The following is a 144179-nucleotide window of genomic DNA, read 5'->3' on the forward strand; positions in this document are numbered from 1 at the left end:
CTGTTTTGGAGGCATCCATGGAATGATGGCTGGGGTAACTGCGACTACGAGCGTTTATGTTGGAGGCGGCGTACGGGCTAGAGGGTTCGTATACGCAGTACCAGCCATGGATGCCACCTCCTCCTTTACAACGTCACGCAAGATGTGAATGGAGGCATGGGATGGCTTGGGACGTTGCGAGAATCCACGAAACTGCAGCTCTTCTCGCAAATTACGCGGACCATTGCGTGCAACGAGGGATTGGCGGTGGGATCGTTTTCAAGGGTGTTCTGCGGCAATGGTGCTGATTTGAGTTCGTCAAAACGCTGCAAAGTGGCTACAATATCAGCGCTGGTAGCCGAATCCTTGATGGAAAATACATTGAACGCGATAGTCCCGATGCCTTTGAATATGTGGCCTACTCTGTCTGATTATGTCATGGAAGCGTTGACGCGGCGACAAAGAGCCAGGACATCCTCTATATAAGAGGTGTAGGGCTCGCTGAGTTGTTGCTTCCGAGTGTCGAGTGTCTTCTTCGCGAGTGCCAAACGAACTCCGGAGTACCCATTACTTCTCAGAGCTGCTGCTCGTAGTACTCAAGTCGGTGGATTCAGTACCGTGGCTGAAAAACAGTCTTCTCTACGGCCGTGAGATAAAAAGAGACATGGCATAGCTTCAGCGTCATGTCGCAACGGTGGGCACAACTCCGCCGGTCGTAGATGTCTAGCCAATTCCCCACATTTTCACAGCGAAGGTCAGCGAACAGATGGCAGTCGCGCTGGGGCCCACTGACGATCTAAGATACAGAAGCTGCGGCAGGTGGAGCCGAGATAGTAGATGTAGAAGTGCCAGATGGCTCGTCCTGCGGAATGCTGGCGGACAGCTGGAGCAAACGGCGACCCGAGCCAAGCTGCAGGAGATAGAGCGGGCGAGCAGAGGATGGGGGACCGAGGAGCAACCTACACCACGTGTGACGTATCACTTAGCACGACTTTTTATACTACCCGAAAGTGGCGGACCGATCACACTCAAGGCAGAAATCACTGTCTGCCAAGCAACGAAGGCGAAGAGCCCGATGTTATGATCACCAAGAAGTACCTAAGAAGTGGCCACAATATTGTGAATTCCGCTTGGATGAACTTCGGTTTCTCAGACACGTCATCAGGGCTGAAGGCGTTCGGCCAGATCCTGAAAAGACAGCAGCTGTTGCGAAGTTCCCGACACCCACAGACGAAAAGTCAGGGCGACGTTTTTTGGGTTTATGCGCATACTACACAAGATTTGTAGAAAGCTTTTCAAAGATTGCTGAGCCCCTTACAATACTAACAAGAGAAGATCAACCTTTCATGCGGGAAAAGGAACAACAAGACGCATCTGACGAGTTAAGGAAACGCCTGCAAGCTTTTCCAATCCTTGCCCATTTTGATGAGGCAGCCGAAACTGAAGTTCATACCGATGCGAATAAGTATATATAATTATATATATATATATATATGGTGTGTTTGTGTGAGCATGTGTGTACATTATCACTTTCTCAGGTTTTCTTCATAACAACTAAATGCCGCAATTAAACTACGAAATGCCGCTTCTCCCATAATTGCATCATAACTCCATACCATTTATATGATTTTTTAAAAAGTGTTTAAGGGTATTATCAATCGCGTATCCTCGTACTATATGGGAGTGGAAAAAAAAATACCGGAAGTAAATTGCGAATCAGTTCTGCAAAGTCCGCAAGGCGTAGAAAGTTACAAAGAAGAAAATAATCGGCATCCGCTTCAACAGTAGCACGCAAATAAACGACAGTTATTAAATTATTAAAATTATGAAATGAAATGAGTTTTCAGCTCCAGAACCACTTTATACCAAGCGGGTCTCTCATAAACAGAGCTTCGCGGTAGAAAAAAACGTGATAGTGGTGGGGGATTCACACCCAATAGCGGCCCAATACTCCTCGCGGGGTGGTTGCCCTGCTACCAACGCTAACCAGGAGGCTAGAGGAATGCAGGGCGTGGGTGAAATAATTAAGAACTAGAAGCGCAACGAGAGTGAGTACGGCAGGTGAGTTGTGCGAAAATACGTAAGAAGGTATGGTACATGCAAGGTAAAATTTCAACCTTGACACCACAACTTGGTTCTTGCCATAATCGAGTTCTCTGAAACTGAACCTTTGCCTACATTCGAGGATGTGGCATGGCTGCTTGCTGGGTGGCCACTATCTTGACGGACAGGTTTCTGGAATCTATTTGCAAAAGTTACATAAAAGTACTACAGAAATGGTCTATGTAACCCTCGTAAGCCGATCATGTCTTCGTAGTCCAGTTTCGGCTAACAAAAGATATGCGTCCACATTAAACGTGAACATATTCTCACGCACGAGTTTGTGCCACTGTGGACAAACTGACATTGGCATGTAGAGGAGATTCAAGTGTCTAGAAGACCCGTTGAAGGTGTTACCCTGGTCATTGAGCTATGCCCTTGTAACTGTATATATTGTAAATACATATATTTTCTCCCCGTAACATTTTGGAGAACGTGCGGGGTAAACTCGCCACAAGCCGGCCTTGGATCTCCGCAGTGGGCGGCACATCGGTTCCGGTATTAGGGCTACTGACGCTGCCTCCATCGCTCAGACTCCAGCGGAAGTAGTGCTAACCCAGCTACGTCACCGGGAAACTTCATCGGCAGTGGCAAGGTCGCCGTCGCACACTGGCTGACGTCGTATAAGCGCGCCGGTAAGCACAAATGGGATGCCACACTTTTTCTGGCCAGCTTGATATCTTACTTGGGAGGAACCGCGAAGGTATGGTTCGAGACGCGTGAAGCCGACATTAAAGGCTGGGACTCCTGCAAAGAAAAGCTACGCTATCTTTGCCCAGACATCATGCCCAGGCATCATAACCAGGCATCAACCGAATCGTACATCGCGTATGTTGAAGACGTTCTGGCTCTCTGCCGTAAAGCGGACGCGGACATGCTGGAGGACGATAAGGTTGGACACGACATGCAGGGCATCGCAGACGATGCGTTCAACCTCCTGCTTTGCAGGAACTGCGCAACCGTTGAGTCCATCATAAGAAATGCCGGAATTTTGAGCAGGCGAAGAAAAAACGCATCGTACAACGCTTCGACCGACTTCCGTATACGGCTGCCACTTTCTCCTACAACGACTCTCCAGCGTCACATCCGCCTTCAACGCCAAACTTGACACAAGTCATCCGTCGCGAGCTTGAGGTTATGCCTCCAAGTTCTCACTGTCCCCATACGCGTGACAAAGTGACGATGGGCGCTATAACGTAAAACTATTCCAAACTTTTCTATTCCAATTCTGCTATCAGGCCTCCACGATTGGTCAAAAACTTTTTTCGACCACCCCTACTTCACCTCTCTGTCACGCGACGTCACAAAAACCGCGATACCTCCCCATCTGATATGATGTGTACACACTGATTATGAATGATTTGACAGAAAAAAGTAAAACGGTTATTTCTCATTCGACCCCTTTTCGCCATTAGCCCTCGGCTGTTGGTAAAAAAGTTTTCGGGCTGCGCACCCACTTCACCTGCCTGTCACGTGACGTCACAAAACCGCAAGAACTCACCGCGTCAAAGTGACGGGTACGCAATAAAGATGCATTACTATGCCGAACAAAACTGAATTTTCTTCGGAATAGCCGCAGGCTGCCCCGTTCTGAAAGGAATAGAAGATGGGTGCCGCCGATCGCTCAGACGCTGGCCACTCGCACTTGCCGGAGAGCGTGGGTGTATTTGCGTACAATAAAATTTCTTGCGTGACCGTGTAACGTTTTCGAGCACTTTCGGCACGTTTACCCCTTCGTTCTACTAACTCTTCTTTGCTGAGGGTCTGTTTTAGCGTCATTCTTTAGCTTCCGTTGCATGCCGCCGCAATTTTCGACCAGCCACCGCAAGCTAAGTAAGGGAAAGCCGACCAATCGTAGACGCCGGTACCACCCTCTTCATCCAGTTATCGACTTTCAGTGCAGTGGCTCGGCCCCACCGAATCCCTCTCCACTTGAGCGTTCTCCTCGCCTCTCGTCAGCCAATTAGATACGACAAGCCGCTCAGTGTAGGCAATATTATTCGTTTTTGAAGCAAACAAGTGACCCCCTATGAACCAGGAGAGCGTTTGATTGGTCTGTTCAGACAACCCGGCGGGTGACCGTCCGATGCTTGGGTTGGTGTGTACGCAAATTTGACGTCAGGAGATTGGAATACAAACATGTTGGAATAGTTTTACGTTATAGGGCCCCATTTCGCTCATTCATGATGCTGACCGCGAAGAAATTGCAAACATGGACATCCAATCTGCCGTCCGCCCGCGTCCTACCCTACCGCTCCTGTCATTTCCTCTGCTGCCCCTCGACAGTCGTTCCCAAAGCGATATCGGCACCCTACTGAGTGGCGAACACCGGATTACAGGCCAATTTACTTGCTCCCTGGTCAGTCACATCTCCCGCCACTGCCGCAGTAGCCGCTGGTACTCCTCGCCTCGACCATATGCTGATCGCCGCTTCGACCCAGACCCTCGGCTTCTGTCGCCCCTCTCTGAACCATACCATGCCGGCCTTCCCTCTCGGGGAGACACTACTAGCCGCTCGCCCTCACCGCAACGCCGTCAATCGCGTTCGCCTACACCTCGACGTCCCTCGTCATTGTCCTACGCGGACCGCATCTCGGGAAACTAAACAATGCAGCCCACGGAGGTGAGGCTGCATTGACGATTCGGACTGTGAAACCTTTACTGACCCCTGCTGCTCGACTGAACCTTGTCGAAAGTTTTGTTGATGATGTACCCGTTCAAGCCCTCATCGATACTGGCGCTCAGGTGTAGGTTATGCGATCAGTTCTTCGTAGCTGTCTCCGTAAAGTCCGGACACCTGCCCACTCGCCTGCCGTCCGAGTAGCTAATAGCAGTAAAACAGACGTGATGGGAATGTGCGCTGCCGGTGTTGCCATTGCCAGCCGTGCACTGTTAGTCCTCTTCACTGTACTGACCAAGTGTCCACACGAAGTGATTCTTGGAATCGACTTTCAGGCTGCTCATTGAGCACTTATTGACTCTTCAACCGGCACCCTTCGCCTTAAACCGACCTATTACTTTGCCAACCCGACCGACGACCACAAGTCCCGACTTCGTTTTACGGAATTTGTTTGACTACAACCTGATGCTGCGACTTACGTTCTCATGTCGCCTTCTCCACGACTTCGAGATGGCCCTTACGTAGTGTCCCCAATTTACAACGTCCTAGGACCTGGGACGTCAAATAGCACTACCAAGCTCAATTGTAGCTCTCGCCAACAGTCGAGCGTGGCTTGGTCTTCTGAACTTTGGCTCGTTTCTGCAAGTACTGCGGGCGTATGTGTCGCTGTGCTATTCCCATTAAAAGCCTGTGGAGTAGCTGCTCTTATGCCCGAGGCACGATTCGACACTGCTGCAGATTCTGCCCCTCCTACTTCACGCAACGACAAGTTTACGTCAATTATCCCTACTGATCAAAGACCTGCTCACACCGATGCCTTTCGCCGCATTATAATGTCCTATGAAGATGTCCTATAAGTCTGCAGCGGTGGCGTAGAGGTAGAACACCCGCCTCGCTTGCAAGAGGTCCGTGGTTCGAATCCCGGAGCCGGCAATTTTCCACCGGATTATAAAAAAATCCGCGTGTTGATAAAATTGCACAAACAGGCCTGGAGTGTGGCCTGATCCCGGTGACCAGAACCGGTAACGCACTCCCTCACCAGAGCAAGATTGGCCACCCTGGTGCAGTACTTGGCCACAACCCCCTATATGAACACAACAATCAAACCCCGGCCCTCAGTCCCCAGCAGCTGCGAAGCAACTGACCCCGGCGGCGGTCAGACCTGTAACGCAGCAGAGGGTGCTAAGAATCACTGGCTCCGGACAGGCCGCCATTGGAATATGAACCTGGCAACGTTTAACGCTAGAACGTTATCTAGTGAGGCGAGTCTAGCAGTGCTATTGGAGGAATTAGAGGGCAGTAAATGGGATATAATAGGGCTCAGTGAAGTTAGGAGGCCGAAAGAAGCCTATACAGTGCTAAAAAGCGGGCACGTCCTGTGTTACCGGGGCTTAGCGGAGAAAAGAGAACTAGGAGTAGGATTCCTAATTAATAAGGAAATAGCTGGTAACATACAGGAATTCTATAGCATTAACGAGAGGGTGGCAGGTCTTGTTGTGAAACTTAATAAGAGGTACAAATTGAAGGATGTACAAGTCTATGCCTCTAGATGCAGTCATGATGACCAGGAAGTCGAAAGCTTTTATGAAGACGTGGAATCGGCGATGGGTAAAGTCAAAACAAAATACACTATACTGATGGGCGACTTCAATGCCAGGGTAGGCAAGAAGCAGGCTGGAGACAAGTCAGTGGGGGAATATGGCATAGGCTCTAGGAATAGCAGAGGAGAGTTATTAGTAGAGTTTGTAGAACAGAATAATATGCAGATAATCAATACCTTTTTCCGCAAGCGGGTTAGCCGAAAGTGGACGTGGAGGAGCCCGAATGGTGAGACAAGAAATGAAATCGACTTCATATTCTGCGTGAACCCTGGCATCATACAAGATGTAGACGTGCTCGGCAAGGTACGCTGCAGTGACCATCTGATGATAAGAACACGAATTAGCCTAGACTTGAGGAGGGAACGGAAGAAACTAGTACATAAGCAGCCGAATAATGAGTTAGCAGTAAGAGGGAAAATAGAGGAATTCCAGATCAAGCTACAGAACAGGTATTCAGCTTTAACTCAGGAAGGGGACCTTAGTGTTGAAGGAATCTTGTGGGCATCATTAAGGAGTGTGCAATGGAAGTCGGTGGTAACTCCGTTACGCAGGATACCAGCAAACTGTCGCAGGAGACGAAATATCTGATCAAGAAACGCCAATGTATGAAAGCATCTAACCCTACAGCTAGAATAGAACTGGCAGAACTTTCGAAGTTAATCAACAAGCGTAAGACAGCTGACATAAGGAAGTATAATATGGATAGAATTGAACATGCTTTCAGGAACCCCGCAGGGGCGTCTGCGTCAGCAGGCGTTTGGTGTGTTGCGACACCACGTACCCGAGCACACGAGGGTTGGACCCTCCCGCGTGTAGCCGTGCGCGGCTCAGCCGTGTCCGGGGAAAAGGGGATCCTGGGGGTTGAGCCGATGCTGGGTGTTCGGACCTTTAAGGCCCCCCGGCGGAGGCAACACACCCCTTTGGCCTCTGCTTCACGTAGACGGCACCCCCGGACTGACCCACCCGGGGGAAATCGGTAGTTGCCTTTTCCTGTCTCTCTCTCCCTATTACCTTCGTCTTTCCCTTACTTTCCGCCTTTCCTGTCTCCTTCTCATTTCTTTATTACTTCCGACCTTCTTGGCAGCAAGGGTTAACCTTGTGTGAGTAGCCAACCTTGGTTATGTCATATTGGGTTATAGTGGCAACGTACAGCTGGCGTTTGCAGGCCCTGTTTTTCAGGCCCTGCAGCGTCCCCTTGTTGGACTCCATGGTGGGTGGCTGGCGTTGCTGCCGAAAACTACACGTCCACACATGGCTACTTCCTTCCCTTCACTACCTGATCGCCCTCAGAAAAGAGGGCGCACCGATGAAGTCTTTCAATTTTTTGGCCGCCAAAAAGAATCGTTCCCGCGTTTCCATGTTATCCATTCTGCAAAACCAGATAAACCAGTAAGAACTATCTCACCCTTCCTTGTTTCGAAGTCATTGACTGAAGCCTTTGGTCCTGGCTATAAGGCGTCGAGGATGGCAAGCGGGGATCTCCTCTTGGAGCTCCGCGATCAAAAACAATATGAAAAATTGTCAACACTAGTGTCATTTGGGGAAACCCAGATGATTATAACCCCGCACCGCACGATGAACACCACCCGTGGTGTTGTCTCTGACGATGACTTGATGGAGCTCACTGAGGCTGAACTCTTGGAGGGCTTCAGTGACCAGAATGTTATAAATGTTAAACGAATTAAGATTAGGAGAGATGGAAAAGAGATCAAGACGAAACACCTGATACTCACTTTCGGCTCAAGTGTCCTTCCCGAGTCCATCGAGGCTGGTTATATCAAACTTCGTGTTCGACCATACGTTCCCAATCCTCTCAGATGCTTTAAGTGCCAACGTTTCGGCCACAGTTCACAGAACTGTCGAGGCCGGCTGACTTGTGCCAAGTGCAGTGACAATGAACATTCCTCCGAAACGTGCCAGAACACCCCACACTGTGTCAACTGTGATGGCGAGCATGCCGCATACTCGCGCGCCTGCCCGTCCTGGAAAAAAGAAAAAGAAATTGTGACCATAAAAGTAAAAGAAAATATCACTTTCAAAGAGGCACGGAGGCGGGTGTCATACCTGTCTAAGAGCAGCTTTGCCGATGTGGCGCGTAAGGGGGCAGCGTCACAAAGGCCTCCGGCGGCTGTCCGACCCACAAGCAGTGAGTCGGCAGTTACGCCATCTGCCCCCGCGGCGGTCGCAGCTAGCGCTGCTCCGTCAACAGAGAAGGGGGGACCATCGACCCCGAAGGTGGGCGCAGCAGAGGGTGCCCCAATCTCCCCGGCCCCTCCCAGCGCTGGCAACAGCCGGCGCAGCCAAATCCCGCAGGGTGCCCCATCGACCTCCGGGCTGGTGGGCGCAGGGGTCTTGCCCTCCAAGGCGGGACCCTCTCGGGAAACTTCTCGCTCGCAAGAGCAGGTGTCCGGCGCCTCACAAGAGGCAATGGACACTACACCTATTCTAAAGGCGCACCAAGCGCCTAAGGAGCGGCGAGGCTCCCTCGAACGCTCCAGAAAGGGCAGAACCCCCATTACAGGGCCTCGAAAGAGCTCTGTAACCTAAGCGGCATCACCTCAATTTCCGTAAACACAGCACAAATTTTTCTTTAAATATGGATACACAAATCATTCAATGGAATGTCAGAGGTCTTCTTAGGAATCTCGATGATGTGCAAGAACTTATCCATAAACACAATCCGAAAGTGCTGTGTTTACAGGAAACACACTTAAAACCAAAACACACAAATTTTCTTCGACAACACGTTACTATTCGCAAAGATCGCGATGATGCTCTCGCATCATCGGGCGGTGTTGCAATTATAATTCAAAAAAGCATAGCCTGTCAACGTTTGCAGCTACGAACGGCCCTTGAGGCAGTGGCGGTTCGAGTCATTCTGCTAAACAAGCTTATCACTATTTGCTCACTTTATATACCCCCACATTATAAACTAAGCAAACATGAATTTCAGTCTTTTATTGATGAATTGCCAGAACCCTACGTTGTTCTTGGCGATTTCAATGCACATAACTACCTGTGGGGCGACCCTCGTATAGATGCGCGAGGACGTCTTCTCGAACAGTTCCTCTTTTCTTCTGGTGCTTGTCTGTTGAATAAAAAGGAACACACATATTACTCTCTTGCAAATAGAACCTATTCTTCCATAGACCTAAGCATAGTCTCCCCGTCTGTACTGCCTGAACTTGAATGGGAAATTGCCGACAACCCTTACGGCAGCGACCACTTCCCTATACTGCTAAGATCACCTAAAGAAAATGAATATCCACCACACGCTCCTAGGTGGAATATTGACACAGCAGACTGGGAGAGGTTCCGAAACTTAACTAGTATATCATGGGACGACATGTCTTCTTTAGAAATCGATGCGGCTGTGGAGTACTTCACAGCCTTTATAATAGATGGTGCATCTAAATGCATACGTGAAATAAGCGGCTCGGCATGCAAACGGCATGTCCCGTGGTGGAACCATGAATGCAGAATCGCACGTAGGAATCAGAACAAAGCGTGGGAGATTCTACGCGCTTCGCCCACTGCAGAAAATCTTGTAAACTTTAAAAAAGTAAAATCCCAAGGTAGGAGAACCCGCCGACAGGCCAGAAGAGAAAGCTGGCAAAAGTATCTATCGAGTATTAACTCGTTTAGGGATGAGGCCAAAGCCTGGAACAGAGTTAATAGGATTAGAGGTAGGCAAACATACTCAGTCCCCCTGGTAAACACACAGGGCGATTCACTGCAAGACCAGGCCAACTCACTTGGGGAGCACTTTGAGAGTGTATCAAGCTCAAATCATTATTCGCAATCCTTCCTAAAATATAAAGAAATAGAAGAATGCAAGCCACTCATCAATAAATGCCGAAAGAATGAACCGTACAATTGTCCTTTTAGTGCTGCCGAGTTGAAAGCTGCCTTGAGCGCATGCAAGAGTTCCGCACCAGGATCTGATAGAATCATGTATGAAATGCTCAAAAACTTACACAATGACACGCAGGTTACACTACTCACACTTTTCAACACCATCTGGGATGCAGGGTACCTTCCAACCGCGTGGAAACAAGCCATTGTTGTCCCTGTTTTGAAACAAGGCAAAGACCCTTCCTCAGTGGCAAGTTACCGCCCGATAGCCCTCACAAGCTGCCTTTGTAAGGTATTTGAAAAGATGATTAATCGACGACTAATTCACTTCCTTGAACTGAATAAAGTGCTAGATCCCTGTCAGTGTGGCTTTAGAGAAGGGCGGTCCACAACCGATCATCTTGTACGTATTGAAGGATATATTCGCGACGCTTTCGTCCACAAACAGTTTTTCCTATCGGTATTTCTGGATATGGAGAAGGCGTACGACACAACGTGGCGGTACGGAATCTTGCGAGACTTGTCGAGAATAGGCATCCATGGCAATATGCTAAAACTGATAGAAAGTTACCTGTCCAACCGTACCTTCCGCGTGAAAGTCGGGAATGTACTATCACGTCCATTTATACAGGAGACTGGTGTACCCCAGGGAGGTGTGCTCAGCTGCACGCTCTTTATAGTTAAAATGAACACACTCCGCGCTTCATTACCACCACCTATATTTTATTCCGTGTACGTAGATGACATACAAATAGGTTTTAAATCATGTAACCTTGCAGTGTGCGAAAGACAAGTACAGCAGAGTTTGAACAAGATATCCAAGTGGGCAGACGAAAATGGATTTAAAGTCAACCCCCACAAAAGTTCATGTGTTCTCTTTACAAGAAAGAGAGGCCTGGTTCCAGACCCGTGCATGGAACTGGGTGGACAACAAATACCTGTCAACAAAGAACAGAAATTTCTAGGTGTAATACTTGACTCTAAGCTTACTTTCATCTCGCACATAAAATATCTGAAAACTAAATGTCTAAAAACTATGAACTTACTAAAGACGCTATCACACACAACATGGGGTAGCGACAGGAAATGTATAATGAATATTTATAAGAGCCTTATTCAATCTCGGTTAGACTATGGCGCCATAGTGTACAGCTCTGCCGCCCCGAGTGCACTAAAGATGCTGGATCCCATCCACCACCTGGGTATCCGTCTGGCCACAGGCGCATTCAGAACTAGCCCCATTCAAAGCTTGTATGTAGAATCGGATCAGTGGCCACTCAATCTGCAAAGATCTTACATCAGCTTCACATACTTCCTTAAAGTGCACTCCAATAATCAACATCCATGTTTCAACACTGTTAACGATATGACCTGCACTACACTTTTCCATAATCGCCCCTCTGTAAGAAAGCCTTTCTCGCTTCGAGTGAGGGAGCTTAGTGATGAGATACATGTCCCACTACTCGAGCCTCGCCTAATGCATCCAACCCAATCGTTACCGCCTTGGGAGTGGCAGGTGATAGAATGCGACATATCCTTTTTAGAGGTAACAAAACACGCACCAGAGATCGAAATACGAATTCATTTCCTAGAACTCCAGCACAAGCACTCCTGCGCCGAGTTCTACACAGACGCTTCAAAGTCTAATGCCGGGGTGTCGTACGCCGCCGTCGGCCCATCCTTCTCAGAATCCGATGTACTGCATCCGGAAACAAGTATATTTACGGCCGAGGCCTACGCATTACTGACTGCTGTGAAGCATATAAGAAAATCAAAACTCCAAAAGTCAGCGATATATACAGACTCCCTAAGCGTCGTGAAGGCCCTGATGTCACTCTATACACACAAAAATCCAGTACTTAATGAACTATATTCCGTCTTGTGCAAAGCGTACATATCTAACCAGCATATCATTATATGCTGGGTGCCTGGCCATAGGAACATCGAGGGCAACGTTCTGGCGGACGAGATGGCCACGTCTATAGCATCGCAAGCCGTTAACCCTACCGCCGAGGTGCCTGTCACAGATCTGAGGCCTTTCTTGCGAAGGCGGCTGCGGGCCCACTGGCAACGCATGTGGGACGCGGAAAAAGATAATAAGCTCCACCTAATAAAGCCACAGTTAGGACTCTGGCCCTCTACAACAAAATCGCGCCGAACAGATGTCCTATTCTGTCGTTTAAGAATAGGACACACATATGGCACCCATAACTTTCTACTGACCGGAAGTGAGCCTCCAAACTGTGGTAGATGCGGGGAGAGGCTGACCGTACTCCACGTCCTCCTGGAGTGTCGCGAAGCCGAATCTGAGAGAAGGAGACATTTTTCCTTAGCATACCGCCAACACATTCCTCTTCATCCTCTAATGTTTCTCGGTCCAGAACCGCTTTTTAATACAAACAGTGTCCTAGGTTTCCTCAGAGATGTCGTCTTACATGTTATTAGTCCCATGAATTCGTAGCGCCTCCTCTCTCGAGAGGATGCCACTACGATAATTGTTTTGCGTAGCACATGCCTCCAGGCCCTTGTGCTTCAAGGGCTCTAAGGAGGCAGTAGTGCTCTGGCATTTCTAATAATCGTGATATATTTTACCTATCGTATCATTCTTTTTATATGCATCTAAATTTTCATAGTACAAGTCATACGTCATCGCCATAATTTTATCATACAGATTTTACGCATTTAGAGCGTATATTTTACGGCCTCTTTACGGCCACCTCACACCAACTTCATAGCAATCATAATTACACCGCAAACTCATTAGCACAGACATGGCGCTCTTTGGCCACACCTGGCCCTTGCACCATAAAACTCCACACATCATCATGCTTTCAGGAACGGAGGAAGCCTAAAAACAGTGAAGAATAAACTAGGAATTGGCAAGAATCAGATGTATGCATTAAGAGACGAAGCCGGAAATATCATTATTAATATGGATGAGATAGTTCAAGTGGCTGAGGATTTCTATAGAGGTTTATACAGTACCATTGACACCCACGACGATAGTGGAAGAGGAAATAGTCTAGAGGAATTCGAAATCCCAAAGGTAACGCCGGTAGAAGTAAAGAAAGCCTTGGGAGATATGCTAAGGGGGAAGGCAGCTGAGGAGGATCAGGTAACAACAGATTTGTTTGAAGGATGGTGGACAGATTGTTCTAGAGAAACTGGCCGCCCTGTATACGCAATGCCTCATGACCTCGACTGTGCCTGAATCTTGGAAGAACGCTAACATAATCCTAATCCATAAGAAAGGGGACGCCAAAGACTTGAAAAATTAGAGACCGATCAGCTTACTGTCCGTTGCCTACAAACTATTTACTAAGGTAATCGCAAATAGAATCAGGAACACCTTAGACTTCTGTCAAGCAAAGGACCAGGCAGGATTCCGTAAAGGCTACTCAACAATAGATCATATTCACACTATCAATCAGGTGATAGAGAAATGTGCGGAATATAACCAACCCCTATATATAGCTTTCATTGATTACGAGAAAGCGTTTGATTCTGTCGAAACCTCAGCAGTCATAGAGGCATTACGGAATCAGGGTGTAGACGAGCCGTATGTAAAAATACTGAAAGATATCCATAGCGGCTCCACCGCCACCGTAGTCCTCCATAAAGCAAGCAACAAAATCCCAATAAAGAAAGCCGTCAGGCAGGGAGATACGATATCTCCAATGCTATTCACAGCGTGTTTACAGGAGGTATTCAGAGACCTGGATTGGGAAGAATTGGGGATAGAAGTTAATGCAGAATACCTTAGTAACTTGCGATTCGCTGAAGATATTGCCTTGCTTAGTAACTTAGGGGACCAATTGCAATGCATGCTCACTGACCCGGAGAGGCAAAGCAGAAGAGTGGGTCTAAAAATTAATCTGCAGAAAACTAAAGTAATGCTTAACAGTCTCGGAAGAGAACAGCAATTTACAATAGGCAGCGAGACACTGGAAGTCGTAAGGGAATACAACTACTTAGGGCAGGTAGTGACGGCGGATCCGGATCATGAGACGGAAATAATCAGAAGAATAACAATGGGCTGGGGTGCGTTTGGCAGGCATTCTCAGATCATGAACAGCAGGTTGCCATTATCCCTCAAGAGAAAAGTATATAATAGCTGTGTCTTACCAGTTCTCACCTACGGGGCAGAAACCTGGAGGCTTACGAAAAGGGTTCTACTCAAATTGAGGACGACGCAACGAGCTATGGAAAGAAGAATGATAGGTGTAACGTTAAGGGATAAGAAAAGAGCAGATTGGGTGAGGGAACAAACGCGAGTTCATGACATCTTAGTTGAAATCAAGAAAAAGAAATGGGCATGGGCAGGACATGTAATGAGGAGGGAAGATAAGCGATGGTCATTAAGGGTTACGGACTGGATCCCAAGGGAAGGGAAGCGTAGCAGGGGGCGGCAGAAAGTCAGGTGGGCGGATGAGATTAAGAAGTTTGCAGGCATGGCATGGCCACAATTAGTACATGACCGGGGTTGTTGGAGAAATATGGGAGAGGCCTTTGCCCAGCAGTGGGCGTAACCAGGCTGATGATGATGATGATGATGATGATGATGATGATGATGATGATGATGATGATGATGATTAAGACATCTTTGATTTTTGCAATCACCCGCTAGGTCGAACCCGTGTCCTCACTCATCCAATCCACACTGGTGACGCTCCTTCTATACACCGGAGGTCCTACCGTGTGTTTGCGGCTTAACGCCAGGTGATCCAAACGGAGGTGGACAAAATGCTCTCCAAAGATATCATCTAGCCTTTCTGCAATCCGTGGGCGTCACCTGTCGTTCTGGTTAAAAAAAAGGACAAAACTTGGAGATATTGTATCGGTTACGGTCACCTTAATTAGATTACCGAAAAGGATGTGCATCCGCTGCCACGTATTGAAGACGCGCTGGAAAGTTTACACTGGATTTTTTGTCGATTTATTAGCGCTCTGCCTATTGGCAAATCGCAGTAGATGAACGAGATCGCGAAATCGCCGCCTTCGTCACCCCATATGGTATCTACCAATTGAAGCGAACGCTTTCGGACTGTGCAATGCCCCTGCTACCTTCGAGCGCATGATTGACTCTCTTCTGCGCGGATTCAAATAGACCACATACCTCTGCTACTTCGATGACGTCATTGTTTTTTACTGACGTTTGAGAGCCATGTCTACCGACTCTCAGCTATCCTTGCTGTTTTTCGACGAGCTTGTCTACAACCCAATACTGCAAAATGCTATTTCCGCCACAGCCAAATTCGAGTACTTGGTTGCTTGGTTGACGCTGCTGGCGTCCAGCCTGATCCTGATGAAGTTCGGGTCTCTGGTGAGTTTCCACTTCCACCTTCTTCTACCGATGTCCGAAGTTTCCTAGGGCTGTGGTCCTGTTTACGGCGGTTTATCAAGAACTTTGCCGAAATCTCTAGTCCTCTCACAGACCTCCACAAAAAGCATGCCACTTTTCGTTGGGGACCCGACCAGGCTGCAGCATTTTTCACGCTTATCAGTTGCTTTATCAATCCACCCACGTTGGGTAATATTGATCCGCATGCCTACACTGAAGTTCGCACTGATGCAAGCGGCCATGATATTGGCGAGATGTTGTCCCAACGAGAGTGGAAAACCAATCGCGTGATCGCGTATGCTTGCAGTCTTCTTTCAGCACCAGAACGCATCTACTCCATAACAGAACGTGGATGCTTGGCCTTTGTTTGGTCCATTGCTAAGTTCCGCCCTTTCCTGTTCGGTCGATATTTCACTATCGTGACAGATCATCATGCCTTACGTTGGCTCCCCTCACTCAAAGACCCGACAGGCCGTCTTGGCTGCTAGACTTTACACCCGCAAGGGTACACCTTTTCCGAGTCCTACAAATCTGCATGTCTACGTAAGGACGACGACTGCCTCTCCCACTATCCTGTTGACCCACCCGATGGCGACGAAAGCGATAGATACCTGCGTTTTGTCGATCGCCGACTTCTTACGCATCGCCAACGAGCAGCGTCGTGACCCATATTCGCGATCCATCATCGAACGCCTTACTTCGGAGCAACAGGACGTTTCCATCAGTATGTTTGTTCTCCAGGACGGGACTTTATACCGACGCAATATACATCCACGTGGTGTTGAACTGCTTCTCGTCGTTCACTAGCGTCTGCGGTCGACAATTCTCTCGTAGTTACACGACGTGCGCACCACTGGTCATTTGGACGTCTCCCGTACCTACAACCATGTGCGCAGGCGATTTTTCTGGCCTGGGCTATATCGCTCTGTTCGAAGCTACGTCGCTGCCTGTGAACTTTGCCAACGCTGCAAGAAGCTTCCATTGTCTCCCGTTGGACACCTTCAGCAGATATATATCCCCAGTGAGCCATTTTTCGGCGTCGGCCTGTACCTTCTTGGCGTGTTTCCAACTTCCTCCTCGGGCAACAAGTCGTTGGCCGTTGCGACGGCCTATACCACGCGTTATGCCATAACGCGGGCCCTCCCTGCGAGCTGCGCAACTGATATAGCTGATTTTTTCATCCACTAAGTGATCCTATATCATGATGGCCCACGTCGGCTACTGACTGATAGAGGCTGCTGTTTTCTTTCTGAGGTTGTGGACGACCTTCTTCGCTCTTGACCAACGTCCCACGAGTTCACGATGGCTTACCACCCACAAACAAACGGACTTACCGAGGGTCTCAAGCGTAGGCTCGCGGGCATTATCTCTATGTGCGTGTCCGATGCTCTCCGGGATTTGGACTGCTCCTTACCATCCGCGACGTTTGCATACAATTCGTCGCGTCACGATATTACGGGTTATTCTCCATTCTATCTACTATATGGCCGTGACCCACTCCTACCTCTTGACTCGCTGCTCCCTTCCTATGCCAACGCTACCACGTTCTACGCTCATGACGCCATTGTTCGCACGGCCACAGCACGTCGCGTTGCCCGTGATCGTCTTCTGGCGTCTCAGGCTATCCAAAAGCATCGTTACGACAGTCGTCATAGGGACGCTCATTTCAGCCCTGGGTCACTTGTCCTGCTTTGGTTACCCTCCTATCGCGTTGAACTATGCGAAAAACTGCTGCCGCGATAAGTCGGGCCGTACCGTCTTGTTCACCAAGTCACCAGCCGCACACATGAGATATTAACTGTGACTTCGACGTCCTCCACGCCAGCAAGAACTGATATCGTGCACGTTTCGCGACTCAAGCCCTCTAACTCGCACTCTGATATGACGCCCTAAAATTATTGATGCGATGCTTCTGCCGCTGGGGGTTAACGTCACGTACGAGTTTGTGCCGCTGTGGACAAACTGTTGGTGGCAGGTGAAGAGGTGATTAAAGTGTCTCGAAAATCTGTTGATAGCGTTACCCTGGTCACTGAGCTACATCCTTGTAACTGTATATATTGTATATTCATATATTTCATCTGCTTAACAATATGATGTCGGCTCACAGGAATACAGACTGTGAAGCACAGCGTTCTGTTTATATAATGGTACATTACATTTTCCATTTCCTTTGATTCGATTTCTTGTTTATTAAGTCATTCTGTATGTGCTGCTGGGGTCTTGCGTATTCTTGGCCAATGCTAGAGAATGTTGTCCATCTCGAGATATATGTCCCACGCTTACCCTTGCATAAAACTTGGAGAAGTATCGCTGGGTCAGAAATATACTCAAAGCGCACCAATCTCCTTATAGACTGTTGATATATAACTGAGCGAGTCTTTCTTGTATTTTATTTTCCTTTGATTTAGTCATTCGGTATGTCATACTGGGGCTGTGTTCGCTCGTGGCGCATCTCCAGGATGGGTATGTTACACTGTGACCATCGAGTTATACAAATCTTAAGTGCTCCTTGGTACATGTCGCGCTTTTGTATTGCATGTACCAGTCATTAGCATTTTTCCCTCAACAAGAACCATGCATCGCCTTCGTACTTTTTACAACAGTACGTATACGTATCACACTGTGCATGCGCTTGATTTCGAGTTTCCTTTTTGACATAGCTTGTGAACGAAGCCATCCATAAACATAAAAAATGCAGGGAAATGAGGTTGTGACTTAGGTATTAAATTAATGTGGATACATGCATATTGCGTGTTTCTTGTGGACGATGCATGCCGGCGCCCCGACGAAGACGACGAACACTCCCTGGCTCTCGAGCTGTCAGCTGAACTGGCGAGCGCTGCATTATCCTTTGTAAACACACTTTGTAAATAGTATCCAGTTGGTAATCCTTCGTTCAAGTAACATTATGGCGGAGGGTGCCGTTCCCCGTCTTCGCCAGGGAGCTCCGCAGCGGCCGCATCCTCCTGCTTTCCGCCATGGCTCCCGGTGACGAGACCTCGTCTGCTTCTACTCCTGCTACACCGCCAACAACGTAGCTTACTGTTACCAACCCCCGCGATCCTGGCATATTCTCCGGCCAAGATAATATCCACGTTGAGGACTGGCTCACCCTATATGAGCGTGTTAGCCAAAACAACCGCTGGGACCCTACCACTGTGTTAGCGAATGTCCTCTTTTACTTGGACGTAACTGCTCGTTTCTGGTTCCAGACACACGAGGACGAGACCTAACTTGGATGCATTCAACGAGAAGGTCAGCGACCTCTTTGGCAACCCCACTGGTCGGCAGCTGGCTGCTAGAAAAGAGCTTGCTTCCCGAGTTCAGTCTTCTACTCAATTGTATGTTACGTACATACAAGAAGTGCTGGCTCATCGCCGGAAAGTCGACGACTAAATGGCTGAGGTTCACAAACTCGGCCCCGTACTCAAGGAGACCGGGGATGACGTGTTCAACTTGTTGGTATTCAACAATGTGTCCGCCATCGACGTCATTGTCAAGGAATGCCGCCGCTTTGAGCTCGCCAAAAGCCGCCGCGTCATTCCACAGATCGCCCGTCTACCTAACACGGCTGCGCCTGCGACGTCGTCTTGCGTCGACCTGAACGCTTCACCACCCCTTTATGAGCACGTCACACGGCTACAAGTCCTTCGCCGCTCTATCCACGCCTCCTTTTTCCCACCTTTGACCAACCGGCCCCTGTGATCTCTCTCATTCAGGCAGTGGTGTGGCATTTGTCATACTCTGTTTTCCTGCTGCAAGCTCCGTAGCCCGACCTCACGCCCGACCGGTTCCGACAGCTCCGCCTCACAGCGATCTGTATTCCCCTCCCAGATACCGCAACACTACCGAGTGGAGAACCCCGGACGACAAGCCCATTCGCTTCCGTTGCCTCCGCATTGGCAACGTCACTCGTCGCTGCCACACCTCCTGGACGTTCCCGTATTCGAGTTCCTTTCCCCGTGTCCTCGCCCATATGCCGACCCGCGCCGTTATTGACCTAGCCGTATCTCCCCTACCTCTGACGTATCCGTCAATGATACTCGTCCTGCTTCCTCAGCGCCTTCAGTCCCCGTCGCCCCAGCGATGCCGCTATTCGTCGCCCGCCAATTAAGGACCCTCCTGGACGGAAAACTAGACTGTGCAACACCTGGAGGTAGTGCTGCATTATCTTCGCCGTGTTGAAATCCTCCACTGACGCTCCCAACGAACCAGAACTTACTTGGTGTCCACGTCGACGGTGTCCCTTTGACGGCGTTATTAGATACTGGAGCCCAGGAAACCATAATGAGTTGTAACGTCCGTCGTCGACCGAAGAAGGTGCTCACGCCTCCTACTACTCGAACCGAGCGTGAGGCTTATGGTAGCACTATTGAAGCTACTTTAATGTGTACTTCCCGTATCAGTATCGCCGACCGCCACGTTCCTGTTGTTTTTACAGTGCTGACCAATTGTCCCCATGGCCTAATCCTTGGACTCGACTTTCTTGGACTCGATATTCAGCTTTGATGGAGTGTTCTGCAGGCACCATTTGCCTCGACCTTCCTCTTCTCGTGCATACTTGAACTGCCGAACTACTTTGGTACGACCGCCTTCGTCCGTTTGCTGCCAAAGCCTTGACTTTCGTCGATTTGCTATAATCTTTTCCTGTGCCCGATGGTGATTACGTCACCACACCTGTTCCTGATGTCCTTTTGATGTGCAATGTCACTGTGCCCCACTCCGTCGTCACCGCCGCCGATAACCGGACATGCCTCCCTGGTCATCAATTTTGTCCTGACAAAGGAAGTTCTACCCCAAGACATATCTGTTGCAATGCTGCGTGCTATAGGAGATGACCACGTCACGATGTTTTCAGTGGACGGCTGCTCAGATTCTTCACCATGTCCACAGGATGCTATTTTTGCTGGTGCAACATTTCGTCGCATGATTGCTGAGGACCTCCTGCCTGAACAAGCAGCAGCTGTGTGTGGCCTTTTGGTTTCTTCCCACATCTTCGTCCTCAACAATCACCAAATGGGCCACACTTCGATTGTTAAGCATCACGTAAATACTGGTGGTGCCAGTCAGATTCATCGCCGGCCATATCGAGTTTCTGCGTCAGAGGGCTAGGTTATTCAAGATGAAGTGAACAAGATGCTTGCCAAAAGTATTGTTGAACCTTCGTCGAGGCCTTGGGCGTCACCCGTGGTACTTGAAAAAAAGAAAGATCGCACATGGCGTTTCTGCGTAGATTATCGTCAATTAAAGCGCATTACCCAGAAAGACATCTACCCCTTGCCTTGCCTTCATGACCCCCCCTCGCCTGTCTCCACAGACTCGAATATTTCCACAGTCTCGAATGGACCTTCGTTCTGGTTATTCGCAAATTTCTGTGGATGAAAAGGACCAAGAGAAGACCGCGTTCGTCACCCTTGATGGCCTATTTCAATTCAAAGTTATGCCATTCTTGCAGTTCTTGCAACGCCCCTGCAACGTTCGAACGTATGATGGACTCTTTGCATCAAGGGTTCAAATGGTCAACGTGCCTCTGCTACCTAGACAACCTTCTCGTATTCTCACCTTCATTTGAGACACACCTTCAGCGATTATCAGCTGTTCTTCAAGTCTTCCGCGATGTTGGGCTGCAACTAAATTAATCGAAGTGCCGCTTCGGTTGTCGGCAGATTACAGTGCTGGGCCACCTCGTCGACGCTTCCGGTATTCAACCAGACCCGGAAAAAATTCGTGCTGTCACGTCTTTTCTTATGCCTCAGTCTGTCAAATACGTCCGAAGTTTTATAGAACTCTGTTCCTACTTCCGACGCTTCGTTAAAGGCTTCGCAGCAATTGCCTGGCCGCTTACTGATCTTCTGAAGAAGGACGTGCCGTTTCCGTGGGGCCCCGCTCGAACTGCCGCCTTGGCCCAGCTCACCAACATTCTCACCACGACACATAACTGGCCCACTTTGACCCATCCTCTTCTAAAGAGGTCCGTACCGATGCCAGTGGTCACGCTATCGCAGTCGTCTTAGCCCAGCGGCAGCATGATCGAGATCGTGTTATCGCCTACGCTAGCCGCCTCCTCACAGTAGCTGAGTGCAACTGTTCGATTAGAGATCGAAAATGCCTGGCTCTCGTCTGGGCGGTTTCCAAATTCCGCTCGTACTTGTATGACATGCACTTGTCTGTCATCACGGACAACCACACGCTCTGCTGGCTTTCCTCACTCAAGGATCCTACCGGCCAGCTTGGTCGTTGGGCTCTGCGGCTTAAAGAATATTCTGATGCAGTAGTGTACAAGTCAGGCTGATTACGTCAAGACGGAAACTGTTTGTCACGCTATGCAGTGGACGAACCACCCGCCAACCCTGACCTCGATGCCGACGTTTGCGTGTTCTCCGTTTCTCAGCTGCTACCAGTTGCCGACGAGCAACGCCGTGATGCCACAATGCGCGCCATCATTGATGGCTTAGAATCTTCTTCTTCTGATTCGTCCCTTCACCTGTTTGTTCTCAAGGATGGTGTATTACACTGGTACAATGTACACCCCGATGGTCCTGCCCTACTCCTCGTCATTCCTAAGCACCTCCGGTCAGCTGTCCTCAAATAACTTCACGATTTACCAACGGCAGGTCACCTTGGCGTCTCCCGCACCTACGACCGGATACGGCGACGCTTCTTTTGGCCACGCCTTGCCCGCTTCCTCCGGAAATACGTTGCGGCATGTGAAAAATGCCAGCGGCGAAAAACACCATCGACGCTGCCTGCCGGGTGCCTTCAACCGCTCTACATTCCTCCGGAGCCGTTCTTTCGCGTTGGCCTGGATTTACTTGGCCTCTTCCCTGTGTCCACGTCTGGCAAGATGTGTGTCGCTGTGGCGACAGACTACGCCACACGCTACGCCATCCCCTGAGCCCTTCCAACGAGCTGCGTCACAGATGTCGCCGATATTGTTTTACGCGACGTAATTCTGCAGCAGGGCGCTTCCACACCAATCGGCCGTTGTCGGAGATTTCTTTCTAAAGTCATCGCCGACATCCTGCAGTACTGCTCAACCAAGCACAAGTTGACTACGTCTTGCCATCCACAAACTAATGGTCTCACGGAGCGTCTGAATCGTACCCTGACAGACATGCTTGCAAAGTATGTGTCGTGCGACCATACTGATTGGGACCTTTATCTACCCTATGTGACTTTCGCCTGCAATTCTTCGCGTCACGATACTGCCGGTTATTCCCCATTTTTTCTTTTGTTCGGCCGAGAAGTCACATTGCCACTGGACGCATCCCTTCCAAACGGCGCAGCAGAGACCAGCGAATATGCACTTGAGGCCATCACCAGGGCAGCCCAAGCACGCCAAATGGCCCGCGCTCACCCACTGACCTCGCAAGAGAAGCAACGGCGATTGTACGATCGCCAACACAGAGACGTCCACTTTGCGCCTGGATATCTGTTACTCATGTGGTCCCCTACTCGTCACGTTGGCCTGTCAGAAAAACTCCTGGCTCGGTAAACAGGCCAACATCGAGTGCTGCGTGCCCTGACTCCAGTTACCTACGAAATCGCCCCAGTCAGTACCACTGCCTCATCTGCCCCGAATTCCACTGACGTTGTGCATGTCGCATGCCTCAAACCATATTACTCTCCTGTTATCACCGATATTTAGACGCAGTGGGACGATGCTTCTGCCACTGGGGTTAATGATACATGCACATTGCGTGTTTCCTGTGGACGATGCACGCGGGCACCCGGACGAAGACGATCAAGCCTCTCTAGCTCTCGAGCTGTCAGCTGAACTGGGCAGCGCTGCATTATCCTATGTAAATTCACTTTGTAAATAGTGTCCAGTTGTTAATCCCTCGTTCGCGTATCAATATAAACACTCTATGAGTATATACGTTGCAAGGTATCCGTGTAAATGAACTTGTACGCATCGACATTAGTTCTAAAGCATTTTGAACCATTTTGTAAGGTTCATTACAGCGCTGCACAAGACACAGACAAAACGAAGGTAAAAACGACAACACGGCGCCGTGTTGTCGTTCTTACCTTCCTTTCGTCCATATCTTGTGTTGCGCTTTACGAATCTTACAATGAATACTAACCAACTGGCTCAACTTGCCATCTTGGTGAATTTTCAACCACCTTCCTTGAGCTTCGCTTCATATAGACTCCACCTACATTCGATTTGCATGAATTTTTTTAATTTGCACAATTCTTTCCTGTCACGAACACAACTTTGGGGCTGGAAATTGCCAACTTGATTGCTTGCAGACCACTACAAATCTGGTATGCTCTTTGCGCAGATGTTCTTTGAGGAGGCTGTCTAAGAAACCTCGTTTGCATTTCTGGCGGTACCTACCCTGTCATGCCGGTCCACTGATATTTCCTAAGTTCGCAGATAAATTTGCCTCACCACGCGTAGGCTAGTTAATGCGTGGAAGTGTAAATTTGCTTGCATCTATTCTCAGGTTACAACTATGCTGTAACCATAAGTGTATGAAATGGATGTTACGGCAGGCGATCAGAAAACTCCAAAACGAAAAATAGGGGGTGTTTTCTAGACCATACAAAATTTTCAAAAATCGCCCGTGCAGATAGCACGACTGAATTTTTGAGCACGAGAACACTAAGCGGTGGGCATTATTCGCTCGAGAAATTAAAATTCATATTGTCTAGTTAGCAGAGAACTTCTATTTAGCTTTTTTAATTGCTTACGTTCTGTCACATATTGCAGTTTAGGAATTGAAGCCGGAGAGCTTCTAAAGCCATAATTACTTGGAGCTACTTCTAAGGATTGCGTGGGTTTCCAGACACGTGCCTTGAAACTATGGTTAAAAATGCACGATTCTCCCACTTTATTTTTTCACCAACATTTAAGCATATGCATTTATACAAAAAACTAATTGGAACACGTAAGTATTTTGTCGCACTATATGACAATGTATAAGTGGAAACTCGTGTCCTCGTGAAGATTTGTTCCAAACCGGTGCGTTTTGCTAACTCACTGACTACAACTTGTAGACTTCCCCCGCCGGGGCGCCTGCATCAGCAGGCGTTTGGTGTGTTGCGACACCACGTACCCGAGCACACGAGGGTTGGACCCTCCCGCGTGTAGCCGTGCGCGGCTTAGCCGTGTCTCGGGAAAGGGGGATCCTAGGGGTTGGGCTGATGCTGGGTGTTTGGACCTTTAAGGCCCCCCGGCGGAGGCAACACACCCCTTTGGCCTCTGCTTCACATAGACCGCACCCCCGGACTGACCCACCCGGGGGAAATCGGTAGTTGCCTTTTCCTGTCTCTCTCTCCCTCTAGCCTTCGTCTTTCTCTCACTTTTCATCTTTCCTATCTTCTCCTAGCTTCAGTTTACTTCCAATTTTTTCAGGCAGCAAGGGTTAACCTTGTGTGAATAACCAACCTAGGTTATCTCATATTTGGTTATAGCGATAACATACAGCTGGCGTTTGCAGGACCTGTTTTTACAGTTGCTGTAACGTCCCCTTGTAGGGCTCCACGGTGGGTGGCTGGCGTTATTGCCGAAAATTACATTATTCTATGGCTAGTTCCTTCCCTCCTCTCCCAGATCGCCCTCAGAAAAGAGGGGGCACCGAAGATGTATTTCAGTTTTTTGGACGACAAAAACGCAACTTCCCACGATTTCACGTCATTCATTCGGAAAAGTCAGATAAACAAGTACGCACAATCTCCCCATTTCTAGTTTCGAAGTCTTTAACTGAGGCTCTTGGTCCAGGTTACAAGGCATCAAGGATGGCAAGTGGAGATCTCCTTTTGGAGCTCCGTGATCTGAAAGAATACGAAAAGTTACCCAATCTAGTGTCTTTTGGGGACTTCCAAGTGACAGTGACTCCGCACCGCACTATGAACTCTACACGCGACGTTGTCTTAGATGATGACCTGCTTCAGCTGACAGAGGCAGAGCTCCTAGAGGGATTCAATGAACAAAATGTCGTTAATGTGAAGAGAATAAAGATGAGGCGCGTTGGTAAAGAAATTGCGACCAAACACCTAATTCTCACCTTCAATTCAAGTGTCCTGCCCGAATCAATCGAGGCTGGGTACATAAAGCTCCGTGTCAGGCCTTACGTGCCCAATCCACTCAGATGTTTCAAATGCCAACGTTTCGGCCACAGTTCGCAGAGCTGCCTAGGCCGTCAAACCTGTGCGAAGTGCAGTGCCCACGAACATACTTCTAAAACTTGTGAGAACACTCTCCATTGTGTAAACTGTGAAGGGGAGCACGCCGCATACTCGCGGTCGTGCCCATCCTGGAAGAAGGAGAAAGAAATAGTCACGATAAAGTAAAGGAAAACATAACTTTCAAGGAGGCAGGCAGGCGGGTATCTTACCTGCCCAAAAACACATTTGCCGAAGTGGCGCGTCAGGGGGCAGCGCCACAACGGTCTCCGGCGGCTGTCCGACCCACACCCAGTGAGGCGGCAGTGACGCCATCCGCGCCCCCCCCCCCCGGCGGATGCAGCTAGCGCTGCTACGCCAATCCAGCAGACGGGGCCATCTAGCTCCGGGCAGGTGACCTCGAAGGCCTCGTCCAACGTGCCGAGGCCTTCACGCCAAACAAAGCGCTCGGAAGAGCGCGTGTCCAGTGCCCCGGAAGAGGCGATGGACACAACCACCAGCCAGACGGCGCCACCAGCGCCTAAGGAGCGGCGAGGCGCTCTCGACCGCTCCAAAAGAGGTAAAACTCCAGTCACGGCGCCTTCAAAGCGCCCGTGAACTAATCTGTTTCTTAAACACACAGCACCAAACACATTTACCCATATGGAAACACAAATACTTCAGTGGAATGTACGAGGACTTCTACATAACGTCGACGACATTAGAGAAATAATACACAAACATAATCCGAAGCTGCTGTGTGTTCAAGAGACACACCTGAAACCTACCAATACAAATTTTCTTCGAAACTACACCATCTTCCGCAAAGACCGTGAGGAGGCTAATGCCTCCGGCGGTGTAGCAATAATAGCCGACAAGGCGGTAGCTTGCCGACCCGTCGCCCTTAACACGCCCCACGAGGCAGTGTCAGTTCGGGCCATTCTATTCCATAAATTAGTAACAGTGTGTTCCATTTATACACCGTCAAACCAGCGCCTCGAAAAAACAGACTTTTATAACCTTATTGACCAGCTCCCCGAGCCTTACATACTTGTGGGATATTTTAACGCACATAACACAATGTGGGGAGACTCGCGATGCGACGCGAGAGGTCAACTTATTGAAAATTTCCTTTTAACCTCCGGTGCCTGTCTCTTTAATAAGAAAGAACCAACGTATTATAATCCACATCATAACTCGTACTCATCAATAGACCTGGCGATCGGATCCGCTTCCATCTTTCATGATTTAGAGTGGCATGTAATTAAAAACCCATTCGGAAGTGATCACTTCCCAGTAACGCTGAACTCCGTAAAGAAACAGGACTTGCATCCACACTTCCCTCGCTGGAAACTGGCCTCAGCGGACTGGGAAGGTTTTAGGGAATCCGCCCACATATCACGAGATTTTATAGATAATTTTACTATAGATCATGCTTTTTCATACTTCACCGCTTTTATCATTGACGCCGCTGAAAAGTCCATTCCTCAAACAAGAGGCACTTCATCCAAAAGACGGGTCCCCTGGTGGAATGACGATAGTAGAGAGGCGAGGAAGAGACAAAACAAAGCTTGGAACAAATTACGTGAATGTCCTACAGCGGAAAATCTTATAGAATTTAAACAGATTAAATCGCAGGGAAGAAGGACACGACGACTGGCAAAGAGGGCAAGCTGGCAGAGGTTTCTCTCTGGTATAAATTCATATACTCAAGAATATAAAGTATGGGATGGGCTGAAAAGGCTTAAGGGGCGAGAAATTCATCCGTTGCCCATAGTAAACGGTGAAGCAAACCGCTTGGAAGACCAAGCTGACGCCCTTGGCGAACACTTCCGACACGTTTCCAGTTCTAACCATTACTCCAAGGCGTTTCTAAAACACAAACAAGTAGAAGAACACAAGGGTATCGACCGCAAATGCAGACAGAACGAACCCTTCAACGCGCCTTTTAACATCGCCGATTTGAGAGCCTCCCTGACTGCATTTCAGAGCTCCGCGCCTGGACCAGACAGGATCATGTACGACATGATTAAACACCTCTCCAGTGATACTCAAATTACTCTGCTAGTACTTTTTAACACAATATGGGCTGCGGGATACCTACCTACCGCATGGAAAGAAGCGTTGGGTGTTCCGATTCTTAAACAGGGCAAAGACCTCATATTAGTAACAAGTTATCGCCCGATTGCCCTCACAAGCTGTATATGCAAACTTTTTGAAAAAATGATAAACCGTCGACTTTTACATTTCCTTGAATTAAATAAGTCTCTTGATCCGTATCAGTGTGGTTTTAGAGTAGGACGATCTACAACCGATCATCTAGTGCGCATGGAAGCAAACATTCGCCATGCCTTCGTACATAAACAGTCCTTCTTATCCGTGTTTCTCGACATGGAGAAGGCGTACGATACAACTTGGCGCTACAGTATCCTGCGTAACCTATCGACGCTGGGCATCCGCGGCACTATGTTAAATATTATAGAAAGCTACCTGCAAAACCGTACATTCCGGGTGAAAATAGGTAATGTGCTGTCGCGAGCATTCATACAGGAAACTGGGGTACCCCAGGGAGGCGTACTGAGCTGCACGCTCTTTGTAGTTAAAATGAACACGCTTCGTAAAACATTACCCACATCTATTTTTTATTCCGTCTACGTTGACGACATACAAGTTGGTTTCAAATCCTGCAACCTAACAGTCTGTGAGAGGCAGGTAGAGCAGTGCTTGAACAAAGTCTCCAAGTGGGCAGACGAAAACGGGTTCAAAGTGAACCCCAACAAAAGCTCTTGCGTTCTTTTCACCAGGAAAAAAGGGCTTGCTGCAGATCCCACTGTTGAAATACATGGGCAACGAATACCCGTGAACAAGGAACACAAATTCTTAGGTGTTATACTTTACTCCAGGCTCACATTCGTCCCACACATAAAATATCTGAAAGCAAAATGTCTTAAAACAATGAACTTACTTAAAATCCTATCCCACACAACATGGGGTAGCGACAGAAAATGTTTATTGAATCTGTACAGGAGCCTAGTTCGATAACGACTGAACTATGGTGCCGTGATTTACCACTCTGCCGCCCCGAGCGCGCTAAAAATGTTAGACCCGGTCCACCACCTGGGTATCCGCCTGGCCACTGGCGCCTTTCGAACAAGCCCTGTCGAAATCCTATACGTAGAGTCAGATGAGTGGTCACTCCATTTTCAGAGAAGATACATCAGGTTCACCTACTTTCTTAAAGTGCGCTCTAATAAGGAGCATCCGTGTTTTAGGACAGTAAACGACTTGACGTGTGAAACACTTTTCCGTAACAGACCCTCCATGAGGCTTCCTTTGTCACTGCGTGTAAGAGAACTTAGTGAAGAAATGGATGTCCCGATACTCGAACATCGCCTAATGGCTTCTGCTGATCTATTACCGCCCAGGGAGTGGCAGGAGATAGAATGTGACACATCTTTTGCAGAGGTCTCGAAGCACGCTCCTGAGCTTGAAATCGCTATGCATTTCCGAGAGCTTCAATCGAAGTACTCCTGCTACGAATTTTACACAGACGCGTCGTAATCCCATGCTGGCGTATCTTACGCTGCTGTTGGTCCCTCTCTTTCTGAATCTGACGTTTTGAACCCCCTAACAAGTATCTTCACTGCAGAAGCCTATGCAGTACTGTCTGCAGTAAAACATACAAAGACACTGAAACTTGACAGAGCAATAATATTTACAGACTCGTTAAGTCTTGTAAAAGCACTCATTTCTTTGCAAAAGCATACAAATCCTGTCTTCAATGAACTCTACACACACTTATGTAACATCTACTCATCACATAGACATGTAGTAATATGCTGGGTTCCTGGCCATAAAGGAATCGAGGGAAATGTGCTTGCTGACGAGATGGCTAAATCAATGGCATCGCAGGGTGCTCGTTCTGCTGCAGTCCCTGCCACAGACATGAAGCCTTTCCTCAGAAACAAACTTCGAAGCCACTGGCAACGCTTGTGGGATGCAGAAACGAGTAATAAGCTTCACGTAATTAAGCCTAAGTTAGGTTTCTGGCACCCAACAACGAAAACACGAAGAACAGACGTCCTGTTCACTAGACTAAGAATAGGACACACGTTCGGCACTCATAACTTTCTCCTGACCGGTAACGAGCCTCCAACCTGTGGTAGATGCGGTGACAGGCTGTCGGTCCTCCACGTCTTCCTGGAGTGCCGGGAAGCCGAAAGAGACAGGAGGAAACATTTTCCTTTTGCATACAGCCATCACGTCTCTCTGCATCCGGCCATGTTTCTTGGTGTAGAACCGATGTTTGAGACCAAAGCAGTCCTCGCTTACTTGAAAGATGTTGTGCTACACATAACAAGCCCAATTATTACGTAGTGCATCCTCTTTCCAGAGGATACATCTACGATAGTGTTCTTTTATAGCACATGCCTCTAGGTCCTTGGCTTTCAAGGGCTCTGATGAGGCAGAAGTGCTCCAGACATTTTTTAGCATCTCACGTATCTTATATATTGCATCACTCTTTCTCAATGCCTTGTAATGTTCATAGTACACGTCAATAGTCATTCCCATAATTTTATTACTCGTACATTTTTGGGAATTTGCATCAACTCTTTTAGGCCCCTTTACAGCCACGACACATTAAGATCATAGAACCCATCTGTCCACTGCGAACTCATAAACATTAGCATGGCGCTCTTTGGCCGCACCTGGCCCTTGTGCCATTAAACATCAAACATCATCAACTTGTAGACTTCAACATGTACCGTAAGGTATATAACCGAGACAGTTATAGCTTTAATGGTAATAATCAAAGTATGCATTTCATTTTTTTCTGCAGGTAATGTCGTCCTCATTGAGTAATCTTTGTTAATGACTACGATTATGCTATTAGCCCCAAGTGATTAGAAAAAAATTAAGTATGCATTGTCTTAAAAAAAAAACCGACGGTATCCAAAAAAAGAAATCGTATTTTTTGGCAGCCACTCACAAAGTGTGCAAGCTAAAAATCCCTTATTCTAACAAAGCACGCTCAGGAACATCGCTCATTCGTAAAAGCAGTTTCTCTTACAAACGTTTATTGTTCAACAGAAAAGTAATTTTTGCTTTCACAAAGGTAAATTTATCAAAGGCAACTTGTGTAAACTAGACTTGGAGTGCGGTTGTTTCGATGCATGGTGAAGAACGAATTACATACCTGGAAAAAGGCAAAAGAAGAAATTGTTCATTAGAGTAAAAATAAATTCATTATGACGTTTGAGGTGCCAAACCCCTGATCTAATTATGAGGCACACTGTAGTGAGGGACTCCAAAATCATTTGGACAACCTGGGGTTCTTTAGTGTGCACGTAAATCTAAGTACACTTGTGTTTTCGCATCTTGCGCCCATCAAAATGCGGCCGTCGTGGCCGCGATTTGGTTCCGCGACGTCTTGCTCAGCAGCCGAACGCTATAGCCGCTAAGCAACCATGGCGAGTAACAAATAATTTATTATGGCCAGACACTTTTCTAAATCTCATTATACGAACGACCTAAGTACCTTGTTTTTTAAACAAAATTATTCTATTTTACTTATGCGCGAAATGCCTGATGAATCGCCTATCTCCTAAATAAATAGTCTTACGAAAATGAAAGCCGACACATTTTTAAGTTATTCGTGGATGTTTTAACAACTGAGCAAGGCAGTAGAATTGAAAACCCTATTCGGTTCACTTATGCAGGAGAATGTGGATGTGACAATTGACAACAGAAATACCATATCTCATGAAATGTTGGCGATTATTTTTCTAATGATGCTTCGGGTTGGGTTGGCCTTTTGCGAGCGCCGACGAAATCGAGTGCCAACTGCTTAGCCTTGGTCTGATATGCTTGCGTTAACGGCAGCTAAAGAGCTTGTTGAAAAAACTAGCCCTAAGTAGGTGTAGAATCGTTGAATTCTCCAAAAAAAGTTTATTTATGCACTCAAATTTCCTTGCAATTCAGAAGAATCAGATTTCTGAGAGATGGAACGTCACGTTGAAGGACAACACAAAACTATCGGGTCTAAGAACAGTAAGACGTGTAAACACGATGCTTTATTGCCTAATAAAGATGCGCCTGGCTCCACTACGGGCTCACTACGCGAGCACTGGTTCTACTCGCGACCCCACCATACAATATAAAACTGTCCCACTTGCCAAACGTTCGTCTGATCGTTCTCAGGTGCACTCGGTGGATTGCCCAGTGAACTATTGCAATTCTTTATGGCTTCATATCTTTATACATGTTGTGAGCTGACTCATCTTTAACACCTGAATAGTAGAAATGCTCCTCGAGAAACATTGTTAGAAATGAAAAGTATAAAAATAATACAAGAAGTTAATCGCTTACTACGTTTATTATTGGTAGTTTCATATGACACACAGCAAAATGCTTGTTCCGAGGGAATGCTGGCCATGCAAGTAATTCTAACGTCGCAATAACAACGGCAGATGTTATATTCAAACGATTACGGCCAACTGTGAAACGAATTCAAAGGTACTGAATAAACACTATAAATAAATGAATGAACCCTCCTATCTGCTTCTTAGAGAATGCAATTAGCTCACTCATTAACATTTTAATACTTTATGCCAGGGCAAAACCATCACGTTGCATACTTGTATCGCGTACACTTTGCTAAACCTAGTTGGGCACAGGGAATATGATTTGTGAGCGAACGTCCACCATTGTCATTAAAATTAACCAAGTGAAACTGCATATTTACATAGGGTACGCTGTACATATGCATAAATATTGTTGGACGGCTGAATCGAAGGATTATCTGCAATGGTCACAATAAATCCACTAGTGTAAACGATTGGCAGGGCCTAGAAATCCCTCATTAAGAGGCCAAGAAGACCTAGCGAGGGAGAATTTTAGAGTAATAATAAACCTTTGTCCAACTAACCAAAGGATCGTACGTAATAACTCTCTCACATAAAATTCCTTGCTCGTTGATATGCATTCAAGCGATGGCCACCCTTAATAGCAGTCCCTGTGAAAAGAAACTAATCACCGCGCCGATGGCCAACCGTATTTCGTACTAAGAAGCTAGTTAGCAGAGGCCCTTGTCTCTAATTAAGTATCTTGACCATTCTGGTACAAATCTTGCATAGAAATTGCCATAGACAGCCTTAGCTTCCTAGCAAACCGTAGGAAACGCGAAAGTGCACTTGATGCCTCCGGAAAAAAAGTTGTATGTACATGGTAGAAATAAACATTTGATTTTATATTATAATACGTAGTGACTAAGACAAAGAAGCAAGAGGAACTTATCTGGCCCTGAAGATTCCCGCGGAGCTATCATAATTCCTTCTCGCATTTCTTGACAAAGAACCCACGGCATTCCGTCCTGATGCTCCTCTACAGTAAACCCGCTACACCTATACGACTACAAGCGTGGATGGCCATGTTTTAAATGACCAATTGTTCATGCGCTCAAGGACTGAAGCGCTGCAAGGAAAGTTACACCGAAAAAATACGCAATTGCAATCTGGTTTCTAAAATAAGCTAGATGACCACCGCAGCTGGGACCCAGACACCACCCTTACCAGCAGAATCAGTACGCTTGACTTCTTTGGCAGCCACTGCAATTGCAGCTCGTTTAAATAAATCCTAGGCATGATTCCCTTGTTGTCTGCGCATGCGCTGTTCCGAGGATGGCAGCGTCAATTTGATAAGAGTTTTATTGCAATCGCAAGTATGCGGACGCTCGAGGCGCGCTCGCGCTGTTGCCTTGGCGCCGCCAGTTCTACTACCTACACTACCACTACCGCCGCTACCATCGCCGCGACCGGTGTGTCTGCCGGCACGCTTTAATGGTATCTACACGAATAAAATATCCGCACGGAGAGTCTTATAAGGACTCGAAAGAAGCGCGATGCGTTTGGTGGTAAAAGTTACTAAGTAAGGTAGAGACGAGCGTCCCACTCGAGCGGCTCTGCCAAAGCCAGGACAGCGTTCTGGCCTCCACTGCTGGCGTGAGTGTTGCGCTCGCACACATTAGTGCTACTGTAGGGGCTCCGCGATGCCTACTGTGGTCGGAACTGGTTAAATCGATCTAATTCCCTCTTTGGGAAACGCCGCTGCTTTTTCTGCGGTTCTGCACTATCGAACTGCCACGCTGTCCACTCGTTGCTCCACATCAATTTAGGGCTGCGACATTCGTTCAGAGTAACGCAAACCCTTAATGTTACTTTCAATGCTTCACTCGAGCACAACTGGCAGTTCTTCTTTCAAAAACGAACTACTGTAGAAACTCGATGCCAGAATCTTTGTAGCGTCATACTATTCCATCCATGAACATCGAAGCATGCGTCACCATGTAAAACAATATTTTTTGGTGGCGTCAGTAGGAAATCAAATTGAAGCGAAAGTTACAGTCCCTCAAAGATCTGCCTTATGTATTAGTCAGAAGCCGTCACTCGAACATGCCCGTAGCATGCAATGCCCTGTTTGTACTGATGGCAAGATTCACATAGTACATAGTATGAGGGGGCGCTTATATTTAACAACCGTTGAACGTCCTGACAGATTGCAAAACAATACGAAGACCAGCAGGATTCTCCTGCTTATTTCCATAGCCTTGCGGCTTGGGAGTAGTCTGCTGCAGTTGATGATAGTATGGCGCGCAGTGACACGGGGCAACATTTTACATTTTAAAAGACTTACCTACAGGGCGTTTACAGTGAACAAGTTACAAGCAGATAGTATGAACTTAGGGCGGCCCTTTCTTTTACTGACCTTTATCTTCTTTCGCTCTCGTACCAAGGTCTCCGTCACATGCTTTCCATAAGCACTCCGTTGAAACGCCTTTACACATTATATAGTGCAGAAACTACATGACTATACAACTTCTGCACGGAAACTTCATGACCACCGGTCGAAAAACTTACACCACATTGTCTTGATGTCGTGGACGCCAAGCCATAATGGTAAGCGGCTGAAGGCAGCACTGTCGGTACTGCTGATGAGGTCGCAGAGGAGGGCGATGATGTTGTCTTGCGGAGCATTGGGAAGTGCGTTTCCAACAAGACACTGTAATTTTAAAAAGTTACGAAAAGACTTTTCAATGCTAAACGCAGCGTTGGACAGGCCCGTAAAATTTAAGTTATCCTATGGCAACATTATGGACGCCAACTTATTTAATGAGCTCTTTCTTTATTCGTGTTGCATGTGTAATTGTATTGTGCGTACGTTTCGCAGCAGGCAGTTTAAATTTGCACGCTGACAGAAACTTTTCACTACAAATGGTGCGCAACTCTTTCCCGCAGAACATAAAAAAGAACTCCCTGAGAAATACAACGTGATGGGCACAGGAGAAGGACAAGCGAAGCAACAAAATTTTGCGACTTCGTTAGCAATGGCGGTAATGGCGATGATATCTATTCAACAATTGCACTAATCCCCTTTCCCGGATAGAAATAAAAACCGAGTGACATTAAAACAAAATGAAGTACAGGAAAGCCCATGTGTCGATGACTGTCAAAGCTCCTGCGATCAGCATTCAAGCAATGTAGCCAAGCAGTATCGTTGACGTCACGTTTATTAAAGTTGTGTAGCGGGCATTCTGAAACTTGCGTTGCTGCAGCTGTGTGTGACGTACACTGTTTCTAGTACCGGGCCGCTTTGGTAAGGAACTAGCTTGCCAAGGTTACCGACGAGCATGATGGCATGACGATGACTGTGTGAAGACGACACAGTGACAACGATGGACGACGAAGCGAGACGTCCTTTCAAGTGAGAAAGGCGGTATGACGACGGCGGCATGAAGACCATTACATGATCACTGAGAAACGATGATGATGGCATTTCGTCAACAGCCTGACAAAGACGGCATGAGGACCGGTATGATGGCGACGAGTTGATAAGGACAAGCGCATCATGAAGCTGAAATGACGAGGGTGTGATGAAACAGTGGCGTAAACGAAAGCACAAGTACGCTAGAATGATGGACAAGGACTAACTCGATACTGGAATAACAAATCGAATAACGGCGAAGGCAGCGTGACCACGGCGACGTGAGGACAATGCAACGACAGCGAATGTATGAGTATTGAATGACGAGAGTGGTGTGGATGCGACGACATGACGAGGGTCGGATGACAAAGCTGAAATGATGGCGATGCAACAACGACAACGGCATCACGACTCCAAGCAATTATCCAGTGGCCTAAGGTACTGGACAACTTTGGCCATTGGGTAGGTGTATAAGGCATCAAGATGACGTCATGACGACTGTCAGATGACGAAGCTGAAACGACGTAAATGCAACGACAACGACGACATCACGATCACGAACGTAGTGGTCCAAGCTGGCGGACAATTTCGGATACTGGGCCGGCGTAAGAGGCTCGAAAAATTGATAGATAAATTTGGAGATAGAGAGGCCCAAAACGCCTAAAATAGGCAAAAAATAGTAATCGTAATGAAAAGTTGTGGATTCATCTTTCATAGTAATTCAGGAACTGTGGAAGCTTTGTTGCACATTCATGAATCCGAGTTTATAAATGTGCAACGTCTTTAATTATTACAGTGGCTTCATATTTGCACATTCATAAATACATGTCCATAAATGTGCAGTCGTTTAAAAAAATGAGTGTTTCGCTCGAAACAATGGCATAAATTGGAAGCGAGATGGCCAGCAGCGAAGTGTCGTTATCCCGAAAAAATCTTGGCGCCGTCTTTCGGCAGAATTGGCGATAACAGGAAAGTGAAACGCGTGTTTTAACAAACAGTGGTAGCTTCGTCGCTTATTTCTAAGTGCAAGTCCACCAATGTTCCCAGTGTTTAATTAATTGAAGTGGCATCTTCATTGCAAATGCAGAAGTAGAAATCCATAAATGTGCACAGCGAATAATAAGTTATGGTTGCGCTCGTAGGGCTATGCAATAACAGCGATAGCAAGTGCCTGAGGCCCGCAGTTCTGCGCAGCGTAAACAGCACGCAGGAGGATACCAGGCGTCATAGATATTTCCGAAGCGACAATGATTGCGCGTATGGCAACACTGCCTTGTTAGAACTCACTTGGCTAAACGCCTGAGCACCCATACACCAGTTCAAATGTAAGTTACTTTGGTCGAGGATCACCTCTGAAAAAGCTTCAGGAACACCCATTAGCGCCGACGTCCTTGGACGCCGAGTAAAGTACACCGCAGGGGCCTTCCAATCACTTGCATGTTTACTATTCTTTAAAATGTCAAGGCTCTTTTTTCGCCTGCTTTCCAAATCACTAGGTAGTCCCGAAACGGCAGAATATCGTCGTCTCGTTGATTTGCGTGGCGATAATTGCATGACGTACGTACATGAAACAGATATTCTGTGGACTCTGTCATGAAACACTTTCTTTATCATGAACTAAATGCGAAATAAACCTATAATAAATATAATCCATAATCTGCAGCGATCTTTGTATTAAGAAGAAATACTAAGAGCAGAAAACGAATGAAAAATGCAAATCAGACAGTTGAGGGAAAGAGAATTTCTGAGACTGATTTGTTTTCAGTCCTTAAATTTGACAATTCTATGAAGCACAGTGGAAACGGTAAAATACAGAATGGAAATAAAAAATGTGAAACAACTGAATATTTAGACTTTTTTCGCATGGTTAAGTTTGTAAGGCACTGCAAATGCCATTCCGACTCTATCCTAACACCGCTGCTAAAAATGATACCATAACCGTATTACAGACACTTCGCCCATGCGATGCCCAAGACCGCTTTCCAAATGTCATTTTCGCTCAGTCAAAATGGTTGGCTGGATAGAAAAACACGCGATCAATAGATCGCAGGTGGTTATAGATGTACTTTATTCTGGGTTACTTGGTTACACGCTTTCAAAGTTTTTATGTTCCAAAATAATTTATTTTTGGTTATAAAACTCATGAATCCCGTTAGTTAGTGTTAATGCTTGCGCTCAAATTTACAGATGGTGACGAAGACCTCGCTAGGAGAATAATTTCGCTCCTCTTTGCATCATAATAAACACTTATGTGGTTGTGAATTTGTACCACTACCTTGGACGCACGGCATTATATCAAGTATCGTGTGAATATCAAGGCGTCATATATGCTTTTTTCTTACATCATAATAATGTTCTTTCGGATTTATTTGTTCTATTGTACTGATGAGCATATGAGAATAAATTACCTCACAAAACTTTCTATTACCTTACAATACATTGCAAAACTTTCTATTATACCGTTGTTCTATCAACGACTCGTGAAGAAAAGACTGCCGACAAGTATATGGTTCTTACGTACCTCCACGAGTGACACAAGTGGCGCAACAAGGCTTATCTGAAAGAAAGAAAAGAAAGAAAAAAAAACACGGCGTCTGAGGTACATGAAATATTGATTGTCGACTCTGTAACGATTTGCCTTCCCCGAGTTATTATTCAAACACGATATAGTATGTCGTACGATAGCAAGTCACTGGCTCTACATGCAGCTACATAATGAGTACCCGTTGCGAACAGTGCATGGTCGGCCGAGTACTTAAGCCTGCGGCCGCTTTTCCTGCAGGTTGTTTACGAATCTGTGACGTCCAACAAAGCAATGGACCCATTATTTATGAGGACCGTTAGGCTTGTTGAAATGCGATTGATAAGTGGACACAAAATGTACTGCTGTAGGCACTGTTGTACTGCTGCTATTTGCTCAAGGCAGCAGTTACTAATATTAACAATTTTCCTGATGAAGTAATATTAATAACGACACTTTCGGTAGGACATTTGCGATTCTACAGTTGTTAAGGCAACAATGTTTCTTTCATTCATCAGTCTCGTCCAGCTTGTTGAGATGGAATCGATGAGTGTCTATAATGTGATGCTGTAACTACTGTTGCTATTGGTGGAAGTAAACATATACCGTCAGTAGCAGTATTACTGAGGTAATAATTGCACTACAGCAGCGAAACACAATATTTCCCAAAAGGGCTACCTTGCCATCCGCGTGGTGACGATAAGAGATAGTGTCAGCACAACATCTTCTCTCTAAACACATGGGAAGAGAGAAATTGTGCTGCATCAACTACACCGTATTTCATGAGCGTTAGAAGAAAGGTATAAAATATACAAATTTGAGCAAGGACATTTTTTTCGGCTGTAAATCTTTGTACTAGAAATGCAGGAAATTGCACAGTTGAAAGAAAATACCGCAGTTTCGCCCGAAAGGCGCCGGACTGACTGCGATGGGAAATTATTGGACAGCAATACGTCATAAAGCACGTGTATATCGGCCACATACACCGATATAAACTATCGCTTAATAACTAAATTAACAAGCATTGTTAACAAAATAACGAGGAACGCGCGCACAGGCACATTTGAACACATCTCGCTGGATGACCGCAGACACTCGCTGTCAGAACGCTGGCGAGATGAAGCGAAACTACCGGTGAGCGAATAGCCCTTTCTGCTGCCTCTTGCTTCAACACAAAGAAGGAGCGCTGACACACAGTGCACACAAAGTCGCCGGGCTTCTCATGTCGCCCAGCTGTTCCACCCTTGGCAGAACACTTCCGAGATGCGGCGCGCACGGCCACACACAGCCGCGCCGGACGGCGCAGCCTCGGCCAGAGTGGAAGAGGATATGCACGCTAAGCTGCTGCCCTTTCCCCTCCGCCGATCTTGCGCGAGCGAGAAGACGCCACCACATCAAGTCATCCTCCTCCTCACCTCAATCTCGCGCGCATCCTCTCGCACCTACAGCGGGTGCGACCTTATCACGCTCGGACTTCATACGGAACCTCACGGCGACGACGACGACGGTGGGAATCCACCTGGAGTGCCCATTAAATAGCTGTTGCAAACAAAACCTGAAGAATCAATTTAGAACAGTTACTAAGCAATAAATAAAGTTATCGCTCTTCTCTAAATGCCCACATATTGATGCATGTAGAGTGAAGAAAAATTGATGTACACTTGCCATGGTAGCTCAGTGACTATGGTGTTCTGCTGCTGATCGAATCCCAGCCAGGGCTGCCGCATTTCGATGGGGGCGAAATTCGAAAACATCCGTGTACTTAGATTGAGGTGAACGTTAAAGAATCCCGGGTGGCCGACATCTCCGGTGTACTCCACTAAGACGTGCCACATGATCAGAAATTGGTTTCGGCGCTGAAAACCGCCTACTTTACTTTCAAAATTGATCTACTATACGCCGCTGGCAAACATACCAGCCGCTTTAGGACGTTACTTTTTGGAACACCTCTCAAACAATGAAGCAATTTTACGTTAGTGGACAATTCAAATTGTTTGTACTCCTGATGCTCTAACTGGTGCAGTTTAGATACCTAAGATATCTATTTTGGGGCCATGTTGAGATTTTGTAGTTATATTCTTCGGAATGTGCACTTGAGACATAATATTGAAATGATATTCTTTTGTTCATAGTCTCGCTACAACGGAGGAAATTCAGTCGGAAAAGGATCTCTATTTATTTCGACTTCGAGAAGAGTATTTCCAGACAGCTGCTTTTATTTTAAAACATACATTTTGGTCAGTATATATGAGATAGCGTGAGCTTTCGATTTAAAGCTGTTCCTCCTGCAGCCGGCAGAGTCTAATAGTGTGCAGTGAAATGCAAGAAATTTCGTTCAGATTTGTTCCGTGGTTGAGTAACAAGACCACATGCGGTTTACCGGTTTTTAACGATGAAATTGGTGTTGGCCGTGAGGTAAAGCTTTTTTGCGGCAGGTTGATAAAACGAAGGAACGCCCGACGAATTCCAGCGTACAGAATACGTGGACACAAGATGTCTACATGAAAACGCGCAGCTAGAAATCAGGGGCACCATTCAAGGGCAACCTAATGGGTGACTGACGTGGGTGGATTTCACCTTCGTTTCCTTCATCCTTCGTTTGAGTCACGTGTTTAGTTACCATTTGGCATATTATTTGAGGGCGAATATTTTTTCCATAGGGACACAGGAAGGTACACCTACAAGCGCTGTGTCCATGGGGAAAAGTATTCGCACTAAAATAGTGTATGAAATTTTTCACTCCAACAAGGCCAGAAGTCAAGTGTTGTGTAGTAACATGTTCATCTAAGACAACGCACAGCTTGCCATTTCGATTCAGCTGGTTACGTTGTGCGAAAGCGGGAAATAAAAAGAAATAATTGTGCACGTCACACGTATTGAACCGAAATCACACTGAAATCACCCGTACCACAAACAGAACAGCATACGTTTGAATCCCCTGCTGAGGTGATGCGAAGCAAAGTTGATGACAAACGTCGTTGGCGCGAATTGGACCCCGTTATACGAGTGCGCGAAGCCGCAGGTTAGCATCGAAAACGAGCCGAACTGCGAAAGCAGCAAACATGACGATGCCAAACGGTGCAGTACCAAGTGTGCAGCAGGTTTTCGCCTTCACCTGTTACAGCAGTGCAACTTACTGCCGACCTTCTTTAACAAAGCGAGGCAAGAAAGGAATTTACCTACCTAGCTACATACCCACCACAATGTGCCATTAATCAGGCAGTTCAAATAAAACCTTCAATAATACTGCACCTCTAAAGCGTTTGTTAGCTCACGCGGTAGTCGAGCTCTTCCTGAGTATTCGTTGGCACTAAGTTTTTATTTGTTATATTCCTTCGAACTACTAAGTCAGCGTGCGGGAGAACCACACCTAAGTGGTTGGTGAAGGACCATGCTTCTCTTTCATTTTTTAAATATGTATAATACCCGTGCTCTAGCTACTCTTGAGGCAAACAGCGCGATAAATGATAGTTAAAACCAAGGGTAAGAAAGGCGAACACTATTATTTTCTCATTTGCAAGTGTTATATTTTTAGCTTTTTGCTTCAAGAAGGAAATATTTTTAGGCCAGAAAACCGCCCTTCTCCCACTAGTGACGTGACGAAAAAATATTTAGACAAACATTTAATGAACTTCGCCAGTAGCGTGCCTTAAGCCTTTTATTAATATCTGAAATATTTGTTTTCGTTGAGTTGCAGTTAATAAATACTAACGCAAATGAGTACTACGAACATTGTTTAGTGGGGAGACAACCAGGCAGAAGCCGCCGTTTTTTAACGGGAACTACCCTAACTGTCTTTACGTACCTTCATTGTAGTTTAGAAGGAGCGTTCTCACGAATTCTTCGCACCAATAGGTAATATAAGAATTTCAATAACCAGGCTTTTCCACGCACCTAGTTTGAGCTAACTACGATGGAAGACGTTGGGAAAGGTCATGACTAAGGTGTCAACATGCTAGACGATGACGCCATTCCTGCGCCCTTGCCGCCTTCGCACCATCAAAGCTTTGAAAACACGTGTCTCAGATTTACCATTACTAATAGCTGAAGTGTACTTAGATTTAGATGCACGTCGAAGAACCGCAGGCGGTCCAAATTTCCGGAATCCTTCACTACTGCGTCCCTCATAATCAGAAAGTGGTTTTGGCACGTTAAACCCCATAATTTATTCAATCTTAGTTTTTAATAGAAGGATCGGCGGGAAGGGTTCAACTCGAGCGTCTACTGCGTATGGCACGGTCACGTGGGCCCCAAGGTCAACTCACATGATCACGAAAGCGAGGCTGAAATTTGCTTCCAAAACAATGAGCAGCGACATCAATTATGGTCGTTAAATTGAAGTGCGGCTACATCTCGCGGGGCAAAACACTTTTTGATGAAAATTACGCATCCAATGCGTCATCACCGGAAACATTTGAAGAAGTACAGACGATGTAGTTAGAATAGGAAAATGTCTAGTCACAGGTTGTTTTGTTCAGTCCACGAATAATTGAGTGCTAAAGCGCGCAGGCTTTCTGATGTTTGCTCGTGGCTTGCGTGCTGAGATATGCCGAGTCGTATTACCGTATTTAACACTGTAATTGCGTCACAGCTCTCTTATGCGTGACCATCACACTTTGTAACCTTATAACTTTGTAAATTTGGTCTGCAGAGTTATTTTTTAGGTGTCCTTTTCACGAAATATTATGTTTTAACTATGTCTTCAGTGATAGAAGAAAAGTACAGATATAGGTCGCACGCGTGGTATGTTACTGAAGATTACTTTGTTGTTTTTGTGAATTATTTCAATGTAATGTTCATTTTATCTTAACTCCGATAATAACATCTGTTTGTTCGTACTATGCACACATGCACTTGGGACTTAGTTCAACATATGTATGAACACATTGCTATGAATTCAACCAGTGTAATTGGTGCCGTCAGAGAATCAAACTTATAAATACACATGGATGTATTCAAGTTAAATGGTCATATTAGAACCTGCAATGTTGGAGAATATATTCTCACGTACTCAAGCCTAATTTTCTGCGGTTGTGTGCTCAGTATTTGCGATGTGATATGAACTGGCGTAGCAGAACAGTAGACGACTTGGCGCAACAAGTCCAGAATGACAACGGAGATTTTTTTTTCACCCAGAAGTTGTCCCCGAGAAATGTATATGGCACTGATGTGCCTCCACAAGCCGCCACTGAAGGTCGTATGGGCTTCCACGGCACTTTCGCTAGCCTGGGTACATATACCTTGCGGGCCCTATCTTGAAAGCCACCCGGGATGGAGAGAGAGGGCGAGTAATCATCATCATCATCAGCCTGGTTACGCCCACTGCAGGGCAAAGGCCTCTCCCATACTTCTCCAACAACCCCGGTCATGTACTAATTGTGGCCATGCCGTCCCTGCAAACTTCTTAATCTCATCCGCCCACCTAACTTTCTGCCGCCCCCTGCTACGCTTCCCTTCCCTTGGGATCCAGTCCGTAACCCTTAATGATCATCGGTTATCTTCCCTCCTCATTACATGTCCTGCCCATGCCCGTTTCTTTTTCTTGATTTCAACTAAGATGTCATAAACTCGCGTTTGTTCCCTCACCCAATCTGCTCTTTTCTTATCCCTTAACGTTACACCTATCATTCTTCTTTCCATAGCTCGTTGTGTCGTCCTCAATTTGAGTAGAACCCTTTTAGTAAGCCTCCAGGTTTCTGCCCCGTAGGTGAGTACTGGTAAGACACAGCTATTATATACTTTTCTCTTGAGGGATAATGGCAACCTGCTGTTCATGATTTGGGAATGCCTGCCAAACGCACCCCAGCCCAAACGCCCAAGAGGGCGAGTGCCGGGGCCCTATAACGTGAAACTATTCCAATATGCTTCTATTCCAATTGCCTGACACCGAATTTGCGTAACCACCGACGCAAGCACCAGGCGGTGACCCACAGGGTTGTCTGTACAGACCAATCAAACACTCTCCTCCTTCATGGGAGGTCACTTTTATTTGCTTGAAAAACGAATAACATTGCCTACACTGAGCGGCTTGTCGTATCTAATTGGCTGACAAGAGGCGAGGAGAACGCTCAAGTGGAGAGGGATGCACTGGGGCAGAGCTTCTGCACTGAAAATCGATAACCGCATGAAGAGGGTAGTGCTGGCGTCTGCGATTGGTCGGCTTTCCCTTACTTAGCTTGTGGTGGCTGGTCGAAAATCGCGGCGGCATGCTACGGAAGCTTAAGAGTGACGCTAAAACTGACCCGCAGCAAAGAAGAGTTGGCAGAATGAGGTGGCAAACGTGCCGAAAGTGCTCGAAAACGTTGCACCGCCACGAAAGAAGTTTTATTATACGCAAATACACTTGTGCTCTCCAGCAGGTGCGAGTAGCCAGCGTCTCAGCGATCGACGGCAGCCATATTTTATTCCTTTGGGAACGGGGCAGCCTGCGGTTATTCCGAAGAAAATTCAGTTTTGTTCGGCATATTAATGCATCTTTATCGCGTACACGTCACTTTGACGTGGTGAGTTTGTGCGGTTTTATGGCGTCGCGTGACAGGCAAGTGAAGTGGATGCAGCCCGAAAACTTTTTGCCAATAGCCGAGGCCTAATGGCGAAAGGGGGTCGAATCAGAAATAACGGTTTTTCTTTTTTCTGTCAAAGCATGCATAATCAGTGCGTACACATCATATCAGATGGGGAGCTATCGCGGTTTTCGTGACGTCGCGTGGCAGACAGGTGAAGTGGGGGTGGTCGAATAAAGTTTTTGACCAATCGTGGAGGGCTGGTAGCAGAATTGGAATAGAAAAGTTTGGAATAGTTTTACGTTATAGCGCCCCTGGTAGATTCGTATGCGCTGTGTTTTCATCACTTACTTCGGTTGAAGCGAGAGCCAGCACGAAGGTCAATTCGCTCGCTCGCTGCTGTTGCGTCTTCTTACGCCAACGATTACATGGCGAAATTTTACGGCCATCGAGTTAGACATGTTCAGAGAGAGAGAGAGCAAGGGCAGGAAACGCAGGGAGGTCAACCATACCAGCACTCTGTTCGCGCGCATGATGTCATGCTTAGGTAGTAGACGAATGTTCGCGAGATTACAGAGCCAACGAATCTACTATCCTTACTTCACTGAGTGGTCTACTATTTTCCTATCGCAATCGATGCTGCTGATTTCGGCGAAAGTGCGATTTTTTTAAAAGGAGAGTTAGTGAAGATATTGCACTATTTCAATCCTTAGGAACTATGATATAGAGCGCAATAAAAATACACCACGAAACATTGTTTCCCACAATTGACTTGCACAAGTAATGCAGTCAATGGAACGATAAAAAAATTAAAGAAGGCGTCGACAGTTTGACCCCGTGACTGCTTTTCGTCCGCGCATGAGGTGGCGCCCAAGATATGATAACCCCAGAGTGAATCTAGATAAGGCAATGAAACCAAAATAACCCTTCGCAGGCGTGCTTATGGTTGAATATTATTTTTGGTACACTTAACTCATCCATTCGATGTATTCGCCAGAGGTCGCGAGGAACCAAATCTGTTACAAGCTCGGGCCTTCCTGCAAAGCTCCGCTGGTGGCGGGATTTCGGATATCGTCCATTGTGGGGGTGAAATAAAAACGTAGGTTATGGCGTTGCGCTGCACACTTTGTGGTTCCGGCCGTGGCCGCCGTATTTCTATGAGGGCGAAAGGTCACGACGCTTGTGCACGTAGAGTTGAGCGCACCGTAAATAGCTCCGTGTGATCAAGATTATTCCAGGAGTCTCCTACCACGGCATACTTCACAATCATATCATGGTTCTGGCACATAAGACTCCCTAATTCATTTTTTACAGAGAAACTAGAATTCATTTTTTTTCTGTCACCAAGTGCATGGTGTATGGGTGCGTACGGTCGTAATAGTAGTAATTAAAAAAAACAACTGCTCAAATAAAGATGATGCACTTTTTTATATTATTGGTGAGAAAGAACGATCCTATTGTTAGCCATGGTGACTTCCCGTTGTCTATGAAAAATGTCAATATTTGAGCAGAATTCACATCCAGGCAAAGGGCGCCAAACCGAGCACAAATGAGAAAGGGACAGAAAACTGCGGCTTTGTCAGTCTCCTGCTTTTACTGCGTTTTATTTTCTGCCCACGACACTGCCATGCCCATGGCCATGCCAACTAGAAAAATTTGTTGTTCGCAAAAGCGTTAGCTACAGGCTTAAGGCAATAACAAACAAGTCCTTTTCACTTTATTTCCCAACCAGCTGCTGGGTGTAACGCCCCCCTTATTTATCCTAGGGGTCCTGCCCCTAAATCTGCATTTCTGCATGGTTTAGAATTGCCGGAAATATTACGGACGGCCCAAATATTACGAACTGCTTTCAACCGTGCATGAGTTTACGTGAATATTTGCTGAACAATGTATTTGGGACACACTCCACAAGAGAGATACTCCGTGGCTTTGTATGTGACAGTTGTGAGGATCTCAAATAGTTTTATAGAATGTGTGTCATGGCGATCTGACCCGTTTCATAGTCTTCCTCGTTTAATCACTTCATTATTCTTTCACCTTTTCTAATAGCGTGCCAATGCGGCCCTAAAAACCTCTTTTCTTGGCCAACTATAATTTGAACTATTTATAGAAATGTCCTCGGGTTGCTTTGAACTGTTTGATATGTTCATAATGGAGAACACGCTAGTAAAAATACTTTGCAAGAACACCGGTCAAAGCGCTCCCGTGTTCTTGCTACGCCTCAACTTATAGTAGCGCTTTTGTCAATCACGAACGCTTACCTACACGGCCAACTGACAGCTATTCTTAAAGCTGTGATGTGTGTTCCGTCCTATCTTCAAGATGCGTAAGCGGAGTTTTACTTGTATCATAACGTTGACATGGTACGCGGTAGCGATGCTTTCACGTGCTCAAATTGCTCCTAATGTCATGTTGCTCTTTGCAGTCTCGACATCTTCACCTTCACTCCCTTTATTTTGAGTAGAGTGAACTTATAAGCGTGTTGTTTATTGTGCTGAGAGAAATGTGGCAGTTGGCAACACCAATAGTCTCAACAACTCTGGCATGTGTTTGTCATGAAATAATGTGCAATTTTAAAAGTTAAAGAACTTACCTTCGACCTTTTACAGCTGGTACCAAAGTCAGAGTTACACTGCAAGAATAAAAAAACATAACTTGTATGGATAGAAATAGAGGCTACCTACCTGACCGATACCTAATATTTAAGTTAACTGTAAAAAATATTTGCATATTATCTATTCTTGTAACGACATTAGCACCAGCGCGAAATGCAAACAATAACCACTTGATGGTGAACACCAGCAAGGAAATAGTGTTCACTCGGCTCTCATGAAGCAGTAGGCGTTATGAAGATGTGCTTTTTTCTTTGCATCGACCGTCTGTCACTTTGGTTTTACCATGGGGGCCATTGCCCCCTGCTTTTTCTTGGCATCGAACAGGCCACCCATCGAGGGCACCACCACTGCCATGCGACAAACCTGCTTTTTCTTTTAATTAAGCCAGCGAACTCTTCGTTATCAACCTGTCATAATGTGTCACCGTTGCCTCAGAAAATCCGAGCTCCCAAAAAATGGTGACCCAGGACATTTACGTTTTATTTCGAACGCAAGCACTAGACGACGCTGCTCCTACACCTGCTCACAGAGACGACGCCGTGATTACGTCTCCTGTCCTTGCCACAGATCTTGTACGTATCTCAGCGTTTGGCCTGAGAATCCCGGAGTTTTGTTTATGCATGTAGATGCCCGTTTTCAAATCCGGCGCATCACTTCACAAACAGCAAAGTGCGTGCACATCGACGGTATGCCTTCCGCCACAGCATACGACGACTTGAAGCGCTAGGCCCGCAGCGCCTGGAGCCATGTAGGACAGTAGTCTTCAACAGATGCTCTACGGGGAACTAGGCGTCCAACGACCGTCACAACTCCTACACTGGTTGCGTCAGTTACTAGGTAAGCACTCCGCAAACGAGAGCTGGCTTCCAATTTTGCGCGAGCTGTTCTTCTAACGTCTCTGTCAGTCCCGATGCATGCTACAGGGAGTTCCAACGAGGCGGGTGTTGATCGGCTAGCTGCACGTGATGACAGCATATGCAACTGCTCGTCTGCGGCACAGTTACCTATTGCCGCTGCGAGAGTCTCAGAGCCAGGAGACCGATTCTCGCGCCTGGATAAAATAGTCGACTGCCTTACCAATGCACTGTCGAAGCTGACAACAGCTGGCAGCAATGGCGACCAACTTCGGCACAACGGTTCGCCTTGTCAATCTCGTAGCGCCCCTAATGATTTGTCGCGGCTGTTATGCTGGTACCCCGTCACTTGCGCGATCCAGGAAGTCACTGAACCCAACCCTGTTCGTGGACGGGAAGCGCTCCGGCCAGTCGCTAACCGCGGCATGCGACATCGACCATCGGAGAGGCCCGGTATTCCCCGCAGTCGACCGCATCACCAGCACCTTCCGCCTTCTCGACACCGGAGCCGAGCTGGCTATCGTTCCCGCCGCGGCCGCATATCGCCAGTGCGGCAAGTACCCACCCACGCTCCACGCAGTGAACAAGGCTGCCGTCGCGCCATATGGCCTCCGGTCAAGAACGCTAGACATCAGACTCCGGTGCTGGCACAGGTCGGTGTTTGTCAACGCGGACGCCAGCTTTGTCATACTGGGAGCACACTTCCTCAGTCATTTCAACACAGACGTGAGGGTTAGCGATCGGCGTCAAAAGGATAACTTCAAAACCTTTATATGTGCTTTGTCTGCAGTCCAACCTCACCTCATATGGCATCCATACGTATACGCCGTTCTCAGTGTACAAGATACTTGCTGAGAACCCCCAAGTCACAAAGCGCTGAAACGATGCGCTGCCCGGGAAACACCATATCATATCACATCAAATCATAACATCGTATCCCCACCATAGCCGACCTGTTGCCGCCCGGCCGAGGAGGCCCGCTGAACGGAGGTTGGGATTCGCCCGCCATGAGTTCGAACACATGCTTCAGTTCGGCGTTATTCGACCTTCTTCCAGCAATTGGTCTTCACCTCTCCACCTAGTTTCAAATCAGGGCAGCGACGACCGGCAGCCTTGTGATAATTACAGAGCTTTATATGCCATCACTACTACGCATAATTGTGCCCTTCCTAACATATATACTTTCGGCGCTAGTCTCGCACGAAGCAAAATATACAGGAAGATGGATTTGATGAGCGCGTACCACCAAATTCCTGTTGCACCTAGCAACAGATCGAAGACGGCAATCACTACTCAATTTGGCATATTTGTGTTCGTCCGTATGCTTTACGACTTGAAGAATGCTGCGCAAATTTTCCAAGGTACATCGTTCAAACATTCGTTGCAACTCCCAAAGACAAAGTGCACAAAGAGCTCCTTTTCATTCTATTTAAGCAATTGGATGAACACGAGCTGGAGCTAAAGCCCCTGAAATGCATTTTCGGAGATGAAGCCGCGGATTGTCTCAGCCATTGCATTTCACCTCAAGGCATCAAGCCACTGTAATCTCGGGTGTGTGCAATCGAGGACCCCCCCCCCCCTCAAATCTCCTTTCGTTTCTGGGGCTCTTAGTTTTGACAGGCGTTTCATGCCATCCTGTGAGCAAGTTCCTTTAGTCGCTTATCGACATGCTTCGCCGCAGCTAAAAAAAACACCTACCTCCCTCTGGTCCTCAGAGCCCGAACACTCCTTCCAGGATACGAACGCACGTTTGGCGAATTTAGTGTTGTTGATTCATCCGATGCCCGACGCCCCAACTCTGCTTATGGCAGACGCTTCGACCACGGTAATAGGTGCACTATTGCAGCAGCACTGTGTAGCAGACTGGAGGCCACTGGGGTTCTTCGCAAAGCGCCTCAGACCTACAAAAGCTTTCTACAGCACCTTCGGGAAGGAGATAATAACCATCTATTGCACTTTCAAGCATTCCCGTTTTTTTCTTGAAAGCTCAAGCTTTTACATTCTGCTCAACCATAAGCCGTCAACCTGCGTTTTCAAAAACAACAGTTTTTCGTACTCAGTGAGCTTCGGCAAATTTCGTTTATATCCGAATTTTCTGTGGACACGCGCCATATATATTATTTGACATCTTAGTTGAAATCAAGAAAAAGAAATGGCCATGGGCCGGACCTGTAATGAGGAGGGAAGATAACCGATGACCATTGAGGCTTACAGACTGGATTGTAAGAGAAGAGAAGCGTAGCAGGGGGCGGCAGAAAGTTAGGTGGCCGGATGAGATTAAGAAGTTTCCAGGGACGACATGGCCACAATTAGTAGATGACCGGGGCAATTGGAGAAGTATGGGAGAGGCCTTTGCCCTGCAGTGGGCGTAACGAGGCTGATCATGACGATGATGATGATGATGATTATCATGATGATGATGATGATGACGCGCCATATCTCTGGGACGAAAATTCAGGCAGCTAGACAACAACGCTGGTCACGTGTGACATATCGCAGGCAGCTCCTCGGCATTTCGTGCCCCATTCGAGTGACTGCATGGGCTAAGCCATGCTCGCATCACAGTCACAAAGAGGCTTATCATGGACCGATTCGACTGTCCAGGGATCAACAAAGATGTGCGAAGCTGGGCGAGAAGCTGCAAAGGCTGCAAAGCCGTAAGAGTGACCCCGCATACGCCTTCAGTGGTGCAACCGTTTCAACCACGAGAGAGCGGTTTCGATCAGGCGCATGTGGACTTGGTGGGGCCTCTTCCTCCCTGCCAACGTTTCAGGTAGCTCCTTACGTGTGTCCACCGGTACTCAAGATGGTCTGAGGCGACAACTCTACAAGACATCATGGCCGAACCTGTGGCGGAATCATTTGTTACTAGTTGGGTGTCGTGGTACGGTAGCCGTTTGCGCATAACTACTCGCCGAGGCGGACAATTCCAAAGCTCGCTTTTTTTCCGCCTTGGCAAAACTGGTCGGCGCGCGCCGTCCTAACACCACCGCTAACCACCCACATAGCAAGGCATGGTCAAGCGTCACGACTGACAACTTAAGGCGTCATTGACCGCCAAGCTCGACAGACAGCACTGTGTGGAAAGGCTACCTATAATACTATTGGGGATGCAAGAAATAATCAAGAATGACCTCGGAGTAAGTGCAGCCGAGATGCTCTATCGGTCAGGAATCCGCGTTCCAGGCCAGACTGGCAGCACCCGGCAAGGCACCGCGCGAGCGACCCCGCAGCAATTATCGGCGCTAGATTCCTGGCTCGACCAGCTTCGACCTACACCCCCACGTATCACCCGCTGGCAGCCTGTGTTTAGTTTATCCACAATCTACACAACCACGCACGTCTGACTCTGTCAAGCCACCATTGACTCCTCATCATTGACTCCTTCCTATGAAGGCCTTTTTCGCCTGTTTTCACGTTCAGAGAAAACCTTGAAGATTGACGTTCGCCGCAAAGAAAAGACTGTCGTGCGACCGCGTGAAGCCAGTCTATGTCGAGCATTTACTCCTCACTCCTTCCGCCATTCTCACGTGAGCTTCGGGCATTCGAGACGAGGAGAACTTGTAGCGACCGTCCCTCAATTCGTTGTCCCCACCATAGGGCCCATTTCCTCGTGCTCTTTCTTGAACCGAAGAGGCTGCCCTACCGCGCCACCACCACTTCCACTAAGCAAACATGCTTTGTTTTATTATAACGCCTTTTACTCTCCGTTTTCAGCCTGTTAAAACGTGAGTTCCGTGCCTCCGCCAAACCGACCTCCGAACATCTTTATTACCACTAAATTGGTTGTACCACAATTAAAGTTTCTCTTACTGCTTCAGGCTCTGTTTATTGCAACTGCGTGGGTCACGTGTAAGTGTTGGCAAGGCATTCTTCTGCACGAAATATTCGTATATCAAGGATGACCACTGGAAATCCTTCGTGTTCGAGGAGCTTCCACTAACACTGAGTTTTCAATTGTATTTCAGTGACCTTTACGCCGAGATATCTATGAGTAGATGTGCTCGCGGGATCCTAAAGAGTGTGCAACTAACAGATAAATGAACAAACTTGAATTTGACGATGAGAGATCTTATATGAAACAATATAACGGGTGGGTATCTGATGTCTTATGATACGCACAGACTCAATCTAGCCCATTGAGGAAGTACAAAGAGTACGAATTCCCAACTTCTTGCTGACAAAATCTTATGCATGACGCCACAGGTGCCCGGTAAGCTTTGTACAGAAAGCGGATTTTTAGTTAGAGCTCTTCCGCTCATAATGCAAGCACATTTCATTTGTTCGAACCCGTCCGATGTGCCCTGCAATTAGTTTGGTCCATTCTAAGGATACTCTTCGCCGTAGCACACATCTGAACATATTGTGCACTTCAATCCTCACAGGTGGCCTTTCCCGCCAGCCGAAAGTATTGTTGCCGAGACGCAGCGTGAGGGTGGCACTTGCCCCACTGCTCATTACCCTACCTGCAAACCCCGGACATTTAAGCTACCGGATGAGCAGCCTAACATTCATGGCTACAAGAACCCTACCACCATGCTATAGGGGCCCATATTGAGGCAATAGGCCTGGACTTGTACATTTCTTTGTGTATGCTTTTCGGGCACACGTCAGACACGAAACTAGTAAACATGCAGCTAGATTGTGAGCAAGTAGTTGAGGACGTTGAGCAGACTATGTAGCGCCTGCAATTGGCTGATCAATGATCAGTCAGATGGACGGAATGGGACTTTAGCAAAGAAAAATATAGTCAACGATGACACAGTGTAGGTTCGAGGTATCAGATCAGCAGATGTGTCGACCTAGCTTGTGGTGGGTCGTGGCAAGAGATAGGTAACTGGGGATACTTCAAGGATGCCTTCTTGCAGTCTGTGTTTTTACCATGTGCCTTATAACTATAGGCTGGCAATGAAGATGGCTGGAACTGTTTCTCGGTGGAACATGGTCATGCGTCAAAATTGTGAATTACCTAAGCATGTAATATAAGCTGCCGAAATGATCTTATATTGATTTGCGTTTTCTGTTTACTCCACGAATTCGGTATTCACTCTATATACCTAGGTTATTGTGGTTAGCTAATGACCACAGTGAAATAACTTGCAGGTAAATGGTTCATTTTTTTTCCTTTGCCACTTTGTGCCGCGTTCGTGTTACCGCCCGGCTCAAAAACATTCTTCAACATATATCCACACAACTTACCTGCCCTATAAGGGCACTTGGCAAAGAAACGCTGATATTATCTCCGAAGCAATAGCTCAGCTGTATAGTTGTTGTCTCCACCATGTTAACTGTGTTGACAAAATCCATTGACACTGCAACGGAATTCAGTTATACAGCTTTTCAGTGAAACAAGCAGGTCACTTTAAGTCAAATTCGCACCTTCGAGAAATATGAAGAACTCGTAGAAATATGACTGCCTACAGTAGAAAGCAGTTGCGTTTCGTATGTGGCTTTTCTTTCCCCCATCCAGAAACTGTTTACCGCTAAACGCATACAGACTGATATTTGTTGGTACACTTAAGTGAACATATGAATAAACATTAGCTTAAAGAAAACGGCCTGAAAGAACCAAGATCCTGGTTACACACTGTGCCACGTCTAACAGTTAGGTACGGCCTCGACATTTCTATGTCACAACTTCGCGTATTGAATGATATTTGGCATGTTGCATAGAAAGGTAAAGATCTGGTCCGGACATTGTAAATGTATATCTTCAAAGACATAGTTGAATTTACATTTGACTCGCAATGAGTGCATACCAGCACACATATGCAGGTGTGCTGCATGCTACAGAACCTCAAGCTGTTTCCATGTAGTTTGTACTGTATGCTTCTCAAACTTTGCGTTTCCCAGAGTTATGATTGTTCACAAATCCACTAAGGACAGCAAATGGTCAGTTCTATTGCCTGTCTAGAGCTCGGGTTTTAGAAGGCCTTACATGGAAGTCTTGCGTGGAAACATCATCTTACTGCAAAACACCCAGCCAGGAAGAATGAACCAGTGAGTTTCATTGTGAATTCATCATTTCTCAGTTATTTACATGACAGGTATAATTCTTCTCTTCAATCTTAAGGTCAAGGTCGCGCAACAATGTCGCTGAAAGTATGGTACCTTGCCTATTGCGTGGCATTGATTTTGCGATGCAGTTCTTTTTCTCTGTGTTATAATACAAAAAGAGAGATAGCTGATGACTCATGCGTTGAATTTGAGCACATTGGAGTAATGACAAACCTACGAAGGAGGCGATTTCCCGTATTGAAATAACGTTATAATGCCGCCTGCAGTTTGTCATCGCATTCACGATAGCCGATATGTTCCAGATCGTAATGGCCAACAGAGCCGCATGCCCCTTTACAGAAGTGATGAAATTATTTTTGACTTTTCATTCCATCCGCCGTGGTAGCGTAGTGGTCTTGGCTTTGTGCTGCTAAGCCTGAGAGCACGCAATCGAATCCCCTCCGCAGCAGTCGCATTGCATATAGTGCGAAATGCAAAAACAAAGGTTGTGTAGACCATTGGGCGAACGGTATAGGATCCAAGGCCGTGAAAATTTATGTGGAGTCCCCCAATAACACAATAACGGCGTGCCTCATGATCAGATTGTGGTTTGGGCACGTAAAACCCCACAAATAGGTTTTGCATTCTGAACGTGTTGAAAATGTATTTACTAGGATATCGCTTTGCACGAGCTTTGTATGCCGAAGACTCAAGCCGCAGGCGATGTTTATAGACATGCTCACCGTGACGGCTATTCGATTCCCTTCTCAGGTGTTTCACTGCATGCACCTTTTTTACCGCATTACATGTCCTTTACCGCTTGACACATTGTATGCTTACTTTGCTTCAGACGTATTCGTGAATTTTAATACGACAGCTGGTATTCTGTGATATGTAAATATTTTGGGCATTTCACTAGAACATTTTATTTCCCTGAAGAACGTACAAATACATGCGCTCAAACGCGCGAATACAGTTTACGCGCTGTTGGGGAAGATGGTTCCGGTTGTGTGTCCTAGCTCCCAGCGCAAGGAACGACGCAACACACGGAAGAACATTGCACAATGAAACAAACGATTGAAAGGGAAGAAAGCTGTCATGCACCCAAATGTAGCGCGAAGCTACAAAGGGAGCTTCTAAGGGTCTTCGGAAAGCACACCTTGCGTGGGGAAAAAATTGTCGTGGTCAAGAATCCAGCAGCGGGGACGAATTCTTTTTTTTTTGGGGGGGGGAGGGGCATCCAGGCGTTATACTTGAGAAACCTAATCGTTTTTTGTACCTGCTTGCTATATACGAGTGCATGATAATTTATTTCATTCACGATGCTTCTTCCACCTTGCGGTATTCTGAGGAACTGATCTGCCATACAGGTCTGGCTAAGGTTTGGTTTGGCTAAGGTTCTTGCCATGTGCAAATCATAAGAGCTGAATAAGCTAGCGAAGTTCATAGGTGACTCTGAATTGGCAGTTTGGCTCATTTCTTCTCGACGGAAATACATCAGCCGTAAGTTCCGCATAGGGGTATCGTGAGAGAGAAGTCATGGCCGTCATTGCTCAGCAAGTTTACTTTGAAAGCATAAAATTGTGGTGTCACCGACTTTGTGGTCCTTCTGCTTGTGCTGAGAGCTATGCACGTATACCAAACGTATTGTGAACCTGCGGTTTGAACATTTATAATATAATAAATGAACCTACAGAGCCTACCGTACCAGTGAAACACACAGGCAAGGAGGCACGCTTTAGGGGGAGGTACGGAGAAATATAGACCACCTTGAGAGAATTATAATACAGTTAAAGCAATGTAAACGAACGTTTTGGATTCTTTTTTGATCGCAATATGTCCACCGCGACAGAAAATCGAACATTCGGCCTTACGCTCAGCAGTCCACCGCCATAACCACTTAGCGAACATAGCGGATACGTATCATACGTATAAATAAAAGTTCAGTCGTATTAGGTTGTTTCTATTTTCTTTTTAATCAAACGTATTCCGTTTAACGCACTGAAAGAATTGCAGGATATTAGATTAACAATTTTTGTAACCCATGTTTCGAATAGCCACTAAGAAACATGAAGAATAATAATTATACCTGCTCTTAAAGGCAGCTTTCTCAAAAATTGTTTAACCTGCTCAAAAAACCGGCATACAGGTGGGACCGGTATTTACCCCGAGCCCCCAAACAATAATTTAAAACAAAATGTGTACACTGGTCCGAACCGGTAAAAATGAGCAGTATATAATACGGGGGTCGACTTTTCGCCGCAGTTTATTCAAAAAGCAAATAACCTATATTCTGGTATTTAGGGTACGCTCTTCATAGTCATTAAGATCCACAAGAAACTCCAGGTCAACAGTAACCATTCTAGCCTCAACCGGACCTTAGCTTTCCTCGCAGTTGCCTCCCATGCGTGTATATATCCAAGGTATCGGGTGTAACAGATGAGCTAGTAGTGCAAAATAAAAATTGGGAAGGTGATTCAATGTCCAGCAGACGTCGATGTCTTTCTGACTATGTCGGGCTTGAGAATGGAGCAGAATCCCTTCTCGAAGTCCTTTATCCAGTCAGTCCTCTCTGTGAGGGGACTAGCAGTGCCGTCAATGTCCTTAAACTTTTTACTTCGATATCTCCGAGATTTTCGACACACATCTTTAGAGTACAGGTACTTACGGGAATACCTTTAACTTCATTAGCTTTGGCATCGGTCCACAACAATGCCTACATGTTACAAACAAAATGGCGGGATCGCGTTTAGAAAAACACGGTCTCGAAAACGAAAAGTAAACATACAAGGTATTCTGTAAGACTCCACCTAGTGGACTGTTCATTTCGGCCGTTCCTGATTGCCTAGGGCCGCTCGTCTCGTCCTCGCTCGTACAGCTGCATCCAATCAGCAACGCCCGAAATGGGCAGTGCAATAGGTGGACTCTTGCAGAATACCCCCGCCCCCTCCCCCCTGCCTCTTTGATAAGGCATGTGTTCGCAGCCTGACTAAACGGCACTCTCGTACTTACGTGCTTGTGTGTGCTTGTTGTCGACCGCGTTGACAAGCTCGAGGATGACGTAACGATATGCCACTACTGCATCTGCAGGGCTGTTGTATTCCTTCAAGGCTTCATATACGCACTGAAATATTTAAAGCAGAGGGCGGAATATAGGACAACTAATCACCTCGGTTAACCATGGATTAGAACAAGTCACGCCCAACGTGCACGTGACTCAAATGCCATTTTCGCAACCCCGCAATATTTAGCCTTCTTTCAAAGCCTGTGAATAAAAGAACCTGCATATACCAAATGATGGAGATTTATATAGCTAATGTTGTTACGAAGTAAGAATGGTTACTTATTAGTTATGAGGAAGACGTGTAGAGAAATATATTAGGAAGCTTAATAACATTCAAACTTTCTAGCAGGAGTGCTTTATGAGCGTCCTTTGCTCGAATAGTTATAAGGTGAGGGGCTAGGCCCCAACTGAAAGCCTGCCTCTACATTATGTTTTGAAAGTCGTCGCTTATGTTCAAGTATCAGGTGTCCTGTACGTCGTAATATTCTACCGTACAACCAAATCATTAGGACGTATGGGCTTTTCACGTAATATGACTAGTCCATGAAAAACTAGAAACACAGCGGTGGCGTAGAGGTAGAACACCCGCCTCGCGTGCAAGAGGTCCGTGGTTCGAATCCCGGTGCTGGCAATTTTCCACCGGATTAAAAAAAGAATCCGCGTGTTGATAAAATTGCACAAACAGGCCTGGAGTGTGGTCTGCTCCCGGTGACCAGAACCGGTAACGCACTCCCTCACCAGACCTACGCCCCTGGTGCAGTACTTGGCCGCAACCTCCTATATGAACACAACAATCAAACCCCGGCCCTCAGTCCCCAGCAGCTGCCAAGCACCTAACCATGGCGGCGGTCAGACCTACGACGCAGCAGAGGGTGCTAAGAATCACTGGCTCCGGACAGGCCGCCATAGGAATATGAACCTGGCAACGTTTAACGCTAGAACGTCATCTAGTGAGACAAGTCTAGCAGTGCTATTGGAGGAATTAGAGGGTAGTAAATGGGATATAATAGGGCTCAGAGAAGTTAGGAGGCCAAAAGAAGCATATAGTGCTAAAGAGCGGGCACGTCCTGTGCTACGGGGCTTAGCGGACAGAAGAGAACTAGGAGTCAGATTCCTGATTAATAAGAATATAGCTGGTAACATACAGGAATTCTGTAGCATTAACGAGGGGGTGGCAGGTCTTGTTGTTAAACTTAATAAGAGGTACAAAATGAAGATTTTACAGGTCTACGCCCCTACATCCAGTCATGACGACCAGGAAGTCGAAAGCTTCTATGAAGACGTGGAATCGGCGATGGGAAAAGTGAAAACTAAATACACTATACTAATGGGCGACTTTAATGCCAAGGTAGGCAAGAAGCAGGCTGGAGACAAGGCAGTGGGGGAATACGGCATATCCACTAGGAATAGCAGGGGAGAGTTAGTAGAATTTGCGGAACAGAATAATATGAGGATAATGAATACCTTCTACCGCAAGCGGCATAGCCGAAAGTTGACATGGAGGAGCCCGAACGGCGCGACTAGAAATGAAATAGACTTCATACTCTGTGCTAACCATGGCATCATACAAGATGTGGACGTGCTCGGCAAGGTACGCTGCAGTGACCACAGGATGGTAAGAACTCGAATTAGCCTAGACCTGAGGAGGGAACGGAAGAAACTGGTACATAAGAAGCCGATCAATGAGTTTGCGGTAAGAGGGAAAATTGAGGAATTCCAGATCAAGCTACAGAACAGGTATTCGGCTTCAACTCAGGAAGAAGACCTTAGTGTTGAAGCAATGAACGACAATCTTGTGGGCATCATTAAGGAGTGTGCAATGGAAGTCGGTGCTACCTCCGTTAGGCAGGATACCAGTCAACTATCGCAGGAGACGAAATATCTGATCAACAAACGCCAATTTATGAAAGCCTCTAACCCTACAGCTAGAATAGAACTGGCAGAACTTTCGAAGTTAATCAGCAAGCGTAAGACAGCAGACATAAGGAAGTATAATATGGATAGAATTGAACATGCTCTCAGGAACGGCGGAAGCCTAAAAACAGTGAAGAAGGAACTAGGAATTGGCAAGAATCAGATGTATGCGTTAAGAGACAAAGCCGGGAATATCATTACTAATATGGATGAGATAGTTCAAGTGGCTGAGGAGTTCTATAAAGATTTATACAGTACCACTGACACCCACGACGATAGTGGAAGAGGAAATAGTCTAGAGGAATTGGAAATCCCAAAGGTAACGCCGGAAGAAGTAAAGAAAGCCTTGGGAGATATGCAAAGGGGGAGGGCAGCTGGGGAGGATCAGGTAACAGCAGATTTGTTGAACGATGGTATGCAGATTGTTCTAGAGAAACTGGCCACCCTGTATACGCAATGCCTCATGACCTCGAGCGTACCGGAATCTTGGAAGAACGCTAACATAATCCTAATCCATAAGAAAGGGGACGCCAAAGACAAGAAAAATTATAGACCGATCAGCTTACTGTCCGTTGTCTACAAAATATTTACTAAGGTAATCGCAAAGAGAATCAGGAACATCTTAGACTTCTGTCAAGCAAAGCCCGTAGCCTAGCGTTTGAGTGCTACAGACAGAAGGGCGAACGACCTTACCTCCATACCTCGATACTTCTGCCCTCAGCCCTACACATACAGAAACGTACCCGAAGAACTCTAAGTATGGAGGACTGCCTGCATGATCTTACATATTCAATCTATGTACCCCACATCTTGGCCGAGGCTTTCTATAAGTTGAGCAAGAGAGTTATATACCAGTGTTTTTTTAAGGCATACCATTGGTATTTTGGTGCATAAAACGATAGGCGAAATACTATTCTTATTGGCATGTCTTCTTTGTCAATTTAATGTATGAACTGAATTACGCAAGTCAAACTTTACAAACATTTCCTGAATACACATCCTGGGCAATATAAGGCACGAAAGAGGTGCGGTAGCTTTCCATTAGCAAACGTAACATAGAACCTACGAAAAAGTTCACTAACGATTACAACAGTCCCTAAGGTAAAATTTGAGTGCAGATATACACGTTTTCCTTTTGCGATATGCAGAGGCAAATAATTTGAGATAGATATGTAGCAGAGTCGGCAATCTGATCTGGGGTTCAAGCACGTCGACTTTCATACATGAATTGAGAAAGGTTCCATAGTAATTGCTGGGCCGCATGTATTCCAGAATGTACTACACAGTTTGCGTCGCGCATACAATGAGATTACAAAACAATCGCAAACCATGACAATGGAAACAAGAGCGAACGAGGCAAAACTAAGCAAACGAAAACACGCGCGTCCAAGAGCTGACGCGAGCGGACGATAGTACGAAACGATCATTCCGGCTGAGGCCAGATAGGAATACGCATCGAGTCTTCGGCCGGTTCTGCACGAAGCCAGTTTCCCGCGCGCACGTCACTTAAGGGGCAGGCTTCATTGGTCTCCGTCGTTCGCAGGTTGCGTTTTTTCATCTGCCGCTCCGCGCTCGCACTTTAATCCTTCGTTGTTGAGTTCGTTCGCTCGGTTACGCCGCTGCGATCACCGACGCTCGTCGCAGAAACGGGCCATGAATATCTGCGGCCTTTAAAAAAAGCCTGACCGTGACGATGCTCCTTAATGCGAAATATGCGCACAGCTTTAAACTAGCTTTCATTTCGTGATGAGGCAAATAACTTGAGACCTAAACCATCGCGCAGACTGGTTGCGCGTCAGCGCCATCAGCGCCTTCCCAGATGGAGGAACAGTATAGAAACGCTCACATGATCAGTGGCATGGGAGCCAGCTGGGGCTGGAGACCATGACGAAGGCGCGAGCAGTGGAACGAATGTGCTCTCGCGGCTGAGATACCGAGTTGAGATACCGGGTTGAGGTACCGAGACGCTCAACCCAGGAGCGGACGCCTAAGAGCTGCTCTCTTGTACGTTTTGCACTAAAATTCTCTTAGAGAAAGCGAGCAGTGTACGGTACGTAAGCGCCCTATAGTCCTGTACCAAAAATAAAACTATAAGCGTTCTTCTGTAGTTATCAAATTTGAATTTGAAGAATCTAATTAGTTGATTTAGTTGTCAGCCGCGCGCTTACCTTTACCAATGGCCCAACAGCATCAATTAGATCCTGCACAGTAAACAAACACAATGCCATTCACAAAACGCGGTGCAGTAGATTGGCTTAAAAATTTTACGAGTTGGTATATGCGAAACGTGTCAAGCTGCTGTCAAATCATTACTGTACCATTGTCCGTTTCTTATGACAAAAGTAGCATTTGTCTAGTTGGTAGAGAGTCCAGGTTATACCGGCATTGAACCGGACGTGTCCTAAGTCTAACAGTTGTTTGTTTCTGGAGTAGCTTTCACAACTATTCCTTCCTCTTTACAATGGCCACAATTCCTGAGCGTGAACGTTGTTGGTGCAAAGAAACAACTGAAGCACGTTCTGTGTGATTGCCCATTTGTGGTAGCACAGAATGGTTGTCGGCAACACGCTGGACAAGCTTGACAACCGTCACTTTAAGAAAAGTAATTTTCGGACATTGGTTCCAGGTGACGTCAGCCCTAGATGCTCTAGTAGCATTAGTGGGTTTCAGTCCCACTGGAACTGACTCAAAAGCTGCAATCATTGTCACTGGCCTTCATAACGCTTGTCAGTCCAGATTGTCATCGCATCTTTTCTCCTGAACTTTTCTATGTATTCTTCACGGCAGCGCAGGGCAGCAAAGCAGCCAGTCACTCTCATTGACAATTATGCCTTTTATCTCTTTTCTCTCTCCCTAGGATCTCTGTGATTACTGCTTTATAATTACCTTACTGAAAATGCTTGCGTCATCTGACATGAAGCTGGACGAGTTGAACGGGCAACATGGAGTCTGAAGCATTAAACACATGCTTAATATTTCTAGCGTTCCTGTCAAAAGGCGGAGAAGTTACTCAGCTGGGCGGGATCGCAGGATGAACTGAGGCACTGTGAGAGAATTAAGTTTTTCATTAGAACATTACCTTTTAACCTTTCTCATAACATCTGTTATTGGAACACCGTTGCAAAGGACGTTCTGTCTGATCCACCTCATTATTATACCTTCAAAGACCGACCATCGCTTGAAGGGGGATCTACCGTCTTGTTGCACAAAATTGCGTAATGACTCATTTGTTCATATAAAAAGTGTCGCACGGAACCACCTTCCCTCCACAATCTGGCGATTGTGGAGGGAAGGTGGTAACTCTGCATAACTGATGGCGACGCGTTCAAGATCGCTTTATAAGATCGCTTTTTAATGTATGTATGTATGTATGTATGTATGTATGTATGTATGTATGTATATATATATATATATATATATATATTAGCTTCACGACTTGCCATTTTCCCCCTACTTCTTTCTGTAGTGCCTTTGGGCCCGGAATGTATCTTCAATAAATGAATAAATAAATACGTTATTCTCGGTTCTGGATGGCAAAATAAATTCGTATATGATACTCGATATTCACTCATGCCATGACTGAATAGCGACCGAGAAATATTTCTTTGTTATAAAGTGAACCTTGCTTGTTTGTCTGCCTCCCACTAACCCTTAACGCTTCATTGCCGCTTTCTACAATTATAAATCAAAACCATCGCATTTTTACTACATAAGTGGGTGGCATTATTAGGCGGGCGTAACCAAAACAAGGGCGTCTAAAGCAGTTATGAACTGGTAAACCCACTTTCTAACCCAGCTCTTGTTACCTATGGTGGAAACAGGCGCTTTCATACTCGACGCTCTTTGTAGCCACGAAGTGAGCAGACAAGTTTTTGCGGAGAGTCTCATAGATTCTTTCATTCTTTTTCTGGTAGACGAACTGCATGGATGATTTTCCTGCCTTGTTTGTCCATGGTATACAGCAACGTCCAGACTTGGACTATTTGTGATCTTTTGTTCAGGCCTGCTGCATATTGGTAGTCGTCTAACTCCTAAACACATTCCGGCCACTCCAACGTCCGGTTAAAGCTGAAATTTTCCGGTGATGGAATTGCCGATTAGGCGACCGGTCGGACGGGTGGTCACAAAGGAGTGCCCATTGCACACATCACTGCCAGTAGAGCGCCACGACAACCGCTCCCAAGACACACGGAAGACAAACACTATCCCAGTTGTGACATCGCGTCGTGCCTAAGGCAAGCCACGACCAAAGAGGAGACTCAGGCACGCCAGTTGACAGATGCACGGCGAAAGCATCCCGTGTTTATTTCTGCTGTGCTCCTATACTGGCAGCAGCTGATAAGGAACGACCATTTGCTGTGTTACCATGGTTACGCAGAACTGTGTGCGCACAAGACAGAGTGCCACCACGTAAACACTAATGTATTTAGTGCTAAACTCGTAGTGACGTTGTGAATAATCGCTGTCAGCCTAGTAATAATACCGGATCTGGGTATGTACCGAGGTCTACACTTTCATCTAGAATACTGATGCAAGGAAATCGATTTCAGGGTGTTCAGGCCAGCTTGAGAGACAGTGGTTCTGATCAGCACTAGCCATCGCATTTTTACTACATAAGTGGGTGGCATTATTAGGCGGGCGTAACCAAATTGCATCCAATAATGGACCCAAAAGGGGATTATAATAAAAGCCTACGGTGTTCGAATATTATAAATTTTGACTACGATTTATACCGGACTTCATATTCTGTTCGAATTAGAATCGAGAATTACCTACTTGAAGTTGTCGAATATTCGCTCTGTTTGCGTGCTATAAAAGAAAACAACCGCTATAGCACTCCAAAGGGCAAAGAACTAATGCAAGTGAACTCGTCCAAATGATTCCGAAGGCAGAAGGTTCGACCATGCACTGGCGAACCAGTACCCCAGAAAGGCACTGAGGAAATCAAATACGAGCAATAGTTGGATAAATTAGCATATTTCGCCTCCAGGGGCCCACGAATTGGGTGCTTCCTTTCATTTATCATTGGGTCTGTTTCAGCACGTTTGGATTCCGAAACTATTTTCTCCGTTTCAATATTGCAAATAGTTCCTTCAACGAGCACTGTCCTTAAGTACGCTTATCTCTTGTTCTACAGTTTTTTTTTGTTTCGTTGCTGCGCCTGTCATGGTGCGCTAGATAGAATCATATTTCCTTTGCCTCTTATTCACAACCTCCTTAGTTGACGAGAAATCCAGTCGTTCACAACAAGGAGTGTATCGGCGAAGCTAAACAAGTCTTTATTTGGCAAAAAAAAAACAAAATTGAACTCTTACTTTTCACTTTGTATCAAATTTCTATATCTGAGTCATTATGGGAAGGTCCTCTTTTTCTGTGAATAGCCGTATTCCGTTCGGTGCGAAATTTTATTTGAACATTCTAGTAAATACCTATAATGGAACGGCCTCACAACTTGACTATATTTAATAAAGGCTTAATGTGACGATGGCTCTTCAATTTAACGCCTTAAGATTGTCTTAAAAGATTCTCTAAATATTTGCCTAGTCGTTTGGGATACTGCTTTCTGCACAGTTTTCGACTTGTTGATTCCCTCTTTTGTACACGTTAAGTTAAATAAAACGTAGTGTCGCTGCAATTGTATCCAGCAGGGCGGCAGCAACTCCATGCGCGCAGACTGTTGACCCGTTTGAAGGCAATAAAAATAAAGTGTTATGTTTCTGGTAAAGCGAACATTGTGCTCCCCAGAGATGTTGTTAGATGGTACTCTAGTGCGAATGTTAAGAGAAGCTACAAGTAAGCCTGTTAAGGGGGCATGGGGAAAACGGCATGTTAACTGATTTATGTAAACACCGTTGTTCGGGCATAAAGCGGCTTTGTGACTTTGTAAATTGATCATTTTCAAAAACCTGTTGGAGTGTAAACAGAACACTATGCATTGAAACACCATGGGCGCAGAGATTCATTGCCAGTATGTGGTTAGAAAGCTGTGGTTGCTGGGAATTTCGCAGAGAAAGAAAGCGTAATGAATAGAGCCAGTAAAATATGCGAAGCCATTATTATAGAGATGGACAAATTCACGTTCTACCTTTTTTCATGACAAGTTAGGATTCCCTCGTTAGATTTCCCCGCAGGGGCGTCTGCGCAAGCAGGCGTTTGGTGTGTTGCGACACCACGGACCCGAGCACACGAGAGTTGGACCCTCCCGCGTGTAGCCGTGCGCGGCTTAGCCGTGTCCGGGGAAAGGGGGATCCTGGGGGTTGAGCCGATGCCGGGTGTTCGGACCTTTAAGGCCCCCCGGTGGAGGCAACACACCTCTTTGGCCTCTGCTTCACGTAGACGGCACCCCCGGACTGACCCACCCGGGGGAAATCGGCAGTCGCCTTTTCCTGTCCTCCTCTTCAATCTTCGACTTTCTCTCTAGCCTTTTCATCTTTCCTGTCTTCTTTTCACTTCTTCTTACTTCCGAATTTCCTGGCGGCAAGGGTTAACCGTGTGTAGTATATCCAGTCTTGGTTATATGCATTAGGTTATAGTGGCGGTGCATAGCTGGCGTGTGCAGGTTGCTCACAACCTGTAGCGTCCCCTTGTTGGGCTCGGTGGTGGGTGGCTACCACCGCCGCCGAATTTCAAACCATATTATGGCAGAAGCTTTTCCGCGACTTCCAGATCGGCCTCTGAAAAGAGGCCGCACCGATGCACCTTTTCAATTCACCCTCCGAACCGACATAGACAACTTCCAACGTTACCACGTCTTGCATAGTGAAGGATCACAAAGCATGCGTAAGCTATCTCCTTTCTTGGTGGCGAAATGCCTCGTTGAAAAAATTGGCAAAGACTATAAAGCCTCGAAAATGACCAGTGGAGACCTACTTATAGAACTGAGAAACAAAGAACAAGTGCCAAAGCTGTCCGAACTCGCCAGTATTGGTGAAATCAAAGTCACGATTTCTCCCCATCGCTCCCTAAACACCAGCAGGGGCGTTATCTCAGAGGAAGATTTTCTCAGCTTGAGTGACGAGGAACTTCTCGAAGGGTTCCAAGAACAGAATGTCATTAAAGTACAGAGAATTACAATCCAAAGAAACAATGAACAACTCCCGACCAAACATGTGATCCTCACATTTGGTACTAGTATTCTTCCCACTTCTCTCGACGCAGGATACCTAAAGATAAATGTCAGGCCATATATACCGAACCCGAGGCGATGTTTTAAGTGCCAGAGGTTCGGCCACGCATCACAATCATGCAGAGGCAAAGAAACATGCGCGAAATGCAGTGCCAACGATCACCCATCTGAAAACTGTAACGCTCCCCCACGCTGTGTGAACTGCAAAGGGGATCATCCAGCGTATTCACGATCATGTCCCTGTTGGAAGAAGGAGAAGGAAGTGATTGCTCTCACAGTAAAAGAAAAGATTTCATTTTTTGAAGCAAGGAAGAGGCTTTCACTCTTACCTCAAATAAGCTATGCCAATGTGGCGCGACAGGGGGCAGCGCCACATCGGTCTCAGGAGTCTACAGAGGTCACAGTCAGTGGTCCTGTAGCAACTCCATCCGCCCCCTCGGTGGCAGCAGCTAGTGCTACTCCACCATCATCCAAGACGGCCCTGCAGACAGTCGTCCCGCAGGTTCCCAGGCTAAACAGAACGCGAAGGCCCGAGGCGCGTGTCTCGGCGCCTGGCTGTCGATCATCCAGCGCCTCAGAGAAGGCAATGGAGGTCGACACTAAAACCCCGGCGTCATTGACGCCAAAAGAACAGCGCTCTTCTGAGCGCCCTAAGAAGGACAAGGTCCTTATAACTCTACAGAAAAAGGGACAGGCAACCTGAACGGTTACCGCCCATTAAACGTGTACTGTCCCGTATCGCATGTCACCTTTAGTTTTTTAAGTTCGCAAACACCACTACATTTTTCATTTTAGAAACATGGCGTTCATTGTTCACTGGAATTGCAGAGGTCTTATACACAATATAGGTGACATCAAAGACATTATCAACACTTTTTGGCCAGTTGCAGTGTGTCTCCAAGAAACGAATCTTGGTCCAAAAAATACTAACATTCTCAAAGGTTTCACCGTTGTCCGAAAAGACCGCGAACACTCTAGCCGTTTGTCAGGAGGAGTCGCCATAGTCGTTCAGGGCGGCACCCCTACACGAAATGTTCAACTGAATACTTCTTTCGAGGCTGTTGCCGTCACCGTTCTATCGCATAAAACCATCACCATCTGTTCACTTTACATCCCACCCCATACTCATTTTACTATTAGACAACTGGAAAATCTAATACACCAGTTGCCGGAGCCTTTTATTCTGGTAGGAGATTTTAATGCCCATTGTAGCCTCTGGGGTAGCGATAGAACAGACCAAAGAGGGCAAGTAATCGAAGATTTTATTTTGTCTAACAGCATATGTCTTTTAAACTCGGGTTCACCAACATATTTCTCACCAAGCTCACGCAAATTCAGCTGTCTAGATTTAGCCTTCTGCTCACCGTCTGTTTTTAGCGATTTTAAATGGGAAGTCCCCGACACTTCATATGGAAGTGATCATTTGCCGGCATTTATCAAGCTCTCATCCACATTACCTACAATAAACTCTAAGCCACGTCGCTGGAAAATACATCTTGCCGACTGGCCGCTTTTTATGAAACATGCAAAACTTGAAGATGTCTGTTTAAATGAACTCAATGTAAATGAAATTAATGAGAAGTTCACTACAGTTTTAGTTTCAGCGGCAGAAAAGGCAATACCTCAAACATCCAGTCTTGTGCGCAAAAAAAGTTTCCCCTGGTGGACCCCCGAGTGCACAGAAACCAAAAAGCTTCAAAATAGGGCCTGGGGTATGTTACGAAGACACCCCACCTATACCAACCTTTTATGCTTTAAACAGGCCAAAGCCAAGGCACGATTTATCAGAAGGCAGGCAGAAAAATCATCGTGGAAGAAATACGTATCTTCCATAAACAGTACAGTTACGTCTAAACGCATGTGGGAACAGGTAGGAAAGTTTCGGGGAGATTACTCATCTTACACAATACCGTTACTTACAAGTCCAGACACACAAACAACAATACAAGAACAGGCAGATATACTTGGCGAACATTTCCGTGATGTATCCAGTTCAGGAAATTATACGAAGGAATTCTTACAGTACAAACAGTCTGCTGAAAAACAGAAGCTACCCACTACTGGCGCGTTAAATGAACCGTACAGTTCCCCCCTCACACAACAAGAAATAAACAGAGTCCTTTCTGCAGGTAAAAACACAGCGCCAGGACACGACCGTATCCACTACGCCATGCTGGCTCATCTATCCCAGGCATCTGTAGAAGCTCTCCTTAAGTTTTTCAACATAATCTGGGAATCTGGTATAATGCCCGAAGAATGGAAAAAAGCAATAGTAGTTCCATTTCTAAAAGCCGGTAAATCCCCAACATCCGCAAGCAACTACAGACCCATTTCCCTCACAAGCTGTCTGGCAAAATCATATGAAAGCATTATCAATATTAGACTCTCATTTATCTTAGAATCAAGAAACCTCATAGACCCCCACCAGTGTGGATATCAAAAGGGCTGTTCAACTACTGACCATCTTGTCCGTCTAGAACATGAAATTCGATATGCGTTTTTACACAAACAACACTGGCTTGCAGTTTTCTTCGATTTGGAAAAAGCCTATGATACCACATGGAGATACGGAATTTTAAGAGACCTGGCTGACCTCGGCATCCGTGGTAAAATGCTAAATTGCCTAGCTGATTTTATATCTAATAGAACATTTCAGGTACGTCTGGGTACAGTACATTCTCATACGTTTACGCAGGAAAATGGCGTTCCACAAGGCTGTGTTCTCAGCACGACACTGTTTATAGTAAAAATGAACTCAGTTAACAAGATTATACCGTCGCCTCTTATGCACTCTGTTTACGTAGACGATCTCCAAGTGGCTTGCCGCGCCTCAAATTTGCCAACCTGTGAAAGGCAACTTCAAATGACAATAAATAAGCTTACACAATGGGCTAACAAAAATGGTTTCCGTTTCTCCACACAGAAAACAGTTACTGTTTTGTTCTCTCAGAAACGAGGGCTACACAGCGATCCAGTTCTAAAATTGAACGACACCATACTGCTGGTGAAACAAGATCATAAGTTTTTAGGAGTAACCTTTGACACTAAACTGAACTTCCTAACTCACATAAAAGCACTAAAGATCAAAGCAAATAAAGCTCTAAATATTCTTAAAATTTTGCCCCATAAGCACTGGGGTTCCGACCGAACCTGCCTTTTACGTGTTTACCGGTCTCTTGTGCGTAGCCTTTTAGACTACGGCTCCGTGGTTTACGGTTCAGCCAGACAGTCCTACATCCAACGACTTGATCCGGTACATAACCTCGGACTGCGATTGGCAAGTGGTGCCTACCGAACTTCACCTATTCCAAGTTTATACGTCGAGTGTAATGAACCCTCCTTACAGCAGCGCAGAGCATTCCTCACATTTTCCTACGTACTCAAAATTCAGTCATCACCCCAACACATATGCTACAACATCCTCACACAATGCAACACACGCTTACACTACACAAATAAACCGAACTCGATTAGGCCACTTGTCCTGCGGTATGAGCAATACTGTCGGGATTATGACATTCCCCACGAAGTCCTCCAGGTTGCCAAGAAACCACAACGGCTGGCTCCGTGGCACGATTTCACACACTTATGTGATTGGACGTTAACACATCTAAAGAAAAGAGACATCCCACACGAACACATTATACAAGAATTCCGTGCACTTCAGGACAAATATCAAAATAACATGCAATATTACACTGATGGCTCTAAAACAAAAGACCACGTGGGTGTGGGGGCCGTAGCGGAAAAGTGGGAAACAAGTATTCGATTACCACAACATGCTTCTGTTTTCACGGCTGAAGTTTACGCTATCTGGGTTGTTGTTAAAAAGATTATAACTGATAAACACGAACATGCAGTCATATACACTGACTCTTTAAGCTCACTGAAAGCTCTACAGTTGAAATCAGAGTGTGAACCCCTGATAGGAGACATTTTAAACATGTTGGTGCTTAACGAGTACGGGAGGTCAATTCGTTTCTGTTGGGTCCCAAGCCATGTCGGGATACCAGGTAACGAAGCAGCTGATAGCTGTGCATTGATGGCAGCATACAAAAATATTACAAACACGAAACTACCATATAATGATAGCATCCGTGCAATTAGAAAAGCCTTCACGGTAAAATGGCAACGCGAATGGGACCGTTGTGCCGACAACAAGCTACATCTCACGAAACCCATAGTAGGCGAGTGGAAGTCATGCAATCATCAGGAGCGGTTCATCGAAGTAGTTCTATGCCGACTACGCATTGGGCACACACACCTCACGCACAATTACTTACTTACGAAAGAAGACACACCAACATGCGAGAAATGTCAACAGCCACTAACAGTTATGCACATATTACTCACATGTATGCAGACTGAAACACACAGACGAACACTTTTGCACAAATTATATCAATTACACATACCTTTACACCCCGCTCTAATTTTAGGTGATGACCCGCTAGTCCCATTATGTGACGTCCGTAAATTTCTACACGACACTGGGTTTTTACATAAAATATAGATTAACAAAGCCTTTTCCTTCATAAACGTAATTTTTAAACACCTCGTGTTTGGCGCAGCATAGCCTCAGCCGCTTTTGCGCCATTAAACCCCCATTTAACTAACTAACCTCGTTAGATTTCTTAGAAACTAGGCTGCAATGATAATGAGATATTACAGTAGAAAATCGTCGGTCACCCTTACCAAGGCCAGGTTTCTCACGTATGGCAATTCAATGCCTTTGCAGGACTCTGGAAAATAATATCAGTAACAACAACCACATGCTGAGAAAGTATGATAAAACCTGCTTTGGGATAAAAGCTGCGTCCCTGTATTTGAATATTATGACACCACGATGTAGGATTTTTTTTTTTCAGCAGGCAAGTCGTGCGCTAAGTATATACAGGGATAGATAACTGTTTCAGAATAATTAAATATTTTGATAGAAGAAAATTAAACAACAGCAAAAAAAGCGTTTCTAACTTTTGTGAAGTGCTTCGCCATACACAGCTTTTGAACTTCGTAAAACAGAACAATTGTTTACCTTCAGTCGCAGAGGCAGCACTTCTTATATAAGCGAAAGGTGAACATAAAGCCACATAAGCTATGGCCACTAAGTAAAGCATGATATATCGACGAGCTATTCAGTACCAATCAGCAAGAGAACACAACGGAGTACGTGGCACGTACGCTGTGTTGTCAGTGAGAGCACGATCTCCCGCCCTTTTCAAGCACAAGTTTTATCACTCGTAACGGGCATTTCAGGTACTAGTATTAAATGGCGCAAAAATATGACAATGCTCCCTGTGTTTTTCCGAACTCGCAGCTCGACACGTTTTAAACCGCTACATGCTTGAAATCCGAAAACGTTCAGGTGTGTTGGAACATTTCCTGCTATTGCTAACATGCATCCTTTGCGAGTTCTAGTAGTTGTGCGAGAGTAAAACACATGGAAGGTCAATACCGCCTTGAAAAGTCCTATCAAAATGAGTAGAGGGAGGCAGCTATTGTTCTTGATTCATTGGCTTGGCCATGAGTTCGCCTATATGTTGAAATAACCAGACGTGGAGACAGCTGTTCGTCGGCGGTCCTGATAAAGCACTTTCCGTTACCGGCTGATTGCATTATTCAATACGGTCATATAGCATTTGCTTGCTTTTAGTTTACGTATGTGTCTTTATGTATTGAAAAGTAGTAGTTCATGCTGTGCTGATGAATTCACAAATGAATTCTATGCAAAGCGAGTACTAAATGACGCTCTACCTCGGGAAATCTTAAATCCATGGGGATGGAGGAATCGTTTTGCCCTGCGTAAGCTGCAAGGAGTTTCATAAGTGTAGTTACCTTTAGAAGTAAAATTAAAATCAAGCGACCCTAGCGAATAGAACTTTTAATTAGGCCCATGATAATGTTTAGAAAAGGTTGTCAAATTCGTCTATGCAACTCAGTAAGAAATAAAAATAACGCACTTGTGCAATTGCTTCAGCCGGGACATATAAAATGGATACAACTGATGCATAACACACTTTCGTTTCTATCTTTGCACAAACTTCGTAAACACAAACAATTTGATGTAACCTGTAGGTTCCTACCCCACATTTCCTGCTTCGTATATCTTAAGTCATGCAGTTTACGAAGCTGCGGCATCTGTTTTTCGTGCGCTATCAGGTATTTATATATTTCATGCTTACGTTAATGTTTTATTCTTACAAATTTCCGAACATTTATATGAAAGCGTAGGTTATAAATAAGAATCGTGTTTCTACAATGAGAAGAATGTAATTTTCTCTCTCTAGTGCAAGCGATTTCGTTCAAACGGCGCATAACGTGTTTTTATGATTACAGCTTTTCAAAGTTTTACGTACACTGAATATTGAAATCGGGAGTGCACGCCGAGCTTAAGCTTTGTTTCGATGCTCCTGTTAGGCGAGTGTCATTTAATTTTTTTTCACGTGATCCTATGAGCCAATTTTCTAAAAAAAAAGAAAAGAACTGGAGTGGCGACAGTTTTTAAACGTACAAGTCCCGGCCCAAAGACAAAAACACAAAAATAAGGAATACCGTACTTAATAAACGTACATTTACACTGTTAAGCGGATACAATTATTTCTGCAACGTGAAAACGTTCGTTATTGAAGGGGTCACAAAAACGCCTGCCAAGATAGTTCGACCCTGGAGGCATGCTAGGCAGTATAGGATGAAAAGAAGCCTTTCTAACAATTGCATTTGCACATACCATGTGGATACGATGAGCGTGTGCTGAAATATTCCTAGTTGTTGGTTGCGGCAGCGGACAACAATGGAACGGGGAAAGCCCACTGATTTCACATTATATTAAAGACCCCACAGCCTAAAAGGAAAGCTGAAATTCATTTTCAGGGTCTAGTGGTTTGATCACTGATTTAATTATTTTACTTAAGATAATTGCCGGTATTGAGCGCTGGCGTCTCTACACATTATACTACTGTTTGTCAATAATAATAGTGTTCTATTAGTGTTCTTCTATACCTCATCTTGCAGAAAGCACCATGACCTTCAAAGCTGTAGCCACTCCAGACACTGCGTGTATGATTGTGCATACGATAGTAGAGCACTAAAGGTAAAAATACAAGTGAACATAAACACATCTAAAACATTAACACGAAAGATCAATTATAAACCGGGAGCAACGTCATTTACCCATGCATTGCTTAGACCACAAAAGCAGGCCTCTGCTCAACCAAGTTAAGGTACTGCACAAGTGCCATAATAAAAAAGCACGAGAACTTCTTGAGTCATATTATATAAAAAAGAAGGGACAAGCATGCATCAGTGACAGATCGGTCATGCTTTACAATAGGGAGGCACGTTTCTTAGATAGTATGTTTAGGTAAGCCACGCCATTGGTTTTTTCCTATTTTGGGTTTTTTCTTCTGTTATGGTGCTGATACCCTGAAGCGCCTGCGCTGGCATGGTCTGATATTTAAGTGTTTTTCCTCGAATAAACCTCACTTGTTAGTTTGCGCCTGTCCTGTCTTCTTACATGTGATTGTCTAGAAAGCGCAACCAATGTTTCCAATTACAATGAACCAACTTGCCCAACAACGCATCCTGCTAAACGTCAAAACATCGCCGGATATTCATGGCGATTAATTTGTGTTCTAAAATTCTGCTCGCTGGTGGGATGAAAAAATATATAAGCAGTACCCTAGAAATCTTGTTCTCCTCTAGGCTCGTTTATTTAATGGTACCAGGGGACGTGCCAAATTTGCAAGAGAAACCGCAGTAGCGTGTTCAATTCGGCTGTTTGATGCACTTCAGAACTTGCAGGAAAAACAGGATAAAGGCGAATCTAGACCAACAAGCAGCCGACTAAAAGCTCAAAACTATTGCGTGTGGGCGTCGGTATAACAGAGCACACTCAGGATCAGGAAAAAACACGTACGTCATCACAACTAGCCGTGAGCTGGATAAGCATTGCCGCCATACATTGTAGCGATACCAAAGGTACACTGCCACTGTTTCACCACTTTTGTGTGTGGTTAATGCCTGCTCAATGTGCAATTTTCGGTATAGATAGCACGGGCAGTTTGAACATGTTTACCTCCATCGTTATTTTGTACTAAAAAAATTTACATTTCAATATGGTTTATCTGCGTAACATCTGTAGTCTTTTCATTTCATTTTTTATCTTGTTGTCGCTTGAATATAATAATTGTGGATTTCATTATATTGCATCTACAAAAGTTACACCGTAGCTGTTTAATTCTTGTGCTTGTAGCTAAAGCCTTTTTGTGCACTGTAACCCTTTTTATGGAAATCTAAAACTGAGCCTCGCGTATTTTTTTCGGGGGGGGGGGGGGCGGGAGGGGAAGTAGTTTTTTTGGGAGCAGGTGACCTGTCAGGCCTTTTATCTTTAACATTTGTCGACTACGAGCACCAGAATTTTTTTTCTTGTTGCTTGAAGAACGCTTCACACGAAGAACAGTACACTTCACTAGACATATACTAGACCCGGAATGGCGCCACCTAAGGAGAGGAAGGTAATGTTCAATTAAAACGTTTTTATTCCATTTATAACGCAGAATCTTATCCTGTATCTATTATATTATTCACATATTAGCATGCTTAAAGGCAGGCTTTCAAAAAAAAAAGAAAGCCTGAGACATTGCTTACAATGACCTCTAGCGAGCGCAGAACTTATCTCTTTACCGTGCGGACCGCGAAGTTCATTTTCAACCTTACGCCCACAGAAAGATATGTTGAGAAATAACTTCCTTAAATCCCCCCACCCTTCTCGCCGAATCACGTGTACAATAGATGAAATCATTCTGAGCCGGACTGGTTGGTGTTTCGACGTAATAATGTAAACCGCCCAAGAAATACACCAAACCATCTTTTTCTTTCTTTATTACGCTGCACAGTAAAGGTCACTATTGCTCCTTGCACCAGGCAATCGACATTTAGTCCTTCAAAAGCCTCAAGCTCGTTCAACAAATATCATGCCGTATTCTAGGGAATATTCGGGGATCACGGGAGATGGAAATTCAAGACGATGAGCAATACATCATCCGTGCGGGTGGGCGAGGCAAGAGCCCCCTACTTTTGTTCTGCCGCTACATTATTCTCTCTTTCAGAGAGACGATAGTTCGCTGAACTCCAGCGGAGCACATAATATCCCCCAACCCCCGCCCCCGTCGTCTTCCGAATGCATCAGGTTAGTAAGTTTGGAGCGCCCAGCTGTGGGGTCGCTCAGAATGATGTCATCAAAATGGCATCAGTAGTCATTGTGCGTTGCCGTTAGAGCTCGTTTGTTCCAGTTTATTGTCTCTACAGGAAAGCAGGTCGTTCAATGGAGCTAATGCATTCGAGAGCGATTGACTCCGTGCGTTTATTTGAGCACTATCAAAGAACAGGTCGGTCAACAATTCTGGAGAAGCCATTCAGAGAGCTATTCCGAAGAAGGCGGAATTACGCACCACAGATGTGGAGTCTTCACCGCGTCGACGCAGCATTTACGGCTACTACGAGTATCACTACTGCTAATACGGTTAGTACAGTTGTAACTATTGTTGCTGCCTCTTTTGTCTAGTGGTACTGCTATTACTACTACTACTACTACTGTTCGCACTACTTCGACTGCTACTGCAGCCACTATTACAGAGACAAAGAAAGCTGCCGCAGCCACTACGCCTAAAAATAGTAGAATTATTAACTGAGGATCTTGTTAACCTTATACTGTTCAGTGCTTTTTCTCCAAAGCGACACGGTTGAGTGCAGAACTGTTTAATTTTATGGACATCTCATACTGTATAGTAATTGACTCACGGCTTTCCGAGCGCAAAAGCTGGCCTTGCTCCTCGGTTGCACAGCATGTGGCCACGGACGCTGTATGGAAAGCAAGTAAAAATTCAGTTGCTATTTAGAAGTAACTGCGAAAGAAATGCGAGAGCACTACGTCGCACTTTCTTGAGGTGCTGGATCCATGACATCAACCGCGTTCACCACTATGCAAAAGACTGTTCAGGAGTTCATTCGATAGACGTCCTGCGTCTTTCAGCAGCGAAGTGCCTGTGATGGTGGTCCAAAGCAAACGATCGTCGATGACACACACACGCACACATATATATATATATATATATATATATATATATATATATTGTTACGCATGAAGAAAACGAAGACCGGTGACCCTGCTTGCGGTCTCGAGTGAGGGAAGGAAGAAGAGGACAACGCTGAGCTGATCGACCAGCTGGCCGCTCTTGCGCTCACCTTCGCGACTTAGAGTAAGGTCCCCCTTCATCCGTAAGGGTTATAAACGGTCTCCTTCGCCCGTAACAAAGTGGTGGAGGTGTGGGGTACCGCTCACAACAACGGAACCGTCACTGCCGCAGCTTCGTCGAAGCCGTCGACTTGCCGGCCTCCCGCCATCAGCCGTGACAGTCTTCCACATGCCAGAAGAAGGAGCCACTCCGAGGGCAGCGCCTAGCAGTCCACTGCCATATTACCGAGTTCCACCCATCTTTGGAGGCAAAGCGGGGGAAGATGCCGACGAGGGGCTCGTCCACTACAAACGAGTGAGCAAATCCAACGGGTGGGATGCAACGGCTCAGCTCACCAATGAGGTGTTCTCCCTGAGCGATACCGCCCTCGTGTGGCATGAGAACCACGAGGACGCGCTTAAGAAGTGGGAACATCTTGTGGACGAATTAAAGGCGTGTTTTGGGGACTCAGTCGCCAAAAAGAAGCGTGCGGAGCAGACACTGTCGCAACGGGCGCAGCTTCCAGGTGAGACGTGCACAACATATATCGAAGAAGTGTTAAAGCTGTGCAAGGTGGTCAGTGCTCGCATGTCGGAAGAAGATAAAGTTGGACATTTGCTGAAAGGAGTGGCTGAGGATGTGTACAGTTTTCTAATTGGAAGGGAGAGCCTCAGTTCTGTGTCCGACGTCATTCGGCACTGCAGAACTTTTGAAACGCTCAAGATGCGTCGGATTGCGCCAAAGTTTGGTCGGTTGGCAAACGTTACGACGGTTGCCAGTGTGGACACGAGTCCTTACCTCGACCTTCCTTCGACCATCCGACAGATTGTCAGCGAGGAACTTTCCCGCCGCGAAGAGTTGTTGCGTTCAACTGCTGACCACCATGGCGTGTACACGTCACGTGAGGCTATGACGGCGCCACATTCGGCCCCTTGGCAACCGATGCTTACCGCAGCGGCCGTAGACTACAGCGCAGCCCCACAGTCGAGGATGACAACGCACCCTCCGACTCCGCGCTATGACCAACGCGCTCATCGCACGCCTTCTCGACGCCCGATGTATCGTCGTGACACACACCACGAACCAACCCACTACACGCGGGAAAATGATAATATCCGCTTCATTGAGGAACAACCAAGGTTTCCACCTCTCCCGGTGTGTTGTTCCTGCGGTGTCCCGGGTCATATATCGCGGTTTTGCAACCAGCGTATGACCACGTGGTATGGGCAGCCCTCAGAGTTTTCTCGGCCCTCCGACCGGCCACACGGTGCCTCGTGGCCAGCACACGTATCATCTGGCGACGAGTATTGGCTGAGCAGCTCCCGGAATCGCTCCCCGGCATCTGACCGGAGTTTGACACCCCCACCGCAACGTCGTGCTCCCCGTTCTCCCTCACCGTGGCGTCGCACCACGTCCCCTTCGTCACCGGAAAACTAGCTAGCGCGGCCGATGGAGGTGAGGTCGCTGGAGACGTGCTACTGACAGAAATACCTACTGTGTTGATGCTCAAAGACAAAGTGCGCGTGCTTTTAGATAATGTCCCTGTGATGCCTCTGGGGGACACAGGCGCAACAATTTCGGTCATGAGTGTCTCTTTTAAACACGTGTTAGGGCGAAAGTTTTTGTTTAAATGGGACGAAGATTCAAAGTTCTGTGGAGTGAGTGGTGAGTCGTTGCGACCTATTGGGGTGTGTAGTGCTGACTTGTTTTTGGGAGGCCATGTTATTACGACAGAGTTTGTAATTGTTCCTCGGTCGACCCGTGATGTTATTTTCGGCATGGACTTCTTGTGGGAGTGTGGTGCTACTGTCGACTGCCGCACAGGAAAAGTATTTTTAAGTGGTAGGATTCCATCAGGACTCCTGGAGAACCCTGTAGATCGCGAAACTTCACTGTGTGTTTGTGGTGATCCGGTCATACCTGCATAATCTACCGTTTGCGTTCCCGTTATCTCTTGGGGCGCCGATTCCGACAGCTTCGAAGCTACCGTAGAACCGATGTACTTCAACTGTATGAAGAAGATTGTGTTGGTGCCACGTTGTGTGGTGTCGATAAAAGGCGGACGCACTGGCTTATAAGCCGTAAACTGTTCTAAGGAGCCCGTTATGCTATCAGACGGCATGAAACTAGCCTTTGCCAGGGAACACGCGTCCTTATTAGTGGCTGAACTTTCAGATGTGCCGGAAGAACCTGATGGCCACAGTTCGGAAACGGCCCTTTTGACGATGGTAAATAAATCGCTCAGCACGAGTGAACGGCGAACATTAGTGGGTGTGCTTTTGAAGCACGTTTCGGTAGTCGACTTTGCGCAGAAGGACAAAATACCTGCAATCCCCGCGTCTCGAACGCGCCATACCATCAACTTCGGCAAATCCGATTAGACAAAAGCTATATCGTGTTTCACCATCAGACCGCCAGATTATCAACGAACAAGTGCACGAAATGATGCAAAAAGGAGTCGTACAAGAGTCAGCGAGTCCGTGGGCAGCTCCAGTGATTCTTCCTAAAAGAAAGATGGATCTTGGAGATTTTGTGTCGACTATTGCCGTTTGAATGCTGTAACAAAAAAGGACGTGTACCTACTCCCACGTATTGATGACACAATAGATTACCTTCATTCCGCCTCTTACTTTTCCTCAGTAGATTTACGATCCGGCTATTGGCAAATTCCGATGCATCCTGAAGACAAGAAGAAGACTGCCCTTGTAACCCCTGACGGACTCTTCGAATTTAATGTGATGCCATTTGCAAATGGAATTGCAATGAATTGCAAATAGAGTCAGGAACACCTTAGACTTCTGTCAACCAAAGGACCAGGCAGGATTCCGTAAAGGCTACTCAACAATAGACCATGTTCACACTATCAATCAAGTGATAGAGAAATGTGCAGAATATAACCAACCCTTATATATAGCTTTCATTGATTACGAGAAAGCGTTTGATTCAGTCGAAACCTCAGCAGTCATGGAGGCATTACGGAATCAGGGTGTAGATGAGCCATATGTAAAAATACTGGAAGATATCTATAGCGGTTCCACAGCCACCGTAGTCCTCCAAAAAGCAAGCAACAAAATCTCAATAAAGAAAGGCGTCAGGCTGGGAGATACGATATCTCCAATGCTATTCACAGCGTGTTTGTTTACAGGAGGTATTCAGAGACCTGGATTGGGAAGAATTGGTGATAAAAGTTAATGAAGAATACCTTAGTAACTTGCGATTCGCTGATGATATTGCCTTGCTTAGTAACTCAGGGGACCAATTGCAATGCATGCTCACTGACCTGGAGAGGCAAAGCAGAAGAGTGGGTCTAAAAATTAATATGCAGAAAACTAAAGTAATGCTTAACAGTCTCGGGAGAGAACAGCAATTTACAATAGGCAGCGAGGCACTGGAAGTCGTAAGGGAATACATCTACTTAGGGCAGGTAGTGACGGCGGATCCGGATCATGAGACGGAAATAATCAGAAGAATAAGAATGGGCTGGAGTGCGTTCGGCAGGCATTCCCAAATCATGAACAGCAGGTTGCCGTTATCCCTCAAGAGAAAAGTATATAATAGCTGTGTCCTACCAGTACTCACCTACGGGGAAGAAACCTGGAGGCTTACGAAAAGGGTTCTACTCAAATTGAGGACGACACAACGAGCTATGGAAAGAAGAATGATAGGTGTAACGTTAAGGGATAAGAAAAGAGCAGATTGGGTGAGGGAACAAACGCGAGTTAATGACATCTTAGTTGAAATCAAGAAAAAGAAATGGGCATGGGCAGGACATGTAATCAGGAGGCAAGATAACCGATGGTCATTAAGGGTTACGGACTGGATCCCAAGGGAAGGGAAGCGTAGCAGGGGGCGGCAGAAAGTTAGGTGGGCAGATGAGATTAAGAAGTTTGCAGGGACGGAATAGCCACAATTAGTACATGACCGGGGTTGTTGGAGAAGTATGGGAGAGGCCTTTGCCCTGCAGTGGGCGTAACCAGGCTGATGATGATGATGATGATGATGATGATGATGATGATGATGATGATGATGATTTGGATTGTGCAACGCTCCGGCAACTTTCGAGAGGTTTATGGACAGTGTTCTGCGCGGCTTGAAGTGGAACCTCTGCATGTGCTACCTCGACGACGTCGTCATCTTTGGCCCCACCTTCAGCCAACACAACTTGCGTCTGGATATTGTCCTGAACTGCACCAGAAATGTTGGTCTAGTTTTAAACTCTAAGAAATGCCACTTCGGTGACCGCCAAACCGTTGTGCTTGGGCACCTCGTCGACAAGGATGGCATCCGCCCTGATCCCCAGAAAACAGGAGCTCCGTAGTTTTCTGGGGCTTTGTTCCTATTTCCGCCGATTTATTCCTAAATTCGCCGACGTCGCGTATCCGCCGACATGCCTGCTACGAAAGGATACCCCCTTTGAGTGGACTCTGGAGTGCGACTCTTCTTTTCGTCAGTTGAAGTTTCTGCTGACGTCACGCCCGGTTCTTCAGCGCTTCAGTGCTTCAGCTACGACGGAACTCCATACGGATGCCAGTGGCATAGGCATTGGTGCCGTCCTAGTTCAACGCTACGGTGACCACGAACACGTGATCGCATATGCAAGCCGCTCATTAAGTAGGACCGAGCAGAATTACACTGTCACGGAACAAGTATGCCTCGCGGGAATATTTGCGGTTCAGCGGTTTCGTTCTTAGGTTTCGGCCAGTGAGGCGGGAGCGCCCTCACTCGCCCCTACCATCTTTCCGGAGGACGCCACTGCGAATGTTGTCAACAACCGGATGCCGCGCCATGCATGTGTGAGGGTCGACCCTCGCCCGACACCCCGTGTACTCCGCGGCGGCACTGCCCTGCACTCGCCGCCATAACGCCCGGGTAGTGCTCGTCAAGGGGAGTATGGTAGCGCGATTCAAAGATGGGACAAGAGAAGACACAAAGGGACACACACAGCGCTAACTTAGCGCTGTCAGCGCTAAGTTAGCGCTGTGTGTGTCCCTTTGTGTCTTCTCTTGTCCCGTCTTTGAATCGCGCTACCATACTCCCCTTGAAGATGCATTACCAACAAGCCCACATTGCAACCCTCGTGTAGTGCTCGGCCCAGTTTTTCACTACCTCCGGGATCGGCCCCAACACTCCTCTCTGGAGGACGCCGCCGGGACTACTGTCAACGGCCGTCATTCGTGCGACGCGGGCGTGTTCGTCGGCCCTCGCCCACCACGCCCTGTGCACCGTGGCGCAAGTGGAGTGGACACGTCACAGCAACACAGTGCAGCTGTGTGTTTGTGTACTTAAGTGTACTGTTTTTTTTCTGTTACTCTTTTCATTCCTCTATTATCCCTTTCGTCCTCACTACGACGTTGTTCTTTCCTGTTCCCGATGGATAGTTGATCCTTTTCTTGCCTTTTCTTTTACCTTTCTTCCTCTCCTTTTTAATTTTCCCTTTGATTTCCTTTTGTTTGTTTATTTCTTTATTTATTCCATTATTTCTTTGTTTCTTTATTTTATTTCCTTCTTTTTTTTGGTCATCTTCATGGCCATGCCCATGCCCTCACGTCTCCGCCTCATTTACTCATTAAAACATCGCCCTGTGCGAGGGTTTCTGCCCTCGATGAGACGCCTTGGGACTCACGCGCGTAACCTATACCCACACTTTTATTTTTCCAATTGGCTTTTCTTCACAAAAACATGCGCTTTGGGTATTACTTCTAAACCCCTATTCCTTTATTTTGCATTGGCTTTAAACCTGGTATGCTTTTGTGCAGGTACAGGTTTTCCCCACCATTTATTTTTGACTTTGCTTTCGGGAATGACGGAAAAGTAGTCGGCCGGGGCCGGGGCTTTGTTCCTATTTCCGCCGATTTATTCCTAAATTAGCCGACGTCGCGTATTCGCTGACATGCCTGCTACGAAAGGATACCCCCTTTGAGTGGACTCCGGAGTGTGACTCTTCTTTTCGTCAGTTGAAGTTTCTGCTGAGGTCATGCCCGGTTCTTCAGCGCTTCAGTCCTTCAGCTACGACGGAACTCCATACGGATGCCAGTGGCATAGGTATTGGTGCCGTGCTAGTTCAACGCTACGGTGACCGCGAACACGTGATCGCATATGCAAGCCGCTCATTAAGTAGGCCGGAGCAGAATTACACTGTCACGGAACAAGAATGCCTCGCGGGAATATTTGCGCTTCAGCGGTTTCGCTCTTACCTGTATGGACGCCCCTTTACAGTGGTCACCGGCCACCACTCATTGTGTTGACTGCAAGAATACAGCTTCACCGTCTCTTATAAGAGCGGTCGACGACACGCTGATGCGGACTGCCTCTCGCGAATGCCACTTAGCACTACGGACTGTAACGCCGACGACTCGATCACCTCGTGGTTTCTGTGTCGCCGCGTTTTCCAGACTTCGGCTGCTTCAAAACCGAACAGCGAAAAGACGATAAATTAACACCGCTCTTCACCGCTACGACCGCCTCAACGACAGCAACCCATTTCTGTGTACGTGATGGAGTCCTGTATAAGAAGAACTTTTCCAGCACTGGCGCACGTTTTCTCCTAGTGGTACCGGAGAGCCTTCGCAAAGCGATTCTGAGTGCTATGCACGACGACCCTACGTCTGGCCATCTATGTTCGGCGAGGACGCTCTACCGGATTCAAGAACGCTTTTATTGTCCTGGAATGCGACAGTCTGTTGAGAATATGTGGCCAGCTGCACGCAGTGTCAGCGCCACAAACGGCCATCTGCTGCTCCCGCTGGTCTCCTGCAGCCGATCCCGCCTCCAAGCACGCCTTTCCAACGAGTAGGAATTGACTTCCTAGTCCCATTTCCAAAATAAGCCAAGGGAAACCGTTGGATAGTTGTTTGCGTCGACTACCTCACTCGCTACTGCGAGACGGCGGCCGTGCCCTCTGGAACTGCCACTGACGTTTCAACATTCCTGCTGCAATATGTGATCCTGCCACATGGTCCGCCTCGCGTGATCATCAGCGACCGTGGACGACAATTCACAGCGGACGTCGTAGAGGAGCTGCTTCGTTTGTGTGATTCACACTTGCGTCACTCGACACCATACCATCCACAAACTAATGGGCTTACGGAGCGTTCCAACCAAACAATTGTAAACATGCTATCTATGTACGTTTCATCCGACCACAATAACTGGGATGACGTACTGCCTTTTATCACGTACGCGTTCAACACCGCCAAGCACGAGACCACCGGCTATAGCCCTTTCTTCCTGCTGTACGCACGGCTAACCCGGTATACAATCGACACTGTTTTCCCCTTCTGCAGTCACGAAAATCCCACTGTCGCCGAGACTCTGCTTCGCCGAAGAAGCTCGTCGTATTGCTCGTTTGCGCACTTTGCCATCGCAGGACAGATCAAAAGCACGCTACGACATTCGCCACCGTCCGGTAACCTATCGCCCTGGTGATTCAGTCTGGCTGTGGACTCCAGTACGAAAACTCGGGTTATGCCAAAAGCTTTTGGCCACCTACGATGGAACGTTTGTGATTATTACCAGACTCACGGAAGTCACGTACAACATAGCTCGCCTCACGGCGAGTGGTAGAAGAGTGGCCAAGACACAAGTGGTCCATGTCACCCGCTTGAAATTGTTCACGTCACGACAAATGGATTGACTCGCCCGGCGGGCTTCGTCTGCGATGAGAGGAAGTGTTACGCATGAAGAAAACGAAGACCGGTGAACGTGCTTGCAGTCACGTGTGAAGGAAGGAAGAAGAGAACAACGCTGAGTTGATCGACCAGCTGGCCGCTCTTGCGCTCACCTTCATGACTTAAAGTAAACGGTCCCCCTTCCTCCGTAAGGGTTATAAACGGTCTCCTTCGCCCGTAACAATATTATAAATGGCAGTTCGGCCCTGCTATTTTTTTGTAAACCCTGATGAAGATCGGTCCACCGATCGAAACTGTTGAAATTGAATACTTCTTCTATTTACTTTGTATCCCCACTCAAGTTCTTTACGTTTGAAAGGTCGCCTGAAGATTTCCTCGTCAAACTCGTGAAACATCTCCCATCCCCTCTCTGTCTCTCCCATGTGACCGGCTTTCCACACTTCACATGGGTCAACTTTCTTCCACTTTGACACATGTAATGCTACCTCATTAATCTAAGGACAAAAAAATGTGTGCAAATAAAGCATGCTACATTTTTCCATAAAGTAAGTCGTCCATTCAAAGTTTACAATTTAGGAGATATATTCGTTATCAAAGCGAAGGAAATGCCTTTGAAGTTGTTCGAGGCAGGAGGTTCTTGTCTACTTCTTCAGATATATCCCGCACGTGGTACTTCTATGGAGAGTTCTGTGTCAACTGTGGTTGTGTGCAGACGAGTGAAACTCTTCCCTTAGAGATTCTGAACAGTAACGAAGTTTGTTGCCATATACTCTGTACGTATATGTCGGTTTAATCATTTCATGGACAAGGTTTTAAAACAGGGCCACATCGTAATGGCATTCGTTATAGAAGCGGATACCAAAGTGTGTGATCGTGGTCTATGTTTCCGTCCGTGTTTCTAGCTTGAGCTTCTCGCTCTGGATGCTTCAGCTACGCATCTCGTTTGGAGTTTTATTCCGGTAGCTAATAGAATTACACCGGAAGCTCATTATTGTTCTGCCGTCGCCGTCGGGTTGTCGCGTAATCGACGGAGCATACGTGGTTCGCGGACGGAACATTAGAAGGTGTACAGACGCACAGTGCCTTTGGCTGCACAAACGATAAAGTGAAGTGGGCCTCAAAGCGTCTCTCAACAAGCTCGGTGGTGGATCCAGGACAGCATTCTTCCTTCCGCTGCAGGCATAAGCTACAGAGAAAGACATTCCACAAGAGTTGACACTCCAACAGAGCTTAGCGGCCGTATTGACTGTAACGCACCAAGCGGATTGGATTTACACCTTCCGGTTAGGGTTAAGGGCGCGCGCGTTTCGAAGGCCAGCTGGCAGGCATTACGCTGGCGGCGCTTTTTGTCGCGGCTTCATTATTCTTTTTTTTGCTTCTGCTGCTCAACAGCGCGCGGTCGTAATGATAAATTGCTTTATTACTTAGTAAAAGTGATTGCGAACGATCTTTACAAGCGTTCATCGAATCTGTGTCACGTGTAATTGCATAAAGTAGAACTAAGACTCCTTGTAAACGTGGAAATGAATATTTCGCTCTCCCCGCAGGGGCGTCTGCGTCAGCAGGCGTTTGGTGCGTTGCGACACCACGTACCCGAGCACACGAGGGTTGGACCCTCCCGCGTGTAGCCGTGCGCGGCTTAGCCGTGTCTGGGGAAAGGGGGATCCTGGGGGTTGAGCTGATGCTGGGTGTTTGGACCTTTAAGGCCCCCCGGCGGAGGCAACACACCCCTTTGGCCTCTGCTTCACATAGACGGCACCCCCGGACTGACCCACCCGGGGGAAATCGGTAGTTGCCTTTTCCTGTCTCTCTCTCCCTCCAGCCTTCGTCTTTCTCTTGCTTTCCACCTTTCCTGTCTCCTTCTCATTTCTTTATTACTTCCGACCTTCCTGGCAGCAAGGGTTAACCTTGTGTGAGTAGCCAACCTTGGTTATATCATATTTGGTTATAGCGGTAGCGTACAGCTGGCGCTTGTAGGCCCTGTTTTACGGATTCTGCAGCGTCCCCTTGTAGGACTCCACGGTGGGTGGCTGGCGTTACTGCCGAAATTACAATCTCTTATGGCTTCTTCTTTCCCCCCATTACCCGATCGCTCCCTCAAGAGGGGGCGCACCGATGATGTCTTTGAATTTTTTGCCCGCCAAAAAGAAACTTTTCCTCGTTTCCATGTAGTGCACTCTGAAACACCAGGCAAACTCGTGCGAACAATCTCTCCATTCCTCGTGTCCAAGTCTCTTACCCAAGTTTTTGGTACAGGTTATAAAGCATCCAGGATGGCAAGCGGCGATCTCCTTTTGGAGCTCCGCAACCAGAAACAATATGAAAATCTACCCAATCTAGTTTCATTTGGTGACGCCAAAGTAACAGTAACTCCTCATCGTACCATGAATACCACCCGTGGCGTAGTCTCCGATGATGATTTATTGGAGCTGACTGAGGCTGAGCTCTTGGAGGGCTTCAGCGAACAGAATGTCATAAATGTCAGAAGAATCAAGATAAGGCGAGACGGAAAAGAAATTGCGACCAAACACCTAATACTCACCTTCAACTCCAGTGTCCTGCCCGAGTCAATCGAGGCCGGGTACATCAAGCTTCGTATAAGACCGTATGTGCCGAATCCCTTGAGATGTTTCAAATGCCAACGTTTTGGAGACAGCTCGCAGAGCTGCCGAGGCCGCCAAACTTGCGCCAAATGCAGTGCCCTTGAACACGCCACTGAAGCATGTAAGAACTCTCTACACTGTGTAAACTGTGACGGGGACCACGCCGCGTACTCGCGATCGTGCCCCTCCTGGAAGAAGGAAAAAGAAATTGTGACTATAAAAGTAAAAGAGAATATATCGTTCAAAGAGGCACGAAGGCGGGTAGCATACCTGCAAAAGAAAACCTTTGCCGATGTGGCGCGTCAGGGGGCAGCGTCACAACGGCCTCCGGCGACTGTCCGACCCACAGTCAGTGAGTCGGCAGTCACGCCATCTGCCCCCACGGTGGTTGCAGCTAGCGCTGCTCCGCCAACCGAGCAGACGGAGCCATCGACCCCGAAGGTGGGCGCAGCCGAGGCTGCCCCAACCTGCGAGGCCCCCTCCAGCGCTGGCAACGGCCAGCACAGCCAAATCCCTCAGGGAGCCCCATCGACCTCCGGGCTGGTGGGCGCAGGGGTCTTGCCCTCCAAGGCGGGACTGCCCCTGAAAACCTCTCGCTCGCAAGAGCACGTGTCCGGAGCCTCACAAGAGGCAATGGACACTACACCTGTCCCCAAGGCGCACCAAACGCCTAAGGAGCGTCGAGAATCGCTCGAACGCTTCAGAAAGAACAAAACACCTATTACAGGGCCTCGAAAGGGCTCTGTAACCTAAGGCATCTTTCCATTTCCGTACACACAGCACTAATTTACATTAAATATGGATACACAAATCATACAATGGAACGTCAGAGGTCTCCTTAGAAACCTTGATGATGTACAAGAACTAATCCACCAACACAATCCAAATGTGCTGTGTTTACAGGAAACACACTTAAAATCCAAACACACAAACTTTCTCCTACAGTACATAACTTTTCGCAAAGATCGCGATGATGCTGTTGCATCATCGGGCGGTGTCGCCATTGTTATCCATAAGAGCATTGCGTGTCAACTTTTACAGCTACAAACGCCTCTCGAAGCAGTGGCGGTTCGAGCTGTTCTCCTAAACAAACTCATCACCATTAGCTCTCTTTACATACCCCCACATTACAAATTAACGAAGCAAGAATTTCAATCCTATATAGATCAATTGCCAGAACCTTATGTTGTTCTCGGCGATTTCAATGCGCACAGCTCCCTGTGGGGCGACTCTCGTACAGACGCGCGAGGTCGTCTCGTTGAACAGTTCCTCTTTTCTTCAGGTGCGTGCTTACTGAATAAGAAGGAACACACGTATTACTCCCTAGCAAGCAGAACCTTTTCTTCAATAGATCTTAGCATAGTTTCCCCGTCCATACTGCCCGAACTCGAATGGGAAGTAACGAACAATCCTTACGGGAGCGACCACTTCCCTATACTGATAAGAACATCTAAAGAAAACGAATATCCTCCGCAAGCTCCTAGGTGGAAGATAGACACAGCCGACTGGGAGAAATTTCGAACTCTCACTAACATCTCATGGGCCGACATGTCTTCTTTAGAAATTGATGCTGCTGTGGAATATCTTACATCATTCATAATAGATGCCGCATCAAAATGCATATCGGAAGTGAGCGGTCTGGCATGCAAACGACGTGTGCCGTGGTGGAACAGCGAATGTAGGATCGCCCGTAAGAATCAGAACAAGGCGTGGGGGTTGCTACGCGCTTCTCCCACTGCAGAGAATCTTATGAACTTTAAAAAAATAAAGTCTCAAGGCAGGCGAACCCGCCGACAGGCCAGAAGAGAAAGCTGGCACAAGTTTTTATCAAGTATTAACTCGTTTAGGGATGAGGCCAAAGCCTGGAACAGAGTAAATAGGATTAGAGGGCGGCAAACACATTCACTCCCCCTGGTAAACACGCAGGGAGATACATTGGAAGACCAGGCAGACTCACTTGGGGAGCACTTTGAGAGTGTATCAAGCTCAAATCATTATTCGCAATCCTTCCTAAAATATAAACAAATAGAAGAATGCAAGCCACTCATCAATAAATGCCGACAGAATGAACCGTACAATTGCCCTTTTAGTGCTGCCGAGTTGAAAGCTGCCTTGAGCGCATGCAAGAGTTCCGCACCAGGATCTGATAGAATCATGTATGAAATGCTCAAAAACTTACACAATGACACGCAACTTACACTACTCACACTTTTCAACACCATCTGGGATGCAGGGTACCTTCCAACCGCCTGGAAGGAAGCCATTGTAGTCCCTGTTTTGAAACAAGGCAAAGACCCTTCCTCAGTGGCAAGTTACCGCCCAATAGCCCTCACAAGTTGCATTTGTAAGGTGTTCGAAAAAATGATAAATCGGCGACTCATTCATTTCCTTGAACAGAGCAAAATGCTTGATCCTTATCAGTGCGGCTTCCGAGAAGGGCGCTCCACAACCGATCATCTCGTGCGTGTTGAAGGGAATATCCGGGATGCATTTATACATAAACAGTCCTTCCTATCGATATTTCTCGATATGGAAAAGGCGTATGACACCACGTGGCGTTACGGAATCTTAAGAGACCTGTCAGAAATGGGCATCCACGGTAATATGTTTAATATAATAAAAAGCTATCTGTCAAATCGTACCTTCCGGGTAAAAGTCGGCAATGCACTCTCACGTCCTTTTACGCAAGAAACGGGTGTACCCCAAGGAGGCGTGCTCAGCTGCACGCTATTTATCGTGAAGATGAACACGCTTCGTGCTTCACTACCACCCGCCATCTTTTACTCTGTCTACGTGGACGACATTCAAATAGCTTTCAAATCCTGTAACCTCGCAGTCTGCGAGAGACAGGTACAGCATGGCCTGAACAAAGTGTCAATGTGGGCAGACAAGAATGGGTTTAAGATCAATCCTAACAAAAGCTCTTGTGTTCTTTTTACAAGAAAGAGAGGACTTATCCCAGATCCTTGCATAGAACTGCGTGGACAACAGATACCTGTAAACCAAGAACACAAATTTCTAGGTGTCATACTTGACTACAGACTCACTTTCGTCCCCCACATTAAACATCTTAAAGAAAAATGTCTGAAAACAATGAACATAATGAAACTTCTGTCCCAGACTACGTGGGGTAGTGACAGGAAGTGTTTAATGAATCTATATAAAAGCCTCATTCGATCGCGACTAGACTATGGTGCCGTGATTTATCACTCTGCCGCCCCGAGCGCACTAAAGATGCTAGACCCAGTGCACCATCTAGGAATCCGACTGGCCACTGGCGCTTTCAGAACGAGTCCCATACAAAGTTTATATGTAGAATCAAATGAGTGGTCACTTCATCTGCAGAGAACATACATCAGCCATACATATTTTCTGAAAGTCCACTCAAATCCTCAGCATCCCTGTTTTAATACCATTAATGACATGACATATGCTACACTCTTTCGCAATCGTCCCTCCGTAAGACAGCCTTTCTCGCTGCGTGTGAGGGAGCTTAGTGAAGAAATGCACGTTCCACTCCTCGAGCTTCGCCTAATGCATCCAGCCAAGCTGCTACCTCCTTGGGAGTGGCAGCTCATACAATGTGATATATCTTTCGTGGAAGTCACAAAGCATGCTCCAGAGATTGAAATCCTAATGCATTTCCGGGAACTCCAGCACAAATACTCCTGCACGGAGTTCTACACAGACGCATCAAAGTCACACGACGGGGTGTCCTATGCAGCCGTCGGTCCATCCTTCTCGGAATCCGACGTACTGCATCCGGAAACTAGCATCTTTACGGCTGAGGCCTACGCACTCCTGTCGGCCGTAAAACATATAAATAAATCACAACTCCCGAAATCAGTTATATATACGGACGCCCTCAGTGTTGTGAAGGCCTTGATGTCTTTCCGTAATCACAAAAATCCATTATTTAATGAACTCTACTCCGCACTGTGCAAATCATATTTATCTAACCAACATGTGATCATATGCTGGGTGCCTGGACATAGGGGCATCGAGGGAAACGTTCTAGCCGACCAGATGGCCACATCAATCTCATTGCATGCAGTTAACTCTACTGCTTCGGTCCCTGTCACAGACCTGAAGCCTTTTTTAAGAAGGAAACTACGAAACCACTGGCAACGCATGTGGGACGAAGAAATAAATAATAAACTGCATGTAATAAAACCACAATTAGGTTTCTGGCCTCCTGTAACAAAATCCCGCCGGACAGATGTCCTATTCTGCCGTCTAAGAATAGGACACACTTTTGGCACACATAACTTTTTACTCACGGGAAACGAGCCTCCAACCTGTGGTAGATGCGGGGAAAGGCTGACCGTCCTCCACGTCCTACTGGAGTGTCGGGAAGCCGAATCCGAAAGAAAAAAACATTTTCTCTTAGCATACCGCCACCACATCCCCCTTCATCCTGTTATGTTACTAGGTCCAGAACCACTCTTTGACACCAGCGCCGTCCTAGGTTTTTTGAAAGATGTTGTGTTGCATGTTATTAGCCCCACACGTTCGTAGCGCTTCCTCTCTCCAGAGGATGCCGCTGCGATAGTTATTTTGAATAGCACATGCCTCTAGGCCCTTGTGGTTCAAGGGCTCGGGTGAGGCAGTAGTGCTGTAACCAATTTAACATCTCGCATATTTTAAACAATGCATCATTCTTTTACGATGGATTTTAATGTTCATAGTCATCGCCATAATTTTATAGAACGTAGATTTTACGCACTTTACAGCGACTATTTTTAGGCCACTTTACAGCCAAGTCACATCTTTCATAATACATCGTTAACGCTACCACTTGGCATGGCGCTCTTTGGCCAAACCTGGCCCTTGCGCCACAAAATAACACACATCATCATCATCAATATTTCGCTCTATATAAATGCTTGTTCGGGGCTTTTAGGGCGTTACTTCAACTTTCTGACCCCAGGTAAGCAGCATTAGTTAACAAAATGAAATTGTGAGATTTTACGTGCCAAAACGACTTTCTGATGATGCACGCCGTAATGGAGGACTCCGAAAATTTCAACCACCTGGGGTTCTTTAACGTGCACCTAAATCTAAGTGCACGGGTTTTTTCGCATTTCGCCCCATCGAAATGCGGCCGCCGTGGCCGGGATTCGATCCCGCGACCTCGTGCTCAGCAGCCCAACACCACAGCCACTGAGCAACCACGGCGGGTAGCAGTAGTTTCCGTACGAAGCGCCACCGGACGGCATCAGCAGAAAAAGGTTAATTTCGACGATCTGTCATTTCGGTACTTCAACCTTATAGAAATATGCGTGTATAGGTGGAACGTGTGAAAGTACTGAAAGGGTTGCATTACAAACAAAATCAACTCTGTTTTACATACATGGCATATAAGGTGCCCTGCTCATCACGAACAATACCGTAGCATATGAAAAAAAAACATCTGATTTCAAAGCATTTCTCTTTCCCATGCATTATTTAATTGCAATTTAATAGTACAAATAGTCGGCTGACTGCGCGTTTCTAAAACAACATGGCCTTAGCCGACGCGATAGTACGTTGCGTACACAAGCTCTGAGCCAGACAATGCTAGACGCTCGCAGACCGCCTTTTACTCGAACTCAAGACAAATGCGTAGGTGTAAAAGTCCGTTTTCAGTCGTTCAGAAGACAGTTTTCAAGCTCTTGATTTTCGAGCTCTTCGGCGTTATCTTTCACGCTTTCAGCCGGCGCAAGCAACAAACTGCGATGTTCCCACACCTGGAAATCACTCATCGCGTTCTAGATAAGGGGAAGTACCGAAGTGAGGCATATGTTGTGTAACCGTAGAAAGCGTCACAAACTTGTCTCACTGAGATTCTGTAGACGCGAAACGAACTAGGTCACACGGGCGAGCTGCTTTTCGCTAACTGCGTCTCAACGTCCGGCACAGCCACTGTGGTTGAAAAGTGCCACAAAAAGTAACGAAATAATTTACAATAATGTTCGGGGTTAGAGGAGGCTCCAAAACTTGTCCCAGTATGGTTCAGTACACGCGTAATGGCGCCACACGGCCGAACTGCTTTTCGCTAACCGCGTCACAAAGCCGGGTGCGGCGAGCGTGCCCAAAAACTACCGAAATAAGTTACAATAATGTTGGGGCTAATAGAAAGCGACGCAAATGTTTCCCAGTACGACTCATTAACTCAATTTGACTGCGGCAGGAGGGTCGAGCTGTTTTTCGCTAAGAGCGTCACAAATCTCGGTTCCATGCCGTAAAAGCATAAATTGCTTTAAATGTGTCGCAGACTGTCAAGCAAAAGTTCTGACCTTGCCGTATTTTGAGTGCAGTGGTCCCGTGTCGACGGGAACGCAGGAATACCCCGGGAGCCGAACAAACAGGCTACGTCCATAAGAAACGCGTCAGAGAACAGGTGAACCGGCCTCGCCCGTTTCAGTGGCGTGTCTGGTGCTTGACGCAAGCATCGGGCGCGCCTGGCCTGTCACTAGCTGCTTGCTAGGTAACCCGAGAAAAGATGTCCCAAGGTATGCGATCATTTATACGCAAAACGTTTTAGTTTCAGCGGGAAAGAATAAAAAAGAAAACTTCGTCTGTAAGTTCCATTTCGCATTCTATTTCTTTTTCGACGCTCGAGTTAGCTAGCGGATTGGATTCATACTAGGCGTGGCTTGTTTGCTGCTGCCAGTTGTCTACGAGTGCCTCTGCTTGAATTTCTTTCTCTATGCATGAGCATTGGGATCACGCACACACTATCGTCACACTATAGCCTTCTTGCTGAACGGATTTGTGCGCACGCACTGGTCGGAGTGCAATGGGCAGCAAACGTGAAAGCAAAGCGATGCGGTATTTCACCGAGTGCCTTCAAACGAAAATGAGCTTCCCTCGGTCACAGTATGACGCTCATAGTGCCGCCTGTGGTGCAGCTTATCATGCCGGCGTCGTGACAAGCCCGAACGCAGCTAGGGAAAGCTCGCCGTTCCTTCTACCTAGGAGCAGTTACCCTGCATCCAAACACTGCTCAAAGAGTTTGTGCGCAGTGCGAAGGTTCGCCTTTGCGATGAATGCTTCGGCCAGAACTGCCACATGGATTTTAACGTTATACTTTGACATCCTGCATTAGTGAGCTAATAAAGCGCCCGAAGGATCATTCAGTAGGGCGCTGCCAATGTGCGCGCTCTACTTACCAGCCACGACCACAAGGACTGAGACGATGAACGACCTCATTTTGGCGCGCATACTGGTACATATGCCAGGCAATGCGAGGTTCACTTCGAATATATATGCGCCCGAGGTGGCACGATTGCACGTACTAGCCGCTTATGGAAAGAGCTAGTGAAAGGAGCGCAATAATAGTAGCTCTTATCCGGGTCGCGGTTGTCGTCGTCACAGGACTGCAATTGTGCGCTTCTCTGCCGAGAGCGAACGTGTCATGAAATTCCTGCATGACAGAGATGACCTCGTCGCGCATCACGAGCTCGCAAAGTTCAGATTTATCTAGCAAACTACATGCATTGTATGAACAGAGTAGTCGTCATTGAAGGAACCTCACAAGCACATTTACTGAACAATGCGAGCACATAAAGAAAACAGACTGTTTTCATAGAGCGTCGAGGCTAAAATATGCGCAGGAATTCTGGCAGCTTATTCTTATCTCCAACTACGCAGTCGCTTTTGAAGGACAGGTACATTACGCTGCCTTTCATTCCACAGTCCGTCTCCCCAGCGATATCTTATTTGTCCAGGAAAATGTCCGACAAAGGTATCGGTGCAATAACTATTTGCGAAGGATGCGCACATTTAGGTCGGAAAAAAAGAGTGGGATGTTAGTTCCACTGGAACGCGTAGATAGTGTCCCCTTGACCAAACGAGATTCCTCACCAACAGATGAAAAAGCGTGCAACAAATGCCACTGCGTCGATCAATCTAAGGGTTAAGGTCAAGTTGCTTCAGTATTTTATTTAATTTACTATCAAATGAGTACGTTATTGATGAAAGAAACACGGGGCGGGAATCGTGAAGCTTTTTGTTCTTGAGTGCTCATTGCCATTTGCCGGCGGCCTTTGTTAATAACATGTCGAGATTAGGGTTTGCAATCATGTTCACTTGCGAACGATTGTAGCGCAAGAACTTTCTGTTAATACGCGCGCTGCTTATTACACCTTGCATTTATTTTGCTATCCGAACTTACGGCCTCCCTTGAAAGAGTGCTAGACTGTCATATATCATATTTGAAAGTCAGTATTTTCGTTTCAGTACATACCTTCGTCTTGAGTGAAGCACTTGTGTGAGCCACCACGTTGTACATATTCGGCAGAGCATTTGTATTTTTGATTGATTTACGATAACAGATTCGGTATACGAGAGGAATTGAACGGAGTAGGTCTTCCGAGTTTTCTTGCATCACCTACGACTATTATTACTCGCCGTTGTTGCTTAGTGACTATGGTGTTGGGCTGCTGAGCACGAGGTCGCGGGATCGAATCCCGGCCACGGCGGCCGCATTTCGATGGGGGCGAAATGCGAAAACACCCGCGTACTTAGATTCAGGTGCACCTTAAAGAACCCCAGGTGGTACAAATTTCCGGAGTTCCCCACTACGGCGTGCCTCATAATCAGAAGGTGGTTTTGGCACGTAGAACTTCATATGTCAGTTTAATCTTTACAATTATTATCGAAGTACATGTAATACATCGCAAATGACATATACATACGGAATGAGGTCTCAAAGTCGCGAGGCTGAAAGTGAGACCTTCTATAAAAACCGTACATCAGACAGCAACATTTCTATAAACAGTGGTAAACAAAAAAATGAGCTATACAAATGTTCAGTTAAGCAAAAATAAAACATATATACAATAATATAACAGCAATTATGATGAACATTAGGAAGCGTTTATGAGTTTAACATGTATGATCTGAAAGCCTTTTTAGACATTACGAAGTATTTCTGCTTTATACCTACAGGCAAGGAATTTCAAAGTGATAGAGGTGAGAAGCTAGCTGTAGACTTGCCATAGTTAGTCCTGGGTTTAGGTTAGAGAAAGTTATTTATTTTGCAAAAGAAAGTTGACATATGAGGAACCTTATTAGTGAGTAGTAAGGGAACTGGAATCCTTCCATTCACATATTGATATATATGAATACCGATAAAATATCTACTTATTTTTTGAACCGAAAAATACCATGTGAGTAGACTAAGGAGGACGCAGTGGACATGTAGGCGCTGAAGGTTATTATTGTTATTGCTTAATTCTAGAGATGCTGAATGCTCCCCCCCTATGAGATGCAATACACAATGGTACTTTGAACGAAAGCGTAACAAAGCGACAACAATGATTTCAAAAGAAAAGAAAGGACAAACTTTTGATAAAATTTGAATTGCACATGCTGCGTTTCGCGTGAGCAGTGAGATATGCAAGTTAAACTTTAAATGTTCATCTAGTTTGGTGCAAATAATCATTACACTGGAGCTAGCATGAATTCGAGTATAACCCACAGAGGCAAAGGAATTGTTAGGAATAATTCGGTTAGTTGAGGAAAATATTACGTAGGTATGTTTTTTGGCATTCATATTTAATGTAGTCTTCTCGAACGATTCAAAGACACTTATGAAATCTTTAGTTTAAACATCGAGTCAGCATCTTCATCGGCGGGCATTACAGTGGTATCATCCACATAAAGTGTACCGGAAGAACGTACAAGTGTTAGCGGAAGATCATTGATGTGAATCTGAACTAAAAGTGGACTCAGCATTAATCCCTTCGGAACGCTTAGGTTGATGGTTCGGGCATTAGAATATGTACCAGACACACGTGCATTTTGTTCACGATCATGCAAATAACTGCGAATCAGGTCTAATTGGGGTCCAGATACACCGACTGACTGCAACTTATGCAATAATATGGGGCGCATAATCAAATCAAAAGGCCTATAAATACACCTCCAAGAACATTATCGGTGCAAATGGCAGATTTATTTTTTTCTGTTAGTGCTATTAGACCCAATTCAGTTGAGTATTCTGCTCTGAAAACGTACTGGTTATTAAAAAGAACAGGAAACTTGTCTAGATAGGTTCTTAAGCTTCGTGCAAAATGGGTTTCTATGACTTTAATTAATTTAAAGGAATTGCTATTGGACGGGAAATAAAGATTAATCGCTTATCTCGTCTCTTCAAAAAGGAATAATTTTTGCTTCCTTCAACGCTGTTGGAAAGAATACAGAAATACAAGATTAACGATGTCACAAAAACAGCACAGACTAAAAACGCTAAGATTTTTTTTTGTTGGCAGCAGAAAAATTAACAAAACCAGCACCTGCGTTCCCAATACTAATGATAATGGTGTGATCTTCCTCAGGTGAAGCCGTATAAAGAAAAATGAATATTATAACCGCGAGCTTGTGTGCTTGAGGGGTGCTGTCGAGCGGAGTGGATATATGCCAAATAAGTAATTTAAAACATTGCGATATCAGATCGGTTTTCAATCACATGGCCCCGCAGGGGCGTCTGCGCAAGCAGACGTTTGGTGTGTTGCGACACCACGTACCCGAGCACACGAGGGTTGGACCCTCCCGCGTTTAGCCGTGCGCGGCTTAGCCGTGTATGGGGAAAAGGGGATCCTGGGGGTTGAGCCGATGCTGGGTGTTGGGACCTTTAAGGCCCCCCGGCTGAGGCAACACACCCCTTTGGCCTCTGCTTCACATAGACGGCACCCCCGGACTGACCCACCCGGGGGAAATCGGCAGTCGCCTTTTCCTATCTCTTCCTCTCGAATCTTCGTCTTTATGGGCAGGTCATGTAATGCGCAGGTTAGCTAACCGGTCGGCCATTAGGGTTACAGAATGGATGCCAAGAAAAGGGAAGTGCAGTCGAGGACAACAGAATCCTAGGTTGGGCGATAAAAATAGGTAATTCGCGGGTGTTGGTTGAAATTGGTTGACATAGGACAGGGGCAATTGGAGATCGCAGGGAGAGGCCTTCGTCCGGCAGTGGACATAAATGGGTTGATGATAACAAATAAATGATGATGATGATGATGATGATGGGGATGATTTGATACGTCGCACGCTGTGGAGGCTGCTTCTTGCTCACCGTCCTCTGCACTGCCCGCTCTTCCTCCTGGAGCTTCGCTCAGGTCGCCGTTTGTGCCACCTATCCGCCCAGCATGCCACATGACGAGACATCTGGCACATCTACATCTACAATCTCGGCTACGCCTACCGCGGCGTCTCAATCTTAGATCGCAAGTGGGCCCCAGCGAGATTTCCATCTCTGCGCTGACCTAATTTGCTGTTAAAATGGGGAGTATTGGCTTGACAACTATGACCGGGTGAGTTCTGCTAACCATTGGGACGGGAGACTGAAGCTACAACACGTCTCCTATCTCATGGGCGTAGCGAAGACTTGGTTTCCCTACCGCGAGATCGACTTCGCCGACAGGAGTACTTCAAAACAGAAGCTCCGATAAGTTTTTCGTACTCCGCCCTCTGTTCATTCCGCCCTGACAAAGAAGACACTCGATAATCGCAAGCAACCACTCGGCGAGTCCTCTTCCTTATATATAGAGGATGTCCTCACTCCTTCTCGCAGCGTGGGCGCTTCCATATCCTAGTCAGAAAAAAGAACGCCACATACTCAAAGGCATCAGGACTATCGCCTTTAATTTGTTGGCCACCAAGGACCCGGCTACTATCGCTGTTATTGTAACTACGTTTCAGTCCTTTGTCGAACTCGAATCTGCATGATTGTCGGCGGAGACCATTGAAAATCACTCCAACACCGATCCCTGGTTGTATGCAATGGTCCGCGCAATCATGTGAGAAGAGCCATAGTCTCTTGGCTTTATGGCAGGCATCATTCCTTTCCACGCATGTACTATTATTATCCGTGACGTTGCCAAGGAGGTGTTGACGCCCTTGGCTTATACTGCGTCTACGGACGCTCTAGCCCACGGACTACACACGCATAAAGGCACGTAGACGCTGTTACCCCAGCGATCGCTCCAACGATGCCTCCCAATGCACCTAACCAAGCTTACTATCCGCCATAGCGTCCAATAGTGTATTGTAGATATCGTGGCCTCATCGCACGCTTCAATGACAAGCGTCAGCAAGCCAAGCGTCGCGGATTCGACAAATACGTAGGCGAAAACCTTTCTGCTGGGGCAACATTGCAGCGCCGTCCTTATGCTCCGTGTTGTAGCCACTCTCTTTCGCCACCTGCAACGTCTGTAATTGCTCCCAGTTGCCATCCGGCCAGGCCCCGCTCGCCGTCTCTCCTTCGTCGCTCTACGTTGTGACTTCCGTCAGCCTCTCATTTCGCCAATCGTCGCCCGGAAAACTAAATTATGCAGCTGCATTGCACGACAGGAAAGAAGCTGCTCCAGCCCGCCCGCATAATATACGCTCTGTTTAGGAGTGCACGTGGACGCATCAATATACAGCGGTGCTAGTTTGTCAATTGTTCACCATGGTTTGCGCTCGCGTCCACGGAAATTTACCGCTCAATATGATGGACATACACTACTTTCTGCTGCTGACCTTCCGCCATGTGCACTGCTCGTGTCTACATTGATGCATGTATTATTTTTTATTGATGAATACTGTCAGCCATAAGACTGTTACAGGGTGGATGGAAACAATTGCAACTCAACAAGTGCACACAGCCACAAGTACAACACCTATACAAACATAGTTCAATTAACTGGAGACCAACGACCGCACTAACACAATCGCCGAGAAGCCGTCTGAATCCAGGCCGGAAATAGAACATATTTACCGACCAATAGTCGCAAGAGTACGGATTCAGACCAGCGAAAATCGAAACTTCCACGAAAGACTTGGTAAGAAAAACTAGAGAATGACAAGAATTTCTACTCGGATAAGTAACGGGATCGACAGTGTTCGAAATTGAGCAGGTTATCTGTTTGTAAGAGAACCTGAGGTAGGGCATTTCATTATGCTATTGTTCTTGGAAAGAAAGAGTACGCAAAGGAGTTATTTGGGGCCGTCATGGGCAGAATCTGATGTTTGTGAGAAGGCCGCACACATCACGAGGAATGCTTCTTCGAGTAAGAGCTGCTTAGGTAGTAGTGATTATTGCGCTACAGGTAAACAAATTTTAGCCTGGTGACTTTTCTTCAGTTTGAAATTGAAGATGGGTTTAGCTCAGAGAGGATGTCAGTCCCTGAATCTGTAAATTTGAACCTAGATAAAATGAGCCTAGCCTCCCTTCTCTGAACTTTCTCAATCTTATCAACTTGGTTGGTCTGATGCCGATACCCTACGACGCTCGCATATTCCAGTGTCGGGCGTACTAGAGTGAGATGAGCAGTCAGTTTTGCTTTTGTGGATGCAAGGTTCAGTTTTCTTCTAATAAAGCACAACTTAGTTTCGGCTTTAGAGCACATGTTATCGATATGTGTATGCAAGTTTCGATTTGATGTTATGATGACGCCTAAATATTTGAAACGGTTGACTCAGGATAAAAACTGCCCGTTCATTTCATAATAAAAATAAATACGTTTTTTTGACGTTGTGTACAATTCGAGGGGCAAATTTCTTGTGCCCAACAGCTGATATTAACATAGAATTTTCTTTCTACGGTGTCCACTTCCATATGCTGCCGGCCACATGCTCTGCACATGACCGACACCGCCTATTTGCTTCATACAGACGACGCACCACTTCGCTTGCTTGTTGCAGAAGACACCGAGCGACCTCTTGGTAATTAGCGCATCGTTTCAATCCAGTCGTATGTCATTGGCCGTGTTGACATGCTCATACAGCCATCGCTGTCTCAAAAGAGGGATAACCTTTCCATCAGAGCTGGTCTCGTTTCACAATGGCTCCGCATTTGTGTGCGCTACTAACCAGAGATCCGAAAGAAATCTCTTTCCCAATGCCACTACGTTGGCTTGCGTCACTGAAATGTTATTGAAGAAAACGTCGGCGAGATGCTGTAACGGGAGATAATACGCCCCTCCGCTATTACGCGTGGTCACGTCCCATCGTTCAAGTTCAACATTACCGGGTAGTCAACAAGACCACGTGCAAGGATGTATACCCTATGCCGCGAATCGACGATGCCTCGGATTCGCTGCTGGATTCCGAGTGCTTCTCGGGCCTCGATCCCGGTTAGGGCTACTAGCAGTTACCTATGCATGAGAACGATAAAGAAAAAAAAGTGTTTTTGACACCAGATGAGCTACACAAGTTCAATTTAATGCCATTCAGCCTCTGCAGTGCCCTCGCAACATACTAACGCATTAATGACACTGTTCTGCGTGGCCTGCAGTGGAAGACTTCCTTTACGATGTTGTTTTGTCATGAACCTTCTCTCAACAACTGCAAGGTATTGAGGAAGTTCTCACGTGACTTGCCAATGCTAGCCTACAGCTGAACACGAAAAAGTGTCATTTTGCCAGCTACGCGATTAAGGTCTTGGGTCAGATTTTCACCAAGGACGGTATTAATCCTGTTTCTGTAAGCATTCAGTGGTTCTTCACTTACCTTGCCCCGGATGGCCCAGAGATTTGCACAGTTTCCTTGGCCTCGCTTATTATTTTCTCCGTTTCATACGAGAATAGCTCAATAGACGCAGCTCTCCACGAATTCCTCGGTTCTTTCGTTCCCTTTGAGTGGTCTCTCAAATGCAAATAAGCGTTTGCCCAACTGGAAAATCCCCTCACATAGGAACCAGTACTTCACCATTGCGAACAGGCCACACTCACACTCATAGGACGCTTGTAGTCATGGTATCGGTGACATTCTGCTACAGCGAGATAACTCTTTACGTGAGATGTTCGTAGCGCTCACAAGGCAGGTACTCACAAATGACCATAATTATACCATCCCTGAGCAGGAATGCCTAGCTGTCGTTAGGTTGGTACAGAAGTTTCGACCTTATCTTCACGGTCGCCTCTTTTACCACCGTTACGGCCCACCATGCTTTATCTTGGCGTTCCGGGCTCAAGAAACTGTCTGGATGGCTTGGTCGCTGGATTATCCGTCTGGACGAATACCATTTCACTATTGTCTACAAGCGGGGTAAAAAGCACCAGGAAGGAGATGCGCATTCTCGTTGCCCGCTTACTACGGCACCTTGCAATTTATTCTCTACTAGTTCCCGAGACAAACATTCGGACGGTCCTTCCACACATGTGTTGTCTTTAGCCGCTATCGACCACATCCCTTCAGACGACCCTGGATCACTCATATCTCACCACCTTGCTGACTCTTACTGTCGATGCATCATAGGCCACTTTTAGAGAACTTTGCGCAGACCCACCGCCCGCCTTTGTCGACAGCTCACGCAATCCAAGCTCGGAAACTGCGTACTGTACCGTCATATCCATCACCCTCACCGTCAACGCTAGGTGCATGTTCTGCCGCTTCGCGCTCATGTTCTTCAGGCCTATCATGACGACATGACTGCTGGTCTGCAGATAACGTACAACTTCATCGAAGGTAGCTTCTACTAGCCTGCCTTATCCGCTAGTGTATCGAGGTACGTCGCTTCCTGCACCCTTTGTCAGCGTCCAAAGTTCCCAACATTAGCTCAAAGCGAACAGCTGGAACTAGTCCCGTGTCCGTTGGCACCATTCGCAGTCGTTGTAATTTACCTGCTTGGCCCTCTTTCCACGACTCTCACCGGTAATCGATGGATCGCGACAGCCGTCGACCACTTGATCCGTTCAGCCGAAACAGCTTGCGTGACTTTTGAAGTGGCTTCGTTTATCCTGCATCACAGTGCTCGTTGTGTGATACTGAGTGACCGTGAAAAGGCCTTTCTGTCACAAGTCGCAGACCAATTGCTAAGATCTTCCGGCACCACCCGCAAGGCAACCTCCAGTTACCACCCTCAAACAAACGGCTTGACTGACCGCTTTCCTCGCACGCTCTCCGGCATGATAGCCATGCACACGTAACGAGGCTACACAAACTAGGACGCAATTTCGCCCCTCGTTACTTTTGCGTATGATACCACCGTACAACGCACCACTGGTTACTCGCCATTTTACCTCATCTATGGCCGTTTGCCCTCTTCTTTTCTTGACCTCTCTTCCTTCTCCGTCACTGTGACTTCCGTTGCACCCTGTCATAACAATTATATATCTTGCCTGCTCCATTGTCGCCAGCTCGTCCACATCAACACTAAACCAAGGGACCAGGAGCGCAAAAACCACTATGACGCATCTCATTACGCAGTGTTCTTCTGCCTTGGCGTTGAAGTGCTACTCCGGAAACCACTTCGGGCTCCTGCCTTGTGCGACAAGTTTTACTTTCTTTTCATAGGCCCATACACAGCTTTGGAGCAGACTTCTTCCGTTCATCATCGCGTCCGACAAATTCTCGTTCCAACTGTCCACCTCTGTCGCGATGCAGAGTTTGCCTATGTCTGTCGTACGAAGCCTCTCACAAGGCGTTCTCCGCCCTTGTATCATCATCTGCACATGATCATCAAATAGGCTTATTCGCCTTCTTCGCTTGCGGGGATTCATCTTGACACTGATCTGTGATTTCAGTCTGATCGGTCCACCACGTGTTCGGGACATTTCAAAGCTCGTGCTAACTGCTACGCCAGTATATATGTATATATATATATATATATATATATATATATATATATATATATATATATATATATATAAACACGTTTATTTTACTTATTTGATCATTTTTTTCACTAGCACTTTATTTCGAGCCACATGTCCTTCCCATGCGTATTTTCTCTTCCGGACGCTTTGGAGACAAACGCACTGTGTTGTTCCGTTCACTGTGATGACGGCCTTGCCACCGAAACGCCAGAACAATAGTATTTTTGTAGTTGTTAGACGCGTGAATCTCTTTTTCATCATCATTTCTCTGTTTACAGCGAGAACTTCCAATCGACTATATATGTATATATATATATATATAACAAGCGCGAGCGAGAGCTGACGCACGCAGACAATAGTACAAAACTAGCGGTTCCGCTGAGCCTCAATACGGGTACGCATCGAGTCGTCGGGTAGGTCCGCATCAAATTAGTTTACCGCGCGCACGTCATTGAAGGGGCTGCTCTTATTTGCGCCTGCTGTTTGCGGCCCGCGTCTTTCATCTGCGGCTCCGCGTTCGCTCTTTCATCTGTCGCTCTTGTGCCGATCGCTCAGTTACGCCGCCGCCGCCGACGCTCACCGGAAGAACGGACCTTTGCGAGCTGTGCTGTAACACAATTAAGGTGCGTTTATATTGTGCAACTACTTCTGAAATTTGATGTGTCATGTCGGCGGCCTCAGAATGCCTAAGCGCTATAAGTGGTTGGACACCAGGCGTCCCCATGATTAGCGAGCTATTGCCGCGTTCTTTGTATTCTGCGAGGCTCCTGAAGCACTTAAGCTCCTGAAGGCAAATCGCCATGGCGTATCGATGTAATGTACCTGAGGTCCCTGCTGGCGGCGGGACCCCCTGAAGTTCCATTACCAGGCGACAAGTTTGCCCACATTACGCGTCACGTGTTTGGATCTGAGGAGGGATGCGTATATGCGAGTGTAATTTATGCTCCCATTGGCCGGCAGGATGGCGGTTAACTCCTGACAGACTGGAGTGTTCCGTGTTAATAGTGGGGTATGCTGCACGTTAGCAAGATCGTAGAGCGAATTGATCGCGGTGTTTTGTCTTTTAGTGCGGTCACCTACTCGTCAAGCATATCGCGGCATACCTGCATCTCGTAGATGAAGCGATCCTGTGCAGGGTCATAGTCAAAGTGATGTCCCGACTGGAAGGAGGGACATGCAGGCGGGGACGATGCACTTGGCACCGGTATTTGCTGCCGTAGTACCGAACGTAGTGGAGTGGTCCCAGAGTTGGTCGAAATTGACGTGAACCGTGTTCGATTGGTGCATAATACCTGCTTGCTGGACGATGTAGCCCCAGTGTAAGGACATGATCCGTAATTTCACATGAATTCATTTCTGGATTCACACAGGATTCCTTTACACGAGCTGTCATACGTCATTGTGTTCACCGAAACGAAATAAGGGCACTCGCACAGGCGAAAATGTTGTGTGATGTACAGGTTCAATGTGGTGTGCTCATCTGGCGTGCTTGCCAGAATAGGATTCTGTTGCGGACGTAGGCGAAAATTAGCCCGCTTACTTCGCCTGGAGGTAAGCTCACGGCCTTCCCCATCTCTCGCGTCAGGATAGGGTTAGTCCATTGGTCTACATCCAGCCCTCTCTGTGGGGGCGAGATGGTTTTGCAGTCGGGTAGGTGTCGAGAAGGCGGCCGCAATATCTTGGTTCAAAGAGCCTCGGTTAGCGCCGGGACGCCTGTGTGTGGCCTTTTTCTGGACCAGCACCTATGCACAGCCGTTGTGATCGGATTAGGGGTTTCATCACTTCTAGCCTCCAGTGGAGTCGTGGCGATAGGCGCTGCCGCAATCACAATGGAAGCGTCCGCGAAATTTTCCTATGGTGCAACGTTCCCCATCTTATTGAAACCACGCGTGGCAATGCTCGTCCACAGTTCATTCACAGCCACCTGTCACCCGCTCGAAGTAGATACTTTCGACAGGCACCTGGTAGAGCTACTCGCAAAAAACAACGCCAAATTGAAAACCTCTTTGTATTGAACTTTTATAACCCTCCCAAGACGCCGGCAGCCCAAATCACTGTCGCTATACGCAAAGCCCATCAGGCTTCCCGCAAAGACCCACTGCTGGTGGTTGGCGATTTTGATGCCAACCACACCACCTGGTGCTAAAAAAAAATGGAGGACGCTTAAGCTTCGCCTTCAAGAGTGGAACGCGACAGCGTTCCCGTCGACCCGCCAAGGGGTGTAAGACAATGGGCTACGGCGCAGCGACTACGCGTCCCGCATCGGACGCGGTGAGCGTCAAGCAACGCAGCGTTCGGCGCGACAACGAAATGTGCGCCTGAGCAAGCGACGCACGCCTGAGCCTTAGAAACAGCTCGTTTCTAAGGCAACACCGCGTTCACTAGAGGCGCTTTTGTACCGCTTTGAAGCATCGAACTCGTGGCTCAGTTCGATGCTTCAAAGCGGTACAAAACCGCTTTGAAGCATCGAACTGAGCCACGAGTTCGATGCTTCAAAGTCGTGGCTCAGCAAATAAGGCTGAGTACACAAATACCAGAGTATGTGGTTTCAACCGCAGAGTTTTCGGGAGGGATTCGAGGTTTTTACAAAGAAGTTGTATCGAGTGTTCGATTTCTTTCAGTGCGCTTCTCGAATGATTTCCTTTCCGTTGTGAACAAAAAGAAACTGTATTGTGCTTTGTGCGACGTCCTTTTCCCAGTGCCACTGTACAGGTCCTTCTACGGTGGAGGCCCAAGCAGCGATGTTTTAAAAAGAGTAAAGAAAATGCAGGTCCCGCCAGGAACAAAGACCTTCTTCTTTAAATTACACACGGGAACATTACCAGTTAAGAAGTTTTTGGAGGCAAAGGGAGTGTATTTACCGTGGGGAACACACTGTTTAATTTGCAAGCAGCCAGAGACAATAGATCATGTTTTTTTAAACTGTTGGGGAGGCGTGTTCTTCTGGGATGTATTGCAGAGGACACTAAAGAAAGAATTTCCACTAGACGCGTATGGCATTCGTTACTTAAGCATAGATAACGAGAACGGGGTGCCTCTTGACCTAATTATGCTCTTGGGCCTCCACTGTATTTGGCGCGCGAGAATGGCGGGATACCATGTTGATAAAGATGCGCGGCCTGCACGAATGTATTTCAGGGAACAGATGCACTGGTTTGTCGCTCTCCATAAGGCGACAGAGGAACCACCTGAGTGGCTCCCAAGAGTAGAGCCGTTGGTTAATTTGCGCGAATTTTGATTAGACTCAGCCAGTACGATACTGGTTGAATACGTGCCCAACAGCAAATGTATGTTGTATTTTGTTTTTTGTTTCGGTGATTGTTTCCTCTTGTAAATAGTTGTGTACTGAAAATCGGTCAATAAAGAAAAAAAAAGAACTCGTGGCTCAGTGGTAACGTCTCCGTCTCACACTCCGGAGACCCTGGTTCGATTCCCAACCAGCCCATCTTGCAAGTTGTTTTTTATTCATGAACTGCCTGCTGGGATTTATCGCTCACGGCCAACGACGCCGACACCGGCTTTTCTGCGACACGAGATCCTTAACGCTGTCGCGTTAAAATTGCAGGCAGGGTAAATCTCTCCGGACCTTCATACACAACGAAGCCTTCTCCTTGATCAGCGATCTCTAACACCCAACGCGCATATGGAATAGTGCGCAGATAAGCACCAGATCGGATCCTACCCCTGACCAAGAACATCCCTACATGCCTGTGGACGAACGCAAAAATATGCCTTGGCAGTGATCACTTCATTATTAGCACAGCAATGCCACTACTCACAACCTCCCCTGCCCGTCGCAAGCAGCAACAGATCATAGACTGGGATAGCTTCCGCCGCCTCCGAACTACGCTGCACGATCTCGACGACTGGGTCGGCCAACTCACCCAAGGTACCAATTCAGCCACCTCCGCAGTCCCCAACACGCCAGATGCAGACACCGCCGTCTCCTACACTTGTAGGAGGCCCACTCGAGCCTGCAAAAGCGCTGGTTGGGAAATACAATCGCCCAATCAAAGTGCGCATTGCGGAGTCAGTCAAAGAGACTGAACAACATGCATATCACGTGGCCCGGCAGCAGTGGGGACAGATGTGTGACCGCATGAAGGGAAACATCGGTGTGAAGCACACCTGTCCCTCGCTGCGATGCCTGCTTGGCCTGGAATGCACTAAACCAAACCAACATCGCAATGTTACCTGCATCCTTGACCAGGTGGACGCCTCCGATGACGTTCTCTTGCATAATCCTAAATAACGATGCCTCATCACCTGGTAGTTACAGTCACCCTCCCAGATTACATCGGCCCATTGAACACCGAGCTACACGCATCTTCCCATGGGAAGTGCTGGCTGCCGTCCTCAAACTCCACAGCACGTCTGCGCAGGCGCTGAACGCATCACGAACCACATGCTGTGAAATGTCGATCCTCACTCAGTCCTCGGCGTAACAAACCTCTTTAACCGCCGCCGGAAAGAGGGCACCCACTCAACCCAATGGACTCAAGCTAAAATATGATTCATCCCCGGAGCAGGCTAAACCCTAAGTCTCAGTAATCTCGGGCCAATTTCTCTCGCCTTTGCCTAGGCAAACTCTTCGAACGCGCCGTGCTTGCCTGCCTACAGACACATATGTGAAGACACGACTTTTCCCCCCACACCATGCTTGATATCCGCAGCAGGCTGTTGAGACAGGATGTTTCGATCCAACCATCGCAGGATCTTCACCCCCAACATCGGAAGCGCAAGAAAGCTGTTCTCGCTCTCAACCTCACCAAAGCGTCCGATAACGTATAGCACCCGGCTATTATTGGCTCACTCTCGTCTCTACATGTAGGCAACCGCACTCCCACATATATAGGCGCCTTCCTGGGAAATCGCACTGCATTCCTCCTGCTTCGCTCCCTCACATCACCTACTTTCCCCCTCGGCAGCCGCGGCACCGGCAGGGCTCGGTTTTTTTCTTCCCTACACTTTAACCTCCATTTCTCCCCCCTAGCTCGAAAGCTAGCTATTATTCCCAACCTCCCCCACTCCTTCTATGCCGAACACATCACCCTGTGTACCAGCACTGGGAGTGTCGGTGACAAGGAGGCCACTGTGGAAGCAGAGGTCGGCGCAGTAGTTGCGGCATGGCGCGGACATCAACCTAGCTTGCTCCCCTGCAAAAGTTGAGCTCTTCGTTCTCCAGCCACCCCTTTGCGTCACACATACTCTACCACACCTGCCGTTTATATTTTAATTGATGGGCGCCCTATACCAGAGGTCCGGCAAGTGAAAATATTAGGGATGATCATCTAGAATAACAACCTTAACACCGACACCCTTCTCAAACTCATCTACACCAGGCACCAAAACATCTTACTGATCCGTAGGCTTGCTAACCTTCATAGGGGCATGCACGAGCATGGTCGCTGGCACTTAGTGCAAGCCTTTGTAATCACCCAGGTGGTCTACTCACTTTCCTCCCTCTACCTCCACACCGCCCAAATTGAGAGACTCTCTTCCACACCAACGGGCAGCCACGTTCTAGCAACGGTAGGACTAAAGCCCGGAAGCGATATTTGCCACGGAAGCGATATTTGCCACCATGAAAGGCCACATCATTGTCCATCCGCTACCCAAAAATGTATATCCTACTCGCCGCCCCGCCCGCTGCTAAGCACGTGCGCGAGCACTTCACAAACAACACGCCCAGAACGTTCATACGGTATACGTGGAAACCGCATAGTACCGCGAGTACCCAGCATACGCACTCAGTGTTGTCTCCTCCTTCGGCAAATACAAGGATACTTCCTGGGTACGCGCGCAATCCTCCCTGGAAGCGGAGGAAGCTGCCACAGCTCTAGCTATCGCTGCCTCCACTGCGACACTCGTCTTCACTGTCTCAAAAACGACCATCCAAAACTATGCCAAAGACCTGCTACACAATGTGGCCCATCAATTTCTCAATTCAACCACCCCTGCTAGAACAATTTGTTTAGTTTGGGCGCCTGCACGCGCGGGTAATCTTGGCAATCAAGCTTCCATCACCTTCCTCGAGCATCCGTCAATTGACCAGGGCGCGCAACAAGACTGGGGTTCTCGAAGGATCGGCTCCTTGCATATAATAATATCCCTCCCGACTACCGCGAAGAACAACTGTGACACCCCCACCCCACTAGTCTCTCACCAAGCTAGAGCTAGTCAGGCGGAGGGAGCTCCACGCACCCGCTTCTTTAGCCCTAATCCACCCCATGGACCCTCTGCGGAACTCCCATTGCTGACTTCCACCATATCCTATGCGTTTGCCCAAAATGTCAACCGCCCTGCGAATGGAGACTCACCGACTTAGAAACTTAGAAGGTCGCGGTTTCCAGCTCTGATAAGGCTGTCAAGATGCGGCTGATCAGCTGGGCGCAGCAGGTCGCCTAACGCCACAGGCTGCCGGTCACCACCCTCCACCACGAGCCACCCCAAACTTAATTTGTTTTTTAAGGCTCCATACTTAATATACGTTTTCACCACCACTAGACCGGGGAAGCAAAATTTGCCGGTGTCAGGTCTCACTCTAAGCCTGGAGATAGCATGACCATTAATACGACCCGAAGACGTGGCATACCGAAAATACTCAATTCACAGATCAATGTCAAGATGATTCCCAACAAGCGATGAAGAAGAAGAACCTGATGTTCTGATCATCACATGCGGACGATGAAGGAGTGCCTAAGAAATGCCCACAACGTGTATATAGCTCGTCTTTGTGTACATGTGTATAGATTCTTGTTTTGTTAGTTTTTTTGATGCCCTCAACAAGAAATGCTGCAAATGCTTTTGTTTATAAATATGTCTGGAACAGTAACGCTTGTCAAATAATTTGAGCCTGTTAAGTACAAGTAATTGAGCATCACATAATGCTGCCTTGTCAGTTATCGAATTCTGTAAAAGGCATTCAGGGGAATTATGAATAGCGCACCCTTGTACCATGCTGGAGGGAAGGAAAATACTGTAAGTAAACTGCGAATAATTTCTACAAAAGGGCCACAAGCTGTAGAAAGTTACAAAGAAGAAAATAATTGGAATCTACTTAAGAGTAGCATACAGCTAAACGACATTCAATAAAGAAATAAAGAAATTCTTGGATTTTATGCACCTGCAAAACAATATCCTGTGCCGGCCTCTCAGAAACAAAGCTTCTCTGTTGAAAAATAAATTTTGTACATCGCGGGGATTCATATCAACGAGCGGACCAATATTTCTCGATAAATGCACGCTCTGCTATCTAGGCTAACGAGGACGCTAGACGAATGCAAGGCATGTGCGAAAAACTCAACAACTAGAAGCGCAGGAAGACTGAGAATGGCAGGTGAGTTGTGCTTAAATCCTTATGAAGGAATGGTTCGTTCAGGGAAAAATCACCGTTGATACCGCAGCTTGGTTATTGTGATAATCGAGTTCTGTGAAAGTGAACCATTCCTTGCCTACTTTCGAGGTCTGGCATCGCTACTTGTTGGTTCGACTACTACCACGACTGACATATTTGCAAATCCGCATGAAAAAGTTTCATAAAAGCATTGCAGCAGTCGTTATATAACCCTAGTTTGCCTATTACACATGGGATCTCGTTTTGTCCAAATAAAACGTGAAAATTTAGTGTTAGCTCCCAAGCATTTCTAAAGCACAGAGATCTGTTTATGGAATGGTAAATTATGTTTAACAGCTTCTTTGATTCACTTAACATTTTTATTATAGTAATTCTGTAGGTGCTACTGGGGATGTGCGCGTTGTTGGCGAATCCTTGAGAAAGGCGTCCATCGCGAGATGCATGTCCCGCGGTGATCCTTACTTAAACTTGGACACATATCGCTGGGTCCGAAGTTTATGTAACGACACCAACCTACTTTTGGAATGGTGATATATATTTGAGCGATTCTTTGTGTTACAATATCTTTTTTTTTCGATTGAATCATTCGGTATGTCGTACTGGCGTTGTGTCCGTTAATGGCTAATCTACAAAATTTGTATGTTCCGCTCTAACACAACAGGTACGCTAATCCTAAGTGTCGCTTGGTAAGCGTCGTGTATTTGTATGCATACACCAGTCATTACCATTTTCTTGTTAACAAGTACCCGCCGTGGTTGCTCAGTGGCTATGGTGTTGGGCTGCTGAGCACGAGGTCGCGGGATCGAATCCCGGCCACGGCGGCCGCATTTCGATGGGGACGAAATGCGAAAACACCCGTGTACTTAGATTTAGGTGCACGTTAAAGAACCCCAGGTGGTCAAAATTTCCGGAGTCCTCCACTACGGCGTGCCTCATGATCAGAACGTGGTTTTGGCACGTAAAACTCCATAATTTAATTTTTTTTCTTCTTAACAAGTGTCAGACATCGCATTCTTGCCTTTGACGTCACTTCGTATACGTGTCACACTATGCATGCACTTGATTTGGAGTTTTCATTTTCACACTGCTTGTGAATGATTGTGAAAGAATTGCATGAAAATAACGTTGTGACCTTTTTATTGGACAAAAATAAGAGAGTCCATTAGTATATAGGTTGCGTCAGATCAAAGCAAACAAACTATTACGCATCGTAATTACTTGTAAAGCCGTTTAAACCGCTTTATCTAAGCTTGGCTTCGCAATGACTCCAATACCTCGGTTGGATTTGCGCGATTTCTTTCATATGCACAACTATTTCCCATCACGAACAAAACTGAGGCTGAAATTTGCCAAATTTATGGCTTGCTGGACATTAGAACTTTCTCATGCTGTTTACGGTGTTTTCTTTAACTAGGTTCTCTGGGAAACTTGCTGTGTTCGCCAAAAATTCGCCTCGCCATGCGTAGGGTAGCCAATAAATGGAAAAGTAAATTTCCTTCTGTCTGTTCTCAGGTTACTACTGCAATGTAACCATAAGTGCATGAAATGGATGTAACGGCTGGTGAGCAGAAAACTCCAGAAAACTAAATAGGGGTTCTTTTTAGGCCAAACAGAATTTTAAAGAATCGCCTGTTCAGATAGCGTGATTGTATCCTTTGAGCACAATTACACTAAGTAGCAGACATTACCTACGCAAGAAAGTGAAATACATAATTGAATAATTAGTCAAAATTTCCTAATTGGCATTTAATTCATACCGTTACACCTGGTATTGCAATCTAGCAATGCATATTCCTTTGGAGCTACTTATGATTGCGCGGGTTTCGACCTACGTACCTTGAAACTATGGTTAAAAATGCAAACTTTTTCTTCTTGATTTCTTATTTGCCCACCCCCCGTTTTATGCATTGAAGCTCAAGAGTAACTCGAGCACGCTTATATTTCGTCGCAGGCTATGGCAATGTATATGTGGAAACTTATGTCAACTTGAACACTTGTTCCAAATCGATACGGGTTGCTAACCCACTGTCTAGAATTCGTAGAGTTCAATATGTACTGTAAGGTAAATATTCCTCACCCGCCGTGGTTGCTTAGTGGATATGGTGTTTGGCTGCTGAGCACGAGGACGCGGGATGGAATCCCCGTCACGGCGGTCGCGTTGTTGGCGAAATACGAAAACACCCGTGTACCTGGATTTACGTACACGTTAAAGAACCCCAGGTGGTCGAAATTTCGGGAATCCCCCACTCAGGCGGGCCTCATAATCAGAAAGTGGTTTTGGCACGTAAAACCGCATAATTAAATTGAATTGTAAATAATGCAAGAAGTTGTTACTAATCTTTTGGTAATAAACGAAGTATGCATATAATCCTGTTGTACAGGCAATGATGCCCACCTCTTTTAGATATCTCTCTGAATGACCATAATTCTGGTTTGGACCGCAAATGATTTTTAAAAATAATCTGTTTAGTTAACAACAATAACAACAACAAAAAGCAGCGGTATATTATTTTTTTGGCAGCCAGTTACAAAATAAACAATCAAATAAGCACCCATCCTAATGAAGTACGCTGATGAACATTACTCATTCGTTAGAGTAGTTTCTTAGCAAATGTTTATTGTTAAATAAAAACGTAATTTTGCTTAAAAAAGGTGCATTTAACTAAGGTAACTTGTCTGATGAAGGCTTGGGGTGCGGTTGCTTGGATGCGCGTTGTAGAAATAATTGCGCACCTGCAATAAGAAAGAAAAAGAAATCGTTTATTACGACCAGCCACATGTCTAAATCTTACAATACGAGTGACATAAATCGCTTGTTTTTTTAAACAATAAATATTCTATTTCATTTATGTTCGAAATGGCCTATGAAGCACTCACCTCTCATGCAAACACTATTACGCAATAAAAGCCCACCTGTTTTAAAGATATTCTTGAAGCGTTTAACAACTCCGCATTACAATACAATCGAAAAGCTCATTTGCTTCATTTCTGCAGGAGAAGGTGAATGGGACAACTGACAACAGAAATGACATATCCTTTGAAATGTTGCTCATATTTTTGCAAATGGTGCTTCCTACGTGGACTTCCCTTTTGAGAGTGCCCGCAAAATCGAATGCCAACTGCACCATCTTCATCTAATATACTTACGTTACCAGGAGTTGGGTGCCTTGTTTAAAAAAACTAAACCAGACTAGATGCAGAATCCCTAAATTCTGCAAAAAAAGTTAATTTAGTATGTCAAGAACTTTACTTGTAATTCAGAAGCATCAGATTCCTGAGAGATGGAACGTCACGTTTAAGGTCTACACGAAACTGTCATGTCGCAAGAACAGTGAGACGTGTAGCCACGATGCCTTATTGACTCATAAACACGTACCTTAGCCCCACGACAGGCGGACTCCGTTACGCGATACGGTGCATGCGTAAAACGTTAAATCGTCCGAGCGTTCGCAGGCGCCCAGCGAACTACTGCAATTCTTTATGGTTTGATATTTTCATACATTTGGTGAGCTCACTCATCTTTAGCACCTGAATAGTAGAAATGCTAATTGAGAAACATTGCAAAGAAAAATATAATGGAAACTAATAGAAAGAAATTAACAGCTTAGTGTGTTTAAAATTGTTAGTTTCATAAGTCACACGGGAGAGTGCTTCTTCGTAGACAATGCTGGCCATGCAAATAATTGTAATGTCACAGCAACAATGACTATGGCAATAGAATAACAACGGCCGATATTATAATCAAACGTTTAGGACCATATGCGAAGTACGTTTGAATGTACTGAATAAACTATGTAAAAAAGGGAGTGAACCTTTATATTGCCTTGTCAGGGAATGTAATTAACTCACTCATTATCTTTTATTATGAAACCTGCTGGGATAAGACTATCACACTCTATGCTTTTATCGGGTGCATTGTGAAAAACCTAGTTAGACACAGAAACTATAATTTGTGGGCAAGCGACCACGTATATTTCCATTGCTTACGCTGTGTGTATGTATCACTGTTGCTGGACGGCTCACTCGAAGCACTTTCTGCACTGTTCACATTAAACCCGGCATTGTAAACGAATGGCGCGAATTCCAGCATTAAGGAGCCAAGAAGATCTACTGAGGCAGAATTGTAACGTAATAATAAACCTTTGTCCCACAAACCAAAGGACGGTAGGCGATAACTCTCCCAAATAATTTCTTTGCTAATTTCCCTGCGTTCTAGCGTTGGATAATCTAAATAGCGATCAGCGTGAAAAGAAACTAACCAACGCGCCGATGGCCAATCGTGTTTCGCACTTAGAAGCTCGTGAACACAGGCCCCAGTCTAGAATCCAGTGTCTTGAAAATTCTGTCGGAAATCTTGCAAAATTTTTTCATAAGAGAGCCCTGGCTTCCTCGAAAACAGTAGAAATTTACGAGGGGACAAAAGAAGAAAATACATGCAACGCCTCAGGAAACAAAGCTATATGTACATGGTGGAAATAAAGATTTGATTTGATTTGATAATACGCAGTGGCTAACGCAAAGAAGCAAAAGGAACTGAGCGGGCACTGACGATGATCATTGTAGATTATCGGTGCAAGGGTCAGGAGTGGCGAAAGGGTGCCAAAGCTACGGGAATATACTGCCATTGGTAAATGAATATTAATAATCGTGTATGAAACACGGCTTTATAGAGGCCTAAAATTTTATCTGAAAAGTGCGTAAATGTATTCGTATTAAAACTATACAATGATGAAGGACATATGCCATGCAGAAACGACACACTACGAAGAGGTTATGCACGAAAATATGTCTCTATATTTCGCCCCACTACCTCACCTAGGCCCTTAAGCCCAAGGGCAGAGAGGCATGTGCCATACAGGTCACTTCTAGCGCAGCGTCAGCCTCTCGTGAAATCATCTGCTGCCAATATTGTGGGCTGGTAACGCACAGTAAATCGGCATGTTCTAAAAAAATTAAGCTTATTTATGATCAAAATTTGGGTTCTGCTCCAAGAAACAATACCGGACGAAAGGGAATGGGGCATCTGTAGGTTAGAGGAAATTGCTTTTCTTCGTTTCAGCTTTGGCTTCCTCACACTGCGGGAGGACGTGGAGGGCGGTCAGCCTCTTATCACATCTATCACAAGTTGGAGGTTAATTGCTTGTCTGCAGCAAGTTATAGGTATACAATAGGTGTGCCCTATCCTGAGTCGGCAGAAAATAACCTCAGTTTGTCTTGTTTTCGTTAATGGTGGCAAGTTTCCAACGTTTGGCTCAACGACACCAAGTTTATTTTGTGTTTCAATGACCCACGTGCGTTGCCAAAGGGCCTTCAGCTTCCTGCCAAAAAAGGGCTTTAAGTCCATGACAGAGACAGATAGGGAGGAATTACATTGTTTCGTGTTTACTGATGTAGCCATTTCGTCGGTATGCATTATTTCTCGATAAGCTCTATTTCTCGATATACAGGAACTCAGCATACTATGACGTGTTGATAAGATGAATGTATCGGGCTAAGTAGTGAATAACGCTGAAAAAAACTGGATTCTTGCGCTTCCTTAAAGACCGCAAGCTTTTAAAACAGTTAATGAGTCGATGAATATTATTGCCTTTAGTATTTTAAATTCTGTGATGCGTTTTACCGCAGATAGTATTGCATAGGTTTCTGATGTAAAAATACGTTCTGCACACTCAAAAAAAGAGGGACTGAGAGGGGCGAAAGATGCGCCAGCATTTGGCTTTGATGCATCCGTGTAAAATTGGGGGCTAGAATACTTTGACTGAAGTTCTCAAAAGCGTATGTGAATGTGGTGGATGTGTGTCTGTGGAGCGCGTTTCGTGACCTCGATGAACGATGTGTCGCATTCTACCAACTGCCACTGCCTTGAAGGTAGCTTTGCTGGTGCCGTTAGACGATGCTGGGGCAATGGGACACCCATTTCATTACTTACCTTTCTGACACGCAGTGAGAAGGGCTCTCTTGCTGTAAGTCGATTACAAAACAGTTTGGCAAATCTCGTCTTGTCTATGGTCGTATAGCAAAGGTGTTGGGTTCGAATGCATTTCTGAATATAAGCAAAGCTGGAGTATCACCTCTGCAAATTCAGAAACCATTCATTCGATTCCGTAATAACTATGTACAGAACGTGTTCTGAAGGCGCCTGTGGTCAATCGGATGCCTAAATGATGAATCGCATGCAGCATCTTGAATGTGGTTGGTGCGGCAGAGTGCGACATCACGGCGCCGTAATCTAAGAGTGACTGTACTAGGCTCTTCTACCGGTTCAGTGAGCACTTTCTGTCACTGTCCCATGTTCTGGGTGACTGTATATAGAAATGTTCATTGTTTATAGGCATTTACCTTCGAGGTACCTAATGTGGTGAAGGAAGGATAATTTAGCATCAGATGTCACACCAGAAAATTTGTGCTCCCTATTCAGAGGTAAGCGCTGTCCGGGGAGTTCGACTGTGGACTCCGGCACGAGGCCTCTGTGTTTTACACAGAGGACACAAGAGCTTTTCTGGAGATTTAACTTAAACCCATTTTTGTTAGCCAATTTGGATGCTTTGTTTAGGCAAAGCTGGACGTGTCGTTGGCGGACTCCGAGGTTAGACGACTTAAATTCAATTTGCACATCATCTAAATATGCAGAGTAAACACTGGGGAATAGATGAACGCAAAGTGTTTATCTTTCTAATAAAAAGAGCAAAACTAATTACGCCACCCTGCGGCACACAAGTTTCTTGGATAAAATACCTCGAGAAAGCATTACCAGTTCCAACACGGAATGTCGCGTTTGTTAAGTAACTTTCAGTAACGTTTAACTTTTTTCCTCGGGTTCTCATTTCTGACATATGCCGCACAATTCTGTAGCGCCACGTGGTGTCGTATGCTTTTTCCATGTCAAGGAAAACCTACAAAGAGCTCTGTTGATGCGCAAATGCGTCGCGAATATTAGCCTTGACGCGTACGAGCTGGTCCGTTCGTGACGGCCCTTCCTTAAAGCACAATGATGTGGGTCGAGTAACTAAGTCTGTCCGAGAAAGTGCAACAGATATTAATGATATTTTCGAACAGCTTGCATAGGCAGCAGGTCATTGCCATTGCGTGAATACTTGACACCGAGGATGCGTCCTTGCGCTGCTTCAAAATTGGGACAACGATAGGTTCCTTCTGTCTAGTTGGAAGGTATCCTGCGGCAAAAATGCTGTTAAAAAGTAGGAGCAGCGTCATTTGCGTGTCAGTTTGCAATTACTTAAACATGTGCAAGTTCGTGTCACCTCCAGGCGCGGAGCTTTTGCGGAGCTTTAGTTCGGTGATGTCGAAGGGCTGATTGTAAGGTTCGTTTTGTATGCTTCAGCGGTCGAGTTGCTTATGTTCTTCTATTTCTTTGTAATTAAGACTTTATTTGGGATAGTTAGCAGAACTAGAGCGACGGTCGACGTATTCCCCAAGCGCATCAACTTGGTCTTCTAGGGTGTTCCCTTTGTCTTTTACCAGGGTTAACGGATCGCTTTGCTGCCCCTTAAAAATTCGTAACCCGTTCCATTCATTTGCCCCCTGGGTATACGAATTAATGCCTGAAAGGACCCTATCCCAGCTTGCCCTTCTTGCTTGCGGTGGCGTCCGCGTTCCTTTTGATTTAATCATTTTCAAGTCGATCAGGTTTTCAGCTCTTGGCGATCGACGGAGTATGCCCCATGCTTTATTTTGTTTATTGCGGGCCTGTTTGCAATCTTAATTCCGCCAAGGCACTTGTCTTTTGAACGACCTGCCACTTGTTTTTGGAACGTATTTTGGTGCTGCGTGGATATTAAAGGCGGTAAAATACGTCACTGCGCCATCTATGCTAAATTCGGTGATAAACCATTCTGATGAAAAAGCTGATTCTTTAAAAAGTTTTCATTCGCCGGAGGCTAGTTACCACCTAGGAACATGCGGAGGCGAATCATGTTTGGCTACTAAGTTTAGAGTTCCTTGAAAGTGACCATGGTCACTGCCGAATGTATTTTTATTACATTTCATTCTAAGTTGGAACAAAGGAAACCAGACCTAATAGGCAAGTCCATTGACGAATATGAATTGTGATGAAGATTGTAATATGTGGCTTCCTTTTTATTCGAGAGGCACGCACCGGAGTTTACCATAGAGTTTTCAATGAGTCGACGACATTCGCCACATCGCGAGCCTCCCTACATCGTGTTGTAAGCGTTAAAATCGCCCACGACTATGTAAGGCTCGGGAAGCTAATGAATGAGCTTATAAATGTTTGCTTTTCCAATGTTGTGTTTCGGCGGTATTTAAATGGAACATAGCGTGAGCAATCATATCGCGACCAAGTTATTAAGAAAAAAAATACTGAATGCAATTGACACTGCCTCAAGGGCCGTCTAAAGGGCCACACATAGATAACATACACATTTGTCTGCAAGTATTGCTACACCACGGGACGACGCGATAATGTTGTCTCGATCGTTTTGAAAAATGGCGTATTGCCCGAGAAACATTGTTTTGCGCGGGCTTTAAATGTGTATCTTGTACACACAGCACCTTTAGATTATACTTATATAATTCTTTGACGTCATTGAGGTTGAGGAGGAGACCGCTGACGTTCCAGTGTAATATTTGTGTATGGATGTTGAATATGGCTTTTATGCTGTGGTTACGAAAAACGAGTAAGCTTACTGAGCCCTTTCTGGGCGCCGTGATGCGAGCTTCATCTTTTTCGGAGCGGTCGAGAGATTTGTCCCATTCTGTCGGCTAAGCGCACCGTCTCAATGGCTGTTGCGTCCATCCCCTCTGGAACGAGACCCTGGAAGTCACCAACGCTGAAATCGATGGCCCCTTCTTCTAGAGAAATGGAGCAGCGCTAGCTGCAGCTGCCAAGCAGAAGAATGGCGTCAGCTCCGGCTCATTGTGTGCGGGCTGCACAGCCGTCGGAGGCCGTTGGTGGGCTGCCCCCTTACGTGCCACTTCGCCAAAACTGACTTCGGCACGTGGAACAGCCACCTTAGTTCTACCTTGAATTAGATATTTTATTTTCCTTTATTTGTGACAGTCCTTTTTTTGTGATGGGCATGGCCCCGAGTACGCGGCGTGCTCCCCATCATAGTTAACACAATGGAGAAAGCTTTTCCAGGATCCAGAGGAGTGCTCGTGAACACTGTATTTACCACAAGTTTAGCGGCCCCGGCACATGGTCTGACCCGAATCTTCATGTAGCCTGTCTCAATACCCTCAGAGAGCACACTTGAACAAAAGGTAAGGATTCGATGCTTTGTTTTGATCTCTTTCTCTTTGCGCACTACCAGAATTCTCGTAACCCTGATTACATTTTGCTCATTCCAGCCTTCTAATAGATCAGCTTCTATGAGTTCCATCACGTCATCGTTGGAATCAACATCACGTGTGGTGTTCATCGTTCGTTGTGGAGTCGGTCACTGGGACGTCTCCAAATGATACTAAGGTATGCAGTTTCTCGTGTTGCTTTTGATAGCGGAGCTTCAAAAGATCACCACTAGCCGTCATGGATTCTTTATAGCGTGGTCATAGTGCCTCAGTTACGAATTTCGAGACAACAAAATGTAATTGTTCCTGCTTGTTTTTTATATTGGATGACATGAAATCAGGGGGCGGATTCCTTTTGGCAACCGGAAATTTTGAAGACTTCACTCGAAGGCCACAATTATTTTCTGCACATGCCGATTAGATCCGAACGTCCAAATCCTGGTTACGACGTCCAATAGATAATATGAGGACATTCAATTGGGGATGTTCTACTTAAGACATCCTTCGGATATCCACACGATTGAACTTCTAAGATCTGAACCAATCCCAAATCGATATCCGAAGGTTGTTTCAACGGGATCTCCCTTACCGGACATATTTGGACCAACAAACACAATCCACGACCTAATACGTGATCATATCGCGGAATATGAAGTCTCTGCTACGGCTGCCTTCAGCGCACGCTCATCCGAAAAGGCATGTCATCCAAGAACATGAGGCTGCTTCCCTCAGGATCAAAATTTCAATGCAGACGATAAATGAAGAAGCTGCAATGAACGACCGAAAGTGCACAAGCATATCGGGACGAAACGTGAGAAAGCGATAGGCAGAGCGCATGAAAAGCTGCGCATAACCGCATATTACCACCTACCTCAATGCCTAACCGAATCAATCGTGTTCCACGTTCCTATGCTCTCCTAAAATGTGAGAAAGCCGAGTACTGCAACCTCCTCAACGGCTACAACCACTGCCGTAGAAGTGAGCAGTGACTGCCTTTGCCCAGTTGAGCCGCCACTGTGTGTTGCATGCACGCTTTGCGCTGATTTGTGCGTAAATGGTCACATGACTTAACATTGCTGTTTTATTGAATGTCTTCGCCCTTCTCTGTAGGCTCAGAATAGCTGACGGCTGGTGCGCCCCGCGATCAGTGTGCACGTTTTCTCTGAATGTTGCGGTCATGCCATGTACTCACGAGTTCCAGCTTGAATATTTGTCAATTCTAGGTGAATTGTCGTGCGCTTTCTAGCTCCATCACCCGGCACTTGTACGTCTTACGTCTATCAAGAGGTAAATGACAGTTCATGAAGTTCTCGTTTTTCTATAAGCAGCCCTGCAATATTTTTAGACTAAAGTGTCATCGCGTCTGTGCGTAATCGAATGACAGGCATAATACATCCCCATGGTTTGCGGTGAAAATAATATCAATCGGTTATTTACCATTCGTCGTGCTGCGTTTGTTCGCATCGTACTGTTTTTCTGCAAGCCTCCTAGCGTACTCTATCCTATATTGTTTCTGCACAGAACTGAGGCACGCCAAAAAGAAATTTCTTAATGCAAAACTTTCGAACCTTTAACTGCCATGGAACACACAGGGTGCGTCTGCGAGAGTTACCGTTGTGTATTTCCTGAATAGTGGTGAATAATAACAAAATTATATTAGTACTAATAACTACTCTCGACAAGCACTGTTCGTTATAACCATGCTTGAGCTTCGTTTGCTTTTTCTTTGCAGAACCGCGATTTCGAGAGAAATCGTACAACTCTGTAAGTTTGAAATAGCTTAAATTTTTTAGGCATTTGCTATCACGGTCGGGGCACTTGCTGCACATTATTGGTGGCCACGCTGCTGAATTTTAACAGGCCTGCCTTTAGGGCTACTGTATTACTCTTGCCAAACGGTGTCATGCACGTTTCTAAAAAAACGAAACTTTTGGGCAACTTGTTAGACTTCTGCTTACGTAGGCGTGATCGGATGCAAGTATGGTGGTGACATTCAGTGAAGTTTGCTCTTTAATTGCCTGTAACGAATGAAACGTTCCCGCCAACTTTATTGCTCGTTCGCCTGTGGTCCTATATTTTAGTACGTAACAGTGAAACCTTTTCTGAGTTGACTATTTCTTTCACAGGCTCGTAGTGATAACCGTGTCGTTTAAACTTCTGTGCGTGCGCTGTTGGCGTCTTGTTTGCGTAACCGTGATTGCCAAAGGAATCGTAAAACGGCGCACGATCGCAATAAGACATCTTTCGTTGGCGTTTGTATCGCAATCTGAAAGTTTGCTGCCCGTTATGGCCGTCGCGCTGCTGAATTTGAGCACGCGTGTATTTAAGGGTGGTATTGTTTTTGGCTAACAGTGTCGCGCGCCTATGGTAATCACGAAAACTTCGGGTGACTTGTTAGACATCTGCTTATTTACTCGTTAATGAATGCATTGTAGTACGTTGTTGAGTTCACCTTCGTGTCTCAGCTCTGTAACGAGGAAACGTGCGGGCCGATTAGTTCTTTCGCACGTGGTCGCATTTTTTTCATTATGAATGTTTGTCATAGTTGACTCTGTCATGCCCTCGTAGTGAATAACTGTGTTAGTTAAGCTTCATCTGCCATTGGCGGTTTGTTTGCGTAACCATCGCGACAGCAATCGTAAAAACTGCGTAAGGATGGTACACTTCAATTTCCTTCATTTATTTATTTCAGTACTCTGAATGGACTCTGAATGTCATGTGGAGTTTTACAAAGCGGAGAGGGCCTATATACAGTAAGTGGAAATCGTGGTTTAAAAGCGCGATGGAACAGCTTGTCGCTGTTTTTCTAATGAAGGAATAAGCACGCACGTTTGTACGTGAAATTGTGACGTAGAATGAAAATGTGGACATCAGTATCACGATCCTGAGTATGTGATGGGTTTTTTTTTTTGGCTGACCACACTGCTGAAATTTACCACGCTTGTCTTTACGGCTGGTATGCCGCCATTGGAATCTGAACCTGGCAACGTTTAACGTTAGAACGCTATCTAGTGAGGCGAGTCTAGCAGTGTTATTGGAGGAATTACAGGCTAGTAAATGGGATATAATAGGGCTCAGTGAGGTTAGAAGGACAAAAGAAGCGAATACAGTGCTAAAAAGCGAGCATGTACTCTGTTACCGGGGCTTAGCAGAGAGACGAGAACTAGGAGTCGGATTCCTGATTAATAAGGAAATAGCTGGTAACATACAGGAATTCTATAGCATTAACGAGAGGGTGGCAGGTCTTGTTGTGAAACTTGATAAGAGGTACAAATTGAAGGTGGTACAAGTCTATGCCCCTACATGCAGTCATGATGACCAGGAAGTCGAAAGCTTTTATGAAGACGTGGAATCGGCGATGGGTAAAGTCAAAACAAAATACACTATACTGATGGGCGACTTCAATGCCAAGGTAGGCAAGAAGCATGCTGGAGACAAGTCAGTGGCGGAATATGGCATAGGCTCTAGGAATAGCAGAGGAGAATTATTAGTAGAGTTTGCAGAACAGAATAATATGCGGATAATGAACACCTTTTTCCGCAAACGGGTTAGTCGAAAGTGGACGTGGAGGAGCCCGAATGGTGAGACTAGAAATGAAATCGACTTCATCCTCTGTGCGAACCCTGGCATCATACAAGATGTAGACGTGCTCGGCAAGGTACGCTGCAGTGACCATAGAATGGTAAGAACTCGAATTAGCCTAGACTTGAGGAGGGAACGGAAGAAACTGGTACACAAGAAGCCAATCAATGAGTTAGCGGTAAGAGGAAAACTAGAGGAATTCCGGATCAAGCTACAGAACAGGTACTCGGCTTTAACTCAGGAAGAGGACCTTAGTGTTGCAGCAATGAACGACAATCTCATGGGCATCATTAAGGAGTGCGCAATAGAAGTCGGTGGTAACGCCGTTATACAGGACACCAGTAAGCTATCGCAGGAGACGAAAGATCTGATCAAGAAACGCCAATGTATGAAAGCCTCTAACCCTACAGCTAGAATAGAACTGGCAGAACTTTCTAAGTTAATCAACAAGCGTAAGACAGCGGACATCAGAAACTATAATATGGATAGAATTGAACAGGCTCTCAGGAACGGAGGAAGCCTAAAAACAGCGAAGAAGAAACTCGGAATAGGCAAGAATCAGATGTGTGCGTTAAGAGACAAAGCCGGCAATATCGTTACTAATATGGATGAGATAGTTCAAGTGGCTGAGGAGTTCTATAGAGATTTATACAGTACCATTGGCACCCACGACGATAGTGGAAGAGAGAATAGCCTAGAATCAGAATCAGAATCAGAATCAGAATCAGTTTTATTTTCCTCAAGGAAAGGAAAAATGGACCCCAGACAAAAAGCTGCTCATTGAGCAGCTTGACGAGGCCTGAGGCCCTACAAGCAGTGGCAACAGCGGCAAAACAGCAGTGTATGTCGGACTAGAAGAGGAAAAAAAAAAGCAACTTGAGAAACAAAAAAAAAGAGGAATTCGAAACCCCACAGGTAACGCCAGAAGAAGTAAAGAAAGCCTTAGGAGCTATGCAAAGGGGGAAGGCAGCTGGGGAGGATAAGATAACAGCCGATTTGTTGAAGGATGGTGGTCAGACTGTTCTAGAGAAACTGGCCACCCTGTATACGCAATGCCTCATAACTTCGAGCGTACCGGAATCTTGGAAGAACGCTAACATAATCCTAATCCATAAGAAAGGGGACGCGAAAGACTTGAAAAATTATAGATCGATCAGCTTATTGTCCATTGCCTACAAAGTATTTACTAAGGTAATCGCAAATAGAATCAGGAACACCTTAGACTTCTGTCAACCAAAGGACCAGGCAGGATTCCGTAAAGGCTACTCAACAATAGACCATATTCACACTGTCAATCAAGTGATAGAGAAATGTGCAGAATATAACCAACCCTTATATATAGCTTTCATTGATTACGAGAAAGCGTTTGATTCAGTCGAAACCTCAGCAGTCATGGAGGCATTACGGAATCAGGGTGTAGATGAGCCATATGTAAAGATACTGGAAGATATCTATAGCGGCTCCACAGCCACCGTAGTCCTCCACAAAGAAAGCAACAAAGTCCCTATAAAAAAAGGCGTCAGACAGGGAGATACGATATCTCCAAGGCTATTCACAGCATCTTTACAGGAGGTATTCAGAGGCCTGGAGTGGGAAGAATTGGGGATAAAAGTTGATGGAGAATACCTTAGCAACTTGCGATTCGCTGATGATATTGCCTTGCTTAGTAACTCAGGAGACAAATTGCAATGCATGCTCACTGACCTGGAGAGGCAAAGCAGAAGGGTGGGTCTGAAAATTAATCTGCAGAAAACTAAAGTATTGTTTAACAGTCTCGGAAGAGAACAGCAGTTTACGATAGGTAGCGAAGCACTGGAAGTGGTAAGGGAATACATCTACTTAGGGCAGGTAGTGACCACGGATCCGGATCATGAGACTGAAATAACCAGAAGAATTAGAATGGGCTGGGGTGCGTTTGGCAGGCATTCTCAAATCATGAACAGCAGATTGCCACTATCCCTCAAAAGGAAAGTGTATAACAGCTGTGTGTTACCAGTACTCACATATGGGGCAGAAACCTGGAGGCTTACGAAAAGGGTTCTGCTGAAATTGAGGACGACGCAACGAGCTATGGAAAGAAGAATGATGGGTGTAACGTTAAGGGATAAGAAAAGAGCAGATTGGGTGAGGCAACAAACGCGGGTAAACGACATCTTAGTTGAAATCAAGACCTGGAAATGGGCATGGGCAGGACATGTAATGAGGAGGGAAGATAACCGATGGTCATTAAGGGTTACGAACTGGATTCCAGGGGAAGGGAAGCGTAGCAGGGGGCGGCAGAAAGTTAGGTGGGCGGATGAAATTAAGACGTTTGCAGGGACAACATGGCCACAATTAGTACATGACCGGGGTAGTTGGAGAAGTATGGGAGAGGCCTTTGCCCTGCAGTGGGCGTAACTAGGCTGATGATGATGATGATTCTTCCCAAACAGTGCCATGTCCCTTTTTCGAAATAACGAAACTTTTGGGCAACTTGTTGGGCCGCTGCCTACATGCATGTTATCGGATGCGTTCTATTATGATGATAATCAGATCAAGCTTAGGCTTCAGATTCCTGTAACGATCGAAATATCTACGCTACATAGAGTATAGATCGCTCGCACATGGTCGTACTGTTTAGTATTAGCAACAGAAAACGTTTGTCAATCCTTGACTGCTAAATTTGTGTCATGCGCCCACCATCACTGATTGGCCGTGTGTCATGAGCTTCGTTTGCTTTTAGAGTTTCTTTTGCGCAGCCGCCATATTGAGAGCGATTGTAAAGCCATGTACGGTTGAAATAACTAAATATTTGTGGGCATCTGTGTTGCGATCGCAGTGCTTGTTGCACTCGTTGGTTGGCAGGCGGCGCTGCTGAATTTTCCCACGCATTTCTATCAAGCAATACCTGTTCGTTTCTTGCAATAACGAAACTGTTGGATGACTTATGAACTGCTGTTTAATTACATGCGTCGGATGCGGGCTAGTATGAGTGCGAGGCCAAGCTTTTACGTCTCAGCTCTGTTACGATCGAAACCTTTACGCTACTTATTAGACCGTTGCTCGTTCGCACGCTGTCATGTATCTTAAAGGGGGACGTTTGTCTATGTTGACTGTTAGTGAAATTTCTCTCAATCAACATGGCTGGTTAAACGTGTCGCTTAAGCTTCATCTGCTGCTTGAGTTCCCTTTGCCTGGCCGCGCAATTGTGAGAGCAATTGTAAAGCAAGGTAAGGTTGATATAGCTAAACTTTTGTAAGTACTTCTATCACGATCCGAATGCTTTCTATCCTTGATGGTTGGCCGGCCAAGCTGCTCACTGCTAACGTTACTTCTAGGCCAGTATATTGTTTGTGCCAAAAAATGTCATACGCTTGCATTTCTGGAGATAAAAAAAGTTTTGGACGATTGTGAAAATGCTGCTCATTTAGACGATCTCGGGTGCATGCTGGTATTATTGTGAGGTGAACCTTCCGTCTCACCTGTCAGTAACGATCGAAACGTTAACAATCACTAGACTACGGTTCCTTAGCAGTTGTCGTATATTTAGTAACGGAGTCCCGGCCACGGCGCCCGAATTTCGATGGGGGCGAAATGTGAAAACGCCAGTGTACCTAGGTTTAGGTGCAGGTTAAGAACCCTAGGTAGCCCAAATTATTCCGGAGTCCCACACTCAAACATGACCTGGCTCAAAATCTGATTCTGTTTTATGGCACTTAAAACCCAATAATTTATTTCTCAAGTAATGGAGAACGTTTGTATCTGTTGACTGGTAATTACATTTCTGTCAAGTGATTTACCGTGTCCTTTAAGCTTTTTCTACTGCTTGAGCTTTCACTGCGTAACCGTGTGTGCCAAAGCAATGGTAAACCCGGGGAAGGGTAGAATAACCGAACTATTACAGCCATTTGTATTTCATTGGCAGCGCCTCTCACACAGGGTGGTTAACCAACCATGCTCCTTCAGTTTTCTTTCATCCTGCATTTTTGATCATTTGGGCCAACCTATGTGCTGCCATGCGTGAGCAACGTGCTGGACAAGAGTACGAGACTGCTGTATCCCCTTATTGTCATTGCATTCTTAGTAAAGCTGTATGTCGGTATTCGTCTGATTTTTTTTATTATTGTGATAGATATTGCATGGACTCTCCTGGCGAAATTGCATTGATGCGAACTTGCACCTCGATGACTTTTGGCTCCGTTAGCGCTGTTCCCACGCAGCTGTTGTGTCGAAGGTCGCGTAAACTTGGCTCTGAAACGCATTGTAGCTCAAAGCAGCAAGAAGTGATCGCTTGCCACTGCTGCTTTGCTTCAACGCGCCAGCGTTCCTACAGCAAGTTTACCGTCTGTGAGATGTGTTCATGTTTCGCTTTGCGCACGGAACAAATGTTAATCTAACAAGGAAGCGAAGGTTCGTTTGCGATCATACGTGGAGCTGCATAATCATAGATGTCTGGCAATTTGTAGTCCAAAAGCACTGCTTCGCTTTTCGGACGAAATTGCGTCATTTTTACTGTTATCAGCTCGTATGACAAAGCTATCCTGATGTAGAAACTAGGATAATTCCTTTTGTCTGTGCAGAGAGTAAAAATTATTACAACTTTATTCTGATGACTGTAGCTCATCAAGTATGTATAAAGCCACAAGGGAGCAAAGTTGCTGTCGGAGCCAGCAGATTGCTGTTAAAAGTGCAGGTTGTTAACATGCACATGGAGGATAGTAATTTTCATGAACATTTCTAACACGTTTTTCTTGCTTGAATTACAACCATGCTGTGCTGCCATAAGTCTGGTGTCACTTTGGGTAGACATGATTCTTCGTTGATGTTTCCCCGCAGGGGCGTCTGCGTCAGTAGGCGTTTGGTGTGTTGCGACACCACGTACCCGAGCACACGAGGGTTGGACCCTCCCGCGTGTAGCCGTGCGCGGCTTAGCCGTGTCTGGGGAAAAGGGGATCCTGGGGGTTGAGCCGAAGCTGGGTGTTTGGACCTTTAAGGCCCCCCGGCGGAGGCAACACACCTCTTCGGCCTCGGCTTCACATAGACGGCACCCCCGGACTGACCCACCCGGGGGAAATCGGTAGTTGCCTTTTCCTGTCTCTCTCTCCCTCCAGCCTTCGTCTTTTTCGCACTTTCCATCTTTCCTGTCTTCTCCTAGCTTCCGCTTACTTCCAATTTTTCCAGGCAGCAAGGGTTAACCTTGTGTGAATAGCCAACCTAGGTTATTTCATATTTGGTTATAGTGATGACGTACAGCTGGCGTTTACGGGACCTGTTCATACAGTCCCCGTAGCGTCCCCTCGTAGGGCTCCATGGTGGGTGGCTGGCGTTATTGCCGAAAACTACATTTTTCTATGGCAAGTTCCTTCCCTTCAATTCCTGATCGCCCTCAAAAAAGAGGGCGCACCGAAGATGTATTTCAGTTCTTTGGTCGTCAAAGACCGAACTTCCCACGGTACCATGTCATCCACTCTGAAAAATCCGATAAACAAGTCCGAAATATCTCCCCTTTTCTAGTTTCCAGGTCCTTAACTGATGCCCTTGGTCCAGGCTACAAGGTATCAAGGCTGGCAAGTGGTGATCTCCTGTTAGAACTGCATGATAAGAAACAATACGAAAAGTTGCCCAGTCTAGTGTCATTTGGGGATGTTCCACTGTCAATAACTCCACACCGCACTCTGAACACCACCCGCGGCGTTGTCTCTGATGACGATTTGCTCCAGCTGACAGAGGCTGAGCTCTTGGAGGGCTTAAGTGAGCAGAACGTAGTCAATGTCAGAAGAATTAAGATGAGAAGGGATGGCAAAGAAATTCAAACGAAGCACCTAATACTCACATTCGGTTCAAGTATTCTGCCCGAGTCTGTGGAGGCCGGGTACATCAAGCTCCGTGTCAGGCCGTACGTGCCAAACCCACTCCGCTGTTTCAAGTGCCAGCGCTTCGGTCACAGTTCGCAGAGTTGCCGAGGCCGCCAAACTTGTGCTAAATGTAGTGCCCAAGAACACACCACTGAAACGTGTGAGAACGCTCCCCACTGTGTAAACTGTGATGGGGAGCACGCCGCGTACTCGCGGTCGTGCCCCTCCTGGAAGAAGGAAAAAGAAATAGTAACCATCAAAGTGAAAGAGAATATATCGTTCAAAGAGGCACGAAGGCGGGTAGCATACCTGCCAAAGAAAACCTTTGCCGAAGTGGCGCGTCAGGGGGCAGCGTCACAACGGCCTCCGGCGGCTGTCCGACCCTCAATCAGTGAGTCGGCAGCTAAGCCATCTGCCCCCGCGGCGGTTGCAGCTAGCGCTGCTCCGTCAACCGAGGAGAGGGGACCACCGACCCCGAAGGTGGGCGCAGCCGAGGCTGCCTCAACCTCCCAGCTCCCTTCCAGCGCTGGCAACGGCCAGCGCAGCCAAATCCCCCAGGGAGCCCCATCGACCTCCGGGCTGGTGGGCGCAGGGGTCTTGCCCTCGAAGGCGGGACCCTCGCTGGTAACTTCCCGCTCGAAAGAGCAAGTGTCCGGCGCCTCACAAGAGGCAATGGACACTACACCCATCCTCAAGGCGCACCAAGCGCCTAAGGAGCGACGAGGCTCGCTCGAACGCTCCAGAAAGGGCAGAACCCCCGTTACAGGGCCTCGAAAGGGCTCTGTAATCTAATCTGTTTTTTCCATAATCACTACTTCTGTTTCTGTACACACAGCACCTATTTACTACCAACATGGATACACAGATAATTCAATGGAACGTCAGAGGTCTCCTCAGAAACCTTGATGATGTTCAAGAACTAATCCACAAACACAATCCCAAGGTGCTGTGTTTACAAGAAACCAACTTAAAATCCAAACACGCGAACTTTCTCCGACAGCATATTACTTTTCGCAAAGATCGCGATGATGCTGTCGCATCATCGGGCGGTGTTGCCATTGCTATCCATAAGAGCATTGCATGTCAACTTTTACAGCTACAAACGCCTCTCGAAGCAGTGGCGGTTCGAGCTGTACTCCTAAACAAACTCATCACGATTAGCTCTCTATACATACCCCCACATTACAAATTAACGAAGCATGAATTCCAATCCTTTATTGATCAATTGCCAGAACCTTACATTGTTCTTGGCGATTTCAATGCGCACAGCTCCCTGTGGGGCGACTCTCGTATAGATGCGCGAGGTCGTCTTGTTGAACAGTTCCTTTTCTCTTCTGGTGCGTGCCTTCTGAATAAGAAGAAACCCACATATTACTGTGTTGCAAACAATACCTTTTCTTCAATTGATCTGAGCATAGTTTCTCCGTCCATACTGCCTGAACTAGAATGGGAAGTTACGAACGATCCTTACGGAAGCGACCACTTCCCCGTACTATTAAGAACACTTAAAGAAGACGAATATCCACCACAGGCTCCTAGGTGGAAGACTGAGACAGCAGACTGGGAGAAATTCCGAAACTTAACTACTATATCATGGGATGACATGTCCTCGTTAGGAATTGAGGCTGCCGTGGAATATTTTACAGCCTTTATAATAGACGCCGCAACTAAATGTATATCACAAGTAAATGGATTGGCATGCAAACGGCGTGTCCCGTGGTGGAATGACGATTGTAGGATCGCTCGTAAGAAACAAAACAAAGCGTGGGGGATGCTACGCGCCTCCCCCACTGCGGAGAATCTTATCAATTTTAAAAAAGTAAAATCCCAAGGCAGGCGAACACGCCGACAAGCCAGAAGAGAGAGTTGGCAGAAGTTTTTATCTAGTATCAACTCCTATACAGATCAGGCCAAAGTCTGGAACAGGGTTAATAGGATAAAAGGGCGACAAACATATTCACTTCCTTTGGTGAACACACAAGGTGAAACACTGAAAGATCAGGCAGACACACTTGGAGAACACTTTGAGAGCGTGTCGAGTTCAAACCATTATTCGCAATCCTTTTTGAAATACAAACAAATAGAAGAATGTAAGCCAATAATACGAAAATCCAGACAGAATGAACCTTATAACCGGCCGTTCAGTATTGCAGAGTTGAGAGCTGCTTTGACCACATGCAAAAGCTCTGCACCGGGACCTGATAGAGTCATGTACGAAATGATCAGAAACTTACACACTGACACCCAACTTACACTACTCACGCTTTTCAACGCTATTTGGGCTACGGGATACCTCCCATCCACATGGAAAGAAGCGATTGTGGTCCCTGTTCTTAAGCAGGGTAAAGACCCTTCCTTGGCGGCAAGTTACCGTCCGATAGCTCTGACAAATTGTCTTTGTAAGCTTTTTGAAAAAATGATTAACCGTAGACTTGTACATTTCCTGGAACTCAACAATATGCTCGATCCCTTTCAGTGTGGCTTCAGAAAAGGGCGGTCCACAACCGATCACCTTGTGCGCATTGAGGGAAACATTCGCGACGCCTTTCTACATAAACAATATTTCTTATCCGTATTCCTCGATATGGAGAAGGCGTACGACACTACGTGGCGCTATGGAATCTTGAGGGACTTGTCGGGAAGTGGCATCCGTGGCAATATGCTCGTCCTAATAGAAAGCTATTTGTCCAACCGTACATTCCGCGTGAAAGTCGGCAATGTATTGTCGCGACCTTTTATACAGGAAACTGGTGTACCTCAAGGAGGTGTACTTAGCTGCACGCTCTTCATCGTGAAAATGAACACCCTTCGTGCTTCATTACCGCCAGCCATTTTTTATTCTGTTTATGTAGACGACATACAGATAGGGTTCAAATCCTGCAACCTTACTGTATGTGAGAGGCAAGTTCAACAGGGCTTGAACAAAGTGTCCAAATGGGCAGAAGAAAACGGATTTAAAGTTAACCCCAACAAAAGTTCTTGTGTGCTTTTCACAAGAAAGAGAGGGCTCATTGCAGAACCCAGTATCGAAATGTATGGTCAGCGAATTCCTGTGAACAAAGAACACAAGTTTTTAGGCATCATACTTGATTCGAAATTAACGTTTATTCCACACATAAAGTACCTCAAGGTTAAATGCTTAAAAACAATGAACTTACTCAAAGTATTATCCCACACAACATGGGGCAGCGACAGGAAATGTTTAATGAATCTTTACAAGAGCCTCATCCGATCACGGTTGGATTACGGTGCCGTGATCTATCATTCTGCAGCCCCGAGCGCGCTAAAGATGCTAGATCCGGTCCACCATCTAGGAATCCGACTGGCCACTGGAGCTTTCAGAACAAGTCCTATTGAAAGCTTATATGCAGAATCAAATGAGTGGTCACTTCATCTGCAGAGAACATACATCAGCCAAACATATTTCCTGAAAGTCCACTCTAACCCTCAACATCCATGTTTCAATACCGTTAACGATATGACATATGCTACACTCTTTCATAATCGTCCCTCCGTAAGACAGCCTTTCTCGCTGCGTGTGAGGGAGCTTAGTGACGAAATGCGTGTCCCAATCCTCGAGCTCCGCCCAATGCATCCAGCCAAGCTGCTACCTCCTTGGGAGTGGCAGCTGATACAATGCGATATATCCTTCATGCAAGTTACAAAACACGCTCCAGAGATTGAAATCCAAATGCATTTCCGGGAACTCCAGCACAAATACTCCTGCACGGAGTTCTACACAGACGCATCGAAGTCACACGACGGGGTGTCTTATGCAGCCGTCGGTCCATCCTTCTCGGAAACCGATGTACTGCATCCGGAAACTAGTATCTTTACGGCTGAGGCTTACGCACTGCTGTCGGTCGCAAAGCATATAAATAAATCAAAACTCCAGAAATCAGTTATATATACGGACTCCCTTAGTGTTGTGAAGGCCTTGATGTCTTTCTGTAGCCACAAAAACCCTGTAATTAATGAACTCTACTCCGTACTGTGTAAAGCATATATATCCAACCAACATGTGATTGTATGCTGGGTGCCTGGGCATAGGGGCATTGAGGGAAACGTACTAGCGGACCAGATGGCCACATCCATTTCATTGCATACAGTCAGCCCTACTGCTTCGGTCCCTGTCACGGATCTGAAGCCTTTTTTAAGAAGGAAACTGCGAAACCACTGGCAACGTAAGTGGGACGCAGAAGTAAATAACAAACTGCACGTGATAAAGCCACAGTTAGGTTCTTGGCCCTCCGTAACAAAATCACGGCGAACAGATGTCCTATTCTGTCGCCTCAGAATAGGACACACATTTGGCACACACAACTTCTTACTCACTGAAAATGATCCTCCAACCTGCGGTAGATGCGGGGAGAGGCTGACCGTCCTCCACGTCCTCCTGGAGTGTCGGGCAGCCGAATCTGAAAGAAGGAAACATTTTTCCCTAGCATACCGGCAGCACATCCCCCTACATCCCGTAATGCTACTCGGCCCAGAACCTTTATTTGACACCAACACAGTACTAAATTTCCTGAAAGATGTCGTCCTGCATGTTTTTAGCCCCACATGTTCGTAGCGGGTCCTCTCTTCAGAGGATGCCGCTACGATATCTCTTTAGTATAGCACATGCCTCTAGGCCCTTGTCTTTCAAGGGCTCTGGCGAGGCAGCAGTGCTCCAAGTAATTTTAACATCCTACATATTTTTGATTTTGCATCATTCTTCTACGATGGATTTTAATGTTCTTAGTAATCGTCATTAGTCATCGCCATAATTTTATAGCACGTAGATTTTACGCACTTTACAGCGACAATTTTTAGGCCACTTTACAGCCAAGTCACATCTCCATAATACATCGATAACACTACCATTTGTCATGGCGCTCTTTGGCCAAACCTGGCCCTTGCGCCATTAAACACTACATATCATCATCATCATCGTTGATGTTTAGCACGAAAACAAGCCCTGTAACATTCGCGGTGCTGGTCGCATTCTCCGTTGCAATCTACAAATAAGACTGCCCCGCTTGCCACGATATCTTCCTTTCTTTTGCCACTCCCTGATTGGCTGCTTTGAGCTCAAAAAGCGCGTCGCCGACCGAATAAACGTCATTTCTCTTCCTGGCGCTGCGTTGGTCGTCTATTCCCTGGACCGGTCGTCCTGCCGCCCTCGGCGTCTAGCCGTCGAATACGTAACAGCCCACAGAAACCTGCTATCTTTCTTAGTACTTATGATCATAACAGTGCATTATCCTGTCTGCGACCACTGCAAGAGATCCTGCAGTATTACTAGTGAATTGTGTAGCTGTACCGAAGAGATGACGGGTGCGCATCTGCAACCATGGCTGCACACAGCGAGTGGTAACTTCGTTATGGGCTGAGGTACCTGTACACTCTGGGTTAAATTTTGTCTTTGATACTGTTGAAGCAAGTCCACAAAAATGCGCCACTAAACTTCTTAGTACATGTGAACTGCAATCTAATTCTCTGTGACCGCTAAAGCCTGCCTGCAGCAAGCCTTAGTAAAATGTTTAGTTGCCAGGATACCTGTGATCTTTTCAGAACTATTCGTATTTGCTGCAATGGAACAACAGCCACGCTCTGCCTATAAAAACTTCCGTCGAGGCTGCCCAACACCCGTGCATTTTTAGGTTCACCTTGTGTTTGTTTGTGACCGCTTAAAGAAGCCCACACAAATCCTCCGTTAACTTTTGGCATGGGTGAACTTATACAATGCATGTTGGTCTCTGATTCCTGAAGCTGGCATGCTGCAAACCTTTAATTAATCGTGTAGTCGCTTAGGTACATGCGACTGCTTCAGCAATATTTGGCAGCGACAACAGAGAGGTCGCATTGAGCTTCTGTTCACTTACTTAGAGCCCTTCGAGCCTGTGAACACTTTCGTAGAATTCGTGTCTGTGACCACGCACGTACAGCAAGTGTCTTGTAATTTCTAGTACCCGTGAAATCAGTTTGCTTTTGTGAATTGAATGTGTGGTTTTTTATTGGCGCAAGGGCCAGGTATGGCCAAAGAGCGCCATGCGAGTGTTAGCGATTTCTTAGTGGAGTGATGGCTTCTATGAAGTTGATGTAACGTGGCTGTAAAGGAGCCTAAAATATAGTCACTGTAAACTGCGTGAAATGTACGCGTAGTAAAATTATGGCTATGACAAATGATGAGTACTATGAGCATTTACGTGCATTGCAAAATAAAGATACGATATGAAAAAAATGCACAAGAATTTAGAGCACCATAGCCTCTTTAGAGCCCTTGAGACACAAGGGTCTGGAGGCATGTGCTATATAAAACAACTATCACAGTGGCATCCTCTGTAGAGAGGATGCGCTACGAAACCTTCGGGCTATTAACGTGCAAGACCACCTCTTTTAAAAAACGTAGGACAGCTTGGGTGGTAAAAAGGGGTTCCTTACCAATAAACATAGCAGGATGGAAAGGGAGACAACAGCGGTATGCTAGAGGAAAATGTTCCCTTCTTTCTCTTTCGGCTTCCCGACACTCCACAAGGATGTGGAGGACGGTGAGCCGCTCACCACATCTACCACAGTTTGGAGGTTCATTGCTAGTCAATAGAAAATTGTGAGTACCATATGTGTGTCCTATCCTGAGTCGGCAGAATAGGACGTCTACTCTTCCTGATTTAGTAACGGAGGGCCAGAAACCTATCTTTGCTTTAATAAGATGGAGCTTATTATTAGTTTCGCTGTCCCACGAGCGTTGCCAGTGTCTTCGGAGTTTAGTTCGCAAAAAAGGCTTGAGATCTGTGGTAGGTATAGCAGTGGTATGATTTATAGCTTGAGATGTAATTGATGTGGCCATTTGGTCAGCCAGCACATTACCTTCGATGCATCTATGGCCAGGAACCCAGCATATTATGACATGTCTACGAGCTGAATAAATATTGCAGAAATACGAGTGAAGCTGAATAAGAACAGGATGTTTGTGTTTTCTTAAGGACATGAGTGCTTTTACGAAACTTAACGAGTCCGTAAATATAATTGCTTTTTCTAGTCCTAATTTCTTTATGCGTTTGACCGCAGACAGTACTGCATAGGCTTCTGCGGTAAATATACTGGTATGGGGGTTCAATACACCTGATTCAGAAAAAGACGAGCCAACAGCCGCGTAAGACACGCCGACATGCGATTTTAATGAATCGGTGTAAAATTCAGGACAAGAATGCTTCGATTGGAGCTTATGGAAATGCATCCGAAGTTCGAGTTCTGGTGCCTGTTTTACAAGCCTTAAAAAAGATATATCACATTCAATCACCTGCCACTCCCACGGAGGTATATACTTCTCTGGAGGCATACAGCTGTGCTCGAAGAGTGAGACAGCCATTTCAACGCTAAGCTCTTTTCGCGCAGCGAAAAGGGCCTTCTCACTGAGGGTATATTATGGTAAAGGGCAGTGTACGTCAAATCATTAATGGTTTTAGAACACGGATGAACAAGATTACCGTGCATTTTAAGAAAATATGTGAAGCTGATATATGATCTCTGCATATGGAGTGACCACTCATTCGATTCTACGTATAAGCTTTCGATCAGGCTTGTTCTGAATGCGCCTGTCGCCAGACGGATACCGAGGGGGTGGACGGTATCCAGCATCTTTAGTGCGCTCGGGGCGGCAGAGTTGTATACTATAGCACCATAGTCTAGCCGCGATTGAACGAGGCTCTTGTAAATATTCATTAGACATTTGCTGTCGCTACCCCATGTTGTGTGAGATAGCATTTTCAGCAAGTTCATTGTTTTTAGACATTTATTTTCAGGTGTTTTATGTGCGAGATGAGAGTAAGCTTACAGTCAAGTATTACACCTAGAAATTTGTGCTCTTTCTTGACAGGTATTTGCTCTCCACATAGTTCCACGCTCTGGTGTGGAACCAGGCTGTTCTTTCTTGTAAAAAGAACACAAGAACTTTTGTGGGGGTTGATTTTAAACCCTTTTTCGTCTGACCACTAAGATATCTTGTTCAATCCCTCCTGTACTTGTCTTTCGCTAACTGCAAGGTTACAGGATTTAAAACCTATTTGTATGTCATCTACGTAGACGGAATAAAATATAGCTGGTGGTAATGAAGTGCGGAGTGTGTTCATCTTAACTATAAAGAGGGTGCAGCTGAGCGCACCTCCTTGGGGTACACCAGTTTCCTGTAGAAATTGGCGTGAAAGTACATTCCCGACTTTCACGTGGAATGTACGGTTGGACAAATAGATTTCTATTAGGATGAGCATATTGCCACGGATGCCCATTCCCGACAAGTCTCTCAAGATTTCGTAGCGCCACGTTGTGTCGTACGCCTTCTCCATATTGAGGAATACGGATAGGAAATATTGTTTATGCAGAAAGGCGTGGCGAATGTTTCCCTCAATGCACACAACGTGATCGGTTGTGGACCGCCCTTCTTTGAAGCCGCACTGAAAGGGATCAAGCGTTTGGTTTTTTCCCAGAAAATGTATGAGTCGCCGATTAATCATTTTCTCAAACAGCTTACAAATGCAACTTGTGAGGGCTATGCGGCGGTAACTTGACGCCGCCGAAGGATCATTACCTTGCTTCAGAATGAGAATCACAATCGCTTCTCTCCATGCAAGTGGAAGATATCCAGCAGCCCAAATAGTGTTGAAAAGTGCAAGTAAAGTCAGTTGTGCATCAGTGTGTACGCTCTTAATCATGTCGTACATAATTCTATCAGGTCCTGGTGCAGAGCTTTTGCATGTGATTAAGGCAGCTCTCAGCTCGGCAATACTGAAAGGGCGGTTATATGTCTCGTTCTGTGAACATTTACGATCAAGTGCTTTACTTTCTGCTATTTGTTTGTGTTTTTGGAATACCTTCGAATAATGGGTGGCGCTGGACACTCGTTCGAAATGCTCTCCGAGAGCATCGGCCTGTTCCTCCAGGCTATATCCTTTGTCATTTACCAAGGGTAATGGATGAATTTGATGTCCCTTTAGCCTTCTTGCACCATCTTATACTTTTTTCTTTTGTGTGTATAAAGTGATATCTGATAGAAATCTAACCCAGCTCTCTCTTTTTGCCTGTCGTCGTGTGCGCCTCCCTTGCGACTTTGTACGCTTGGATTCAATTAGATTCTCCGCATTTGGTGATTGACGAAGCCTGCCCCATGCCCTATTCTGCCGCTTTCGCGCTTCCTTGCAATCTTCGTTCCACCACGGGACACGTCTTTTGGATAAAAGACCATTTGTTGGTGGTATGCACTTTTGCGCTGCGTCGATAATAAATTGAGTAAAATATGATACGGCATCATTTATATTATAATATTCTAAAAAGTTCCGCGGTAAATAAGTACGTTCCTGAAAACCTTTCCAATCGGCTGAGGCTAATTTCCATCGAGGGACATGCGGTGGAGAATCATATTGTGTTGTTAAGTTTAGAGTGACTGGGAAGTGATCACTTCCAAAAGGATTCTTGATGACGTTCCATTTCAGGCCAGACAGAAGACAAGCAGTACCAATTGCTAAGTCTATAGATGGGTATGTGTTGTGATGCACACTGTAATACGTCGGCTCCTTCTTATTAAATAGGCATGCACCGGATGTCAAAAGAAAATGTTTTATCAGCCGACCTCTCGCGTCACAACGGGAATCTCCCCACAGGGTGTTGTGGGCATTAAAATCACCCACGAGTAGGTAGGGTTCCGGAAGCTGATTGATGAGATTGTAGAAATCTGTTTTGTGAAGGTGATACTTTGGGGGTATGTAAATGGAGCAAACAGTAACCAACTTATTAAAAAGAACTCCTCGCACTGATACTGCTTCGAGGGGTGTCTGTAGGGCTACATGATGAGAAGCTATAGACTTGTCTATGGTGATTGCTCAGCCACCGCACTACGCGTTAGCCTCGTCACGGTCTTTTCTGAAGATGGCGTAGTTACGAAGAAAGTTTGTTTGTGTGCTTTTCAGATGAGTCTCTTGAACACACAGCACTTTTGGATTATGTTTATGTAGGAGTTCCTTGAAGTCATCTAGACTGAAGAAGACCCCTGACATTCCAATATAATATTTGTGTATCCATAGTGAAAGTGTATGGTGATGTGTGTTCAAGAAAGGAAAACTATGTTATCGCACAGGAACCTTGCCAAGCCGTGTGAGGCGGGATTTGCCTTTTTTGGGCAGCTCCTGAGAGCTTCGCCGATCCTTCGGCGTCTGAGACGCCGATACACTTGATGTATCCATTCCCTCCATAGAGGCGCTGGATGCCCGCTCGCAGTGTACGTTCGCGGGTGTTTCGGGCTTCTCTGTGCGAACAGATGCCCTAGATGTCGTGGAGCCTGCAGGTCCGGTGGACTGCTGGCTCTTGCTGGGTTGCGGAACAGCACTAGCTGATCCCGCAGTGGGGGCGAGTGGCGCTACCGTCGGCCCATTTTGCGTGGTCCTAACGGCCGCCGAGAACCGTTGTGGCACTGCCCCCTGCCGTGCCACGTCGGAGAAAGAAGGCCCCACAAATGAGAGGCGTTTTCTAGCTTCGTTGAACGAAATATTTTCTTTTACGTTGAGCGTGATAACTTCTTTTTCTTTCTGCCATAAGGGACAAGAGCGAGAATATGCCGGGTGTTCACCGTCACAATTTGCACAGTGGGGTGGATCATTGCAGTTATCTGCAGGGTGCTCATGTGATGCGCACTTTGCACAGGTGGTACGGCCCCTGCAGCTCTGAGAGCCATGGCCGAATCTTTGGCACTTAAAACAGCGTCGGGGGTTTGGAATGTACGGCCTTACATTTATTTTTATGTAGCCTGTTTCGATGTGTTCAGGGAGTGTGCTCGTACACAAGGTAAGTATGAGGTGTATTGTCGGAATTTCCTTGTCGTCACATCGGATCTTTATTCGCTGTACATTCGTAACATGTTGCCCTTTCCAGCCTTCTAGGAGCTCTGTCTCTGTCAGTTCCAGCAGGTCCTGATCTGATACTACCCCTCGTGTACTATTCAATGAACGATGAGGACTTGCAGATATTTGGGTGTCGCCAAGCGAGATGAGTTTTTGCAGATTTTCATTCTGAGCTTTTTCACGGACTTCAAAGAGAATGTCACCACTGGCCATTTTCGTGAATTTTTATCCTGCGCGTAGGGTCTCAGTGAGGCATTTCGCGACAATGAAAGGTGATAAAGTTCTTACGGTCTTGTCGGGGGTTTCGCTTTGAATCACGTGGAAACGTGGAAAAATTTCAGTGGGTTTATTAAAGAAGTGGAAACATTCTTCGGTGCGTCCTCTTTTTGTGAGAGGGCGATCAGGAAGCCTGGGGAAAGAAGAAGCCATAAAAATTGGAGTAATTTCGGCAGTTGTGTCAGCCACCCACCGTGGAGTACAACAAGGGGACGTGACAGGCCTTGTAAATATACGAGTCCTGCCATCGCCCACTGTACACAACCACTATAACCAAATATGAGATAACCTAGGTTGGCTATACACACAAAGTTAACCCTTGCTGCCTGGAAAAATTGGAAGTAAAGGGGAAGCCAGAAGAACACAGGAAAGGTGGAAAGTAAGGGAAAGACGAAGGTAGTAGGGAGAGAGACAGGAAAAGGCAACTACCGATTTCCCCCGGGTGGGTCATTCCGGGAGTGCCGTCTACGTGAAGCAGAGGCCAAAGAGGTGTGCTGCCTCCGCTGGGGGGCCTTAAAGGTCCGAACACCCAGCATCGGCACAACCTCCAGGATCCCCCTTTCCCCGGACACGGCTAAGCCGCGCATGGTTAGACGCGGAGGGTCCAACCCTCGTGTGCTCGGGTGAGTGGTGTCGCAACACACCAAACGCCTGCTGAAGTAGACGCCCCTGCGGGTAGTTTGCTTTTGTGCTGCAGCATGTATCTTGTAACTGCTTTTGTACCCGTGAAATCTCTATTAATGCTCGTGTCTGCAACTGCTTAAGTAATCCTTTAGTACTTTGTTAATGCCCAGTAATTTACTGTGTACTACCCCTCAGGAGGCCCGAATAAAATCTCGAGTACGCTTCCTTGATGGCTATGACACCTATGAACTTTTCAGCATATTTTGCATAGATGTGTCTGCGACCGCTGAAGTGAGCCAGCCTGCAGTAGGCCTCCTAACTTCCTTTGTACTCCCCATGCTTGCTGAAGCTTTTTAAACCTATTCTAGTGCCCGAGGTGCATCTGTAAAATATTAGCTAAACTGAAGTGCTCTCATCACAACACGAAAGTGTGAGTGTTTGCTCTGGTGACCTTTCCCAGAATTTATTATGAATACAGAGTGCATTTTGCTGTATAAATGACTTATCATACCGCAGCTGTTTGTATCTATATATGGCCACTCAACTAGTCTCAAGTTATTTCGTTATTGCCTACTGTAGCTGTCACGTCACTAGCATCACTCGTGTTAGTGTGTGTATATACTAAATATGGCCTAGAGAAAGGCTCTGGTAACTTAAAAAGCTAACATACGTAGACTGTTGAGCCAATTTTGCGTCGGTGTGCCTGCGACGACGAAAGTGAGCCCTGAGCAAGACTCGTGATAATTTCTCTAGGGGCCCCACGGTGAATTATTTTTTCTTGCTACCAAAGTGCATTTGTAAACAGTTTAATTCATGCACATTTTTACTAACCTTGGTGTGTCATAAATAACTCTTAATTGCTGAGCTAGTGTGATGAAATTATACAGTTTTATTTGTTTTCTTTGATATGCTTTGGTTAAAACTGCTGAGGGAATTGGAGAGTTGAACTTATGATCTCCTGCACTTGCTCTATTGAAATAAATGTGCTATATTTATTTAGAATGTCAAATGATTCAGCCGCCTGCAGAACTTTGTTCTGTAGCCTCATTTTTGTTACCCGAAAAAGTAGAGCTTGCATGTCTATATGTTTTGATTTATTGCAATTTTATCAAGTAGTATGTAATTTATTAGCTTACAATAGCAGGAAATGATGTGCACAATGCTTAGCTGCACTGCAGTCTTCTTTAGCATACCTTGAGATGCGGTGGGCTGCATTCCTGGCCTGTCTGCGGGTACTTAAGCTTCTGCATGACAAATATGTTTGATCGCCTTATTGGACCACTAAGATTTATCTTCAAGAGCCATGCAGTTTCTATTCATCGTTGCCCTAATGACAAGCGCAAAACCAGGTGAAGCTTTGTTAATGGTATCTAAAGAGCAGCAAGCTTGCTGCACTGCTCGGGAACATTATGAGGACCGTCCATATTATATTAATTTATAATCCAATGGCCGTCCCGCGCACGTCCTGAACCCAAAACCAAATTTTCCACAAACGTCCTTTGGACGATAGGCAACAAAAATGTCCAGAAGCGTCCTACATCCTGGCACAAATATCCTTAGGACAACTCGAAATTATGCAACAAGAACAATCCATATTTAGACCTCCCTTGGACGTCCTGACACTCCTGGGACGTTTCTATGAACGTCAATGCGCGTTCATGGGGTGATTCCATAGGCATCCGAGAATAATCCACAGGTTTCTTGCATATTTCCTAGGAACGTTTGAATTTTCCGCTTCGGATCTCTGCTGCACATATGTAGGACGTTGGTGGTCCAATCTTAGTGGTCTAATTAGGTAGTGTGGGAAGAAACAAGCCATACTTCAGTGTGTATTTATGAGCAGTAACACCAGCCACCCACCATGGCGCCCTATACGGGGGCGCTGCAGGTCCCGTAAAACACGCCCTGCAAACGATAGCTCTCTGTTAACACTATAGCCGAATATCACATAACCTACGTTGGCCACTGACACAGGTTTAACCCTCGCTGCCCAGAAGATAAGAAGTAATAGAGAAGAGGGGAGAACGAAGGAAATATTAAATGTGAGAGACATTGGAGAGGACGCCAGGAAAGGCACCTACCAATTTTCCAACGGTGGGTCAGTCCGTGGGTGGCGTCTACAAGAAGCCGAGGCGAAAGGGGTCCAGTGGCTTCCTCCAGGGGCCTTAAAGGTGCAAACAATCAGCATCGGTTCTTGCCCAGGGTCCCGTTTTCCCCGGACACGACAAATCCATGCAATGTTGAACGCGGGATGATCCATCCCTCCTGTGCTCGCGTATGTTGTGTCGCAACACACCAAACGCCTGCCAGCAAGCGCCCCTGCGGGGGGCACTGAAAAGTCCCGCCGAGCTACCACATTGTTTCCTCGTATTCCTTGACAAGCCACTCACTAATTTCCCTCCTGACACTCATCCGCACTAAACTTGCTACAAGCGTGGTCGGCCATGTTTTAAACGATCATGCGTTCATGCGCTGAAGGATTTAACGCCGAACATATATGCAGTTGGAACCTCATGTTTAAGATAATTTATATGACCACTGAAGCGGATACCCAGGCATCAATATTACCAGAAAAAACAGTATCATAGACTTCTTTATCAGCGACGGCGAATTACGGCTCGTTAGAACTCCTGGGTATGATTTCTTGTTTTTTTACGTGAGCTCATAGTTTGTTCCGATGATGGCAGCCCCAGTTTAATGGACCGCTCGCACTCTTGTTGCTGGCGCCGTCACCTGAACTACCTCCACCCCCACTGCAGCCACTGCCATCACCGCCGTCGTAGTCACTGCCATCACGCTGTCACGGTATCTACGCAAATAAACGATTCGCTCGGAAGAGTGTCAGAAGGGCTAGAAAGACGCGCAATAGGTTTGGCGGTAAAAGTGACGAAGTACATTCGAGACGTGCGTTCAATTCCACCGGCTCTGCCAGAGCCAGGCCAGCGTTCTGGCCTCCATTGCTGGCATGAGTGTTGTGCGCCCACACATTAGTGCTACTGTTGAACAGCCGCGCTGCCTAGAGCGGTCGGAACGGGTTAAATCAATTTAATTCCCTCTTTAGGAAACGCCGCTGCTTTGCCTATGTTGCTGCACTATAGGGTGCCACGCAGGCTACTCGTTGTGTCACATAAATTTATAGCTGCGATAATCGTTCAGTGTGACGCAAACCCTTACTGTTACTTTCAATGCCTCGCCTCCGGGCACAAGTGGCAGTCTTTTTCAAGAGGAACTACTTAAGAAACCCAGTATCTTGTTCTGCGTCCCATTATACTACTCTTTAATGAACTTCGAAGCATGCGTCCCGATGTAAAGCAATGTCTTTTTTGCGGCGTCAGTATGAAATACACTCAGATAATACCTACACTCACTTAAATAAGA

The 144179-nt window shown here is 46.3% G+C and overlaps 2 protein-coding genes across 3 annotated transcripts in view; both read right to left on the bottom strand.

The window, feature by feature from the left end:
- Window positions 1-30671: 30671 nt before the first annotated feature.
- LOC142564923 (uncharacterized) lies at window positions 30672-93757 on the bottom strand. 2 transcript variants are annotated; one of them, XR_012824712.1, is made up of 11 exons: window positions 93580-93757; window positions 75761-75820; window positions 70658-70704; window positions 61851-61880; window positions 61005-61037; window positions 56871-56982; window positions 53061-53173; window positions 46986-47024; window positions 37890-37925; window positions 34373-34666; window positions 30672-30806 (listed from the first exon to the last, which is right to left on the bottom strand). XR_012824712.1 is itself a non-coding variant. In XM_075676132.1 (11 exons), the coding sequence occupies exons 1-11, from the start codon at window positions 93629-93631 to the stop codon at window positions 30799-30801; spliced, it is 672 nt and encodes a 223-aa protein (XP_075532247.1). In that variant the 5' UTR covers window positions 93632-93757; the 3' UTR covers window positions 30672-30798. The 2 variants fall into 2 exon arrangements, 1 of the variants encoding a protein (XP_075532247.1); XM_075676132.1 differs by having other exon boundaries at window positions 34525-34666.
- A 46471-nt stretch (window positions 93758-140228) lies between these two features.
- LOC142563953 (uncharacterized) overlaps window positions 140229-144179 on the bottom strand; it is a 24905-nt gene continuing 20954 nt past the window's right edge. Inside the window, exons 5-6 of the mRNA XM_075674707.1 lie at window positions 142883-142965; window positions 140229-140310 (exon numbers count right to left, since the gene is read on the bottom strand). Of these exons, the coding sequence (XP_075530822.1) occupies window positions 142919-142965 (47 nt within the window). The 3' untranslated portion in view covers window positions 140229-140310; window positions 142883-142918. The remainder of the gene's footprint in view (window positions 140311-142882; window positions 142966-144179) is intronic.

Source organism: Dermacentor variabilis, chromosome 11 (genome assembly GCF_050947875.1).
Source record: "Dermacentor variabilis isolate Ectoservices chromosome 11, ASM5094787v1, whole genome shotgun sequence".
In the NCBI taxonomy this organism is placed as follows: domain Eukaryota; kingdom Metazoa; phylum Arthropoda; class Arachnida; order Ixodida; family Ixodidae; genus Dermacentor; species Dermacentor variabilis.

Excerpts from the sequence above, each read along its gene's own strand:
- LOC142564923 (XM_075676132.1), bottom strand. The coding sequence starts at position 93,631 with ATGCGCGCCAAAATGAGGTCGTTCATCGTCTCAGTCCTTGTGGTCGTG. Across the intron at positions 61,881-70,657 it reads ACGTGAGAAACCTGGCCTTG|TGCCTCAGTTCATCCTGCGA; the intron begins GTAAGGGTGACC and ends ATTCTCTCACAG. Across the intron at positions 34,667-37,889 it reads CACTTGTGTCACTCGTGGAG|TGTCTTGTTGGAAACGCACT; the intron begins GTACGTAAGAAC and ends TTAAAATTACAG.